At 39.3% G+C, this 144,179-nt stretch overlaps 1 protein-coding gene across 1 annotated transcript; it reads left to right on the forward strand.

Annotated features, from left to right (window-relative positions):
• The first annotated feature begins 30,455 nt into the window (after window positions 1-30,455).
• Window positions 30,456-103,926, forward strand: LOC134493392 (protein eyes shut homolog). Its single transcript, XM_063297934.1, has 4 exons — window positions 30,456-30,665; window positions 30,903-30,953; window positions 100,883-101,693; window positions 103,784-103,926. Exons 1-4 carry the CDS (start codon window positions 30,456-30,458, stop codon window positions 103,924-103,926), a joined length of 1,215 nt encoding a protein of 404 aa, XP_063154004.1.
• Window positions 103,927-144,179: the final 40,253 nt, after the last annotated feature.

Genomic DNA, 144,179 nt, shown 5'->3' on the forward strand with positions numbered 1-144,179 from the left:
TGGACTGGTTTGATCTTCTTGCAGTCCAAGGCACTCTCAGAATTTTCCTCAAAAGCATCGATCTTCCTTCGCTCAGCCTTCCTTATGGTCCAGCTCTCGCAGCCATATGTTACAATGGGGAACACCATTGCTTTAACTATGCGGACCTTTGTTGTCAGTGTGACGTCTCTGCTCTTAACTATTTTATCGAGATTTGTCATTGCTCTTCTCCCAAGGATTAAACGTCTTCTGATTTGCAGTCAGCACCTGCAGTAATCTTCGCACTTAGAAATACAAAGTCTTTCACTGCTTCTACATTTTCTCCCTCTATTTGCCAGTGTCATGTTCACTGTTTCAATGTGCACTGTACATCGTAACGTTTCACATGCCATGGTGCTGACGCGTGTTTCTGTTGGGAGGGAGCTGCTGTGAAGCCTTGTGCCAAGCTCTGTATCTATGTTCATTTCAATGGAATGTGTTTGGATTATGTGCTCTGCTGAAGGACTTTTCCTGTGGACCATCAGAAGCCGTTAGGAGCACCTGGGATTGTGAGCCTGGGAAGATTCTACGGGGGGAGGGATCTCGTTTGTACCGAGGGTTTTTAGTTTGCATTTGGCACGCTTTTTCCATTCTCAGCTTTCTTTGTGATCCTGCATACTATTCTTTAATAAATCAGATAAGTTAGCTATTTGTAAATCTACCTGTTGTTGGTGTTGCAACAAAATTTGAGCAAGGTGCTCTGAGGACGCTGGAGTGCCCTGAGGATTGGAGGCCAACAAAGTTGAGATCTTCAGCCTCTTTTGAAAGAGAATGTGAGACTTGCAAGACTGATGTCAGCCCTACTAGGCAGACCAGACCATAAGATCAACTTCACAGGAAAGCTAAAACTACTTTTATTGAGATTAGCCGTAATAACAGAATTCCGCAAGTCTGATTGTATTGTACCTGCTCCTCATTTTTATAATTCAGTGAATTAGGGAGGTGTCTGAGCCACCGCCAAATGTTATCTGCACATTCTGGACTTAAAATAACAGAAAAACACCATTTTGCCTAGGCAACAGCTTCTGCATACCTCCATCAAGGCCATCTTCCTTACTCTCTACAATAGGCTATAATAATGGAATCTTGTAAGTCTGCTTGTGCTGTACTCCCCCCCCCCCTTATACCCAATGAATCAGGGAAGTGTTTGCCTGAGTCACTTCCAAACATTATCTTGCTTCCCAGGAGAAGAATTAAAGAATGTTTCAGCTCTTTTTGCCTAGGTAACAATTTTTGCCTATTTCTGTCAAGGTGCAAAATTCTGTTATTGTTATCTTAATAAAGTGTAGTTGTAGTCTTCCTGTGGAGTTGATGTTTTTTTGGTTTGGTCTGCCTAGTAGGGCTGACATAGATGGCTGTGTTATGGTAGAAAGAATTGATGTAGCCTGTCCAGGTCCAAAAGCAAGTAATCTTCATAAACAGTAACTATTAAGAGTTACTATTTTAATTAAGAAATGCTTCCCTTGAGTATTGAATGGCATTAGTTATACCTTGCTGTCAATATGGCCAAGGCACAATGTATAATTTGATGCATCTCCATTAGAATGAGATTTTAAAATGCAAAGTGATTTGCTCCTGCCCAATCTGTTTATCTTTACATATGGACTTTTTGGGTGTTTTGCAGAAAGGCTTAAAAATGACCTTCTTAGCAGATACACTTCAACCCAGATATGATACTCCAAAATCCCAAATAACTTAGTCTGATCTGAAATTTTCAAAACTTGCTAAATTAGAAATGCAAATCTTCCTGACCAATATTTCTGGTGAGATTTGGTTTTGGTATACCCTCACTTTTCAAATAATACCCTTTACATTTTCTACCTTTTTCTTTTCCTTTTCCTCATGGCATTGTGCCTGTGTGGGGATACAGAAATGCCTAAAATACGATTTCTGAGCTTTGACATTAAAAGATGTTGGTAACTCAGCATGGGCTGGGCACAGAGGTCTAGGAATGGAGCCCAGATTGGTAGTGATGGACTATAGACCAGAAGCCAGTCTATGCTTCCTGATTTTTTTTTCCAGCAGTGCCAATTACGTCTACTTAATTTTTAAACTCTTTTAAATAGGAGTACAGCAACTTTGATTTGTAGATCTTGGAATCACTGTTTTCTTACATAATCACTGCTGGTAGGAGAAGATTTATTATGTGGTATATATGTCATCATGTACTCATGAGAGAGGCAAAGGCATGATGATTTCATTTCTGCCATGATATATAGGTGTTGCTGCCTCACAGAGATTTACTGTTTATAATCCAGTTATATGTTGCCATTCCAATGAGCTGCATCAGGCCTCAAAAACTGGAAGCTAGCTTGTCTTTGGATTCAGAGAATACTCAGTGCAATTATAGACACAGTTATATACACACACAACCAACCACATCAACCAAATCTTTCTTGATTTGTCAATCCTAAACATTCTGTAAAGGAGGGGGAAAAACAAAACAAAACACTTATGTTCCCCCAGGAGTAAAATTTGTAATGGTGTTGTATTTTACACTGCAAGCCTTCAGTCATTTTGTATAAAATCACTTTTATAAGGTTAACAAATCAAATGGACAGATGATCAATGTCAGACCTATTCAGAAACTGCCTGTGCGAACAGAATACAAGATTAGCTTCAAGTCTATCACTCAAGGCATTGATTTCCATGTGTATATTAATGCATGACTTGGATATGTCTTGTAAAAGTGACCTTGATCTTAAAATGCATTTAAACGTGAGTTTCACATTAAACCCTGAAAGATATTTAAGGTTAATAGCTAGAAATGCATCCTGAAAATTTTCTATATTAGTCCAATTATTGGAGCAATTATAAATCATAATGATATTTGGTTAAAGGTAAATTAGTGAAAAAGAAATATATATATATATATATATATATATATATATATACACACACATACAATGTAAGTAGCACTTTAAAATAATAAAACCAACTTACAAAAATATGTGAAGAAACAGAAAAATATAACAGAGACTATTATAAAAATTGGGTGTTTTATACTAATACATATGTTCTTAAGCAAAAATACAAACATTTTAGTCAAAATCTAAATCCCAAATGATTTTTATACAGTCAGGTGTATTCTATGAGGAAAAAAGCTTTATTAATTTAGCTAGTACATATGTATTAGATTTGATTAAATTTATCCTTCATTTATAGAATTTTTATAGCTCTTGTTGGTTGTGTATACAGTATATATTCAGTCGGAGAATTGCCATCTGTTATTAACTCTAGTTCTACACAAATCTATTTTTCCTCCTTATTATTATTATTGTTATTATTATTTAATTAATTTGTATAGCCACCCATCTCAGCAAGTGGCTCTGGGGGGCAAACATTATTAAAATAAAATTATACAACCACAAATACAAAATTACATAGCAGCTGAGGAAGGTATCACCATCAACAGTCACTAAGATGGCCATGAAATGGGTACCTTCACACACTTGGGTCCCCAGGCCTGGGCACAGAACCAAGTCTTTTGGGCCTTACAGAAGTCTGACAGGGTTGGGCCCATCCTAATTCTTTGAACGGAACAAACAGATTCTTATGCTTAAAAAGTGAGTAATCGAAGAAGTGGAGAAGAGGAGAGGAAACAGATTAGGTGCCAATAATTGTTTCAGTGTTTGCCAAAACTCCTAGAGTAAGTTTTAAATTGAATTTGAGATGATAGTTATTACATTCTTTTTGTCAGGAAGCAATGCTATTGCCCTATTCAATAAGAAGTCTAATGCTAACTCAATTTGCACCTATCTTTTAAAAACTGTCCTAATAATATGAATTGCTTTACTTGAAAAGATTTAAAGTAATGTTTTAAATTTGGTATGCCTAAATCTTCATCATGATGTGTTTCTATTATACAGCTTATCTACTTCTAGAGTTCTTTTTATAATTATATACAAGAAATGTGTATAAGAATTATTTGTCATACAGAATAGTAAGTGATGTGGAATGGAATTGGGAGTGCTTAAAACAAAAGGTTTTTACTCTTTCTTAATAATGGCATTTTTCATTGTTTTTACTTTTGTTTACTGCTCAGAGTCACATTTGTGAGATGGGCAGCCATATCAAGTCATTAAATAAAATAAATACATTTTAGAAAGGGCACTCATTTTAACTACAGCTGTTGTTTGAATCATTGCTTATGAAAAATGTTACCATGGTTTGGTTTCATTTTCACCTTCCACAGATGAGGATCCATTGGCACCCATCCTTTGTAATACTCACTCCTAAATAACTCAAACATGTAGACTAGTTTAGAAATATCATATAGCTGTTTCTGTGATTCTTTATCCACCCTAAATAATATAGGAGACATTTTATTTAACCCTACCACTTCATGAAATGTATTTAGTTCAAACTGCAGTTGAGATAGATTTCTAACAGGATTTCTGAGAAAAATAAGCATATTATCTCTATACAAATTAATAATATGGTACCTACTTTATATTGAATAGTCTTTTCTCCTTTATATATTTCTATAATCATAAAGAATGTACAAGGGTACTCTTGTTTGGCCCTTTGTCTGGCCCCTTATATATTTAGTGGACAATGTATCTAATCCAGTAGTACTAATTGGTGTTTGTGCTTGTGGATATCATTGATTAATTATGGAATGAAAACTTATATTCAAATAGTAGAGTTTTTCTATATTTAACATAATGTACCATGTTCAATACTCTTCTGGCTGAATCTGCTGTCAGCCAACTGATGTGAAGAGATGGAATTATTTAAGAATATGTTTAAAATATTGGTCAGTAGTGAAGGACTATTTTTTAAATTGTGCTTTCCCAGTGGAATAACAGGCCTATATGACAGCAGCTGATCACATTATTCATTTGGTTTCAGAATAATTAAAGTTCAAACTTGATCCCAGGAATGTGTGCATCCATAAATATATTAGTACAAAATGTACATATATATCTTGAAAAAGAAAAAGAAAAAAAGCTAAATATGTTCAGGTGGAACCATCCATGCCTGGGATTTTGTTTTCTATATGTTTATTATGACACCATTCATTTCCTCTTTTAATATTAACTGATTAAAATAATATTGGGGGAGGTAGAGAGGTCCAGCCTGTGGCCACTACTTGTGGGATGCTGCAAGGCTCAGTTCTTACTCCTCTCCTGTTTCACTTCTACATGAATCAGCTGGGTGAGATCATCCAACAGTTTGGGGTGAGGTATCACAAGTATGCTAATGATACCCAGCTTTACATCTCTACCCTATGACATCTGAGTGATGTTGTCAACCTCTGTCCCAGTGCCTGGAGGCTATGGGATCCTGGATGGGGTGCAACAGGCTTGAGCTCACCCCAAGCAAAACTGAGTAGCTTTGGAGTTTTGGACCTTCTGGTGCTGGGGAGCTTCCAACTTTTGTTCTAGACAGGGACAGAGGACAGTGTGCAGTCTGGGAGTCCTCCTTGACCCATGGATCCTGCAGGTCACAACCATGGCCAGGAGAGCCTTTCAACACCTTTGGGTTGTGTGCCAGTTGCATCTGTGCCTGGACCAGGAGGCCCTGCTCACTGTCAGTTATGCCCTCATGACCTTCTCTCTTGATTACTGCAATGCATTTTTCATGGACAGCACTGAGAATCTTTAATTGGTGTAGAATGTGGCAGCATGGGTAGTAAATGGAGCCAACTACTCAGTGCATGTAACACCACTACTTTGTGAGCTGCATTGGTTGCCAGTGTGCTTCCAGGTGCAGTTCAAAGTGCTGTTTGTCACCTTTAAAGTCCTTCGTGGTTTGGGACTGGGTTCCTTAAGGAACCATCTCTCCCTGATTGTTTATATCAGTCTGGCAGGATGGGAATGCTCTAGGTCCTGTCAGCAAAGGAACATCAGCTAGAGGGGCCCAGAAGGCGAGTCTTCTCTGCCATACCATCCACACTCTGGAACATTCCTCCTCCAGAGATTAGGTTGGCCCTCACCCTGCTGGTCTTTTGAAAGGCCCTAAAAACCTGGCTTTGTGCCCAGGCTTGGGGCCTTGAGTGTGTAAAGGGACCCATCTCCTAGTTGTGTTAGTGATTGTTGTATTTCTCTTAGCTCCTATGAATTAATTTTTGTAGTTGTGATTGCAATTGTTTTAACTTTTATTTTCAATATTGTTTGCCACCCAGAGTCACTTCCTGAGAGGGGAGGCTATATAAATTGACTAAATAAATAAATAAATAAATAAAATATTTATATTCCTTTAATTAGTTCTGCGATTTAAATATTTACTAAGTAATTTGAGATTTCATTGTCTTTAGGATTATTGGCAGTAGAGAGGAAAGGATGTTTATAAATGCAGGTTTTTTTTTCTTTTTAGTCTTTTATTTGATTAACAAGACCTGATATTTTATGAAATATATTTGTAGTAGAATTCTTTTTCTATGCTTTTTTGCCTCCTAATGTCAGATGCTAATAATTCTGAAAACTGATTTCCAAATTAATAATATCAATATTTTGTACATATTAGGTTGCCAATGTTTTTACTACCCAGGAATAATAATTCTTTTTGTCTTATATTTTTAGTATATGAGATATAGATGAGATTCTCAGTATTGATTCAATTTATTTCAGCTCATAATTTCACTTGGTGGCTTTTACTATGCTCTTCATGGTTCTTAATATGTACTTTTAACTTAAAGCTTAATAGTGATTCCTAGTTTTTTTATGGTGATATATTTTATAATTAATAAGTAATTAATGATATCATATATTGGAAAACTGTTATCCACATTACATTCTAGATCCGTTTACTGATTTGTATTTTACTATTTGTATTTTATTATTTTATTCTTTCCACATTTATTTTATTTCTTTTTGTTCATACTCCTTCTCTAAAATGATTATTAAAATACTAAAATAAATAATTAGGCTGAAGTGCAGAATTTCCTTTTCCTCCATGTTTAGTTTCCAATTTTTTATAGTCTCTATTTGTGTGTGTGTGTTAATTTTTTCTTCCTTTTAAAGTTAACTTGCTGCACTTGTAACATGGTGTTCAGTATAATACCAAACTGAAGTTCTGCTTGATTTTTATCTTGAAAGTAATTTTTACTTGTTCTGAAATTTTATCTTTAATCCAACTATTACACAGTTTCAAAGGATTCAGTCTCCATTTAAACTGTAATGAGGTGAAGAAAGTGGGTTATAGAGATCTAACGAAAATGGAGTATAATTAGAAATTGTCATTGTCCCAATTGAAAATATATTCATCCATACCCATCACACTATTCACTTTCAAGGTGAGGAACATTATGCAGCAGTCTTGAAAGGAGGAAAAATCATTTAACCAAAGAATTAAAATAAACAAACAAATTATATTAGAAATAAGAAAAGGGAATCTAACAAAATCTAGTTCACTACCCGCTATATCTTTCCTTATCTTTCTTTGCGAACCATCCTTGCTGCTACAATATACCACTTCATGCATTGTCTTTTCTACTTTATTGTACAACAAATGTACTGTACATTTATTATCTGTTCTTCAGTAGGTATTTTATTTGGCTGAGTAATGTACACTCTTTAATAGTTGGAAAACTTGTGCACCAAGCATCAGTAAGTTGAAGAGTTTTAAGCAAGTCTAATTTTTACTAATTATTTTGAGGATTTCTTTCTTTATATTTGCTTATGTCTAAATGTTCAGTTTTGTTTTGTTTTGTAATGACATTTGTTTTCATAAAAACAGATACTTCAATATTTTGTCAGATTTTTGGCTGTAAAATATCCATTGGCTTTGTTCAAGCATCCTATCTTTGGTTTCCTTTTTCTTTTGCATCACTTTGGTAGATCATAGCCAAGATCAAGGTGAAATATCTTCTAATTTTGCTTGCCTAGTCTTCAGTATATACTGTAGCAAACTGGGTAAATGTGACACATCTCATTAAAATATCCCTTTTTTTTATCTAAATCTCTTTTTGGAACTGATAATACATCTCAGATTAATGCCATCAGCCAATTTTATAATTCACTCATTTATTATTATTATTATTATTATTATTATTATTATTATTATTATTACTATTATGGTTTTCATAAAATCAATTGGATATCAGTCTTAGAATTTTAGTTGCCATTATCCTTATTACAATATTTTAAAGAAAAATAGTCCAGATGCTTTTTATTAATATGGTACTAGCTTAATTTCCTTATTTTGTATCTCCTATTTAGGAATGAATATGATGTAGTATCTTTTTACAATTAAGTTTGAATTTCAGTAGGTTCACTTCTATCATCATCCCTTATCCCATATTATAAGACATGTTTTGAACAGCGGGCATCATCACTGCAGAGACCTTCCCAGACTATCATATCATTTAGAAATAGGATGAGTGAAACTCTTGAAGGAAAGTCAATTAAGAGAATAGAAGGGATTTGTGAAAGAGGCAAAGTGCTATGATGTACACTACTACTACACGTGCCTTTGAAAATAACCCTTTTGAGGGAACTTCAAAGGCTCAGCTTGTACTAACTCAGCTCAAGCCGAGTTCTTCAGAACCAGTGTCTGAAGTGATACAGTATGAGCAGCAATATATCACCAAACATTCTTATCTTTGCTTTGTTGTCTCAGTTATTTGTATTCATGGAAAGGAAGAAAGGCAATCACCAGATGTTTCATTAACACCTATGTATTGTTATCCCTGTGAAAGTAAATGGGCAAATCACTTAAACATATCCATATAGTTCATACCACTGTCCTAGATTCAGATTGTCACATTTTATATTTGTGAGATGCATTGGAATTTACAGACTGATTTATGCCATGGATGTTGTAACCTCAGTATATGTTTGAATTAAAAAAAAAAAAAAGATTTTAAGTGCATATATGGGGGGTGTCAATGTTTTGGTCTAATGTAAATAACTTATATCGGTCACAGTTAAGCCTAAAATGGCACTTACTATACTTGCGGAATCTTAAATGACATATTAATTTTATCATGAAGGAGGACACATTTTCCCTGTCTATGAGAGTAGTTGACCACTGTGCTTACTATATTATTTATTCTAAGTCTAATATGTGAAATATAAGCCTGTGATTTTCTTGTGGGGAAGAGAAATAGATTATCTTGCTCCCTCACATAGCTTTAGGCTCGAGGACTCAGAGGTATGACTTTATTCAAAGACAGAATTTTAATTCAAGTTATTTATTGGATGATTCAGATGAAAGGAGTAGTAGGAATCAGAGGAAAGCACTAGTAATTTCTGACTGATTGTCTGACTACCTGATATTAGAAAAATAAAGGAATACTATGGCAGAAACAGTCTCGTCTCGTTTCATGTCAGAAATGCAGGAATAGGAAGGGGGAGAGTATTAATTAAAATTTAAAAAGTTAAGAACATTTAATAAAAATATAAAATTTATATAACTCTAGCCCAATGCCGGGCCACGTTGATGGCAGAGGTGTTTCTGACCAATAAGTCACGTGCATGTTGGTCCCAAAGGACACTGTAAAAGATGGGCAATTGTTTGAATATTGCTGCATTCACAGCAAATATCCTTGCCCTCAGGGAGAAACCCCCCTCTCCCATTTTTCCATATAATCTTTAGTTCTGGCCAAACCAGTGCACAATCTGTTTAAGCATCTCCAAACGGTCCACTCCTCCTCTGAACCTCCAGGCAACTCCTCATGTGGTTCTATCCAGTTATGAAGATGTTTTACTTGGGATTTCCATCTTTCTAATCATTCTGTTTGAGGTGTAGTAGCCATCTCCTCAGTGCAGTCTACGAAGCTCCTTCTTGACTTCAATCTTTTTGTAGGAGGTACTTGGCTAAATAATGTGTGTGCCGGATCGTATAACACCTTTCCATATTCCACTCCTTGTGCCACACTCCTTCTAATGCAGCAAAAGAGTATATAGAATGGGAATTTGTGGATCAAGTCAGTGTCAATACCAAGGGTTTTCATATCCTATTCCATTCCTTTTGGGTAATATATGCATACCTGCACACAGATCTGTGCAAAACACAACACAAACACCCACACAGAGGAAGTTTGATATATACCTATGTACATTTTAAAATCTTACTGCAGCTGGTATTACCCCTCATCCATGGATATTTGTTACAGCTTTCTCAAATATGTCTTCTTTTGGTGCATCCTTCTCACGTTTGCTTTTTTGTACAGTTTTATAGAAAAAATATTTAGCTTGACAGGTGAGATAGGTAGGAATAAGTTGTAAAATCACTCCTGCAATCAAAAGAGAACAGGTGACAAAGGCACTTTAAATAGAATAAAACATTATGAGATTTATATGCTTGAAGGCAACAGCAGCAAATATAACAACTACTTGCCTCTGTTCATTTAAATAAAGGAAGTGAGGATTTGCACCAGATGTGTCAGCTTTATCAAGTTATGCTTTTCATCTCTTATCTCACGTTATGCTAAACTAAATTAAACAGCTTCATCCACCACCACCCCTTCTTGTCCAATTTGCATAATTAGCAGTCTTTATCACTTATACTACAATTTCTTTCAATGTATGATAATTCACTAAGCTGAAGCATAGGTCTTTTCCCTGTGATTGATATGATATTTTCAAATAGTCACTTTCCTTATGGCATTTGAAAAGGACAGTGGATGACAATATCAAGATTATTAGGAGAGGAAGTTTAATTTTGTACCATGTCAAAACCCTTGCTGTAATCTCCATCACAAAAAAGATGCATGTGATATGATCGCCTTTGCTCATTACAGTCATTGTCATAAGAATAAGATCCAGAAGTTAATTGGCTAGAGTAGTTTATGTAGTAGAACTCTCTAATAAACAACCATTATCAGCATTTGCAGTCATTCTGTATACGTATATTTTAATATTTCAATTCACCACTGTCTCTGAGAAACATCTTGTGTGCAGAAATCATTAGATAAAAGCAAGAAAGTTAATATAATATTGTTCAGGTAATGCAAATGCAACTCACTATTGTTGTAATGTAAAAATAAACTTCATGTCATTGAGATGCCAGCACTGCTAATAGTTGGTTTATGTCCTGAGTTAGAAATGGAAACTCTCCTTTCATAGAAGGATTCCAATCTACTAGACACTGCTGCGGACTAAAGTTACTAATCTCTGTTCTCTGCACATTCCTTCTCAATTCCTTCTAGAGGGTCTTCCAACCCATTCAACGGATGGGTGAACAGGGAGTTGCAGAAGAAAGGGAAAACCAGCAACCATCACTTCCTATTCTTGATCCAGTGGGAACATCCTTTAAACTCATTCCACTCATGAGAACTTCTGATCCAAGCCATTTGCTTTCAAGCCCACTATTAGAGAAGTCCATTGGATTCCAAATAATACCAAGTGTAGATAAATGAATAGAATCTGAAAGAGACAAAAATAGGATTCCACTACAGATGCCGCAATATATTTAATGTCAAATTTAGCTACATTTAAGAATGTTTCAATAGGGTATCTTTTCCTAATGAATATTTTAAAAGCAATGTGCATGTAAATATAGATTTGTGTTGCTGTTCTTCATATACAGTGATGCTGAAAAGTTTGTGAACCTTTTCGAATGTTCGATATTTCTGCATAAATATGACCTAAAATGTGACCTCTTCCCTACACAAGTCCTAAAACTAGATATGAGAAGCCAATTAAACAAACGAGTCAAAAACATTATACTTGTTCATTCATTTATGGAGGATAATTATCAAAGCTGCATATTTGTGTGTGGCAAAAATATGTGAACCTTTGCTTTCAGTAATTGGTGTGCCCCCCTTGGGCAGTAATAACTATAACTATCAGGTGGTTCTTGAGAGTTATGACCACTCATTCAGAACCATTCAAACTTGCAATGGTACTGAACAAGGGCAACTTATGGCAGGTCCTTGGAGTTCTGCCCATCAAAGTATCCCTAAAGTCCCATGATTGCAATCCAGGCACTCAGCACCTGGCTTGCAATTACAACACTGCAGCAAGCTGCAGTCACATGATTGTGATTTCTGATGTTCCCTGCTGGCTTCCCACAAGCAAAGTCAGAAAATCAGAAACCATGGTCATATGAGGTCCTTGCTTAATGACCCACACAATCCTCATTTAACAATGGCAACCAAGACTGCCTGGACTGCTGTCACTTAGTGACAGTTCTGGTCCCAATTGCCATTGTAACCCAAGGACTACTAAGCATTTCCAACTGTTTTTTTGAGTCCTGCACATCAGCTTGGAGGAATTTTAGCCCATTACAGAACAGCTTCAATTCAGGGATGTTGGTGGCCTTCCTTGCATGAACTGCCTGCTTCAGGTCCTTCCACAACATTTCAAAACCTTTTCCAGCCTCGTGAGCATCAACAATTGTTTTTCAGAGGTTCTCAGAAATCTCCTTTCTTCCAGCCATCACACACTTCAGTGAATACCCAGAATTCTGTTCTTTAAAAAAGGCAGGACCTCCCACACTCACACCTGATTAGCACCCTATTGATTGAAACACCTGATTCTAATTTCCCCTTCAAGTGAACAGCTAATCCTAGAGGTTCACATATTTTTGCCACATACAAACATGTAGCTTTGGATCATTTTCCTCAAATAAATAAAGAAACAAGTCTAATGTTTTTTTACTTATTTGTTTAATTGGGTTCTCTTTATCTAATTTTAGGACTTGTGTAGAGAACAGTTCATGTTTTAGGTCATAATGATGCAGAAATGTTAAAAATTCAAAATTGTTCACAAACTTATAAGCACCCTTGTATCTATAGTGAATCAAAACACTCTCTCTTCAGCAACACCATACCAGTCAACTATCTACACATTTTTTTTTAATCACAAAGATTTTCCTAGATACTGAAATAAGTATAATCCACTAACTCTTTTATAGTTCATTGGTTTCTTGTTATGATAAAGCAGCATGGCAATACACATCTTTCTTCTAATACCCTGATTTGCCACACAGTACCAGGAGTATCTGCATTTAAAAGAAGTTCATGGGCTGAAGTAACACAAAGGGAATTTGGTTTTTCAAAAATAAATGGAAATTAGGTATAATATTACTCCACCACAAGAGACCTGTACTTCATGTCACAGTCCTTAACTTCAGTGAGTGAGGCAGAGTGAGGAGGGATCCACACAATTAGTCACAACAGCATGACAGCAAACCTTTCAGTATTACTGCAGTGCTTAGGAAGAATCTATGGAAAAATGTCTCTTAAGATGAGGTCTGGCATCAGCATATATCATTTTCTGGCAGCTGATGGAGCCCCAGCAGGTTTGCAGTGTCTACTGCTGACCCCTGTCCTTGCATTCCAGAACAGTTTAATGAATCACCTTCAAAGGAACAGCAGTATCCCAAGAGCTGTTTCCTACTCAGTGTGCCTATGTAATAATACACTTTCTCCCAAGCAAATAATGCATCAATTTAAGTGGACGTCCCGACAGATAGTTAATCATTTCTTGCTCTGTATTCATTTAGCAACGTACAATCTATTCTAATTGTTAACTTAATTTCTAGCAGTGACTACTTAAAAAGAGTCTTCCAAAAACGATGTTTATCATAGAAGGAATGTATCATAAACCAACAATCCAAATTTGCTATCGGAATGTAAGCATGTCCACTTTTAAGTCTCTCTATATTTTAAAAGAGCACTGCAACCAAAGATTAATGAGGAGTTAAAGTAGATAAAGTATGTTTTTCTGTCAATTTTCATAATTCACTCCATATTTTGACAGTTGTTTGTCAATATCTTTCTGCTGTTGGTCAATATCTTTTGGATATAAATGTTCTCAAATGGTGTAGTCATGTACGTTCAACATTAACTCCATGTTCCCAGGCATTTAAATAATGTCAAAGAACAGTAGATGGTGGGTGGGTTAGAATGACCCATATACCGAGAGTGAAGGTCATAGACCTTTGAGGGTTTTTTTAAAAATATATATAGATCTGAGTAATATTTTCAAAGGGAAGAGGAAGGATGTGCAAAAAGTATCTGGTGAAATCCTTGGTATCTCTAGCTAAACAGTAGAAAAAATCACTGCCAGAGATTCCTGCTGTCAATCAAATTGGATAATATTGGATTAGTGAGAAGACCATCTGGCTTAGTATAAAGAAATTTTCTATGATGTTTTCTTTGGGGGAATCTTTTTTTTTTTAAATCTGTTTAAACATGTCCGATTCTTGGAGATTGCCTGGACAAGTCCCTGCAATTTTCTTGGCAAGGTTTTTCAGAAGTGGTTTGCCATTGCCTCCTTCCTAGGGCTGAGAGAAATTGACTGGCCCAAGGTCACCCAGCTGGTTTTGTGCATAAGTTGGGACTAGAACTTACAGTCTCCCTGTTTCTAGCCTGATGCCTTAACCACTACACCAAACTGGCTCTTATCTTAGTAATCCAGAAATGTGAAAATATCAAATCCATGCATCAGTAAATTACACAGTGTAATAGTTGTTATAACCCATGGGAAAAGGTATCAGTTCTTTTGGATGATCAGATTCATGATGTAAACATCTTTGCAGATAGTGACTAGGCCTCTGCAAAACCTGAAGAGGGGCTTCACTTCAGAGAAGGTTCTATTGGAGTATACCCTCAAAGCTGTGGTGCCGAGGAATTTGCAAGCTCACTTCTAAGAATAAAGTAAGGGATCAATTCACTTCACTTTGCTCTACTTAACAATCCCACTTAGCCTTCTACTGAAGAAGCTGACAGAAACTTCATTGGTGAGTGCTGTGGGAGAATACTGAGATGAGTGTCTGGAGTAGGCAATTCTGGCAAATGCTGCAGAGGCCCTTACAGCTTGCAATAAAACTGCTTATCCTAGAGTGTGTATGCTGAAGCTCTTCCAAGGTACAGTTACCAGACATCTGGCAAAAGGAGTACACATCATCCTTTTTGTCCTCATGTCCTGTCCAGCAGGCATAGCAATCAAATATTGTCCAGCTTTTTGAGTATCTCTTTCTGAGCAGCTTTTCTCCACTTCCCTAATAAGTGCTCATTGCAAGTTAGCAAGCTCTGCTCTGGGATCTTAATTAGTTGATCAGTACCTGCTTGTGCTACTACCTGAAACTGACAAGAATTTAATCAGTTACTTGTCCAAGGCTTTTGACTCCTAACTGGCTCTAGCACATTCCTGCAACTGAAAAACCAGCCTTGCTCATGCTCGAAAAAGTAATTTGATATACATACAGGCCTAAATACTTTTTTTTCAGGTTTTCATTTTTGTCACAAATGCCAAGAAAGTTAAACAGTTTGTGTGTCCTCTTCCCCCCCCCCCACCACCATTTGTCCTCCTTTCCAATTGTCTGTATCCTCCTTTGCTTGTTCAGATATCTGGCAACCCTATTCCAGGCTGAGTTGCTTCAATAAACACAATCCTTTTTGCAAAGCTGCCCAGCTGGAGATTACTTAGTGCTTGCTAAAGGCAGTGGCAGGCCTACATTTTTGGGGCCCTGAAGCTTGAACTGTTATGGGGGTCCCTTTGCAACCAGCAGCAAAGTCTGGGTAAGCACTGCTATCTTCTTCAATGGGGTTGTTCCACAATAATCACCATCATTTTTTTTTTTTTAATTAACCATTACATCTCAGATTTTGATTAAAATTGCTGTACTGGATCATCTCACATGTCAAAGTCACTGGTGTGAATAAAACTTTCCTATGACTTAGAGTTTACGAGTTATGGGGGAATGAAAATTAGGGAAATGTTATATACATGCATGATGCATCATAGAATGATGAAAAAAAAACACAGAAAAGACCATAGTCAATACAATACTTTATTTTAAATACCTATGAGAATACATACTACATGAAGCACATTTTATAAAATACTTTTTTCTGTTTTCTTTAGCAGCATACTCATGTACAGTTTTGTCATATGAGAGCTTCCTTGCAATGTTGTTTTCTAGAGACACTATGTATAAAGAACTTAAGTGCTCTTCAGTCATGGTAGACTGAAATTTGTTCTTTATAAAGGATAGCTTTGAAAAATCCCTTTGTGCTTCACAGCTCACGATAGGCATTGCCAAGTACAGCTTAAGTGCAGTAGTAACATTGGTGAACTCTTCAATTAGGTGTTTCTCACACATAAGCCAAAGAACTGATGCACATTGCATTTTAGATGGCGTGTTTTCTTCTGTGTACTGGGATTTCCTAAGGCGCAAATATTTTTTGAACTGATAACACTCGTTTACTAATTTGTGGTCAATATCATCTTTGCAATACGATATTATACATTTAATACTGTCCTCATCAATTTCAGAACTGTTCACCAATTGAACCTTTTTGCAGTCTGCTCATATGGGTCAATCCTCTTCCATAACTGGATTATCAAGCAGTGGTAGAATTGACATAGAACTTCTATCCTAAAGTTGTCAGCAGCTCTCAAAGAAGCAATACCACTTGTTCCATCTGAAAATGTCCTGGTAACAATGTGTTTGGAAGCGTCAGAATAACTTCAGGTGATATTTTCACACAGACCTTTTACTTCTGATTCATAGCGTGCAATCCTATTGGCTGAATTTTCTCTGAGTTTTTTAACAAAGGAAAGTAAAGATGATAGCAGAAGATAACCTTCAAATACATCAAAGCCAGGGGGTTGGAGTTTCTTACTTGTTTTGTTGAAACACTCCGGCACTCCTTCCCCAACAACTGTTAAAAAAGCATATTCCAGCTTTACCGACTTGTGGTATAAATTCTTTGCATCTTGTTTACAGTCTAGCCTACATTATATTTTAATAACCTTTTAATTTCATTTTAACTATTATTTTGTATTGAATTACACTATATTATTAATATTATTTTTTTTAAAAAAACCCTTCTCATACAGTAGACCCAATTTTTTAAGAAATGTGGACTAAAGTCACTTGTGGGGCCCTCCAGGATCAGGGGCCCTGAAGCTTAAGCTTCATTAGTGTCATAGTAGATCCACCCCTGGCTAAAGGTTTTCCAGGCTGGGTGTTTTTGGTGCATGTGCTAGCACAAGCCACACAGCCTGGAGCAAATATAGCAAAGGCTTTACAGACTGAAAGGCTTCCATATATACTGCAAGCAATCCCATAGCTCCAGTTTAGACCATGCAGGCCAAAGGTCTCTAAACTGGGCAGCTTCAGTGAATCCTTTAGGCAATCCCTCAGCATTTGCTGAAGCTGCTCTGCTAGAAAGAACTTGGGGCAGGCCTGATGGGGAGACAGTTTGAGAGGAGCTGTCTGCAGCTCTGGCCTGAAGTGGTTCAAGGTGATACAGATTTCTGGGTTGAAGCAGATCACATCACCAGTTCATTCTGATGAAGAGAATCATGTTGCCTCCACAGTGCAAATGCCTTTGTTGAAGCAAAACTATGTTTTTTTGCACAGGCTTAATAAGGACAAAATTTATTCTCAGTATCTTCTATCAGGATTTCTGGGGAAAAGTAATTTTAAATTGGTTAAAATTTGTGGAAAAAGAGATGGAAAGATTCAGACACTCTGATAAATTCTGAAGGGACTGGAATATAAATTTCCTAAGTATGAACATATATGTCATAAAGAAGTTGCAAAAAGAAATAGAAATGAAGATGCATAGGATTGTAGGCTAATAACTTATCCCAAACATATTTCAGGTATATAAACACATTAATATTTATGTCAAAGGAAGTAGAAGTAGAATTGGAGTAGCAAAGTCATGCATTCAAATACACAACTGGAGTTTATCATGCTTTCTTAATCTTTTGCTGTCTAGATGGATTGCTCTTAAAGACCTAAATGGCTTCTTTCTCACTCAGTGATTATACATACCTTGCATGTGCCTCCCAAAATATGACCTAGAGAATCCTCCCACCTTTGTGGAGCAGACTTAGATACAAGGATGCAGAATGAAGGAAGGATCAAAGGTACAGTTTTCCAATGTTAAGTGGGAAGACCTTTTTCTTTTAATTTTGCCGCTCAGCCAAGCTTCTAAAGACCTTGCTGCCTTGTAATATTACCTTAGAAATAAGCAGCTTTAAAGAGGGGGAAAAAATCCCTATCACCCATCAGCACTTTATTTGGTATGGTTTGAGATAGTGCCAGAATGAATGTGTATTGAAAAAAAGGATATAGTAAATGATGCAGATGAGGTGACCTCAGAAAAAGTATAATGGGCAATTTTGTTAATTCTGTCCAATTGATAACAATTGTGCAAATAACCTTGAATTATTAAACCAAAATAATTCTTAGAACCAAAATAGTTCTTAGTCCATACCGAATAATGGAATTAAATGACATCATAGTTCCAAAAGGAAGAGTGAAAGCATCTGGTACAAAAATCACTAAATGCATGCCAGTTGAGCTTTTAAAATCATTCATCTCCAAGGACAGTAATAATTTCATTTAGTGAATGTAAAGGAAGCCAACATCTAAATCCATGATTTAGTAACACCTGTTATTAGAACAGGTCAAAATGTCACAAAGCAAACAGTAAGCATGATTTTAAGTTCTTCACAATTGTTCCTCAGGCTGACTGGATGGTAGGATAGGAAATACCCTTCAAGTGTGGACTGTCTGGCATTGGAGTCCCCATGATATCCAAGTCCTACCCGGCTCTTGCCAATAAAACACATATGAGGAATGTACAGCATATGCTGCTCTATTTAGCTTGTCCACCTACCTTTTCCTCCCAATTTCCATATGGATAGGTATAGGGGTTGGGATAAATTCATACCTACCCATATGGAAATTGGGGTAAATTGGGGTATTCCAAGGATGGGGTAAGTTCTACTCTGGCTTACTGTCTGATAGAAAGATAGGGAGATTTGGAATCTAAAATAGAGGTGTAGCAACTGAGCCTCTGAAAAGTCTTGGGAGTATCCTGAACAGATCTCTAGAATTGTAACTATACTTTTAGTGTGAGACAAGGGAAAATAGATATGACTGGATAATAATCATGTTAAATATGCTTATACTTAATTAAATGAAATGAAAGTGTAATCTCTGACATAACTCGAAGGCCTCTGGCCTGGAAAATGGTATGCACCACTCAGTTCATCCCACCCGATCTACTGACTAACCCTGCAATGGCTCCTTTTTTTCCCTTTATAATGCTGGACTTTCCATAATATCTGCAAGACAAAAAGCCTATCATAAACTTTGTGAGAAAAAGCCAAGCAACTTTATGGTCTCTTGGATTCCCATCCAGAAACCACCGGACTATAACTTAATGTCTTAGCTATGGAACTTCAGCTCATGTTTAAGAATCCCAGGATACAGATGCACAAAGGCTGATCCTCCATGTTTGAAAATATAATACCCAGAAGGTAACCACATCTTTCTCCAGATTCAAGTAAATTTCAGTTTGTGTGTTTGTTTTTATTAGAGTTTAATGAGAGTTTTTATAATAGCAAAACAGGAGAGAGAGAATGCAAGACTGATGTCAGCCCTTCGAGGTAGACCAGACTTAAAATCAAAATAATGAATACTCAAACTTCTTTTATTATTTATTTATTTATTTAAGAGATTTATATGAACACCCAACTCACTCCCAGTGACTCTGGACAGCTTACAAAAGAAAATTGCAAATACAAAACCCACTACACCCCCACCCCCTAGCAACAATACATTCAATATATTATAGGGTTACAATAACAAAATCTTGCAACTCTGAATGTGCTTCCCCCCTCTCTTGCCTTTATCCTAAAAAGAACTAGGGAGGATCAAGTTTGAGACACTTTCTCAAATTTCATTCCTGCTTTGGACTCAGATTTCTCTTATCTGACCATTGCCTTGGCTTACAGCTCTTCTTCCTGTTCCTCAAGGTTATTCTCACAGCCCATTACACCTTGATTAGTTAATTTGCTTCCTTTTGTCATCAGAGTAGACTTAAATTCACTTTCTTCTTCATTAATTTCCATATTAATCGCAGGTTGTTTCTTTTTTTAAAAATAAAAATTAAATCTGGAAATATAATCAGAAAAAGAGGAAAAATATATAGAAAAAAGCAAGTTATAAGTTTTAACGTGTAGATTTGTATCAATGTCATTTTGAATTTTTCTTTACAGAAAAAGATTCAACATGAGACTGACATAAATTTATGTATTAACATAATTTATATCAATTTTAAGGATGAAATCAGGGTTAAAATACATCAATCTTAGAATCAGATTATTGTACAGAAATCGACATATTTGGACAATATGATTTTATTGAAAAATTATGAACTGAGAAAGAAAATGAAAAATTATAAGTCCTCTCTGGTCTGAAAAAAATAATGAATTTAGCAAATGAAAAAAGAAAAACCTAAACATTATAATCTTACGTTAGGAGAAATCCAAATTTTGGATGTGGTATGAACCTGTTTGTAAGATTATAATCCAGAAATGTTCTCCAGTTTGAGTAAAATCAGATTTTTTTTTTAAAAAAAAATATGAAGTTAGTTCTGACGTCAGTGCATATTCCTAAAACTTAATATGCCACTTGTCTATGGAAGGAATTATTTGTACTTTCCAATAAGAAGCATAGCGCAGGTGTTGCCATGCACAAAGCCAGTTTGGTATATCAGTATAGTTATAGTTCAGTATGTTCAGTATATTATGTAGAAATTTAAAGTTAGTGATGTTTAGTAAAAGAAAAAAAAATCCACCTTTAAAATCTGTTTCGTTCAATTATAAATCATTTTCTAGAACTGTTGTGCCTTATAGAATTGTCACCAGATGTGAAAGAATAATCTAACTTAGTTACTGCATTTTCAACGATTTGGCAGTCAGTACTAGAGGTTATTTCTTAAACCCTGACCAGCAGATTAATGTTATTTACTGCTAGAAGAGTTGCTGGTTCCATTGGTATAGAGAATAAGACGTATTATCCATCTCAACACATACATATTTTCAAGGGAAACCCACACCCAAATTTCACCCCACATGCTTTCAACTGTGAGATGAGCCCTCCAAAGTCTTCCTTTTTCTCAAAAACTTAGCAGAAGGATCTTGAGAAGACATTATTTCCTTTTGATTATGGCAGATATTCTCTTCAGATTGTAAATTTGAAAGAAGCTTTTTAGTGTTTCTTATAAATGGGCTGTAATATCTTTATGATGATTCTCATCAGCAAGTCGTGGACATGCGGTCCCATGAATTCTCTAAATCATTGGTCCATAGTTCCAAATTTGGTAAATAATATGAAAAAAAAATAATATAAATTACATAAATAACAAGTAAGCTAATTAATCGTAAAGATTTCAGTGTCCTTTTTTCTGCATTTTCTTCAAAGCCTTTAAATCTTAAATTCAGTTTGCAATTTCTGAATCTGGATAAATTCTAAAACAATTTCTGATTTCATTTTTAAATTTCATAATTTAACTCAGCAATATCTCTTTAACATCTCCTAATTCAAAGGCTTCAGAGGCTGGTGTTCCAATTTCATTAATTTTAGTAAACAAAGAGTCTATTTGTATCCCCTGTGCTTTTATTGCCTCCTTTATCAATTGTTTCACTGAGTTGACCAACTCTGATTTAAATTCTAATTTAAGCAACAGGACTTGTTTTAGCCACTGTTCATCTAGATTAAGGCTCTCTGCTGATTCCAAAGTCTCAATACTTTCTGAAAATAGGCTGGGAGAAAGTTTTGCTGTAGCCACTGCTATCTTTTCAGAGCTGGTTATAGACCTTCTTACTCCAGAATGCTGAGATAACAAACCTTTGTTCTTATTATAGTAATATTATGGTATATTTTGTTTAGATTTCTGACAGCCTGCAGTCATAATGTTCAATTAGGTGGAGAGAGAAAGAAAGTTTGCCTTATTTCATCTTGATCTCAAATGGAAAATAGGATTTAAGCAGCCATATCCTTTGGCATTGCCATACAACTCCCTCTTCAGTCTTATGCTCACTTACCCAAAAATGAGCTGCATTAGTTTGGTAAATGTTACATCTATATAGCCAGACACAAGAGTGCAAAAATACTATCAACAACAAAATGTTTTTGAGATATAGGTATATGTGTAGATAAAGATATGGGTAAATGTTTGTGTGTGTTTGGGTGCATTCATTCTTTGGAACTAATTCAAAAATATTTGTAAATATTAATGCATAAAAACACAATTTAACTCATGAACTGTCAGCCCCACTAGGTAGACCAGCCCAAGAAATCAGCTCCACAGGAAGGCTAAAACTACTTTTATTAAGACTGGCTATAATAACAGAATCTTGCAAGTCTGTGCTGCAACTCCTCCTCCTCCTTATAGTTCAGTGAATTAGGGATGTGTGTGTCTGAGTCACTTCCATATATTATCTGGATGTTCTGTACTTAAAACATGTTTTACCCCTTATCGCCTTGGCATGCATATCTCTGTCAAGGTCATCTTCCTTACTCTGTACATAAATGATGGTTCCTGAATGCTTAGAAGTGGGTACAAATTTTGGGGTGCTGCACTATATGAATTAATCAGGATACTGTTCCTGTGTACCTCTGTAGTGAGGAATTAGTTTTACATTGATTTATAAAAGCCTAATAGTTCAGTTGCAGGCTGGAGTAATTTTCAGAATGATCACATATTTCTTTTTCAGGACAAAATGAGCATTAGGTGTAATGTATTCTCTGTAGTCTGCTAATTGGAACACATTTAAATATTAGAAATTATTGCTAACAGCTCTAATACCTTCTCCTTTAGAGAAGTGAAGTGCTTCAGGGTTGTTGTTTTTCAGATTCCTACTGAAATTCTATTGGTGCTAGTCAAATGCTTTAATTTTTACATCCTTAGATTAATGCTGTTAACAGCTTTGCTGCACATTTAGGATAGGGACATGTCAGCTAGTAGAAAGAGAAGTGCAGAAGAAATTAATCTCATATCCATCTATCCATCTATCCATCTATCCATCTATCCATCTATCCATCCATCCATCCATCTAATCTTTCAGTACCCAATGGTATTTCATCCCTAGTGTTCCACCATAAAAACTTCCTGTCTCCTTCTAAGCTTGATATCCAAAATGCATCTCTATCTCACAACATTCAGTGTAAACTGCATGGGAAATACCACTTTTCTCCAGTGAAGCACTCATGGTCCTTTGAGATGCCGTGTTTCACCCCATCTTGAACAGTGCCCTTTGTGCAGATGAGGCAAGCAGTCCCTATCTGTGTCTGGGGGCAGGCTACCTTATCAAACACTGCTCCATTCGCTTCACCTGCCATCTTGCCTCAGTGAACAGGGCTTCTGGACAGCCCCATTTGTCACTCAAGCCAAGTGGTGTGACCTTTCTTCCTCCCACTTTTGGAAATAGGGAAAAAAGCACTTCAAGGGGTCACTTTAATCAGAGCTTCATTATGGCAAATAACCCTTCAAAGCCCCAAATTACTCCTAAGAGTTAGCTATTTATTCATTCTCTCAGAAATCATATTTATCACTTACACATGGCTTTGTAATAATTTTCTTCTGAGATGAAGAGAGTGAAAAATGGATATGTTTCTCAATAATTTCCAGAATGGAGAGAGTGCTTCAAACATTTCCACTGAATGTTATTCATGAACAGCTTTTCATTGGGAGGGAGAAACACAGAAAATGAAAAGGTTAAGAAAGTGGACTCCAATCACACAGGCCTTTATATCAACCTTAGCAGCTGCTTTTTATTCCTTTTTTTAAGTCACAAAGGATTAAACAAAAACCAAAAACCAAAGAACTATAAAGTCAGATTCAGTCACAAAGCAAACAAATATAAAGTCTCTATTCTCAGATTTGTGTAAGGGATTGATATAATTACATTGCAAATTATAATTATGTAAATTAATTTATGCATTTTTTTTCAATATAAATACCAATGCCCACTGTATATAAAAATCAAGACCAATTAATAAAACCACTGTTCCCATATTGATAATTGTATTACCTTCAAAGAGTAAGCACTCGATTTTATTCTGATTTCCTAACCAGCTAGATATCAATTTGACTTGTACAGTAAATTTACCTATAACAGGTAGTCCTCACTTAATGACAATTGGGACCAGAATTTTGGTTGCTAAGCAATGTGGTCATTAAGCGAATCCAACCCAATTCCGTGACCATTTTTGTGTTGGCTGTTAAACGAATCACATGGCTGCTAAGCAAACAAAGTGGTCGTTAAGCAAATCATGTAGTTCCCCATTGATTTTGCTTGCCAGAAGCCAGCTGGGAAGGTCAGAAATGGTGACATGACCATAGGATGCTGTGACAGTCATAAATATGAACCAGTTACCAAGTGCTCGAATCACAATCACATGACTGTGGGGATGCTGTGACAGTACTAGATATGAGGACTGGTCACAAGTTGTGTTTTAGCACCTTTGTAAGTCTGAACCATTATTAAATGAATGGTCGTTAAGTGAGGACTACATGTATAGTAAACTGTCATGCACAATATAATACCTACTGGTTCAGTTCTTTGATATTTACTATGCCCACTACTGCAAATATCTGCAGGAAAAAAGCCTTCCATCCTACCATCACTGGGTACTGTTAAACTTTTATTGTTCTCCATACAGTGCAAAACAGTATCTATCTGTCCATCCATCCATCTCACTGCACACTATGTCAGTGTATAATTAGTGCAGGAAAAACAAAACAAAAAGTCCAATTCTGAAATATACTGAGAATGAGGCAGAAAACAATTTTTAGCACAGCAGTGATATTTATAGAGAACTAGTTTAGACTAACCAATTGTTTCTCTTCTTATTATTTAATAAATAAATTTATATCACTTTGCGTACAGAGATATCTTGAATAAAAAGCAATATACAACACATAACAATAAATTTAAAATATCTAAAATTATATTCCAAACAGGAAGGGGGGGAAATGCACCCAATATTCAAAACAAGTAGGCTTTGAGTAAAAAGAGAAGTCTTCAAAAAGCACTTAAAAACATTTAAAAGACATCTAACAATAGACATATAACCCTCACAGAATTCAGGAAAAAAAGCAAGCCAATATGGATGCCACCACAGAGAAAGCATATCCTCAGGCAACCCCAAGATGGCACTCTCTACTTAGAACATCTAGCAAGACTTCCCCCAACAATCCCAGTGATCAACCAGCTCAATAATTTGCATATGGAAATAAATTAAAAGAGGAGGCCTTGAATACTTGGCAACAAATCATGCAGCATATCCAACCAATAGTAGATTCCAGCACTCTAAAATGGATGAAAGTTTTTGTGCAATTTTTCATTAATTTATTGTGTAGGTGCAATATGTAGCTCATTGAAAGAGCATGGGCAATCAACAGGAGTGAGAGAAAAGCATCCCACTGCATCATCTGCGTCCCACTCTAAAATCTCAGAGTTAGGGTTACTAATAAGAACCGTGCTGGCTGGGGATTCTGGAAGCTGAACCATCATTGTGCTAAAATAATGGCAATGGAAACAGGCCTTATGTTGCCTGATCCATAACTGGGTGACACTAAAAATGAAGAAATAGTCAATGCCTGGTCACATGTGCACACATATGACATACCTATACTTTTGCAAACACCTGTACTTTTTGTAACACTTGCTCTTCTACAAAATATCTTCAAAACAAGTAGCTCAATGTTAAATATCCACAAGGTGAGTGACACCAGTTCCATTATAATTAAATCATATTAGAATCACTGAACTGAATCATTTTATAGCTTTACAATTATCTTGCAGACAATGTACTCAGTAATTTTTGCTAAATGCTTAAGTACCCAATTTGACCCGAAGGGTGCTGCTTTCGACTTGCATGATGGCTAAATATATTAATGTCCCAGAAAATGTTTCATACTCCATTTATTGTAAAATATTCAATTTTTAATAGCTGGTAATGTAAAACTAATACTAAGATGTATTCAGCTCTAATTGCATTTAAAGAAAGTTCAGGCATGGATTCTTTCCAAAGTTTTCTTTGTATGTCCAACCTTCATAATTCTGTATGTTATTGAATGTCTTATACACATTAATTTATTTTATAAATGTTAAACTTCCAAATTTAAAATCATAAGAATCAATTTCCTATTCAGTTACTATCTTGTGTTGCAAATTCAGCTGTTCAGTTCTTATTTGTATTGTATTTATCAACTCATATGCTGCCCTCAATCCCAATGTGACTTTAGGCATTTTCCAGAATAAGATTAAATAAGATTATTTTAAAAGATTAAAATAAGATCAAGTAAAAAGTAACATGTGGAATTTTTCAGTCTGTTTGACTATATAAGACTCATTACAAAATTGCATCTGCAAACCAAAATAACGAAAAATTAATATAAACCATATTGAATACATTTCAACCATACATCTTGACTATATAAAATGTGGCAATTAATATAATATGAACAATTCAGCATTCAGGTTAAAATGAAGGTAAGTGAAGTCAAGGTTCCACCCCAATTTGTGTAAGCAGATGTCTGCTCATGGTATGCAACTTCTTTGTTTCCTTTCAATACACCCTCTCTCTAAATTTTCTGAGAAGGATTTCGGAGAAAAGCTGAGGAGTGCATAGATGGCTGGGGAAAGAAAGCAAAAGCCATCCTTCCAGTATCAATTTTTCTGGCAAGTGCACAGCAAGATAAAGGTCAGAAGATCACTTTTTTAGAATTGCTTGATTGTGATTGGTTTTCCCTGTTTTGCATCCCTGAGCATTTTGAAAAACATTCTGTTCCTAGACTTTGATCATATGAGGGATCAAGGCTATCCAGTTCTGAGTAGTGATCTTTATTTGAGATTAATCCATAAGGCCTTGCTGACTTCCTAATATAAGAACTCTAACACAACAATTCTTCTTAAATCAAGTTAAGGAGATTATTATTAGCAGTACTTGATCCCTCGGAAAGAGTTGAATATCATTTTTATCTTCTGCAGGGAAATAGAAAATAAAAGATTTGATATTAAACTGCTTCTTACAAATATTTTGAAATTACATCCAATGTAACAAATTTATTTGGGATCCATCTTCCCGCTTTGTATTTAATAACATTTTTCTTGCTGATATTACATCACTTACTGGTTTTAAGTACTGTTACCTAATTAGTATTTTTTTAAAAATAAAAGATAAAGTTGATATTTGTTTAATAAATTGAAGAATAAACATTGGGCAAAATTTAGAAAACTAAGTTGAAGAATTGTTTTTCTCATTTCTCAGTTTTGAAAATGAAAATAACAGTAACAATTTGCTTGCCTTTCTCAATTTACAAAGCCTGCACATTACAATTGATATAGTAATTTGAACAAAAGATTGTTGGGCTACCATAATGAATAAGGCTCAGTTAACTGCTATTTGGCTGAAATAAATATAATTTATGAATCTAGCTCGCCCTAAGGATTGTTCATTTTGCCAATTCCAAAGCCTACTGCTAAATGGTACATTATACTATAGTACAATTAATTGAACAAGCATGTTTGAACACATATTGCTCCATAGGTGCTATAAATCAAACTAATCCTAGTTTGCTAAAAGCAATTTTACTGCCTTAGATGAGTTTTAATGAGTTTTTCAAATTCTGTTGTTCAGTTGCTCTGAACTGCAAACAACAAGCTATTTTTCTGAAGACCATTTTTTCTTTCTTTTTCTTTTCTTTCTTTTTTCTTTTCTTTCTCTTTAACATTAGAGTTATATATTTTATCCAGTGTATTTGTCTGTATTATACATTTAGGAAAAGACAATCACTGCTGTTAGAACTCCTGATAGGTCTACTTTTGTGTTTTAGAAAGCATGACTGATAAATTCTAATTTTGGTGATTGCCGAGAACTAGCACAAGCACAAACTGAGCAAATTTTGTGAAGATATATACTCTGACTATAACTCAGGTCCTCTAAGGAAGCAGCTGTGAGCTCTTGATGACATGAACAGCACAAATCTTGTGCACTTGCTGTACAATCCTATTCCTATATTTCCAGAGAGAGAGAAAAAAACAAAACCCTCTGAATTCCAAAAGAATACCATATGTTGCTTTGTATTCTCCTCGTAAAGTACTGTGTGCATTTTCTCCTCAGTAGCATTTTTGGTTAAATAAAGAGGATCGTTCACTCTGCTAAATTTTATTTTGCTCTTAATCAAATAGCCCTAGGTTTGCTCACTTTTAAATTGTGGCTATCAACATGTCACAAAAAGCCTGGTATGTCCCTCAAAGTGGCAGAAGTTCATATATGGCAGGAGTTAAATGGTTGTTAAGTTAATATTCAGTTTTGATTGACTATGTACCATCAATTCATTGTCAACTGTAAGCAACCATGTAGATAGATTTCTCCATGATGAACTGCCCTTAATCCGACCTTTCAGGTCTTCCAACAGTTTTCAGGTCTTCCAACATCACCACTGTAACTGAGTCCATCCACCAGATGGACTGTGGCCTTAGTCTGCCTAAATCTGACTGCTAAATAGCTAAAGACATCTTGAAATGCATATTGTGACGTGCAGTCTGAACAGTGTGGTGCTGGATGTTGCTTGCAGACACATTTTCTTTTCATTTCAATGACTATTAAATGTATACTGCCTCTAATGTATGAAAGCAATTTGCAGCTTACTGATTTTCAGACATTTAGATCAACATTTATGACTGTTGCTCATTTAGACACATATTTATCTTTAGGGAAGATTCTTCCAATGATATTTTGTCCATAACAATGGTGAAGTAAATCAGCTGCAGACACTCCAGCCTCCATGTGTAATGATTGACTTGATAAATAATAATCCCAGGGGGATTGTAATTTGGAAGACATTATTTGTGGCAAGAGTTTAACGTGCTTTGCCTTTGTAATTAAAACAGGCTACTCTTATGCTTCAAAATCCTTTCACCGTTCTCAGGGAGGATAGGAAAGCTGTGTGATTTAGGAAATCAATACAGAGTTTAACAGAGAAAGACACATTGATACTGAGACAACTGATTTCTTAGTGGTTTGGTGACCAAAGCTGGTGGTAATAAGGTTAATTTCTAATCTTGTATACATTCTCCACTCCTGAACCAAAGTACTGTGTTAAAGGATTTGTGCTTGCACAGTTGTAATGACTCTTCTAAAACGAAGAATTGCTAATCAGCACCATTGCTTTGCTCTGAACTTGTTAAGTCACTAATAGAATAGAACTACACTTGTAAAAGGTGCTAATAGATTATTAATATTGCTTATTTAACTGTTCAAGAGCTAAGAAAGGCAAGCCTACACTTCAATAGCATATGTTAACTAGGGATACTGTACCTTCCACAAAGTATGCTTTATGAATATCTACTGTACTTCTATGCCTGAAAACTGAGTTGGATAACAACTGAGCATTCCCTACTTATCCTGTAAAGATATATGAAATATAGCTGCTCTTCTTTTCCTTCCCAACATAATGTTCAATTGGGTCATTAATAGTGTGTGTTTTTATTGTACACAGTTCTCCAGAGTTAAGATTAGTTTCCTTGGATAACTTCTAACATCATCTAGGTTCAGTAGACAGGACAAGCTCTGATGATCAGAGTAGGCTGCAAATAGGCATCATGATCCTTGTGGGCATACCAAACTCACTGGATCTCCAGAGAGTGCCCTTGGCAGTCTGCAGAAAAGGTTTTTCAAAAATGCCCTAAGTCTGCAATCTCACCCAAGAAATTGGCATTCTTCTGTGATCACTTGCAAAACTGTGATCACCTCATGCAAGAGCACTGAAATCTCAAGATGCTATTTATTTATGTTTTTATTTATTTATTACAAGTGCTTTTATTACCAGTTGGCCATTTGATTCTAAGTAGCTTATAAGCAGCAGAAAATATACAATGGTGTTTCCTGTAGTAACATATGGCTGCGAGAGCTGGACCATAAGGAAGGCTGAGCGAAGGAAGATAGATGCTTTGGAACTGTGGTGTTGGAGGAAAATTCTGAGAGTGCCTTGGACTGCAAGAAGACCAAACCAGTCCATCCTCCAGGAAATAAAGCTAGACTGCTCACTTGAGGGAATGATATTAAAGGCCAAACTGAAATACTTTGGCCACATAATGAGAAGACAGGACACCCTGGAGAAGATGCTGATGCTAGGGAGAGTGGAAGGCAAAAGGAAGAGGGGCCGACCAAGGGCAAGGTGGATGGATGATATTCTAGAGGTGACGGACTCATCCCTGGGGGAGCTGGGGGTGTTGACGACCGACAGGAAGCTCTGGCGTGGGCTGGTCCGTGAAGTCACGAAGAGTCGGAAGCGACTAAACGAATAAACAACAACATACAAATATACATATAAAAATTATCCACATGACATATAACAAACAATAACATACAATCTTGTTTGTTTATTTGCTTGCTTTTCTTTTTCTTTGTGAATATTGTAAGCCACTCAGAGTCCTTTGGAAGTTGGGTTAATAAATAAATAAATCAACAGTTAGCATAAAACCATGGCAGCTTATATCCTCAAGCAACAGATAATCATCACATGCTCAGATATCTCTACTCACTCTTGCTACAGTCCCCAAATATTTTTAAAACCTTCCTAAATATTCAAAGTAAAATGTGGTCTTATATTTGTTGGGAAGGCATTCAACAAAAAGGGTGTTTGTGAGATTTTGACTATTTCAGAGGTGGGGAAAATACCCAAGTCATTGTGTGAGATAAAAACAGTAGCTGTCATGGTGGGCTCAGATCTGGAGTCAGAATCTTCAGACAAAGAAGTGCAGCCAGCTCCAGAAGTGGCCATAGACAATGTGCAGACAGCTCAGGGGTCATCAGATGAACTGCCACCTGAGCAGGCAGAGGAGGTGGGGCTGGCCAGCAATCAGCAGAAACAGCTGCTGTCAGTCTCTGAAGATGAGGGCACGGAATTACTACCCTCTCCCAATGTAAGAGCTTGGCATCTTGACTCCAGGACAACTAAGTGATTCTGTTGAGGTCCTGACCCAGTCTGGAAGCTGCATGGGCTGGAAAGGAGGACAGACACAGGCTCAATCCTAATAAGACTGAGTGGCTTTCTTTGTTTGACCCCTTTGATTTCAGGTACCCTCCATCTTTAGACTGTAATGGGGTTTGACTTTCATACTAGACTAGTGCACAGTCTGGGGCCCTTTTTGGACTTACAGCTCTTGCTTGAAGAACAGATGGCAGCTGTGGCCAGGAGGTCCTTTGTGCAGGTACATCTTGTGCACTAGTTGTACCCATTCCTGGACCAGGATGATCACCACTTGATTGAATTACTGTAATGCACAGTACCTGGGGCTGCCCTTGGACATTACTGTAAGAAATGACACCATTAGTCCCAGTAATGGCCTGACTCAACCACAATTGGAATAGCAGAATTCAGGTTTATTGAGATTCAGTGTACAGATCAGAAGAAAAGCTGCTATTGAAAGCTTCCCACCTAAACTAGTTAATTAAAACTTTCCAGAACCTTGCTCCCCCTTCCTATCTCTTTCCCACCTAAGTTCTAACAGTCAGCCATGTTGAGGTTTTCCTACTAACGATTAAGACTGCTATTGTACCTAATCATTTAGGCCCGGGTGAAGAGGTTGTATTTGATTGTCTCCTCTCACGTGCTTCATGCAAATTGCCTGGGGGGAGGAAACCTGCCCGGACTTGTTTCTTACTTCCTCTTTTTTTTCTCTGCCGGCAATGTAACCAAGCAAGGCTTGCTCCAAAGGGGAGCTAAGTCCTTTAAATATGTTTTGCTTTTGTTTTGCTTTCTGTAAATAAATTATTTTTATAGAAATGCTTGGTGTGTGACTTTTTTGACCTCTCCTGGGCTAAAGGCTTTCCCAGCATCTGCCAACAGGTTATGTGCCCAGTAAACAGCCCAGTAAAACCCAGAGAGAAAAGAGAGATCAGCTCCACACCTCATGCACAATTTAAAGGCAGGTAGCAAAGACCTGTGAAGATTTTCTTTGGAGCCACCTGGAGATTTTCCAGCAACTGCCAGTCTACAGGACAAAGAAGCTAGCTGAGGTGACTTGCAAAAGAAGGAAGAAGCCATGGCTACCTCCCAGCCCTCAGCGATGCCTCTGGAGCACCTATCAGAGACCAACTATTTGAATTGGGTCCTGAAGATGGAGATGTATCTTCGCAGAGAGAATCTTTGGCTGCCAATTGGTGAGCAAACCCCCCAAAATCCCAGTGCTGAATGGCTGAGACAGGATGAGCGGGCTAGAGCCACCATTATCTTGGGAGTTGAGGACAATCAGCTAGTCCACCTGCGAGGCATGCAGTCTGCAAAGCAACTTTGGGACACTTTGACAGACTTGTATGTAAAGGCAACAGCAGGGAGTAAAGTTACCCTCACGAAAAAGCTGTACAGAGCCTACCTTGCAGAAGGAGATAGCCTTCCTGAACACCTGCATTATATTCAGCAGCTGTTTGTTGAGTTGTAGGAGAGAGGAATGGAATTTACACCTCTTACAAAATCATATATCCTCCTGTCCTCACTAAATGAAATGTGGGACACGCTGATTTGTACCATGGAGGCTAGGCCTGAAGCAGACCTCACCCCATCGTATGTTACACAGCGCTTACTCGCTGAACGGGAGAAGAGAGAGGAAAGATCCCCCCCCCATCTCTTCTGGAAAGCTGCAAGACCAGAAAATGAGGGAAAAGAAGGGAAAGGAACCTGAGGCCACAGCACTAGCCAGCCAGCGATGCTTCACTTGTGGTTCAGCTGGACATTTGCAAAGAGACTGTGCCATGAGACCCAAGACTAGAAAGACAGAGAAGAAAAACACAAGGGCAACACAGAAGAAGGCTCTTCAGACAACCCAAATTGCACAGGTTGCTGAGAAGGGTAATTCTGATGTATGGGTGTTAGATTCTGGGGCCAGTTGTCATTTATGTAATTGTAAAAGCTCTTTTGTGTCACTGTTTAAAACTGAAAGACAAAGTGTATCTTTGGCTGATGGGTCTGTGACCAAAATTATGGGACAAGGTGACTTGTATTTATCCTGCTTGGGAGAAACTGTAAAAGGTGTGTTGTATGTGCCAAATTTACAATCAAACCTTTTATCTGTGGCACAATTGGCTGCAACAGGGTATATCATAACATTTAAGAAAAATGGTTGTGAGATACGTAAAAATGGGAAATTGTGTGCTACTGGTATGTTAAAAGACTCCTTGTACATTGTGCAAAATGCAAGGAAGCCAAGCTGCAAGGCTGCAGTTGGCAACACACCATATAATGACCAATGTGTACACCTGATGCACAGGAGATTTGGTCATGCTAATTTCAAGTATATAGCACAAATGCCACAGCTGTGTGCTGACCTAAAGATAAAACCCTGTGATAAATACTTAGACTGTATAGTTTGCAAAGAATGCAAAACACTAAAAGCTCCTGTGAGTAAGCACAGTGACAGAGTTACAACTAGACCTTTGGAAATTGTACACTCTGACATTATTGGTCCTTTTGCTCCAAGTCTTGGACAAGCAAGGTATGCAATGACCATCATTGATGATTTCTCAAGATACACATTTATCTACATCTTAAAACATAAAGATGAGGCATTTGAGAAATTTAAAAGTTTTGTGACATGGGCAAATGGAAAATTCCCTAGGCCTATATCTGCACTCCAATGTGATAGAGGAGGAGAATACCTTTCTCACAAATTCAGAAGGTTCCTAGTGGAAAAGGGGATTGAACAAATTCTTTCTAACCCTTACACCCCTCAGCAAAATGGTGTTGCTGAAAGAAAGGGCAGAACCTTGCAAAATGCGATGGAATGCATGTTAAAAGATTCACGATTATGTTTTAAGTACTGGGGAGAGGCCATATCTACTGCCACTTATGTACAGAACAGGTTATATAACTCTGTGATTCAGGACACTCCATTCCATTTGTTTTATGGTGTGAAACCAAAGGTAAGCCATCTTAGAGTGTTTGGTAGCACTACATGGGTTCACATTCCAAAACAGCAGAGAAGGAAAGGAGGCCCCACAACAAAGAAAGCCATCTTTGTTGGCTATGAACAAAGCCAGAGGAGCTACAGGTTCATAATGGGAGAGAAATTAATAATTAGCAAAAGCGCTTCTTTTGCTGAATAAAACTGGGGGAGATTAAATTTTAGCTCTCCAGTTGATCTGACCACCACAAGAGAACAGCAAGGACTTGCTGATGGTGATCTTTTGCCTGATGAGGACATTAAATCAGAAAAGCAAACTGAAGATCTGTCTGATGAGACAGATGCTTCTCAGGAAAGTGATAGGAGTCAAAATTTAAGCCCTGTATTACCTCACAGATCTCAGAGGAGTAATAAAGGCGTTCCTCCATCACGTTTTCAGGCTGAAACAGTAAAGGCGTTTCACATATTCACAGAACCTGAGTCTTTAGAACAAGTGAATGCTTTACCACCTGAGATTGCACAAAATTGGCATTCTGCCATGCAACAGGAATTAGCATCCTTGAAAGAAAATAAAACATGGAAACTGGTAAATCTACCTCCCAATGAACTCTGTCTGGGTTGTAGGTGGGTTTTCAAACTGAAAAGGGATGCTGATGGCAAAATCCAAAAATATAAAGCAAGGTTGGTTGCAAAAGGGTTCACTCAAAGGAAAGATTTAGACTTTGACAAGACTTTTGCACCAGTTACTAAAGGTGAATCAATTAGATTACTGTTAAAAGTTGCTGCACTAAAAGGAATGTCAGTTAACCGCTATGACATTCAGACTGCATTTCTCTATGGAGATTTAGACCACAAATTATACATGCAGCAACCCCCTGGCTATGAAAAAGGGGAGAATCTTGTCTGTGAACTGCAGAAGTCAATCTATGGGTTAAAACAAGCTGCTAGATCCTGGAACCAAAAAGTAGATGAAAAACTGCAGAATTTTGGTTTTGAAAAAGGAAAAGCAGATCCCTGTGTATATATGAAGAAGGACAAACAAGGCTGTATGTATCTGTGCATTTATGTTGATGATTTGCTGCTGTTCACATCAACAGAAAAACAAAGGTTTGATTTTGAAGCCTGCATGAAAAGCCATTTCACATTAAAAAGCCTTGGAATTATAACAACCTAGGTTTGAAAAAAAACACAGGAAGAAGAATGGCAGCTTTCTGTTAAACCAAAGGGGAGATAATGGTAAAGTAATGTGAATGGAAAGACATATAAAGTTGTCAGAGAAGATTGGTTTGCATCTTAATCTATAGTGTAAAAAGGGGAGTGTTGAGGTTTTCCTACTAACGATTAAGACTGCTATTGTACCTAATCATTTAGGCCCGAGTGAAGAGGTTGTATTTGATTGTCTCCTCGCACGTGCTTCATGCAAATTGCCTGGGGGGAGGAAACCTGCCCGGACTTGTTCTTACTTCCTCTTTTTTTTCTCTGCCGGCAATGTAGCCAAGCAAGGCTTGCTCCAAAGGGGAGCTAAGTCCTTTAAATATGTTTTGCTTTTGTTTTGCTTTCTGTAAATAAATTATTTTTATAGAAATGCTTGGTGTGTGACTTTTTTGACATCTCCTGGGCTAAAGGCTTTTCCAGCATCTGCCAACAAGCCATAGCAAGTACAGATGTCTCTGGCAGTATGACCTTGACTCCCCACTGCCTAGCCCAAACAGCAAAGATTCACACTCCTTGCAATTCCCTCCTCCCTTCTTGTTCTTGACATGTGTTGACTCATCATGGCGGATGAACATGATCAGACGATTCAGCAATCACTTGATCATGGAGTCTGACAATTACTTTGAAGTTACAGCTGATTCAGAACACAGTGGCACAGGCAATGATGGGTGTGTTGTGGTATGTACACATGTCCCCACTGCTTCATGAGCAGCACCAGTGGCCAGTTATCACCTGTAAAGCCCTGCATGGCATAGGGCCTGATTACTTGAGGGACTGCCTGTCTCCATATCTTTATGCCCTTCCAGGCGGGTCAGCTGGAGGGGCATGCTCCAGGTCCGTTAAGCAGTGTCATCTTATGGGACTTAGGAAGTGTGGTAGTTCCTGCCCTGGAGATTTGTACTGCTCCTATCCTTCTGACCTTTCATAAACTGCTTAGACCTGGCTGTTTTCTCAAGCTATGGGCTAGAATGGGGATCAAATCCCTATGGTTGGTTATTGGCTGCTTGGCTTCTAGGGGTTTAGTTCAGTTTAGCTGTCTTCTTTTATTTCTTGATGTATTTTGTTTTGATTTTTATCTGTAACCCACACAGATTCATTATGGAGTAGGGTGGGCTTGAAATTGAAATAATAAACTAATAAACAAACAAATGTTTGAACCATTGCAAGTACACATGGTCTTTCCCTTCCATTCTGGAAAGAACTTATTAACAGTAAAGTAAGCCTACGGAGAAACTGGTTAATAAAGGGAAGAAACTGCAGCAACAATTCTTACCTCTGTCTATAAGAAACATAGAATGAAAGAAAGAGCTGTTTGATGACTTTCATCTTTATGAATTTTGAGACAAACTGAGCTGATCCAGAACTCCCAAAGTAATATAGACATTGGAGCCAAAATATTTTTTTTTTAAAAATGAATCTGCTATTAATGCAAAAACAAGATGGAACAGATTTAGGAATGTACACATATGTAATTGACAACGATAGATTGCTTCATACCACTTAAAACAGGGTGATCTTCACAGTCCTTCCTGTTTTTCTGGCTTTATTTCCAAGGCCCAAACTAAGGAAAAGGAACTGTCTTCACATCTTCTTTCCAGACAAATGATAGTCACAGTTCAAGAGAGGCTCTTTGGTGAAATGAAATTGGCTTTGAACCATAACTTTTTTAAAGAAGATCCCTCAGTTGCTCTGAACACTAAAAATAATAGCACACCCACAGGCAAATCATTGTTGACTACTGGGAAGTTATACATATCATTGTCTAAATGATTTTGTCAATGGGAAGTGTACATATATACATGCTTGTTAAAATAGCATGCATACACAGTAGCACTGCATTTGGGGAAATTAATTATCTTTAAAAAGCCTGTGTTAAGAAAAATCTGCAGAAAAGCCTATAAAGGGGTGGGGGGGCAAGTGTTTAAAATGAGTATAGGGAGGCAAAATGCACAGAAAAATGTGTAGAGGTTTTAAGGCTTTTAAAAATAATTTTTGCAAACCAATGCAGAAATTGGCCAAATTAAATTTACATTAGCTCATTGGAAGAACCAGTCTTGTCAGACTTATCCTACTTAGTTACAGATAGCAGACTGATTACATATAACTAAGGAATGGAAACTTAAAATTACACAACAAAGAATCATCTTCAGTCACTTCATCACAGACTGATCTAAGATGGACGAATAGTGCATTTATCTCTATGGTAATCAACTAATTGGCAGACTCCACAGTACATGGCTGATGTCTGAAATGACAGAAGACTTCTAGTTATCTTCAAGTGGCTATGAATACAAGTCAGAACCTTTGGTTTATTCAGGGGTGCTGAAAAGAAAAGTTTTAGAATGTGTGATAAATAAGTTCTTCATTAGAAAACTGCATCACACACAGGGAAACTGTTAAGGAAATTTGCAGCACTTGCAGACAAGGTGAAAGGCAATTATGTTTTATTTTAAATTCCAGAATTGGGAGAAGCATAGCATGGGTATCTCTCTTTATACCTTGCTACACCCAGTTCCTTACAGCATACAGATACCAGCTTTTATACATTTCTCATACATGCATGAACTTTAAATCAATAGGACAATGCAAATAAAGGAAAGGAAGTCATAGAAACAATGACAGAAGGAACATCCTGAAGAGATTTTAGCAGTCAAGAGGTTGAGCTATTAATAGTAAGCAGGCACAGGGCTAGATGCAGTGAAGCACAATATTTACTGAAATACAGGCATTTAACAAAAGTCTTGAGGATGTAAGCAGGAAGTATCTTAATGAATGTGTGCTTTGGGGTAGGTAAAGATTGGTGTCAGTTGAATTCCACCTGAGCGACTTAATCTCTTCAGTGGCAGGAGAAAAAGCCATCAAAGTTGATGGCACAGTGGAGAAGAAGAGAGGGAAATTTAACAGTGGGGGAACAAGAAGGAAGAAAATATGAAGGTAGACTTTTCTTTTCTAAAACTCAAAATGGCCATGAATAAAATGAGGGGAAATGAGAAGAGACTTTTCTTCCTAAGACTACTGCAGCATAACATGCAACAGAATCAATGGAGAAAAGATACAGGGATATAAAATGTCCATAATGGTACCTATTTACAGCAGCCTCTGCAAACTGGCAGACTGACAATGGATATGCAGTTCTAACCGCTGGCTGGATCTGAAGAAGGTCCACAGAGCTGTCATTGCTCTAAAAATAAAGGCCTAACTTACTCTGACAGAAAATTAAATATAATCTGCTGCTCTGCTATAGCGAAAGAACACACTTAAAGTGTGTGTGACTTTCTTTTTTCTTTTCTTTCCTCTTCCCTTGCTCTCAGCTATTTAATTGTCTCCAGCATGGCTGGCCTTTGTCATGGAGCTCAGACCTAATTAAGCTTGAGAACTAAGCACAAGGCCTGGGGCAAGGATCATCAGCTGCCTGTGCCGAATGTCCTCAAAACATTCTGGTGGATAAGAAAATGCCTTGGGTTATCCAGATGAAGTTGAAAAAAGGTCCTTTTAAAGCCAATTTTGTTCTAACTTTTTCTAGCCATTATAACTATGAACTTGGTGTTCTACAGTGTATTGCTCTACCTTAACTGGTACTCTTGAATACAGAGACTTTGTTTCTTTGTTTAAAGAGGAATCTTGTGGTGTGGGTGTGGGTGTGGGTGTGCGTCTATAGATATTTCAGCTGGAATTTCCATGAGGCTCCATGCTGCCGCTATTCAAATGGCTTGTTACATTTTAAATTCTGGTATGGCATCTGAGGAAAAATAAATCTTAGGTTGTACTGGTTACTCACAAGGTCTTCTGCATGTTTAATAGAATTAAGACATGTCAGAAGGTTCTGATCCAAACCTGGGCCAATTTTTCAGAGACCAGAATCACTGAACTTCCGTGTCTGGAAAATTCAGGAAAAAACGTAGGTGTCAAAGAACCAAGTCCAGTACAGTTGTGTACATGAGGAAGGCAGGTCTCAGAGTCTTATTCTTTACTCTAAAACTGCAATGTCCAAATCAGCTCTCAATCGGTGTTTTTGTTTTGTTTTTTATATATATTTCTGCCATTTGAGATGGCAGGGTAGGAGGGTCATAGCTGGGTATAAAACACATGCTTTACATACACTCCTTGTATGTAAATATTTCAAAAGGTCAGTCCCGTGTGTGATGGGGTAGAATCACAGAATCATAAAATGTAAAGGTTGGAAAAGATCATTTGATTCAACGTCCAGCCCAGTAAAGGAAATCACTTTTGCTGAAATCCTGGAAAACTGTACCTGTCAGAGGAAACAAGGCTAGGATTAGATAGACAAATGATCTGATTTGGTACAGGTAGTTTCCTAATTTCTTGTCATGGCCCTTTTGCTTTAAAACAAGTCCTTTTTGTTATATATTGCATTCTTACAGACATTTTTTATTATTTTTTATTAATGAATTAATGAATTATAAATAATAAATAAATTGTTAATCAATTATTTTTTATAAAGCTTCATTGGTCATTTATACCATTGCAAGTATTTCTAATTGTATATAATCATATATAAACCATAGTCAGTACATGGAAATGTCATATTGTGTGCACTTTATAATATATTATTTTACATAGGGACCTCAGTATTGTTGTATAAATCTTACTCATGAACACATTTGAATACTATGCTGAATTTACGAATACAGGATTAGAATTAGATTTTTCTTTGACATAAATTATTTTCATTGATTTATTTTTTATTGTTTGCTTCTTGAAAATCAGCAATAAAAGGGAAGGAAAAGAACGATGTGTTGAAAAAAGGCTTCTGTCAATAGATTCATTAGAATAGCAGTTTTTTTCTAATTTTCAAACTGAAATTTAAAATGCATCAGGCAGAAATGTGTTGGACCATATCTTTAGAAATAGATTCCTCACTGTCCTCAGAGATTACCTTGGATCAAGGCCATCCAGTGCTTAGATGATGAAAAAATGTTAGAATACTTTCTTTGTTGATCAATTATGTGTCATCAAGTCATTGTTGATGCTTAGCAACCACATAGGTACATTTTCCCCCTGATGATCTGTCCCTGACCTGGTATTTCAGGTCTTTCAACAGTACTCATTGCCACTGTTACTGAGTCCATTCACTTTACTGCTGGTCTTTTTCTTCTTCTCTTTCCCTGCTTTACAGCCTTCTCCAGAGAGCTAGATCTTCACATAATATGTCCAACATAAAATAATTTGAGCCTGGTCATTTGTGTCTTGGGTGACAATTCTGGATTGATTTATCTGATGATCCATTTGTTTGTTTCCTTGGCTGTCCACAGTATTCTCAGGAGTCTTCTCTAACACTAAAGTTCAAAAGCATCAATACTTTTCCTCTTCTGCTCCTTCAAATCCAGCTTTTGCTTCCATAGAGTGTAACAGGGAATACCATGGCTTGCACTTAATAGAGCAGCCAAAAAGGTCTTGGAAAAGATATCCAAATGCTGTAATGTGTCTATACCTACAAAGATCAGAATCCCAAAGCCTTAATCTGGCCACATCATAAACATCATTATTACCCAAAAGATCATTAACTCTTTCTTAGGAGCATGTTGAATACCATCCAACCTGAGGGACCCATCATCCGCCACTTTATTGTCAATCATTTTATAACTTCTATCCATGTGGCTTTCTTGTTGTGAGGAAGTAAAGCTGGGATTGCTGACTGCACTTGGGAAAGACAGCTGCAGCCAGGCAGAAACACTTCCCATCCCACTTCCCCAAGGCTCAGCAAGCACCGAGTCATGTCTGACCCTTTGGGGGGGGACGCCACTTTCACGACATTTTCTTGGCAGACTATAGTGGGGTGGTTTGCCATTGTCTTCCCCAGTCGCCACCTTCTCCAGCAACCTGGATACTCATTTTACCGACCTTGGAAGGATGGAAGGCTGAGTCAACCTGAGACGGCTACCCGAGAATCCAGCTTCCACTGGGATCGAACTCAGGTTGTGGGGAGAGTTTCAGTTGCAATACTGCCGCCTACCACTCTGCGTCACACGAGGGTCTTTTAGTATTTAAAATTAGTATTTAAAATTTAGTATTTAGCCCCAAGATTAGTAGTATCCAAATTAGCTCTAAACCAATTCAAGTCAGCTGGGAATGTCAGTTCTATCTGATTCACCAATGTGAATTGGCTTGTATGATTTCAAAAGTTGATCCAGGTCAGTGTTTCAATCATATCACCAAATTGAATCTTTCCAAACTGAATCTTTCCAAATGTCACATGAGATATCAGATAAGAATACCTTTTCCTTCTGTGCAAGAAAAACAGATCAAGAAGTCTAGTTTGCTTTTTTTGCTCTAATGATGACAAACATACTTCTTCACTTTCTGTTTAGTTTTTAATGCCTTCTTTTGCCTAGGCTTACCTCATTGGGAGAATAAATATTTTGCATTCAATCTCTGTTATTTTCAGAGACAGGAAATTCTGGTAGTATGACTATTTAGAATAGACTATTCTGAATTAAGTAAACAGACTGATACAATATAGAGCCAATTTGTGTGCCCGTTGCCTTGGTCATCCATGTTAAGTGTAGTTATTTAGGTCAGCTCTTATCTACCTTCCAAGTGCAGGGGAAAATAAAATTTTATCTTTCTCCAGGACCATAAGATGTACCTGTCTTGATTCTGTGACTCTTCAATGCCTTTTTTCAAGAATATGTGCAATTAAAATCCAATTGCCAATTTCCCAATTCCAGGAGCCAACCATGCCCTGATACAGTAGATTTACTGTGTGTGTACCTTCCATGATAGTATCCCTACAGACAAGATGTATCCAATGGGCAGACAACCAAAGTTCATTTCCCATCTTCTTCCCATGATCACCACATTTTGAGACTTGGGGGATGGAAGGCAGATTGTCAGTGAAACTATACCAGTTTCACTATTTCCCCCAATACTTGCCATGTTATTTTTGGCCAATAACTGCCAAGCCTCAGTGAAATCAGAAGCAATTCTCTACCTTCTGGTTTTGTTGTGTCCACAGTTGCTACAGATGAACGCCTTTTGAGGAAGTAAGGGCAAATACAGGGTTTTATTGAAAATGCATGCTGCTATGTCTGTTGGCTCCAAAAGCAAAGTTTTTGTGACATAAATGAAAAACTATTTCACTTGGCTCTAGATATCATTGCCTTCGCTGTACGCAATCCTTTGTCGCCATTGGGATCTCTTTTTTTTTTCCTCCTGGAACCCAGTTTAAGTTTGCAGATCCATTTTACACTGAAAAGAAATCTGAGGCTCACTAAATTTGTTCCAAAGAAGAGAACATGTGGTAGATCCAGATATGTTCTTGTTTAAAGGTAATAACTGTCATCATTCAAAATGAACATTACAAAATTATAATTTCCCAGAAAAAATAGAGGGGAAAAAAGGGGGTTAGGACAAAAAAACTGAGAAATTCTAAGCTGTACAACTATAACATTTGTTATTTTCCTGTCTAAGCCCTTTATTGCTTTGTTAATTTGATAAATATTTCCCTGTGGGAATGAGAAGTCTAACAAGTGAGGAAATCCAATAAGAGAAAAGACAATAAAAGTTTTCAGAAAGGTAACAGCACAAAATGTCAACATCCTCTTACAAGCCAGGGTAGTCAATTCCCTTTTATCTATTTTCTGTTCTTAATCTTCCATCAGTTTTTTTTAAAGAAGTTCTCATCTAAGTGTCTTACAGTGACAACTCAATTTTCCTCAGAATAAAACCTTCTTCACACATATATCCATTTAGCAACTTTCTATTCTATTTAAAAAAATGTTTTTTTATGCATCCAGCCTACACAAGTTTTGTAAGTCTTCCCCCAGGCTATTTTAGATAATTAAAGAAGTGACGCATTTAGAAAATCGTTAAGTCAAGCTTAAGGCATCATACAGAAATACATTGTAGGCAGAATGGACAATATTTTTAAAGCATTTTAAGTATATAATTAATAATAATGAAAAGAATGTTACAAGTTCAATGCAAATTGATTTTAAAAAAAAAAGAAAGATAAAAGGCAGAGACTTTAATATTATTCTCCTGTATGAGTAAATGATGCATTCATATCAGAATAATGTGGTGAAGATCTGTAATTGTTCAGTAAGTAGCATGTTGATCCATATACATAACATGCTTTAAATTGTAATACCTTTCTGTATTATCTTTTATTCTGTAAAAAATAATATTTTTACTCACTGAACTAGGCCACTAAAGGTAGTCCTCATTTAGCGACCACAGCTGGGACCAGCAACTTGGTTGTTAAGTGAAGCAGTTGCCAAATGAAACAGCAACTGTATTTATGATCTTCCTTCAGCTTTCCTTTGCTTTACAGACCTGTAAAGGTTGTAAATGTGAGGATTGTTCATAAAGTTACTTTTTCATCACAGTCATAACTGTGAACGGTCGTTAAATGATGTCATCAAGTGAGTTTTATCTGTATTGTAATGTCCACTCGTTTTCTGGAGTTCTCATCTTACTCTTATTATGGCAAACCAGCATCACTATGGATAAGAATGTTCAGAGGTACTTCACCCTTCACACATGGTAGACTAAAACAAGGATGCTGCTGAACCTAAATATTGCAAGATCCAATGCTTTGGCTTATTAACATTATTGCATTGAGGTATAGTTAGAAGACAGAGTGATGGGAGAAAAAAAATCCTTTCTCACCCCTATGGGTGGTATGTGTCTTCTTCAATCCTAAGTCATCTACCAGAGGCCTTGGAGTTTGAAATTTCTGTGGTGTATCTTAGCTGTTCCTAGCACTGCACTCTTCTGGACAGAGAGCTCTGATGTTGTTCTTAGGATCTGTTGGAACCACTCTCCCAATTTAGGAGTCACAGCCCTGAGTGCTCCTACCACCACTGGGACCACTTTGGCCTTCACTTTCCACATCTTCTCTGGTTCCTCCTTCAGGCTCTGGTACTTCTCCAGTTTCTGATACTCCTCCTTCCTGATGTTGCTGTCACTTGGCACCACTACATCTATCGCCACTGCTGTCTTCTGGGCCTTGTCTACCTCCATGATGTCTGGCTAATTGGCCAGTACCTTCCTGTCCATCTGAATCTGGAAATCCCACAGGATCTTAGCTGTTATTATCCACAACCTTCTGTGGAATCTCCCATCCAGACTTGGAAGGGTCTAGACCATACAGTGTGCAGATCAGTGCCCCAGTGCTGTCTTTTAGTCCAGCCCTTTCTAGCCACTGGTAGGATTTCCCAAAGTCAGCCACTTCAGCTATCTGTTGATGGTACATCGCATGCATGGTCTTGTCTTGCCAAGGCAGTTCCTCTGCTTGATCTTCCTCCCATGTCTGCTACTGCCTCAGACATTCTCTCAGCAGCTCATCTTTGGGTGCCATCTTACTGATGTACTCCTGGATGTTCTGGGTCTCATCCTGGACAGTGGCTTTGACACTCACCAGACCCCACCTGACTCTTTCCAGCTGGTGTACAGTCTCTGAGTGTTGGACAATGTAAACATCCGTACATTGTGAGGAGCTTCCAGGTCTTCACATTAGCAACCTCCATGTCCTCCTTTGGGCAGCTCACTATACTGGGAGGGTATCTGATGACTGGCATGGTGTACATGTTTATGGAAAGGATCTTGTTCTTCTCATTGAGATGGCTCTTCAGGACCTGTCTTATCCTTTGGTAGTACTTGGATGTTGCTGTCTTCCTTGCCTCCCCATCATGGTTCCCCTATGACTATGGGATACTAAGGTACTTGTAGCTGGCCTGTATGTCTGTATGCCTGCTGGTAGTTCCACCCCATCAGTCTCTGCACAGTCTGCACCTCAGATCCTGTCTAGTATGGTAGACCCTTCTTTCTGTGGATCTGGTGCTTAGTGCCTGTTCTTGTGCTGCTATGATCAGTGCCTCAGTGCTGTCTTTTAGTCCAGCCCTTTCCAGCCACTGGTAGGATTTCCCAAGGTCAGCTGCCACAGCTATCTGTTGATGGTACATCCCATGCAGGGTCTTGTCTTGCCATGGTACTTCCTCTGCTTGATTTTCCCCCTATGTCTGCTGCTGCCTCAGGCATTCTCTCAGCAGCTCATCTTTGGGTGCCATCTTACTAATGTACCCCTGGATGCTCTGGGTTTCATCCATGACAGTGACTTTGTGTACACCCCCCCTCCCCATATATACACATCCAGTAACTTATGATCAAATTTGACATGGCAGATCAACTGTCCAGTGTCTCTAGGAATCAGGCTGCATATACATTCAATAAACAAACAAACAAACAAACAAACTGTTCTATGGGGGTAATTTTCTGCATGATCTAAACTACTGCAGTTGGTATGTTATCCCAGCTCCTAGGATATCTCTGAATGTCACAGATTTTTAGATACCTTTCAATCTTTACTCAGCCCTGGTTATGAAAAAAAGATTCTGTCACTGAGATGGTCTTCCTGGGAAATGGAAAGGATTGTTGCCTTCTTATTGGCTCTTTTCATGGGATCTTTCTGTATCACTAGACTAGGAAAAAAACTGAAGTTCCAGTCCTTCTTGGGTGGCTATTTCAGAATAATGTGTGGAAGGAGTTTTGTTCAGTTGCTTTCTGGTTTGAGTTGGCAGAAACTGTTAGCACACTACCTGCTATTCACAAAATGAAGCTGAATCCAGAACATAGTCTTCAGTGACTAGACCTGGGAAACTGCTTTATGGTCCATTGAACAGTTGGTCCATGTAACTCAATAGTATTAATGTGGTCTGATGGTTGCTTTACAGAATTTCAGACAGACATGTTTCCTAGGGCTAATCCTTGGACCCTTTGCACACACATTTAATGTATGCTGAGCCAATCCCAACCTAAGAAGGTATCATTTTCTTACCTTAAAAGCTTAAGTTTGTGCAAGGCATTCTATACTGAGCTACATCTAAATTCTGCTGCTCTATAAAGCCTTTAGAAGTCTGGTGCTAGTTAGCTATTTGATCATTATTGGACACTTGTCGAGATGTTCATCTCAAGCTACCATCTTTAGGAAGAAAGGCAGAAATGTTGTCATTCTAATAATGTTCACTGCTTTGAAGTTGATCGGCTTGATGTTGATTATACCCTCAATAATATATTCATGTATTTATACCTCTGCATTTCCATTCAGCAAACAACCCTGTAGGAAAAGTTGTGATGTTTGCAGAGGTGGAGTCTGATTAGTTATCAGTAATCACCAGCCAAGTAAATTGTATTTGAACTGGCAAGAGTTCACGCTGGAGCCTTACTTGATATTCAGCTGTGAGATGGACTTACTTAATTAACTATCACTGTTACTTCTGGCATGACATTTTCTCTGGCTGAGACAACTGTCCACCTAAATTGTAAGCTCAAGTTTGGTTTGAACTAATATCTGAACCTTGGACAAATGCTGTCAATTTACTTGATAAACTTTTTATGGTGTATAATGCTTGTGCAATTGTTATTTCTCTTTATGGCATTAAAAACGTTTTTTGTAAAAAATAATAAAAATGTATTTTAAAATCAATCAATCAAACTAAAGCATACAGGGCAAAATTTGACCAAAATTAAACATGAATAAATGCAATAATGTAAGTAATACAGTCAAACATGAATTATCATCCCTGCAATTATTCATTGTATATTATCTCTGTTTTGTACCATGATATAGACTTTTTTTATCATTGTTTGAGTCTTTTATATATTTTTTGCTAGCCCATCTTGTTCAGGTGGGAAAAAGTAATATTGTATTATTCAATTGAAATAACATTTACCATTTATGATCTGCTCATAAATGTCAGGATAACATAGCATGAAAGTCTAACCTGTTATATTTCCTGGGCCCACAGCTTCTCTTGGTGATATGTAGCAGCTGTTCAAGATTTCTTTATTCATGCCACTTCTCAACAGTAAAGAAAAATAAAACTAAACTTACTCCAGACTTAAGTAAATGTGAATATTTTGTTCTTTCGATTTCTTGTGGGGGGTGTCACACTGGATCGTTGATAGTGTCTTATTTCAACTTTTTTTCCTGTCCTATTTTATACAAAAAGTAAGTTAAAGTTGTAATATATAAACCAGATCATAGACCTAAATCTAAGACTGCAATTTTAAGTACACTTAACAATAGTTGTGTTGCTTCTAAGTCAAGGACAGGCAATCCTTTTTTTCAAAATTACTTTTTGGCATCAAGATGCCTGCAGACATCCTCTTGGGCTCACTGCCATAGGATCCTGGTATAGGTGTTTTGTGGATTGTAGATTGTGGTTTTATCATCTTGCATGTGTAGGCATCCATTACCTGAGTTGCCCTATCTCTATCTCCGTCGTCGGTAGGTGAGGGGTTGTGGAGCCCCTCCTGTGCTCCGGGCGTTTCCTCGATTGCTTCCCTGGCCGGTGATGGTTCATTGCCAGGAGATCAGGTTCGTAATCTCTTTGACAGCTTGGGCGCGCCTCTTGGTCTGGTCTTGTCAATTGCTTTCTTTGCAACATTGTATCTTTCTCTTCCGTGCCGCCGGCTAGAGTTGATACTTTGTTGCCAGCACCTGTTGCTCTCTTTTGTTACCTAGTTGCCTTTTCCCTTAATCCGCCAGTGACCCATTTCCCTGCATTGTCATGCAAGCCGTTGCAATGTCACAAGCATCGCAACGGTGATCATGACATGCTGCCCCCCTTTGAGAAGGTTAAGCCATGGTTTGGAGAGATAGGCAGTATGGAAGGTGCAGATCAGGTCTGGAGCCTGGATGTCATGGGCAGTGACCCACTCAGGGTGCGGGAAGTGTTTCCATTTGATTAAGTATTGGAGGGAGCCCTGTAGCTTGCGGGAGTCAAGTACCTCCTTTACTTTGAAGTGTTGCTGCCCATCTATCATCACTGGTGGGGGGGGGCATGCATGGGTGCCACCGGGAGGGGTCATTTGCTGGCTTGAGTAAGCTGCAGTGGAACACCAGGTGCAGTCTCTTTAAATTATGGGGCAGGTCCAAGCGCACCGTGACTGGGTTCACGATCTGTGTCACCTGGAATGGCCCAATAAACTTGGGGGCCATTTTTTTGGACGGTTGTGGTGATTTTATGAATCTGATGGATAGGTAGACCATGTCCCCCACCCGAAATGTTGGTTGTTGGTGCCGGTGTTTGTCCGCTTGTATTTTGTAGGCGGTTTGTGCCTCGTTAAGTGCGTCTTTGATGATCGGCCAGGAATCTGCAAGTTCCGTACCCCACTCACAGGCGGCTACTGCTGGGGACAGGGGTTGGGGTAACTCAGGGATGGGGATGAACTCCCGACCCAACACCACCCCAAAGGGGGTTTGTCCCGTGCTTTGATGTATTACGTTATTGTATGCGACCTCTGCAAAGGGGAGTAAGTCCACTCAATCGTCCTGGTGGTAATTGATATAGGAGTGGAGAAATTGTTCCAGTGTGGCATTAAGGATCTCCGTAGATCCGCCTGTCTGGGGATCCCAGGAGGTTGACAGGGCTTGCTGGGTACCTATCAGTTTTTAAAAAGCCCGCCAGAACCTCGAGGTAAATTGTGTGCCCCTATCGGTCACCAAGCAGGAGGGGCAGCCATGTAGGTGGTACACGTGGACTAGGAACAGTTTCGCCAGCTGTTGTGCTGACGGGATCGAGGCGCAGGGGATGAAGTGGGCTTGTTTTGAGAAGTAGTCTTTTACTACCCATATGACCGTTTTCTTTTGGCTAGGTGGTAAGTCCACAATGAAATCCATTGAGATTCCATCCCACAGGCGGTAGGGTTCAGCCACGGGTTGCAGCAGCCCCTGGGGTTTGCCAGCCGGCCGCTTTGCCATTGCACACACTGGGCAGGATGCCACATACTGCTTGATGTCCTTCCTCAGCGAGGGCCACCAAAACTGCCTCCGAGTTAGATGTAGGGTTTTCAAGAACCCAAAGTGACCAGCCTGTTTGCTGTCGTGCGATCTGTTGAGGATCGCCTGTCATTGAGAGTCGGGTATGTATAACCTTCCCTCTGCCCACGCGAGGTCCTGGTCCATGGTGATCTTGTTGGGGTTGGCGAGGAGCCAGGGGTCTGATTTTAACGCTGTTGCAAAATCGGACTGTAACCCACCTGGCATTTGCGGTTGCCTGCGTCTAGTGGCAGGTTGCGCTGGGGTTGCTCATGAGGGGGGGCCAGGCTGTCCCCGAGTGCACCCCTGGGTGACCGCCGCCAGACCCAGCTGGGAATCAGAGAGCACTGTCCCCACAATGTCGGAGATAGGCTCCGCATCCTGTGGCAGTCGGGAGAGTGTGTCTGACAGGAAATTCTTTTTCCCTGGGATGAACTTCAGCTGGAAGTTGAACCGGCTGAAGAACTGAGCCCAGCGGATTTGTTTGGGGCTGAGGCGTTGGGGCATGCGGAGCGCCTTGAGGTTGCGGTGGTCTGTCCAGACCTCAAACAGGCAGGTTGCCCCTTCCAACAGGTGGCACCAAGCTTCCAGTGCTGCTTTAACTGTAAAGGCTTCCTTTTCCCACATGTGCCAGTGCCTCTCTGTCTCTGAAAATTTTCTGGAGAGATAGGTGTATGGCTTCAGGATTCCAGTGGAATCCTTTTGCAGCAGGATGGCCCCTATGGAGAAGTCGGAAGCGTCCACCTGCACTACAAAAGGCCGTTCGGGGTCTGGGTGGGATAGAATTGGCTCCGCTGTAAAGAGCGCTTTTAACCTGTCAAACGCAGTTTGACAGGCGGGAGTCCAATTAAGTGCGGCCCCTGGGTTTTTTACCTTGCACGTCTCCCCAACGCCTTTGGTTTTCAGTAAATCAGTTAAGGGCAGGGCAATTTCCGCAACCCACCTCGCAAAGGACCTATACAAGTTTGCGAACCCAAGGAAGCTTTGAAGCTGGCGCCTGGTGTGTGGGCACTCCCAGCTCAAAACTGCCTGAACCTTCGCTGGGTCCATCTCTATGCCCTTGTCAGAGATTCTGTAGCCTAACTAGTCCAAGCATGACTTGTGGAACTCGCACTTGGACAGCTTGGCATAAAGTTTAGCTTTCCGGAGTTTAGTGAGGACTTGTCATGAGTAAGGATGGCGAGCAGGGGGCTCCCATCCAGACTGTCAAGCGCATGCGTAGCACTGATGAATTGTTCAGCCATTCAAAGAGACACAGATCAGGACCACCTTAACCCTTGGGGGTTATATCTCTGGGTTTTTCCCACGCTTCTTCAGTTTGTTAGGATTCCTGTTAAGTACTAGCAATAAATATTAGAGACCAGTTCATTGTCTCAGTGTGTTTCCTGGTTGTTAGGACAGGACTTGCCTCACTAACCTCTCGTGTTCCCTCTGCATCCTCGTGTAGATGAGGACATCATCCAGGTATACTAGTACGCCCTTGAATAGATGTTCATGCAGTACCTCATTGATGAGTTGCATGAAGACCCCCGGGGCCCCCGCAAGACCGAAAGGCAGTATCTTGTATTGGAAGGAGTCCAAGGGGCAGTTGAACGCCGTTTTCCACTTGTCCCCCTCCCTGATGCGGATTCTGTAATATGCCTCGCGGAGGTCGAGTTTGGAAAACACCCTTCCCTTTGACAAGTGTGCCAGCATGTCCTTTACGAGGGGTAGGGGGTATTTGTTGGATAGGGAAGCGGAATTTAATCTGCGGTAATCGGTGCATAGTCTCAGGGTGCCGTCCTTCTTTTCACGAAATAGGACAGGTGCTCCAACTGGCGAGTTCGCTGGTTCTATGAAGCCCCTGGAGAGGTTTTTGTCCAAGAATTCCCACAGCACCGCTAATTCTCTCTGGGTCATGGGGTAGATCTTGGGCTTGGGTAATGGGACGTCTGGGAGCAGTTCAATTGTGCAGTCCGTCTTGCGGTGGGGGGGGTAATTGGTCCGCCTCCTCTTCTCCGAAGACATCTGCAAAGTCCATGTATTGCTCCGGCAGTCCTTTGGGGGGGGGGGGTCGTGGGTTTGGTCGACGACCTCTGCCCTCCCCACCATCAGAGCAGATGATTTGTCCGGCGTCGGTGCCTGGTAGACCCCATCTTTGAACGTGATGGAGCGTGTCCTCCAATCTATGTGTGGGTTGTGGCATGCTAGCCAGGGGATCCCCAGCACTACTATGGGTTTCCCTACCTGGGTTACCACAAAGTCTATGGATTCCTTGTGGGTGTCCATTGTCAGGGTGACCTTTCTGGTCCCCTGGGTGGCTGCCCCCCCCCCCCCCCGCTGTAGAGCCATTGAGTTGTTCGAATGCCAGCAGTTTAGGGAGGGGGAAGCAGGGCAGTTTTAGTTCGGTGACAATGTCTGGGTGGATCAGATTTCTGGAGCACCCAGAGTCCACCAGAGCCTCGACCACAATGGCTCTAGGGCCATACGAGAGTTCAATTTTCCCTGCCAGGATGGAACAATCGTCACTCACCCTGGGGTTGTTGCACCCCTTCTTTACCACCTGCCCAGCGGCGCTGCTTAGAGCAGGTGGGGGGTGTTTTCTGCCAGCTGTTCTTGGGCATCAATCACGTCCCCTGCGAGGTAGGCGTCCGCTTCCTCGTCCGGGGTTGCTAGCTCTGTCAGACGTCTGGGGGGGTTGGATGGCTTGTGCAGTGTCTTCGGTGTTGGTCTGGGCAGGCGATCCATTGTCCTGTCTTTGAAACAGTCCACCACTCGGTGGCCCGTCTTCCCACACCTGGTACATTGCCCACGGGCAAGCCTCCATTGTTGGTCTGCGTCCCAGGTCGGGCCCGACTGTGGGACTGGTCCTCTTGTGCTGGGAGGGATTTTGTCATTTGCAGTCGTGAGCAGGAACGTGCGCTGAGCGTGCTCTGCTTTTCCAGCTATGCAAATCCACCCGTGAAGGGAGGCTGGGTCATCCCTGTAGAGTGCCCATTGTAGCACCTCCCAGTTGAGGCCACCCTTGAACATGTCAATCAAGGTGGCCTCAGACCATTCCGGGATTTTGCCTGCGAGGACCTTGAACTCGAGGGCGTAGTCAGCCACCACTTTTCTTCCTTGGTGAAGCGCTTTAAGTGTGCTCTTGGCCCTTTCCTTCACCAGGGGGTCCTCGAAGTAATGCTTCAGCTCGGCTAGGAAGTCGTAGAAATTGTCCAAGGCTGGGGCTCCGGACTCGGACATCTGCACGTTCCAGTCCGCAGCCTTGCCTTTGAGCTTGGTGGCTACTGCCGAGATTTTGGCTGCTTGTGTGCCGAAGGAATGGCCATATTGGGCCATGTAGTCCCTCGCATTCGTAAGAAAGAAGGACAGGTTTGTGGGGTCTCCATCAAATTTTACGAGGAAGTCTTTGGCAAACCCAATTTGCGGAACCCCTACCTGTGGGTGGTGAGGGATGGCCCCCACTGGCCTGGGGCCACGAAGCCCTGCGACAGAGTCTCATGCTTGGCCCCTTCCGCTCGGGGTTGTTGACAGGGTGGGTAGGGTGCCCCGATCCCCTCTTGCCCCCTGTGCCACCTCAGTCTTTGAGCGCTCACCTACTATCGATGCCAGGGACTGGAGCATGTGTTCCAGGTCTCGTACCTTGGCTTCCAGGGCTGCGACCTGTCTGGCATGCTCTGGTCTGCCGATGTCAGGGACTGGAGCATGTGTTCCAGATCTTGTACCTTGGCTTCCAGGGCCGTGACCTTGTCTGGCGTGCCCTGGTTGTCCGACGTCGGTGCTGCCAGATGCTGTCCGGTCTGTAGTCTTGCGCCTTCCTGCTCGGGCGTTTGGGGGTAGTGGAGCCTCCAGGTGGAGTAGGGTGTTCCCTTCCAGGGTCCTGCTCCGCTGGCCCATGTGAGGAGTTGTTGCCCCCGCCTTCATCTTCCGTCGGGGCTCTCCCATCTGGGCTGGAGCTCCAGGTCTGGAACTGGGGTGCAGTGTGGGCAGGGAGGGTGCCCATGTCCCATCTCGGGTGTGCCGCCTCCAGCAGCTGTCAGGTCATCTCTGCCTCCTGTGGGCCGTCCTTCACGCCTCTGGTGCGAAGTGCTGACTCCATGGCCGTCCCCGGTTCCGTTATTGCCAGTGGATCTCTCCCATGGAAAATTTTCATCCGGTGGAGCTTGGCGAAGTTGGTTTGGTGACTCTCAGCTTTATGTCAGGCTCTGCCTGCTACCCAGTAAAAACACAGACGCTAGCGTAGGCTTAGGTTCTGGATTTATTTGAGTAACAGTATGCGTGCCCTTTAAGAAAGCTGAGAGTGAGTGGAGCGTGCCGGAACGGGATTTAAATAGCCCGCGCCGGTCAGCGCTCCACCCCTCCTTACTCGGGTGTGCCCCGAGCCCCACCGGTTCCATTGTCAGTAGGTGAGGGGTCGTGGAGCCCCTCCTGTTTCCTCAATTGCTTCCCTGGCCGGTGATGGTTCATTGCCAGGAGATCAGGTTCGTAATCTCATTGACAGCTCGGGCGCGCCTCTTGGTCTGGTCTTGTCAATTGCTTTCTTTGCAACATTGTATCTTTCTCTTCTGTGCCGCCGGCTAGAGTTGATACTTTGTTGCCAGCACCTGTTGTTCTCTTTTGTTACCTAGTTGCCTTTTCCCTTAATCCGCCAGGGACCCATTTCCCTGCATTGTCATGCGAGCTGTTGCGATGTCACAAGCATCGCAACGGTGATCATGACACCAGATCTCTTCCATCACTCTCAGAAGAGGAAAAACCAATCAGTCATACAGTCCCTGAGACACTTTGACAGGGATCTTAGAATTACAACTTGAATGTTGCAGTTCAAACATGTTAATTGCATCATTCCACAAACTGTACACCATTAATAACACCCCTCAATCCTGAATCAGAATAAGTATCTAGTATCCTAAACATATATTCTATTTTGATAAAGATGCAATAATATATTATGCCAGCAATAATTGTGTATTTATGTTTATTCCTGTTTCAATTAATGTTTTACTACCTGTTTTCATTCACAGTCTGGCAGACAATTGTTCTGTTTACACAAATATATTTGAATCTTTCTTTTATGTTCTTATACCTCCTATCTTACTTTATTTCTCCATTCTTTTGCAAAATAGCAATTCAAGAAAATCACTGGAGCAATTCCTTAATCCCTAAGCTTTTTTATCCGTTCATGCATGCAATATGAGGCGATTTGTTTCTTTCTAGGTATACTTTTAGAAATAATTATATTTTGTCAGTGAGAAACACATTATAAGTGATTGATCCAAAAGAGCTATTAGTCTGTATAAGGTAAGAATGGAATATAAATTATTTATGTTCATATACTTACAAATGTATTGTGCTGTATGATCTTCTAAAATAAAAAAAAGGATACTACTACTGCAACTTAAATTCTATCAGTATGTGATTGTGAATGTGTATGCACATATCTATTGTTTTCAAAGTTGTTGCACACTTCATGTAGTATCCAATATAATACATAGTGACATTTTCAATAGAGAGAGATTACCTAATCCCTTTTCTACTATGTCTTTCTGGTCAATTCTTCTGAGCAAAGCAGGGTAGTCTAATTCAGTTAATGGAGTCACTTCTTCAATATTTCTACTTCTTAGTTTATAAGAGGATTTAGCTCAGAGCATTAAAGATTTAAAGATTCCTGGGATTAATTTTGGTAAAGGACGATAGAACAGTTACAAATCAATAGTATATTAATTGATAAAAATGCCACTACTCTAAATCCGTAAGTCTTACTTAGAAATATGATTCATTAGTATGGTATTAAAAAGAGACTTTTAAAAACTTACTGGTATAACACAAATGTCTTGTTCGTTTCATTCTCTCTTCTGAGGAATCAGCTAGATACTTACTGATCTATTTATTCATGCATTAGTTAAGTTCATTGCTCAGCACTTGACATCTGGTTGTCAAATGTGTGAATTGTGTTGGAAAGCATTGCAACACTGGAAATGATAGGACATGATGTGAGGTTTCATACAATTCACACATTCCAACCATTACCTGAAGCTAAAGTACAGATAGAAGATCCAAGAGAAAGGCAAAATGATTGCTTGAAATATTTAATAGATACATCAGAAAATAACCAAAATAACTGGCACGAAAGAAATTAATTCATTTGCAAGACACAGACAAAAGCTACAGGGTGTGTGCTTGCAGTTGTTAAAAACAGATTCATATGAAGAATGTGTTGCTTACATCTGTGGTATCTGTCAAAAGCCTTAAAAATGTTAGAAAAATACAATACAACTGAATTGCATTTTAGATAACCATCCAGTCAAGCTGCCACTTTAATTTTTTCACATCTAATTCTAAAAATCCAATTATATAAAGGCATATTGTATTTCAATGATAGAGACACATTTTGATTAAGATGAGCTCAACAAATATGATTTCATTTGTCAACTAATGAGAATTCAGAGTTCTGAACCTAATTATTTGTGCCTCTTAACTAATTTGATGTGAACAACAGAATACCCTAAAAGCCCTGGGTGAAGAGTTACAATATAATGGATCATATTCTGTCTATTCCTCCAATCTGTGCAGAGCCAATTTTTTCATTTATGCTGAAAAAAATATGAGCAAGAATAAGGTCCAAAATAGCTTGAAATCCAAGTGGGTTTCATGGAAATAAAAATAACTTTCTCTGAAATATGGCACAATGCAGTATTTCACAGAAACCTTGAGAGTGGGGATTTGAAAAAAAAAAAAAAATGGGAGTAGAACTTCAATTTTGATCCAGGCCGCACCACCATCTTATCAAAAATTAATACTCACTCTGGCAGAATCAGTCCTACCTTTTAGGTAAGACTGACTCTGGCATAGGACCTTAGTGGAGATGGGACAAAACTAGGGAGAAGAGAACACAGAGCTCAGTAGTAAGTTATACAGTTGGGCATGGAGGAATACCCAGGTTCAATCTGAGGCATCTCTAGGACTGGAAAAGCTGCTGCTTGTTGATGATGTCAGTACTGCTGTGGATGCAGTAACTTTCTCTTTAGTTTGAAGCAGTCTCTTATGTTCCTTCTGAGAAGTGAAACTTTTCCTATTATGAATAGATTTCCTGAATCATTCCCTGACATGGATGATGAGGTTGGTTCACAAGTACCATTATTCCATTCCCATCATGCATTTCAAGTGCAACTGTTAAATGTTCAGAGAACCTTAGAGGCTTTCCAAAGTGTTTCTTAACAAAAAAACACTCGAGAAAATGTAATTTAATCTATTTTCAGATTGAGCATCTAAGCCAAAAATAGTGATTAAAATTCACTACATTATTTCATCTCATTTTCATAGGTGAGGTAAAAGAAGAACAGTCTTAAAATGCATCAGAAATACTGGAGATTTCCTAGACTAGCCTTCTTCAATGTAGGCACTCTCCAGATCTGTGGACTTCAGCAGCCACAGTTCTCAAATAGCATAGCCATTGATGAAAAAATCTGGCAGTTGAAGTGCTTTACTCTAGAGGGCATCCTACCTGATGAAGGCTGCTCCAGTCAGTCAAATGATGTTTAAAAAAAATGTTCTGTTTGTTGTTGTGTGCATTTAAAAAGCAAAAACAAACAAGCAAACTATTTTGGGTTCCTTCCTTCCAAATGCCTGCCAATTATTGTCATGTTTATCATTCCAATGGTCTGGATCCATCGTAACGTTTCGCATGTCACTTTCCTGATCCGTGTCTGTCATTTGCGGGGAGGAGAATTTCAGCCCTGTTGGGCTGTAATCTCCTTACTGTTACTGAGGAATGTATGTTTGGGTTATTGCATGTGTTCAAGGTTACTTTCCCAGGCCGATGTGTAACGGTTACCAACACCTGGGAGGGGGTGGTTGCTATGCTGGGGCGAGGGGCGAGATCGGGAGTGAAGCAAGGGTTTTTAGTTTGTATTTGGTGCGCTTTTGGTCATTCTCAGCTTTCTTTGTATTTGCACACTATTCTTTCAATAAATCAGTTTTCATTAAGAACCTGCTTGTGAGGCTGAGTATGTCAGAATAGGCAATCATTACATAAAGCTGAGAATCATAAAACCCTTACCACTAACCTCCTTCCAGTGCTACTGTGAGGAAATAAAGTTAGTGATGGCTGAACCTACTTCCTGCTCGGGAAAGAGTGAGGATTCCAGCGTGGGGGAAACGGATTCCATGGGACAAAGAAGGGAAAGGACCCTCACTCCGGAATCGGAGGAACTGTCGGAGACCTTGGACGCCAGCTCAGCTACTGCGAAAGCGGTAAAGTCCAAGGTTGTCAGGAAGGCAGAGGGAACCCTGTCCGGAACGCCCCTGGCACCTGTGAAGCCAAGGTATCTGCTGTCCCCAAGTGTGGCCATAATGGAGAAGAGTGGGTCGGACGTCTCCGAGGCCACTGAGAAGTCACAGAGGTTGGAAGCCAGGGTAAAGTCTTTAGAAGACATGATGGCGAGGATGTCATTTGCGAGGGGCAGCCAGGATAGAGGAAGAAGGGAACATCATTACAGACGGTCGTCCCCATCTGTTTCTCCCTCCCCCCCCCTGAGTGTGAGGAGGAAAGACCGGAGGAGGTACTGGGGGGGATCGCCACCGCGCAGTCCCCGGCGGGCGTCTCCATCACCCCCGCGGCGGGCTGAGGACGGAGGGAGGGGATGAAGCAGAGATCGGAAGAGAAGTCCCAAAGTTGGGGTTGCGAATTCCCCCCCCCCCTTGAGAGGAAAGGTCTCCAGAGCCCAGGAGGAGGGCTGGGCGGAAGGAGAGGAAGAGCAGCCCACAAAGGGCCAGGTATAGGGATTTCATGGTCAAGTTTGATGGGGATCCCACGAAGCTAATGCAAAAAGCTATATGGAGGAGTTTGGGAGGCTGTTTCCCTCGGAAAGGGCAAAGATAAATGCGGTAGCTACTCAACTGGAGGGGAGGGCAGCTGATTGGTTTGTCCAATTAACCGATATGGACGCCATGGAGTTGGATGATTTCAGAGACTTTCTGTGGGCGCTAAAAATGCATTTTGCTGACCCGTTAGCAAAGGAGAAAGCCAAGGTGGCTCTGAGGGAACTGATCCAAGGATCAAAGTCTGTGGCTGATTATGCCTTAGAATTCCAAGCCCTAGCAGCAAAGGTCGACGATTGGTCGCCAACTACCCTAATAGAGATGTTCAAAGATGGACTGAGACCCGAGTTACTGAGATGGGCATTAGGAAGAGCAGATCCGATCACCCTATATGACTGGATTCAACTAGTGGGGAATGTCGAGCAAGCCCAGGCTAAGTTCGCACAAACCAGGAAGGGCCCCAAGCAAATGGCCATGACGAGGCTGGCCAAGCCACCGGGCACCACTGGCAGAGTGGGACATATGGCCTGGCAAGAGGAGAGGGAGAGCTGCTTTGCGAAAGGGCAATGCCTCCAATGTGGGAAGGAGGGGCACCGAGCAGCGGCGTGCCCGCAGAGGAAGACCAAGGAGCATCAGAAAAAGCTGTCAGGGAAATCCCCCTCCTTGCCCAGGAAGATGAAGGCAGCGATAGCTGAAACCGAGGCTGAGAACACCCCTTTCTATGGGGACGAAGGGGAGCCCGAGCTGTCTCAGCCAGCGGAAAACACCAGCCACCTGCTCTAAGGGGCGCCACTGGGCAGGTGGTAGAGGAAGGGCGTGACCACGCTTCAGTAAGTGGAAATTTCCCTACCCTGACAGTGAAGGTGAAATTGGGGTCCTGTACACAAACTATTGAAATATGGGCAATGATTGATTCGGGGTGCTCGCGGTGTTTAATGCACCCTGACGTGGTGGCTGCGTTAGAGCTACCCACGTTCCCATTGAAACGGCCCATGAACTTCACTCAATTGAATGGATCTACAGCAGGGGGGAAACCGGTGACTCACTCCACAGGGATGGTGGCATTGCAAATGGGCAGCCACTGGGAGAAACTGCCTTTCATGGTGGCACCTGTGGGGGGTCCGTTTGCCATTTTGTGGATGCCTTGGTTCGTCCAACAGAACCCACAGATAAATTGGGTGCACAGGACTGTGACTTTTGCGGATGGGTTCTACAAAGCCCGAGGGGGATGACGTGGACAACGGCGCTGTGGGGAGGGCGGCAACAGCAACTCCACATTTCCTCACCGGTCCGCTAGAGGGGCTGCCGGAACAATACCAAGACTTTGCAGATGTGTTTGGCGAAAAGGAGGCGGATCAGCCGCCGCCGCATCGCAAAACTGACTGTGCCATAGAGTTTATCCCTAATGCACAATTGCCTAAGCCAAAAATTTATGCTATGACCCAGAAGGAACTGGCAACGCTACGAGAGTTTGTCGACAAAAATCTGGCTAGGGGTTTTATTGAACCCGCCAATTCCCCGGTAGGTGCTCCTGTTCTCTTCAGACCAAAGAAAGATGGAACTTTGCGACTATGTACAGATTTCCGGGGATTAAATGCAGTATCAATATTAAATAAATATCCTGTACCATTAATCAAAGACATGTTAACACATCTGGCGAAGGGGAAAATATTCTCCAAGTTAGATCTGCGGGAGGCATATTTCCACATTCTCATACGGGAGGGGGATGAATGGAAAACTGCTTTCACTTGCCCTCTGGGCTCTTTCCAGTATAAAGTGTTACCTTTTGGGTTGGCAGGAGCACCTGGGGTCTTTATGCAATTGATCAATGAGGTCTTGCATGACCATTTATTCAAAGGGGTCTTGGTGTATTTGGATGATGTGTTGATTTATACTGAAACAATGGAGGAACATGAAAACCTGGTGAGGCAAGTGCTCAGCAAGCTGAGAAAAGCTAAACTGTATGCTAAACTATCTAAATGTGCATTTCATAAATCTCAAATTGACTATCTGGGTTACAGAATTTCGGACAAGGGTATTGAGATGGATCCAGCTAAGATTCAAGCCATCCTGGAATGGGAGCGGCCACGTACGCGTAGGCAGCTCCAGAGTTTCCTGGGGTTCGCTAACTATTATCAGCAATTTATCCAGGGGTTCGCAGAGGTAGCGTTGCCCCTCACTGAGTTACTCAAAACAAAAGGGTTGGGGGATACCCGAAGGGTAAAGAACCCTGGGGCGTTGCTTAAATGGACGCCTGCATGCCAGGTGGCTTTTGACAAACTGAAACGGCTATTCACTGCTGAACCCATTCTGCAACATCCCGATCCAACCAAACCTTTTGTGGTTCAAGTGGATGCCTCTGACTTTTCTGTTGGAGCACTCCTGCTGCAGGCAGATGAGTCGGGGTGTCTAAAGCCCTGCGCTTACCTATCCCATAAATTTTCTGAGACTGAAAAGCGGTGGCACATTTGGGAAAAAGAGGCTTTTGCAGTGAAAGCTGCTTTAGACACTTGGCGGCACTTACTGGAGGGGGCTACCTACCCTTTTGAGGTTTGGACTGATCACAAGAACCTTGAAGCGCTCAGTGCGCCTCGGAAGCTCAGCCCAAAGCAAATCAGATGGGCTCAATTCTTTGGCCATTTTGATTTCAAGTTAAAGTTTATTCTGGGAAAGAAAAACTTTCTAGCCGATGCCCTTTCCCGCTTGCCTCAGGATTCAAGCTCTGTTCCTGACGTGGTGGGTACATTGTGGACTGAACCCCAATTGGGCCTGGCAGCTGTGACTTGCAGCCAGACTCGTGCACAGCAGCCCGACGTTTCACTTTCACCCCGTGCAGGAAGTTTGCCAATTCCCTCTAACTTGCAACAACAGTTTCTCTCCAAATTGAAATCTGACACTTGGTTGCAAGCCAATATGAACAATGTTACTTTTGACCAGGGCTTTGCTTGGAAGCACGATCATTTCTATGTCCCTGACGATTTGTGCAAAGACATTTTGCTCCGTTCCCATGATGATAAAGTGGCTGGTCACTTTGGGTTTGTGAAAACTCTCCACTTGGTTCGGCGCCAGTTCTGGTGGCCCACGCTGAGGCGTGATGTCAAAAGCTACATTGCCTCCTGTCCAGTGTGCGCCGGGTCCAAAAGGAAGGTTGGTAAGCCCCAAGGGTTATTGCAACCAGTGGCCAGTCCCTCTCACCCCTGGGAGGAAATTTCTATGGATTTTATCGTGGATTTACCTCCGAGCCAGAGGAAAACTGTGATTTGGGTTGTAAAAGGCTATTTCTCGAAACAAGCCCATTTCATTCTGTGCACTTCTATTCCCTCTGCTCAGCAGCTGGCCCGCCTCTTCCTTGTACACGTGTACAGGCTCCACGGGAGCCCCGCCCGTTTGGTGACTGACAGAGGCACACAATTTACTTCCCAGTTTTGGCAGGCTTTTATGAAATTGGTGGGCACTAAACAGGCATTGTCCACTGTGTTGCATCCTGAGACTGATGGATCTACAGAGGCACTTAATTCCACACTGGAGCAGTATTTCCGTGCTTTTGTAAATTATCAGCAGGACAATTGGGTCGATCTCCTTCCCTTTGCTGAGGTCGCCTACAACAATGCAGTGCATCAAAGCACCAGGCAAGTCCCTTTCCGTACCATCTTTGGCCGGGATTTTGTTCCCATTCCTGAGCTGCCTCAACCAACGTCTCCCCCCTCGTCCCCTATGGATTGGGCAACACATCTGGCGGACTCCTGGCCCAAAATCCAACAGGCTCTTGCAGATGCCCAGGCTGCTTACAAACGTCACGCTGACACCAAGCGGGCGCCACAACCAGCTTTCAAAGTCGGAGATAAAGTCTCTCTCTCCACCAAGTTTATCAAATCCCCTCAACCCTCTAAGAAGTTGGCACCCAAGTTCGTGGGCCCTTTTCCTATTGTGGGCCAAATTAATCCTGTTACATTTGAGTTGGATTTACCTTATAATCTTAAACGTTTGCACCCCATTTTTCATTGCAGCCTGCTCAAGCCTTTCCACCAATCGGATCGCTGGCACCCACAGCCTTCACCCCCTGCACCCATTATGATTGATGGTGAGCAGCACTTTGAAGTGAAGGAGATTCTTGATTCTAGACGACTTTGTTCTACCCTGCAATACCTTGTCCATTGGAAACATTTCCCTCATCCCGAGTGGGTTGCTGCCCGTAATGTCCACTCCCCTGTTTTAATTACCGGTTTTCATACTGCCTATCCTGCTAAGCCTGCTCCTTAGTTTAGTTTGTTTAAGGGGGGTGGTATGTCATGTTCATCGTTCCAATGGTCTGGATCCATCGTAACGTTTCGCATGTCAATTTTCCTGATCCGTGTCTGTCATTTGCGGGGAGAATTTCAGCCCTGTCGGGCTGTAATCTCCTTACTGTTACTGAGGAATGTATGTTTGGGTTATTGCATGTGTTCAAGGTTACTTTCCCAGGCCGATGTGTAACGGTTACCAACACCTGGGAGGGGGTGGTTGCTATGCTGGGGCGAGGGGCGAGATCGGGAGTGAAGCAAGGGTTTTTAGTTTGTATTTGGCGCGCTTTTGGTCATTCTCAGCTTTCTTTGTATTTGCACACTATTCTTTCAATAAATCAGTTTTCATTAAGAACCTGCTTGTGAGGCTGAGTATGTCAGAATAGGCAATCATTACAATTATGTTCTGAACTGTGATAATCCACAAAGGAAGCAGGCAGTATGTCTTATAAAGAAACAAAAATTAAATGATAGGAGTTGTAATCCATGAATTAGGTTTCAGACATGAGCAGTGAATAGCAGGAAACACACACTGCTCTCCCATGATCAATGGCAAGGTATTCCCTCACCAAGTGATAACCTGGTTTAGCCTTCTGCTAAACTTACCTGAGGGACCACCTCACCCCCGTTACATCGACCCATCCCACCTGGTCAGGCAGAGAGGGCATGTTATAGACCCTGTGAACATTTCATTTAAAGTACATGGTGAAGCTGAGGACTCTTTCTTGCAAATTAATCAGCACAGTATTAGGTTGTGAAAATTCCTTAGTATATAATATGAATCAGAACTTTTTGGAGCTGAAGCAGACATTTGGTGCTATAGACCAGAAATAACAGAATTAAATCTTTAGTGGTTTTGCTATGCGTTCTTCAGTCACAATTTACAAGAATTACTCAGTGTGAAAGCTCTGATACAAACAGGCCACAGCCCTTGAAGCAGTGTTGAAAGTAAATAAAGATATTGAAAAAGAAGTTGGTCTGTTTTGTAGAAATAATATACATTTCTTTAATTTCTTAATAATGCCAAGCAAGATCAGTCCATGGAGAAATAAGATTTTTTTTTTCTGCAGCCAAAACATAAACTTGAAATCCAAACATCTTAATGTGTGGCTTTTCATTTCCATTTGGTGAAACAACCCAGTCCTACTGTTGTGAGATTTTTAAGATCTACAGCATAAGATCATATCCTGTATTTATCTTGGCAAGCCAGATATTTGGAATGGAATACAAAGAAGATCATGATTTTCTGGATCTGCTTCCAGAAGCAGAAGCTATTCAGTAAATCTTAGGTTTTGTTTTGGATTTGGGTCTGTTTTTGGTGTCTTTGAGTCAATGTTGACTCCTGGTGATTGCCGGGACAAGTCCCTGCAGATTTCTTTGCAAGGTTTTTCAGAAGTAGCTTGCCATTGTCTTCTTCCTAGGGCTGAGAGGATGTGACTAACCCAAAGTCATCCAGCTGGCTTTGTGCCTAAGGCAGGACTAGAACTCAATGATCAAAGCAATAGAACAAAATTACACAACAATAATATAGCATAATAAGAGGACAGATTATAAAGACTAAAAAAAATTAGAACAATATGTAAAGTAGTTACTTGAAGGTAGTCCTTGGGTTATGATGGCAATTGGGACCAGAATTTCCATCGCTAAGCAATTTGGTCATAAAGCACAGTGTCACTTGACCATATAGCTTAGCAATATGGGTTGTTAAGCAGGAAGAGATGGGAATCCCATCAAGGAGCGTGGGGGGCAGTGCTGTGGGGTACTGGGGGTGCCACAGGCAGGTGCTATGGAGTGCGACCAGGCCAGTGGGCACTATGAGCATGTACTATGGAGTACAGAGGAGTCAGCATGGGCCACAGGTGGGCCAGCAGGAGCTGCAGGCAGGTCAGCAGATGCTGTGGGTGGGCCAGTGAGGGCTACAGGTGGGTCAGTGGAGACCACAGGTGGGTGGGTCAGTGGGGGCAGGCAGGGGGTGCTGTGGGCAGGCATGCACTACAGAGCACGGGTGGGCAGGGGGGTGCTATGGATTACAAGATCCCTGGGATCTTATGCTCCTAGCCAGGCTCCTCAGAAGAAAAAGAGGTAGGAGCAACTTATGGGAGTGACTTGCAACCTTCCTTGCCAGCTTCCCCATTGACTTTGCTTGTGGGAAGCTGGCAGGGAAGGTTGCAAATGGTGATCATGTCACTGCAGGATGCTGCAACTGTCGTGCATGCAAGCCAGTTGCCAAGCACCTGAATTGTGATCATGTGACTGTGGGAGTGCTGCTGTGGCCAGGACTTTGAGAACTGTTCGTATGTATCATTCATTCAGCACAGTTGTAACTTTTAATGGTCACTGAACAAGTGGGTGTAACTCGAAGATAACCTGTACTGGGGTTTTTATGGGGCTTATATGCTGCTCCAATCCAGCAAAACATGAGTGGTTTACATTCTCTTTTTACAGTAAGATTAAAATAGTAAAACAATATAACGAAACTAACAGTAACAGAAAGAGTAGCAAAAAAAAAAAAAAAATCACAAAAAAGGCTATGGCCACCAAAGAACATTAAACATCCAAACAGTTTCAATTAGTTTTTTAGCTTTTACTTGTTTTTATCCTCCCCGCCCCCAATTTATCTTCTTTCAATTTTCAGTTTATCCTGCACATTCTGTCTTCATAACAGGGTGACAGGTTAATTGCTAATTACTAATTGATAAGTTCCAAAAAATTGTAATTGTCATTGGTGAACAGCTTTCTGATGTGGTATAGTGGAAAAGTTTGGAGCCTAACAGGGAATTTCTTTTCTTTTTTTAATTAATTAATTAGATTAAAATGTGGTATCATAATCATTCAGTGAGGTTTCTTACAAATAGAATTATTACCTCACCTATTAAGGTGATGTCTCATGAAATTTGTCAAGGATGACAAATCCTTTATCTCCTATTACCACATTTTGGTGATCCACTGCCTTTCTGTCATTCTTTGTATAGATAGCTAGACAGTGTAGAGGAATGCAGAGATAATCTTTGAAGAAGTTTTGCAGGAACAGTTCAGGGAAAATAAGATACAGTTCAGTCCCTGGAAAGGGGAAAGTGTGAGGAAGAAATTCAGAATAACCCCTCCTTGGTTCAGTTTGGTATAAGAGGGAGCAGAAGCTCTGGCATCTTTCAAGATTCTGTATTTATGCCCAACATAGTAAAGTACCATTCCTGAAATCCTTGTCCTGTCTTTTTCCTACCTCAAAGAACTAGCAGATATACAGTAGGTAAGTAGATATAGTTAAACATGTAATTATTAAAAATAAGTGGTATAGACATTATTTTGCCTAACCGTAATGAAATTCTAATTTTTAGTTGTAGTTACAGGAGGGCATTTATCATTTTAGGGGGATGTGATATAGCAAACTTTGAGAACCCCTGCTGTAATAATATTCACTTCTAAGCTTAACACAAGGTCTTTGGTTCCCATGGATCTAACAAAATAGATTTTTATTTATTTATTTATTTATTTATTTATTTATTTGTGTATCTATTTTTACTGCAACAATTAGCTGAGCTGGGATATTTTAATAACAAGAATCAACTCATTCTGGAAGTGGGAAATTAGAAAGGCAAGCCATCCCAAAACATTTTGTTTGACAGAGAGTAGCAGATTATTTTGGCAATGGAGGTGGAAAATCCTCCATGAGAATAAATATCTTTAAAAATAAAGGGATAGACAACCTGGAAACTTCCAGAGAGTTTGCATGATTTAATAAATTAAATTAAATTGATGACAATTTCCAGAGTCTTTTACTATTGGCTACACTGGCTGAGATTCATAGGTGTTAAACCCCTTAATAAAGTATGAGCATTTCCTGAAAGCCAAAATTAATCCTAATTAATAACTAATTCATTTTGCCTAATTAGCTGCTTCATTCTCCCCTTACAATGGATATCATGACTGGGTTCTCAGCATTTGAGTCCTATGGTTTATAGATAATCATGGCGGAATTTTCCCCATGATCTGTTTAACCTTGAGTTATATTATAGTGTCAGTATGAAAGTCACACACAGTAGTTGCAGGATCTTAGCCATATCCATTGATCCACACAACTCAGCACACTGAAGGAGAGAAAAGTGACTATATGAACTGACTGTTGCCACTGCAAGATTATTACTTGATTGATGGCAGAAAGACATGTATGAAATAGAGGTTATTTGCAATATTCACTTTTCTGAATTGCCTGGAGAGCTGGGGCTTGGAAAGTAAGGTTAGGCAGTAGAATTATATACTACAAGCAGATTCATAGGCAGCATGTCTTACATCCTGGTTTCTAAGCAGGAGGCCTTCTTCCTCATGATCTGTAATGTTCCGTGAGAATGTTCTTGAGAGAAAGTAGGAGGAAGAGGAGGAACCACAAAATAGGCAACAGTCAGACATGAGGCAGTTTAGGCTGCAGAAGCAATGGGGGCATGGGAAATGTCTCAGAAGGGACCCTCTCTAGTTCCTTAGGCTTTAAAGGCAAGGGGGAGAGATGCACCTTCAGACTTGGAAGATTCTGTTACCACAACCTTACAATAATGGTAATGTTAATATTCATGGTTGGTTCTTCTTGTCTGGACTACCTCTAAGGGCTAATATGATCTTGCATGAAAAGCTTCCCAGATGTGTCCGATTGGCCCCAGAATACTGAACTCAGTATGCTTTGACCTGACCCAGAAAGGCTGTTATCATTGTAGGCTGTTCTCATATTATGACATGATCTCCCCTATGTGTCGATGAAGATTCTCAGTCATCCAAGTGGAATTGTATGTAGGTTGAGTCATGGCAACTGGATTTATTTCTTTTTGGTTGAAACGTTTTGCTGCTTGTCCAAGCAGCTTCTTCAGTCTGGGCAAAGGTTGGTAAGGAGACCCCATGGGTCCAACCTTTTACCAACCTTTGCCCAGACTGAAGAAGCTGCTTGGACAAGCAGCAAAACGTTTCAACCAAAAAGAAGGAAATCCAGTTGCCATGACTCAACCTACAGACAATTTCCCCTATGGTTTGGACTACAGGGTTTTTCAGTTGGAAAATGCTTTGCAGCAGAACATTGCATTGGGGAGGAGATAGGGAAGGGGGACTGTTTCTTTTCCCAAGTCCAATGTAAATAGAGTGCAAGAAGTGTGAAAACATGCAGAGTTTATAAAATCCATGCAATATTTTCCCCCATTCCTTCAATTACATCATAATTTTGCTACTTCTGTTTCAACAAACTGATGAGGTCTTCCATTTTTCTTCAGTTGGGTACACTGTCTTCCAAATAGGTAACATGTAAATTTATAATAGTGGAAAGCAACATTCCAGATCACTGAATAAATAAATAAGGAAGAGATCCTCAGTAAGATCTAATTCAAAAGCCTACTGCAGCCCTCAGCATCAGTCAGTAAGTGATTCTTAAATGATACAGTAGGATATTATTTTGAGCAAAACTCTTCCATGTTTGTAACAAAATTCCCTAAGCTCTCCATGTTAAAAATGGTTTAGTACTCATCCTTTGAGTAGGTGTTAACAAATGTGGAAAGAAATTGACTTGATTCTCCATTATTACATTATCTTATAACATCCTGGCCTGAAATATGAGTATCTTAATGTATGAACAATAGATCACAACAAGTAGTATGACAAATGGGTCTAATTTTTAATTTCCAATTCCTAAGTGCACAGGGAGATAAGAGTAACTTTTTTTTCTTTAAGCTGACACATTTTACTTTCCATGCTTTCCTTTCAAATTTATAGCAATTACATTTTCCCCCTCTAAATTATATACTTGATAAAGAATCAATTACCTGTTGACTGTCTTTGACTTCTGTATGTGTGGCACAAATAAACATTAATAGTTATAGTATTTTATTCCTGAATGGATGTAAAATACAGCTTCTAAACAATAGTTACTATTCATTGAAGATTACAACATATTTTGGAGCTAGTTTACATTTGGGTGAAGAAGGACAATGTAAATTAGAGCTGTGCAAAGCATTCGAGAGGTGATTCACAAAGTACGTAAGCATGAACAAAGTACAGGTAGTACTCACATAACAACTGCCTTGTTCAGCAACCATTCAAAATTAACTTTGCAGCCAGCCCTCATGCTTACAACTGTTGCAGCATCCCTGCAGTCATGTGATCAAGATTTGGGCACTTTGCAACTAGCAGGCATTACCACCATTACAGCACCCCATGGACACATAATTGCCATTTGCATGCTTCACAGTGGCTTCTGACAACCAGAGTCAGTGGAGAATCTGGAAGAGAAATTGTAAGTCCCAGTCATGTGATGTCTCCCTTAACAACCTGCAGTGATTCACTTAACGGCCATGGCGGAAGTGAGGTTTTAAGTCCACCGCAGATTTGCCAGTCCCAAATCTGGTGGTTAGGCAAGGACTACCTGTATACTATGGATGTAGTTTTCTGTTGCCTTCTCTCAGAATTGATAGTTTGTTTTTTCTTTGTTTTTCATGGGGCTTTTTAGAGGGCTGAAGTCTATATTTCCTGGTGATCTCTCATCAAAGTACTAACCAAGCCTGCCCCTGCTTAGCTTTTTAAGATCACCCAAGGTTAGCTAAGTGTTCTTATATTTGAACTCTAATGTATTGTTGCTCATATTAGAGTTAAATACAATTTATATTGGAATTCATATATTCTGCAAAAATCAAATCCAGTGAACATATTTCTGCCTCTTAATGATGTTCTGTATTCTGTTTCAAGCTCCAGGAAACAATGTAACTCAATGCATTATCCTGTCTACCATTTCCTTCTCTGGTCTTATTCCTAGGATTTTCAACCTGATTTGCCTTCTTTTTATTTCCACTTTAAACTGGAGCCTGCCAGCTAGAGATTGTTTATTAATCTTGGATTAGCCTTGGCTATATTGATTGGCGAAGTGGCAGAAAAATAGTCTGTGAAGATTCAGGTTAATCGCTTTTCCATTCAGACTGTCTAGAATTAGATAATGCTGTGGGATTTTGTGGGCAGTGTAAGAAAAGGCATTGTACACTATTGCCAGTGTCTTGTATTTGGCTATTGGATGCTTTTTTTGAACTGCTTCACAATAGAATTTAAACTAACTTTTCCCAGCCTAAATAACATGCATACATATATACATATAGATTAGAATTAGCAGTCTTGATTAGAACAGCAAAGACTCGTGTTGTCCTTTACTCTCACAGTTACTTGCTCTGGTTCATTTATTTTTCAGTTCAAATTCAGTCTTGGTTTCAGTTGTGAATGCATTTGCAAAATTTAAAAATTGCATATTTCATCTTTCAGAATGAATATAAGCACATGCACATATGAAACATATTTGACTAGTGACTAACTAAGAGTAAGTCCTTTCTGAAGGAGGAGGTGCACCTCTGTTGGCAGACAAATAGAGTGATCATACTCTCAAATTATATTATCTGCCCTTTCATTGCTAACCAGTAATGGAAAAGCAATTAAATGATCGGCTTCTGTATGCACGATAGCTTTATAATAAACACAATCACTTTATGTTCAGACAATGACTAAAATATAAATGAACTAATATATTATTCCTCTGCAGGCATTCAGTCGGCATAACTGAAATATTAAATATATGTTTGGGGTGAGAAGGTACACTGATGTCCTGTACCCATGAAGCTGGCACCCCTAGAGACATTTGCATGTTAAACATGAAAGTTCTACAGAAATATACCTTTCTGCAAATTTCTCGGAGAGGCCTACATTCTGTGTACTTTTAATCATGGGGAACTTTGGAAACACGTTCAACAGTATCTGCAGATTTTCTGCTTCATGACTCAAAGCTCTGGAGAAGCAGTAGACCTTTGGAAACATTAGAGTGGAACTTTTTACAAAGCTTCCTGCACCATTTGCAAAACTCACTACTGTAGCTTTCTGAATAGTTCTTTCTGTGTCAGATCAGGAAGGAGATCCTAAAATACTCACTTATAAGTTCCCCTAAGAATTGTAATAATTCTAAGTAGGAATTTTTAGTCATTACAACTTGTGGGAAGGATAAATTCCCATGGATTATGTCCCCAGAACCAAAATGGGTTCTCCACCTATTGCAGTTTCACTTAGAAAAACATTATTTACATCAATGGGTCATTTTCTCATAAGTAAGTCCTCTGTGTGGAGGACCCAATTTGAATAAGGAACATAATGTAGGGAAGGCAAGGATTAAAAACTTCATCTTCAGCTATGATCCCAACCCATATCGTTAGCAATCCAAGGGAACTCAACCAGATCATTGAAACATCCATTCTATCTTTTGGCACTCACACCATTTGAAGTAAACCATTTTTCCCACCTTTCCTGCTAAGTAACCTTTGGAGAAAAATACTTCTGAGCTCAATATGAATTAAACCATTTCCCCGAGCAGGCCACTGTTCCTTTTACCAGCAGAGCTGTAAGTAGAGATTGCCTTGAGACCTTGTAGGTTCAGTTACAGTGAGAAGTATTACCGCACTCTTGTTCCAACATGATGCTTTTCAATTCTCAGTCTCTCATGTCACATCTAATCAGTATCAACCTATGAGTATTATCACAATGCCTGCAGCTTTGATTTTGTTTTCTTTGGATTATTTCTTTAAGCCAAATATAACAACTTACTGTAGAATGGGGATGATGTTATAACCAGGAACCATAAAGAAATTTCATTCAATGAAATCTACCAGAAATCTCATACTAATTCTGTTAAATCTCAAGAGTGAGCATCTGTTTAACCTGCCTGAAATCATTAAGTCTTAGTAGACAACTTTGCCTCCATCTAGCCCTTATTTCTGTACTATCATTCTGTAGTAAGGATTTACTACAGGTATTTGATATTTAAACATATGCCAGAACATAACAAGCCAGCATAAATGTCAAATGCTTGTTACTGGAAGTTGTTCACAGGGCTTTAACATTTACTGTATTTTAAACTGAAAATCCTCAAGTTAATAAAGTATCAGGTTTGCATGAGTAGATGTTCAACTGTCATCTCAATAATTTCATCAACAATTATAACAAATAGGGATGTAAGTAAAAGTGCAGTTTAATTCCTCTTGACACATCTTATACTACACTATGCTACGAATTATGCTGCCTGGCAGAATAACAATTTCTCTGAATTCAGATATGATGGAGACTTCTGTACAGGACATCTGTAGGTTTACCATTTCAGTTTCCTCCTGCCCTTGTTACAGGCATGCACATCACAAACTTTCTTCTCCAAAATGAGCTTTCTTTCCCCTTGTCCTTATAATCGGATTGAATAAGAGAAGCCAATTCACCGAAGTAAATAATTACTGAGAAAAGGACTCACCTGGGTTGGGATTGCTATCTTATTTGGCCTCAGGTAGGAGTTCAGATGATGGGTTCTACCTGGTGAAGGTACTCTCTCTCATCTGCCATTTCTCTTAAAGCTTCTTTCTAGGAAAAAGGTCACAGTTTTCATAGTATATTCATCTCTGGTTAACTTAACAATGATTTACTCAATCAAATTTTCTAGATGCATAGAATACACTGAATTGTAAACTAACTAAACAACACACTAAGATAAAGTGTCTTTAGCTGGTTTGCAATTCAGTAGATTATACAAACACAGCAGTGATTTATGGAATAAAGTGGAAGGGGGACAATCTAGCTAAACATGGGGTTATTGAGGCAGAAGCCAAGTACTTTCTGTCTTGCTAGATCTCTAGATCATTGTCCCTTTCCTAGTTTTCTAGGGAGAGAAAGAGTTGGGAAAAAATGTTTCTTCATTTTTTTTTTCTCCCTGAGATTAAAATGAGGGTAGGAAAGGAATCTTGAGGGAGGGATGCTCCATGAATCTGAGTGATTTCTTGAGCTAAAATGCCTAGGCAGACTGAATATAACAACACTAGTTACCTAAGATGTTCTGGTGTAGTGTGCGAAGGCAATTAAAAAAGAATCAAAATAAAGTATAGGTATTCTAATTATGCATTGAGCTGTTGCTTTGATGCTACTTTTGAACTTTTCAATTAAAAAAAATAGATATTACATCTCTTAAACTTTAAAAAGCTTGAGACACACAACATGTTCACTTAATTTAACTGTAAGAATGCTGAAATTACGGTTAGTTTTAGCTCACTGGAACCAGTCCTGCAATTTCCAAGAGCTATTGATACTGCTCCTGCTACCTTACAGTCTCTCAACAAGATGAAAGAGTAATCTGATTAGCAGATATGGATTCCCATCATGAAATGTATCCATTTGTTTTTAAAAGCCAAATGTTGAGATAAGGTAGGGGAAAAAAAAAATCAGTGGGTAAGAAGAAAGATTTTAGAGCTGACCTATCAAAAAGCAGTCATGCGTCAGAATAAGTTTAGTAATGGTGTAAACAGGAAAAGAGAGGTCTGCAATCAAATTAGGACAACTGAATTTCACTTGGATATAAGCATGAATGATGAGGACAGGATTGCAACCACATTATGGTAACTGTATAACCATGTCTCTGTTCTCTTTCAGTGAAATGGAGTGAGATAGCCTTAGTTGCTTTCTCATTTTACACATTGTGTGTGTGTGTGTGTTTTTCTCCTTAAAGGAAATTTTCCATTTTCATAAAATGACTCTAAAAATTGCAGCTGCTAAAAAAAAAAGTTTGGATATTAATTAGCACTTCTGTGTGTGTCTGTATACCCAATACCCTTTGCCTGTATATTAAAAAATAAATATTAAAAGTTTTTTTTAAAAAACCCTCAGTTAATGGCCTCTAAAACACACCCAAACCTAGATCTGCTAAATCAAATCAATTCATTGGAAAGCTGCTGTTCCTTCGCTTTTAATTTAATCAGATAGGGTAGTGTGTTTTGTTGGCAGATTGCTGGAAAAGCCTTTGGCCCAGGAGAGATCAGAAAAGTCACACACCAGACATTTCTATAAAATAATTTTATTTAGAAAGCAAAACATATTTAAAGGCTTCTGCATCCTTACAGGCTCTCAGTGAGAGCTGCTTAACTCAACTCTACATGCCTACACAGAAGGGAAACAGAAACTAAAAACAAGTCCAGGCAAGTTTTTCCCCCCAGGTGCAAAAAATTAACATTTGAAAAGGGGACAGTTGAATTCAACCTCTTCACGCAGCCAAAATGATTAGTTTTGGCTAATAGTAACCTTAATCTGTAGTAGAAAACATTAACATGTTTATCTCCCAAAATAATTATAGCCAAAATGATCAAAAGCCTTTGGGTATGCTGTTTCCTATTGTCTCACTGCTAGACAAGATCACCATTGTAACTACATTTATTATGTGGTGAATAGTCCTTATTCTCTCCCCACATTAAGCACTTATTTTTATCAATTTATTTGGAATAGTTCTGTTTCATTCATGGTGCCAAATGTTCTTCCTCCAAAATAGAGGGGTGGTTCCTTTTATTCAGATCTTCTGCATGATTATCCCCTTCTTCCTCGATTGAGAAAAAAAAAAACAATCATACTTTTGCAACCCAGATTACAATATATAAATTATTTATCTGGATTACACAAAGATCCATTCATACCAGGGGCCAGAGTGAAACCTTGGCAGGCTTTCAAAAATCAGTTGTTATATCCTATAACAGCAAAGTAGCATTCCTGACATCCTTGCTCTGTTTCTGACCTGGCCTACCTCAAAGGGCTGACAGTTTCCAAATACAATTAAAAATGCTGGTTCTCACATATCTAGTCCTAAAGGACATGAGGCCAGGATATCTATAGGATTTGCTCGACCAAGTTGACTCTGCATAGCCTGTTCATTTTATTTGCAAGGGAATGCTCCAATTTTGTTGTTTATTCATTCAGTCACTTCCGACTCTTCGTGACTTCATGGACCACCCATGCAAGAGCTTCCTGTTGGTTGTCAACATACCCAGCTCCCCCAGGGACAAGTCCGTCACCTCTAGAATATCATCCATCCATCTTGCCCTTGGTCGGCCCCTCTTCCTTTTGCCTTCCACTCTCCCTAGCAACAACATCTTCTCCAGGGTGTCCTGTCTTCTCATTATGTGGCCAAAGTATTTCACTTTTGCCTTTAATGTCATTCCCTCAAGTGAGCAGTCTGGCTTTATCTCCTGGAGGATGGAGTGGTTTGATTTTCTTGCAGCCCAAGGCACTCTCAGAATTTTCCTCCAACATCACAGTTCCAAAGCATCGATCTTCCTTCTCTTAGCCTTCCTTATGGTCCAGCTCTCGCAGCCATATGTTACTATGGGGAACACCATTGCTTTAACTATGCGGGCCTTTGTTGTCAGTGTGATGTCTCTGCTCTTAACTATTTTATTGAGATTTGTCATTGCTCTTCTTCCAAAGATTAAGCGTCTTCTGATTTCCTGACTGCAGTCAGCATCTGCAGTAATCTTTGCACCTAGAACTACAAAGTCTTTCACTGCTTCTACATTTTCTCCCTCTATTTGCCAGTTATCAATCAAGCTGGTTGCCATAATCTTGGTTTTTTTGAGGTTTAGCTGCAAGCCAGCTTTTGCACTTTCTTCTTTCACCTTCATCATAAGGCTCCTCAGTTCCTCTTCACTTTCAGCCGTCAAACTGGTATCATCTGCATATCTGAGATTGTTAATGTTTCTTTCAGCGATTTTAACTTCAGCCTTGGATTCCTCAAGCCCAGCATGTCGCATTATGTGTTCTGCGTACAAGTTGAATAGGTAGGGTGAGAATATACAGCCCTGCCATACTCCTTTCCCAATCTTAAACCAGTCCATTTTTCCATGGTCTGTTCTTACTGTTGCTACTTGGTCGTTATACAAATTCCTCAGGAGGCAGACAAGATGACTTGGTATCCCCATACCACTAAGAACTTGCCACAATTTGTTATGGTCCACACAGTCAAAGGCTTTAGAATAGTCAAGAAAACAGAAATAGATGTTTTTCTGAAACTCCCTGGCTTTTTCCATTAACCATCGGATATTGGCAATTTGGTCGCTAGTTCCTCTGCCTTTTCTAAACCCAGCTTGTACATCTGGCAATTCTCGCTCCATGAATTGCTGAAGTCTACTTTGCAGGATCTTGAGCATTACCTTACTGGCATGTGAAATGAGTGCCACTGTTCAATAGTTTGAACATTCTTTAGTGTTTCCCTTTTTTGTTATGGGGATATAAGTTGATTTTTTCCAGTCTGATGGCCATTCTTGTGTTTTCCAAATGTGCTGCCATATAGCATGCATTACCTTGACAGCATCATCTTGCAAGATTTTGAACAGTTCAGCTGAGATGTCGTTGTCTCCTTCTGCCTTGTTATTAGCAATGCTTCTTAAGGGACATTCAACCTCACTCTCCAGGATGTCTGGCTCTAGCTCACTGACCACACCGTCAAAGCTATCCCCAATATTGTTATCCTTCCTATACAGGTCTTCTGTATATTCTTGCCACCTTTTCTTGATCTCTTCTTCTTCTGTTAGGTCCTTGCCATCTTTCTTTTTGATCATACCCATTTTGGCCTGGAATTTACCTCCAATGTTTCTAATTTTCTGGAAGAGGTCTCTTGTCCTTCCTATTCTATTGTCTTCTTCCACTTCCGCACATTGCTTGTTTAAAAATAATTCCTTATCTCTTCTGGCTAACCTCCGGAATTTTTCATTTAATTGGGCATATCTCCCCCTGTCACTGTTGCCTTTTGCTTTCCTTCTTTCTTGGGCTACTTCTAGTGTCTCAGCAGACAGCCACTTTGCCTTCTTGGTTTTCTCTTTCTTTGGGATGTATTTTGTTGCCGCCTCCTGAACAATGTTGCGAACTTCTGTCCAGAGTTCTTCCGGGACCCTATCTACTAAGCCCAGTCCCTTAAATCTATTCTTCACCTCTACCGTGTATTCCTTAGGAATATTACTGAGCTCATATCTAGCTGATCTGTGGGTCTTCCCTAATCTCTTTAGTCTGATCCTATATTGTGCAAGAAGAAGTTCATGATCTGAACTACAGTCAGCTCCAGGTCTTGTTTTTTACCGACTGTATAGATGTCTGCCACCTTTGGCTGCAAAGGATGTAGTCAATCTGATTTTGATGTTGTCTATCTGGTGAAGTCCATGTATAAAGCTGTCTCTTAGGTTGTTGGAAGAGAGTGTTTGTTATGCAGAGCGAGTTGTCTTGGCAAAATTCTATCAGCCTATGTCCTATTGGAATGCTCCAATAATCTCAGTCTAAAACAGTGTTTTTCAAACTTGGCAACTTTAAGATATGTGGACTTCAACTCCCAGAATTCATCCGCTAACATGGGAGCAGGGGTCTGGAAACAATGCTTCTTCATTACTTCCCCAACCCTCTGGAACAGGTTTCTTCCACCCCACAAGGTCCAGGCAAGCCCATTCTAGTTATTTTTCAGATTAATATCTCGCCCTAATCTGTAGTACAACTAATACCTATGTTTTCCTGGCCATCTGATTGGCAGAGTGCTGTTTTTATATTGTATTTTTTTTTAAAAAAAAAATTTATAGGAGGGTTTTTTTTTTATGACTTGGTTTTGTGAGTCATCTGTGCAACTGTGGCAGAATACAGATAATTGAAAATAAATAAAATAAAATAACAAACAACAAACATTATTGATGGACCACCTCTTCCTGCTTATATCTACCCATCCCATCCGGTCCAGCAGGAGGAGTATGCTGTGGGTCCCATCTACCAAGGTGTTCCATCTGGCAGGACCCAGACAGCCTTCCTTTTCTGCTGTGGCTCCCGCCCTCTGGAACATCATTTTCCCCAAGGTGAGGTTGGCCCCATCCCTGTTAGCCCTCTGGAAAACCCTTAAAACATGTTTTTTCCAGCAAGCTTGTGAATCCTGTGTGGAGCCTGCAAGGTGATTGTATGACGTTAGGTGATTGTTACTCTCCCTCAGTCTTGGCTTTTTTATGTTTTTGTTTTAATTTATGTTCAGTATTTTAAGATTGGATACATTATTTTAATTGTTGCTGCATTTCTACACCACCCAGAGTCATGTTATATAAGATGGGCAGCCATATAAATTTGCTAGCTAGCTAGCTAAATAAATACACGAATAAATAAAGTCACATTAGAACCAAGATCAATATAAGAGCCCAGGTACTGTTTCTATTAATGGAATCTTTACCTTTTTTTTATTAGATTAGACTATTTAAAGGATTTGGAAAATGATGATGTAATGATACAGATGCACAGATGCTTGTCAGATTGTTGGTTGGTGGGGGTTTAACTTTTGTTTTTGTTTTTGTTTTTGTATCAGGGGCTTTTAATTCTGTAAGCCACCCAAAGTCACCATGTGTGAGTTGGGCAGATATGTATTTTTTTTAATGAATGGATAAATAAATAAAATAAACTGCATATAGTGTAATATTCTGAAGCAAAGCTGAAGTGCTATTTCAGATGCATTTCCTCATAAATTTTGAAAACAGCAAAAAGAAGTTGGTAAGATTACCAAAAAAAAAAAAAAAAGTCCACTCATTTAAAGAATTCCTAACAAAATTTGTACAGCACAAGTTTTCTTTTTTCACACTTTTAGCAACAATATATGTTGCAGATTTTATCCAGACTGATGAACGTAGTCGAAAGTACTAGGTACATTTTAAATTGAAGCTCTCATTCTACTTAAAGAGGTGTTCTAAACAACATTAACTCCAAGTGATATTCCTGATATAAATATGAGTTTTGTAACCTGTAATTTAAGTTTCATTATGTTATTGAGAATAGAAAATAAGACTGAAAACTCTATTAAGAATTCTCCTAATGAAACACACACAACATTCCCCAGCATGTTAAATTAAAGCAAGCTCAGTGCAGAGGATTACCATTTCTGTATATTTTGGGACCTTCAGCAAAGGATTGTTACCTTGTCGTGGTGCTGGAGCTTGAGCACCTCAATGATGCCATGAGCTAAACCGCGAAGGGCCACCCAAGACGGGAAGGTCATGACAGAGAGGTCAGACTAAATGCGATCCCTGGGGAAGGTAATGGCAACCCACCCCAGTATTCTTGCCGTGAAAACTAAATGGATCAGTACAACCAGAGATATGTCGGTATACCATCGGAAGATGAGACCCCCAGGTTGAAAGATGGTCAAAATGCTACTGGGGAGGAACAGAGGATGAGTTCAACTAGCCCCAGACATGATGACGCAGCTAGCTCAAAGCCGAAAGGACGGCTAGCAGCCGACGGTGCTGGTGGTGAACGGCGAATCCGATGTTCTAAGGATCAACACGCCATTGGAACCTGGAATGTAAGATCTATGAGCCAGGGCAAATTGGATGTGGTTATTGGTGAGATGTCAAGATTAAAGATAGACATTTTGGGCATCAGCGAACTGAAATGGACTGGAATGGGCCACTTCACATCAAATGACCACCAGATCTACTACTGTGGACAAGAGGACCACAGAAGAAATGGAGTACCCTTCATAATTAATAGTAAAGTGGCTAAACCAGTGCTTGGATACAATCCAAAAAATGATAGAATGATCTCAATTCGAATTCAGGGCAACCCATCTAACATCACAGTGATCCAAATATACGCCCCAACCACAGATGCTGAAGAAGCTGAAGTAGAGCAGTTCTATGAGGATCTGCAGCACCTACTGGACAACACACCTAAAAGAGATGTTATTTTCATCACGGGAGACTGGAATGCTAAGGTGGGCAGTAAAATGACACCTGGAATTACAGGTAAGCATGGCCTGGGAGAACAAAATGAAGCAGGACATAGGCTGATAGAATTTTGCCAAGACAACTCACTCTGCATAACGAACACTCTCTTCCAACAACCTAAGAGAGGGCTTTATACATGGACTTCACCAGATGGACAACACCGAAATCAGATTGACTACATCCTTTGCAGCCAAAGGTGGCGGACATCTGTACAGTCGGTAAAAACAAGACCTGGAGCTGAATGTAGTTCAGATCACGAACTTCTTCTTGCACAATTTAGGATCGGACTAAAGAGATTAGGGAAGACCCACAGATCAGCTAGATATGAGCTCACTAATATTCCTAAGGAATATGCAGTGGAGGTGAAGAATAGATTTAACGGACTGGACTTAGTAGATAGGGTCCCAGAAGAACTCTGGACAGAAGTTCGCAACATTGTTCAAGAGGCGGCAACAAAATACATCCCAAAGAAAGAGAAAACCAAGAAGGCAAAGTGATTGTCTGCTGAGACGCTAGAAGTAGCCCAAGAAAGAAGGAAAGCAAAAGGCAACAGTGACAGCGGGAGATATGCCCAATTAAATGCAAAATTCCAGAGGTTAGCCAGAAGAGATAAGGAATTATTTTTAAACAAGCAATGTGCGGAAGTGGAAGAAGATAATAGAATAGGAAGGACAAGAGACCTCTTCCAGAAAATTAGAAACATCGGAGGTAAATTCCAGGCAAAAATGGGTATGATCAAAAACAAAGATGGCAAGGACCTAACAGAAGAAGAAGAGATCAAGAAAAGGTGGCAAGAATATACGGAAGATCTGTATAGGAAGGATAACAATATCGGGGATAGCTTTGACGGTGTGGTCAGTGAGCTAGAGCCAGACATCCTGAAGAGTGAGGTTGAATGGGCCTTAAGAAGCATTGCTAATAACAAGGCAGCAGGAGACGACGGCATCCCAGCTGAACTGTTCAAAATCTTGCAAGATGATGCTGTCAAGTAAATGCATGCTATATGCCAGCAAATTTGGAAAACACAAGAATGGCCATCAGACTGGAAAAAATCAACTTATATCCCCATACCAATAAAGGGGAACACTAAAGAATGTTCAAACTATCGAACAGTGGCACTCATCTCACATGCCAGTAAGGTAATGCTCAAGATCCTGCAAGGTAGACTTCAGCACTTCATGGAGCGAGGATTGCCAGATGTACAAGCTGGGTTTAGAAAAGGCAGAGGAACTAGGGACCAAATTGCCAATATCCACTGGATAATGGAAAAAGCCAGGGAGTTTCAGAAAAACATCTATTTCTGTTTTCTTGACTATTCTAAAGCCTTTGACTGTGTGGACCATAACAAATTGTGGCAAGTTCTTAGCGCTATGGGGATACCAAGTCATCTTGTCTGCCTCCTGAAGAATATGTATAACGACCAAGTAGCAACAGTAAGAACAGACCACGGAACAACGAACTGGTTTAAGATTGGGAAAGGAGTACGGCAGGGCTGTATACTCTCACCCTACCTATTCAACTTGTACGCAGAACACATCATGCGACATGCTGGGCTTGAGGAATCCAAGTCTGGAGTTAAAATCGCTGGAAGAAACATTAACAATCTCAGATATGCAGATGATACCACTTTGATGGCTGAAAGTGAAGAGGAACTGAGGAGCCTTATGATGAAGGTGAAAGAAGAAAGTGCAAAAGCTGGCTTGCAGCTAAACCTCAAAAAAACCAAGATTATGGCAACCAGCTTGATCGATAACTGGCAAATAGAGGGAGAAAATGTAGAAGCAGTGAAAGACTTTGTATTTCTAGGTGCAAAGATTACTGCAGATGCTGACTGCAGTCAGGAAATCAGAAGACGCTTAATCCTTGGGAGAAGAGCAATGACAAATCTCGATAAAATAGTTAAGAGCAGAGACATCACACTGACAACAAAGGTCCGCATTGTTAAAGCAATGGTGTTCCCTGTAGTAACATATGGCTGCGAGAGCTGGACCATAAGGAAGGCTAAGAGAAGGAAGATCGATGCTTTTGAACTGTGGTGTTGGAGGAAAATTCTGAGAGTGCCTTGGACTGCCAGAAAATTAAACCAGTCCATCCTCCAGGAAATAAAGCCAGACTGCTCACTTGAGGGAATGATATTAAAGGCAAAACGGAAATACTTTGGCCACACAATGAGAAGACAGGACACCCTGGAGAAGATGCTGATGCTAGGAAGAGTGGAGGGCAAAAGGAAGAGGGGCCGACCAAGGGCATTGTGGATGGATGATATTCTAGAGGTGACGGACTCTTCCCTGGCGGAGCTGGGGGTGTTGACCGACAGGAATCTCTGGCGTGGGCTGGTCCATGAAGTCATGAAGAGTCGGAAGCGACTGAATGAATAAACAACAACAACATATTTTGGGACACATTTACATACATTTTTTTTTCTTTTTGTTCTGTTGTTTATTCATTCAGTCGCTTCCAACTCTTCGTGACTTCATGGACCAGCCCACGCCAGAGCTTCCTGTCGGTCATCACCACCCCCAGCTCCCCCATGTGGTTACAGAACCATTAACTTAGTTTTTTTTATGTAGCTGAGTTCACTCAAACCTTAACTCAAGCAAATATATCCATCCATCCATCCATCGATCCATGTCCTCAATTACCAAAGTAACTCTAAGTACCTTATTAGGATTAAAAACAACCATAGAGCAACAAAATAGAAAACAATAGTAATGCATAGTCATACATTGGGGAGGAGGAATAACCAGCACAAAACAAGTCTAGCAATCAGGAATAAACTACTAAGGAGTAAATCATTGCACTCTACCCCAGTGTTTGATAGAAGAGCCAGGTTTTCATAGCTGTATGAAAGTCCAACAGGGTTGGGGCCATGCTAATATCAAAGGGGATGCTATTCCATAGGGCAGGCACAGCTATAGAGAATGCTGGTCTCACAAGATGACAATGTTATGATATCAGTAATATGAATCACCCTACAGCTTTAATTGCTTTGCAAGCTTCAAAAGCCAATTAATTTCAAGTCCTTCCAAAACTCATGTCTTCCAACAGTACTTCACATAGTGTGTTGTTGCATCCATATCATGATTTAGATTTAATTGTTATCAGAGGAAAATCCTGTAAGTAGGTTTGATTATGAAACACATTTCTATGGCTGCTGTTCCTTCTGCACTTTATCATGGAAACTAATTACTCATAACATGCATTGTTAAATATTCTTTAATTTTAACTGTACTTGACTACTAAAGAGGTTTTGGACATCTAAGGCACCTTGAGTGTTCTTAAATAAAAGAATCAGCATTTCCAGGCATGCTATAATACAGTAGTTAAGAATATCAGAAAACTTTATTTGGTTCGCATTTCAAAGTAGACTGACTTGATTTTCTCTTCCAACACCACTTATGAATATCAGGGCTCAGTCCTCCCCTTGAATGTCCAGTTCTTCAAATTGTGTAATTTGAAGTTTTTGATAGGCAAAATGCAAGAGTAGGGAGAATGGCATACAACAGTGTGTATGTTGGGGGGGAGGGGGGGACTTATGAAAATAGATACATTAGGGCAGTGTTTCTCAACCTTGGCAATTTTACAATGTGTCCTGAGCTTTGTGGCATGCTACAATGGAGCAACCAAAGACTTGAGTGCTGTTCTCCCATGACTATTGAATTAAGCCACCATTCAAATTGGTGTCCCCAACTCCTAACAGTTGATGGTATGGAACACTACCAAGAAGTCTAATAGGACCAAGAGAGACACATTTTCTCCATCCAGGTCCCAATGAAAGCTATCAACCAGAGTGACTACTGCCATTTCCACCACAAGACTGGACCTGAATCCTGAATGGCAAGAATCTAGATTACCTGTTTCTTTTAAGATCCTTGTAGCTGGATTCTTACTACCCCTAAATGAGGAGATTGGCTATTTTTGACAACTTTTGCCCAGTGTCCAGACACAGAGAGAGCTTTTTTCCAAGCAATTGCATTACTGCTTTCTTCAAGGGAGGCAACATTATTTGCTTCCTTAAAGAAGCATTGACAGTCTCCCAGATCCTGCCGCTCATACTCCAACCAGCTGCCCAAAGGAGTCAGCAGTGAGATAGTTCTGACCCACAGGGTAAACCTTGGTTGTTACTATTAAATCCTTTGTCTCAAGCACTGGAATGAACCTTGATCTAATTTTTCCCTCCTAATTTGCTCTACTGATTTCCAACTATAATTCTTGCCTTGCTGTTTGACATCCAGGAATAGGAATAGGTAAGTAAGAAAGCTGAATTTAGGTTTTGGAAGTACCTTGGTAGTCAAACAGAGAAAAATCAAACCTGTTGTCTGAGCCAAAATCCCAGGCCTGATTCGACAGCTTTATAATCTGGCCAGGATAAAACTGTAATATATTGTAGACTAATGGTGCTTAAGTGGATGGATAATTCAACTGTTTCCATCTTCTTCAGCTTTGAGTAGTTTACCATTAGGTACAAGAGACAGATGAAGAGGACCTCCCAATCTAGTCCTGCCTGAGCTTGAGAATAAGCAGTGTCAGGGTTTTTCATTCCTGTTCCCTATCTGAAAGAAGGATTATTTCTATTAATTACACATGATAGCCATCAATGTAGAACAGTGACAGTGCCTCCTTCAGCAAACACTGTGGCTTTGTGTTGCTTTTTTCTTCCATCGGCTTTGTTCAATGTCCCTAGAGAATGCCCTGCTCCACAGAGACTGGAAGGCATGAAACGGCTGCTTCATGAAAGCCTAATTTCCCTGTCTGTAAGTTGCCTTATGACTCACTAATGCTTGTTATATTAATATGTTATTAAAATAACCTCAGCTTTTAGTGATCTGATTAGCAGCTAACAATTATGTTCTCCCTTGCTGTAAAATAGGCAAAATAATTTATGGTGTAAGGAATAAGTATTTCAACAAGGCTATCAGAATAAGGAGATCATTTCTTTTAGAAAAGGGGAGGATCCTTCTGCCAATCCCTAGTAATTTTAGTATGCAGTGACAAGTTTCTGCTGAACCCAAAGAATGCAGTGTACCTGACCCCACTCTTAACATTCAACAAGCACTATCTTCTCCACCCTCCATTTTCTGCTGAAACAAATTTTCCCCAAAGAGAGAGTCCATGAAGTCTTTTAGTCAGCCTCACAATCGGCATCATTTCCCCAGCCTCCTGACTGAAAAACAGCTATAATGGATACATGATTCATGATGAGCATAAAGCCCCACAATATTTTTCTGCAGAATGTTCTCCTTTCAAAAAGAACTTAGGTACAAAAGGACAGCTTTGAAACCTGACAATTAAAATTGTGACATGAATATGGAGGCTACCCAGGATCAGTTTATCTGGGGTTAGGGCTGGGAGATCTGCATCCACATAGATGTTTTCAATGGTGGGGGAAGCTGGGAATTATAGTTCAGTAACACCTGGAAGGCCAGGGGTCTCCTACTCCCATCTACCCAGTTACATTACTAAATAGTTAATATAGTACATTCTATGTTAGAATGTGATTTGATTTGGGGAGAATGTAAATAGTTACATTCTCCCCAAATCAAATCACTTTTTAAAAATTTCACTGCTTTTAAAGAGAATGCTTAACAGCCTAGTGTTCCAATTTCCTTACAGTCTCAGTTTTATGTGCATCAAATATGTTTGGGCTTGCTCTGGGAATAGCATGGTGGCAAGAACAGCATGCAGGAATACAGTGCTGTTTCACCTTTGAAGCAAGTGCCTCAACTGAAATCAAGCCATGAAAGCAAAACAGAGGTACCGATACTACATCATCCTCACACAGCCTCAGATAACAAAGTGACAAAGCTAAAAGTAAAAGATATTACCCACAATTGCTTTCCTAGAGCTGTGCTCTGCTCAGCTTTGATCTCATCATCATTTATCTAGTTGTGAGAATGGATAATCTGGTTAGTTGCATTCTGAAAATATTTTACATGCAAAATGGTTGCTTATTAGTTTATAAATTAAAAAAGGAAAAAGTTCCAGTCTTTAAAAATGAGACAAAGATAAGTGAGAACATGATTGAATTGGAAGGGATTAAAACCTAAGAACCATGTTAATTTCATAAATCTGTACGATTATAGAGAATAATAATGTATTTTCAACCAACATTCAAAAGCCATTAATAAATTAAGAGCAAACAAGAAGATTAAAATAACAATAAAGACTAATATAAAAAGGAATAATCTAACCAATGATCCAGTCTACAGATTTAGAGTTGACATATTATGAAAACGATCAATGTTAAGTCCCATGGATTTCAGGGTGTCTACTCTAAGTATGATTAAGTCTGGGTGCAATCTATAGAATTCCTATGGATTTAAGTACAATGGTTAAACTTATCCTTAATTTTACAGGTGAGAACATTAGCTGATAAGATATTGATTTAACCAAATCTTCCATTTCATGAAACAGAAAAATCTACTTTAAAAGACCCAAATACTGTAATAAGGGCAAAAAAATGAGTTTTGTTCACAATAACTTAGTTTTTCAGGCTTTAAAATAGACTCCCCACAGACTTGCCAACTCAATTTTCTCTTTCACAGACATACTAGCTTTCTTAAGGAGAAAAATACTATACAGTTTGAAAAAAACATTACTTTCTGCAGCATCTTATTGAATCACAGTCTCAACTGTAGAATAATCTTCATCTCAGACCAAACAATGAGATGCACCAATCTTAACAATTGTCTCTTATCCCACGATACTGAATCTTAGAGTTGAGGAAAGGGATATTTGACTTGCAAGAAGCTATTGGACTAAAATTCCCATATATTATTGCCATATTGGAAGCTAAACATCTGGAAAACCTATGCAAGACTCCCACCAGACTTCCACTCATCCTAGAAAAATATGCATTTCTCTAAGATGGGGAAATTTCCAAGTGCAGCAAAGATTGACTGATAGTAAAGGTAAAGGTTTCCCTTGACGTAAAGTCCAGTCGTGTCCGACTCTAGGGGGCGGTGCTCATCTCCGTTTCAAAGCCTTGGAGCCGGCGTTGTCATAGACACTTCCGGGTCATGTGGCCAGCACGACTCACGGAACGCCGTTACCTTCCCGCCGAAGCGGTACCAATTAATCTACTCACATTTGCATGTTTTCGAACTGCTTGGTGTGCAGGAGCTGGGACGAGCAACGGGCGCTCACCCCGCCGCGCGGTTTCGAACCGCCGACCTTCCGATCAACAGCTCAGCAGTTTAACCCGCAGCGCCACCGCGTACCCCTTAAATATTTTCCCATTGTATTACAGAAGGCAATAAGGCCCGGAGATACCTAGGAAAAAATGTAATTACAACTTTTAGTGAATGATACTACTTCATCACTAAAGTACATCTACTTCAGTATAATCTTCCCTGATAGCAAGATAACATCCAAGCAGATACCCAAGACTGACTCTGAGATATTTTACATGCAATTCTACTACTAAATTACAGCCTTTACTAGTTTTGTGGCTGGATTTACAAATCACATTACAATTTCTTCAGAAACCATTGTTTAGTGAATCAGCAGTAGCTGAGTTCCTAGTCATGTTTTGCTGTACATTATGCTTTACAGGCTGCTATTGTGGATTCTCACAAGCTAAACTAAAATCGGACCCAGCCAACTTCCGTTTATTATTTAAAGATGATCACAACAAGGTGAACAATTGTGAACAAGAAAATATTTTTGTAAATCATATATATAGCTAGTTGATATTACAGATATACAGCTCTGTCTTAATAGTTTCTATGATTACAATGCTATTAATGGACCTTAATATCAAAATAACTAAAACACGAGAGCGTTACTGGTTTTGTCTGTATCATAAAAATAATCAGGAAAGAAAGTACATTGATAACATGGACAGGCTCAGAATTCAGTATTAATGAAAACTACATAAGAACAGATGGTTAAATGGTAGCAAATTGTTGTTTACAGGTACCACAAAGCTCAAGGTGAGCAAAAGCAAGATGTTGTTGTATGGCTAATACTTGAACAGCAAGGACAATAGTGAATTTGGACCACTGAAGACACAGATTCTTATGATCCCTCAGGCAGTTAGAACCAGAAGATACAACTATATTGAAAATCTGAAAACATTCAAGATCTGTTCATGTGGGAAATCTTTACTTAAATGACGATTTCTCTCTGTGTGTAGAATCAATGGAAAGCAAAACGTGTAAGAAATGTGAACAGTTGGAAGTGTGGGGAAGCAAGTTTGTATTGTTGCCTTCACAGAAGCAACCTTTACAAGATACGAGGGTTAATTTGGAGGACAGAAACAGACAGACTGGCATGAAGAACTGTGGCTGTGGGAATAGCTACATGCTTAATATATACATATATATATATATATATATATATATATATATATATATATATATATATATATATATAGCATTTTCATTACTTTGTTAAAATCAGTCAAAAGATTTTACCATAAAATCAAAATTATTTGTAATATCCATTGGAAGTCTTTCAGAAAGTCTCCTTCTCACTGAATAGAAGGGTTATTATTTTTTTTTGACTTCCTTGCCCTTACATTCCTTTGTTTTGGAACAAAATAAACCCTCAAAAGTTATATTTGAGTTGAAATGTTCATTATTTTTCAGGTCCTTGACTGAAATGATGGTAACTGGTTTCATTTATTATGACTTGCCATTCTTTGTTTTCTGCATGATTTTTATATAATGCTAAGCTATAAGTCATGATTTATAAATTGCAAGGCTTGTTGAAACCAAATAAACCTGCATTATCATTTATGTGCAATGTGGACCAGACTCTGTTATGAAAGTGCTGTTGGCTTTGACAGCGATCATAGAAGACACATACATTTTATCATATCACACTTCCAAAGTTAATAGGAAATGTGAGTTCCTTTTTTCCCCATTTGCCCCCACTCTTAATGAATGGTTATATGAATTGCATCATCAGAATATTTAAAATACAATCCTGCATGACTTGATGTCTCAGTAGTTATCGACAATTAGCCAACCTTGCATGATTTTGAAAAAAAATAAATGGGATTGGACCTGCTTGGTACATAAATGGGAACTACTAGGAAATCTCAGGGCTGAAGACTAGATTTGGATTAAAAACAAACACACACAGAAAACCCTCAGAAGAAAGTAATGGCAAACCACTTATGTACTGTTGTCAAGAGAAGAACATGGAAATGTAGTCCAAAGAAGCTGAGTTTGACTTGAAGAATACTTTATTTTTAGTTATATATTTATTATTACATTTATACTCTGTCTTTCTGTCTGTAAAAACACTCAGGGTGTCTTAGAGAAAAAAAATTAAAAATACAGGACATGAAACAATCATAATTAAAATCAAAATGATTAAAATCATAATAGTTAACTGCTTGGTGAAAGAGAAGATTGACCTTTTAAAATGCCTTGCTCGTAGGTATTTTCTTTTCCATACATAGGCTGGGCAACATACTAGTATATAAATAAAGCCATTTATTTTATTTATTTTATTTAATATCTCTTTTCCTCCCAGAAGAGACTACAGCAGATTATAAGAGAAGGGGAAAGTCATATATAAAACTATAATAAAAGCAATGCTTAAAAATAATTGCAAGCATTAAAAATAAAGTGAGTTTCTTTAAAAAAAAAAAAAAAGCAGAAAAGCAAAATAGATAACAAGCAAACTTAAAAATAAAGTACTTAAGTGAACAGTTGTGTCTTTATTTTCCAAAAGTCTAGCTAAACATCTGTTGGATGAGAGTTCCCTAATTGGGGCACTATCCACGAGAAGAAGGGATAGTGCAAGAAGATCAAACCAGTCCATACTCCAGGAAATAAAGCCAGACTGCTCACTTGAGGGAATGATATTAAAGGCAAAACTGAAATACTTTGGCCACATAATGAGAAGACAGGACACCCTGGAGAAGATGCTGATGCTAGGGAGAGCGGAGGGCAAAAGGAAGAGGGGCCGACCATGGGCAAGGTGGATGGATGATATTCTAGAGGTGACGCACTCGTCCCTGGGGGAGCTGGGGGTGTTGACGACTGACAGGAAGTTCTGGCATGGGCTGGTCCATGAAGTCACGAAGAGTCAGAAGCGACTAAATGAATAAACAATCCCTGAGAAGACCCCATTCCTAGCCATCACATTTTCAGCCATGCCCAACTTGGGCCTACAATTGATCTCAATTCACAAGCTGGATGGTATTGGGGAAGGCAATTTTTTAAGCATATGGGCCCAGTAGCTCATAGGGCTCAATTTAAGATGTTGACATTAGTTTTTAAAAGAACCAGTGCAGCGTCTGAGAAGCAGTGCAATGCTTTCAGGACTGGTATTCAATTGTCCCATTTAGCTGCCCTGTATAATACTCAAGCATCTGTGCTCTGCCCTAGGTGTGCTTATAGATTATCTTCAAGGGTATCTCCCTCACCCCAACTGGGTACATTGCAGTAATCCAGGTGACAGATTATTAGGGCATAGTTTACTGAGGCTAATCTCTTAATCCAGGTAGAGGCATAGCTGAAAGGCTCCCCTGACCACTAAGACCTCTTTTACTTCTAGTGGCAAATTGGAATCAAGGAGAACCTACTAAATTAGACTGAGGGCTATCGTCCGTCAGGCTTCATATCCAGGCCTGGCAGTAAATCACCTGCCTCCAGACATTTCTAAACTAGCTGTAGGAAGATGATTCCAAGATATAATTTGGCTAGATTAATTTTTTTATGCAGACAAGAACTAAGTCTCAAATGCAACAAATGACTTTCCACCTCAGTGCAAAAAAATCAGAAACTATATAATTATGCTCTGGAGCTTAAATGGGCTTCTTCCTGCCCTTCTGAATTAATAGCTGGTTCATGGGTTGGTTGATGTCTTGGGATGTGGCTGAGATATATTTGTATAACAACTCCCCCCAGCCCTTATATGTTGACCAATATAGGCAACCTTCTTAATTCTTGGGCCTATCCACAGTTGTTGTTGCTCAATTGTTTCGTCCCTTCTGAATGTTTGTGACCTTATGGTCATCAGCTCCCCAAGTTTTTCAGTGAGTAACTGGTAATCTGAGTTCTAGTAAATTCATGTTTCTCCCAAAAATGATAGTATGTAACCCCCTTGTCTTCTTTTCATCTATTTTTTAATTCCATTCAATTTTTCCAAGCATCAGCATTTTCTCAGTTGATTCTTCCTTTCATTTTATGTGTCCAAAGTATTTAACCTTTGGTTTCATTATTAGTCTTTCCAGAAAACCATCTCATTTTACTACATCTAGTATTCTTCTTCTTTTTTATCTGAGGTAAAAGTACCACAGTTCAACAACTTCATTTTTTCTTCAGTCAGCCTTTCCAATCATCCAGTTTTTACAGCTTTACGTTACAAATGGGAAAAACATCTGGAATGATTATGTGCCTTCAAGCCATTTTCAACTCCTAGTGACAACATAGATTGATTTTTTTTTCCATGATGATCTATTCCTAACCTGGTCTTTCAGGTCTTCCAAGAATGAACTCACCACTACTGTACCTGAGTCCAGTAAATCACAGTTGGTGGGCAATATGGCACCTATGTTATTAAATAATGCAAGATGCTGCAGTCACAGTATGGAAATGTTGAAAGCAATCATTTATTTTCCAGGTACAATTTAAGATTTCATACTAAGTTTTAAAGACTTAAATAATTGGGCTGAGTAGAATTTCCACACTAGGCTACTAAACATTTTGGGAAAGGAGTATCTGAGGAACCACATCTACAATTACAAATCTGTCCAGCAGTTAAAACCTTCAGGAGAGGTCTTTTAGAGGTTGTCCCTCCAATCAGGGACTCAGCTATCAATCATGCGGTTCCAGGGATTCTCCTGCATTGCTCCACGGGTATGGAATAAACTTCTGAGCCTTGCGTTTGGTTCTCACCCTCTCATACTTTAGGGAAGCTCTGAAGATACATTACTTTACTGGAACTTTGATGATCAAGGATTGCATTATTTCTGTTTTAATTTACTTGTTTTTCTCTTTTTCTATTCTGTATATGTGTCCTAATCTCTAGACTGTCTTGGTTGTTCATTTTTGAACTGGAAAATTTCATATAGAAATCAACCAATTAAATCAAATGCAAGGTATATAAAGGCATTCCATTTTCAGTAACAACTAAGATGCAGCCGTGTCTTGTTGTGAAACGTGTTGTTATGTATAGTTTATTACTTAAGTACTTTTGTTATCCTAGGATACATATACATAGAAAGTTTTACTCTGGAACATAACCTGCCAGCTTTTGTTTTAAAAATAGTCATGCCATGCTTTGAGATATTTAAAATGTTACCTCATTTCCATAGACCTTAATTTTGTTTGTGTCTATTCATGGTCCAGATATGGGGGGGGGGGGATATCTTGGTTAACAAGTCAACACAAACCACCTGATTTTATTTGTTTCTTCATTTGTTTAGAAAATGTGTATAGCTGCCCATCTTAATACATAACTCCGAGCAGCAAAAGTTCATACAAAAACAAAATGCAAACCCATAACCAATTAAAATAATTGCAAGAAGAACATAACCAAGACACTATATAAGAATTCCATAAAAACAGATTTATATATTGGGCTTCTCTAACATCCTGGTCCTAACCCTTGGGGAAAAGACCAGGTTTTAATAGCCTTCTAGAAGGCCAAGAGAATTGGGCCCCTGCAAATCTCAGGGGGAGTCTGTTCCTTAAGACACTGTGACACAGAAGGCACACCTCTTTATATTACACACATGTGTGTGTGTATGTGTGTGTATACATACATACATACACATACATACACAAACACACAGTCACACACACAGTCACACACATACAGACACACATACACATACTGTATATGTATCCCCCTATGCAGATATTAGGCTCCATGTGGTGACTCTATGCACCATTCTGTTGGCAGAGTGCTAGAAAGCATTTGGCCCAGGAGAGATCAGAAAAGTCACACACCAGGCATTTCTATAAAAATAATTTTATTTACAGAAAACAAACATATTTAAAGGCTGTTTGCTGAGAGGAGAGATTTCTCTCAGCTGCATATTCTCTGCAAGCCTACACAGAAGGGAAACTGAAACTAAAACAAGTTCAGGCAAGTTCCTCCCTTAGGCAATGCAACCATTAACACGTGAAAAGGGGACAATTAAATTCAACCTCTTCAAAATGATTAGTTACCATAGTAACCTTAATCTGTAGTAGAAAACATATTAACACATTCTGTACTCTTTTTCATTTTACAATTTTATTACACTTTTTATTGTTTAGCATTTTAAAACCTGAGCCTTGGGCTCTTTAAGAAAACTGCTGTCACATAATGGTTCAGTTGTTCAACACGCATACAGGGCAAAGTTCAGCATTAAAATTGTCTCCCAATTTATGAGATGGATTGGACACTGTGGAGGAAGATTTACTGAGCATACACACTCATGAACTTTGATTTTAAAGAGAGAAAGAGAGAGATTTAGGAGATGTTCTCAAACATGTATCTTTAGACATGTTTTTTGTCAGGTGAGCTGTGTCAAAGCTAGCCGCATTATAACAGGGCATATTTATCATGATTATTTTACAGCTTGCATTATATACTGTCAGGGACATCTGAGTCCTCTGCAGTCTAGTTCATAGCAATCTGAGATTTTTACAGATTTTTATCAGCAGTGAAAGGCATTTGAAAAATTCAGTCAAATTTGAAAGATCTACTCAAATGCAGGTCAAGGCAGAAAGCTAGAATATGAATATGCAGCAGGGAATAAAATGTTAATAGCTGAGAGATGTTTTAAAAAGCATTTGCTTTGATCATGTATTCTAGCTGCACTATGGTCTTACAAATTTATGTCTCCTTGAACAGCTCAGTTCTTATGTTAATTAATACTTTCCAACACATATTCCAAAAGTTTCCAATTTGCATATTCCAAAAGTTCTTGATCCTTAAGCAGAGCCAAGTTTGCGAGGTCAAAGCAAGAGTGGTTTCCTTTCAAAGGAAGTTACTTTGCCAAATGAAAGATGTTGCTGAATCTAGATAGCAAGTAACAGGTCGGGCTGTGGTCCAACATGGTGAGACCTATAGCACAATAATTTTAACATACTTGAGGCAGAAGGAAAACTTTAATTTCTTTTGCTCAGTGCTCAAAATTCTTCAGGAAATGCAGCCTCTGTCTGAAAAAGAAACAATAAAAGGTTGACATTTATTCTGTTAGAAGTTCTGGAATGGGGGAAATGGGGAATAGTGGATTCGATGACTAACCATTGTCTCTCAAATGAGAGTGAGACTCAAACTGCCATCTACCATCACAGCTTCTTGGGGATAGTATGGGTGTAACTTGATTTTTTAAAAAAAATAATAATTGACTTTTTCCTATTTATCTTCCATAGAAGTAGGAAACTTAATAATAATCTTTATTACAGCAATAAAAATTATGATGGTGATGGTGGTGGTGGTGATGATGATGATGGTTCTCTTAATGCTTGACTGACTTTTGGAAGGTATATCATTGTTCCTTGCAATCATCACACTTCTCTTTGTACCCACAAAATGATCAAGTTCTAAGCCTGAAATCTGCCATATCTATTCCAAGCTCTAAGAACTATTTTTGCTGCAGAGTTTAGTATGTTCACTATATATGTATACATGTTCATTCCCCCCACACACTTATAACACAAAGACAGACTCACATAAAAAGCAGCATAATGTGAAAACTCCTGCCATTTCTATGAAATTTAGCCTGCTTCTTCTACTCACATTGTTCTACTCTTACTGAAAAGTCTGTATTGGTCTGGGGCAAAGCTAAAAGGCTTTAACATTTACAGTAAATGTTTCCATGATAAAGAATGGAAGGGCAGGGCTCTGCTTTCTTTTCAGATTAAAAATCCAGTGTATAGACCAGTTGAGCAGTCCACAAAGCATTTATGGTAGCTCCACTCCCTCCCATAAAGCCCCTTCACTTCTCTGGATTTTTTTCATATTTTTAAAATATGATTTGCTTGAATATGAGTGCAAAAGTCAGGCTGGGTTTTGTTTGTTTGTTTTATTTGCACTGGAAGCCCTAATAATTAAAATGGATAAGAAGTATTTCTGTGATCTTAATTATATATTTAGGTAGTAAATTCCAATTACATTAACTTCTAAGAGATATCTTTTGAAAAATAGGCTGCAAATGAAAGTAAAAGGTTGGATTTTCAAAATAGGTGACTGGGCTAGGCACTGTCTCTCAGTTTACTTGTTATTTTTATTTATATGCCACCCAACTCCCAATGACTCTGGGTGGTTGTTGTGGGGAAGAATTGGAGGAGGAAATGCTATGTACTCCACATTGAGCTCTTGAAGGAAAGGCAGGATGAAAGAAAGAAAGAAAGAAAGAAAAAGAAAGAAAGAAAGAAAGAAAGAAAGAAAGAAAGAAAGAAAATATGATATGTGGCAATTCCTTGCTATTTAATATGACTTAATTTTGCTTGAGGAACACAAAACAATAAGGAAGTATAATAATTGAGAAAGAAATATTTTAAATACTGCTAAGCTCAGTCTGATTATGCACAGAAAATTATTTAAGTTCCGGTGTTTTAACTGAAGAGCAAATATCCATGCAAGCACAAATGTTGTGCTGAAAACTGGAATTCACAAATGGAAAAGGAGCTGTATTTCTGTTGTGAGATGGCGAAATATAAAAGATTATTCATTCAAAAAGAAGTAATTGTGACTCTCTTAAGATCGTGTTTAAACTCCATAGAGGATCCAGGATATTACTTTGTAAGATGCAAGGCAGCCGATGAAACGCATTAAGCAAAACCACTTCATGAATAAAAATAGTTCAAACGTAGTATAGCAGGCAGTTAGTGTCCATATGTAGAAGTACTTTAAAAGAGTATCACAAGTTTTATGGTAGAATTTTAATTCTTAATTTATTTTTAAACATTTTCTCATTCAAGATCTGCCCATACAGAGGTTTTTTAAAAAATCCAAAAAGTGCTAGCCACCTCTGAAATAAATATGTGGTCTAATAAATACGTGACACTGATTTGATAATTCCTGTCACTTAAGATGTAGGGTATTTCTTAATATCAAAGGCACCATAAGAGCATCTTCAACTCACTGTACTCATCTTATACATTGGACCACCTTGAGCAGGTGAGGGATAGAAATAAAATCTTTACTTCTGTATCGAATACTTAACACCTGAAAATCCAATAAGGTAAAGTGGGTTTCTGATGTTTCAAATGGATCTACCATCAGTGCCCACGTAGCATTCTTTGTGCCTGCCATAAACTTGTAATATAAATATAATGGAATAAACCCTTTATCTCCCTTAATTCTTTTAAAGCTCCATGCTGGGCAATTTTTCATGTAAAATTAGGCATGGTGACAGTATGCCATGCATGTCTGTCTGCCAACTGTTCTGATTTGGCTGGAACACGCATGGTTTGCATAGGTGGGTGGAGTCATCCCTAAATAAATAGACTCAGAGCATCACTGCTCATTTTCTCCTACTCTTCTTATTTATCAAATTTATATAGGTGCCCATCTCATGAATGTGGCTCAGGGCAATGTACAATAAAACCTACAGTTAAAACTATCTTAATAACCATTAAACAATTAAAATATAAATATAAACAAGATTGTGGGAGAATGCTCAGAATCTTACACATAGTATAACCAACTCTTGGTAGGGCCCAAGTGCCTAATAAGGAGCATAAAGTTCTAGTGTATGACTAGTGTATGACCTCTCCCCATGTATACCAGCATCAGGGTGAAGGAGTATTTCATTTAACAAGGGTTGTCAGGAAAAGAAGAGGTGAAAATCGCCAGCATATATATCAGAAATTGAGGCCATGAGAACCAAAGGCATGAGAGATCTGAGGTTTGAGTGTGTTTCCAGTCAAAGGCTGTGAAATCTAGAACTATATTTTATTTTCAAGAAGTGTGTATATGGTCTAGTTAGGAGGTCTTGCTTACAAAACTGTATTTTGTTTTCAAAATCTTACTGTTGCATGGTGCCAAGGCAGAAATCCAAGCAAACACACTGTAGAAGTATATTTGGTTTTTCATGCTCTGCAGAGAATAAGAAATTTATGAAGACATCCAGAAAAGGAAATATATACACCTTTTATGAAACATGTCCCTTTGACTTCTCAATATGGTTTTCTGATGTAAAAGGCATGGGACAAATACAGAAAGTCAAAAAAGTATAAAGTGTTGATGAGATTTCAGTGCAATAGTCTCCCCATAAGCTAAGACAAACAAAACATTCAGTGCAGAACTCTTTTTCTCAGATTTTTCCCCCCATAAAATTGCAGCACAATTTGCCCTTTGCTGTGAATGACAGTTTCAGTAAACTGGTATGCAGAATGTTTCCAGACACAGAAATAACTAAGAATTATGTACAACACATGTGCTCCATCTATGTCAGGCATAGCTCAGGGGCAAGATGGCAAAGAAAGCATAAATGCCATCCATAATTGTGTCTTGGGTGGAGACATTTAAATAGTGTATTCCCAACTTGATGGCTGAAAGCGAAGAGCGAAGAGGAACTGAGGAGCCTTATGATGAAGGTGAAAGAAGAAAGTGCAAAAGCTGGCTTGCAGCTAAACCTCAAAAAAACCAAGATTATGGCAACCAGCTTGATTGATAACTGGCAAATAGAGGGAGAAAATGTAGAAGCAGGGAAAGACTTTGTATTTCTAGGTGCGAAGATTACTGCAGATGCTGACTGCAGTCAGGAAATACGAAGACGCTTAATCCTTGGGAGAAGAGCAATGACAAATCTCGATAAAATAGTTAAGAGCAGAGACATCACACTGACAACAAAGGTCCGCATAGTTAAAGCGATGGTGTTCCCCATAGTAGCATATGGCTGCGAGAGCTGGACCATAAGGAAGGCTGAGAGAAGGAAGATCAATGCTTTTGAACTGTGGTGTTGGAGGAAAATTCTGAGAGTGCCTTGGACTGCAAGAAGATCAAACCAGTCCACCCTCCAGGAAATAAAGCCAGACTGCTCACTTGAGGGAACGATATTAAAGGCAAAACTGAAGTACTTTGGCCACATAATGAGAAGACAGGACAGCCTGGAGAAGATGCTGATGCTAGGGAAAGTGGAAGGCAAAAGGAAGAGGGGCCGACCAAGGGCAAGATGGATGGATGATATTGTAGAGGTGATGGACTCGTCCCTGGGGGAGCTGGGGGTGTTGACGACTGACAGGAAGCTCTGGCATGGGCTGGTCCGTGAAGTCATGAAGAGTCGGAAGCGACTGAACGAATAAACAAAACAAACAAAAAAACATTCCCAACTATTAAAAAAAGTTTATGGTTGCCTGTTTAACATGGCATGTTGTACTTTGAGTCACAAGACTAAACGATGCATGTGTTTTAGCTGAAGGTATTGCATGAAGGCCCTGAATCTGATCAAGCAAACGGCTTGTATTTTGCAAAATACATTCACCCTACCATAAGAATTTTCATAGAAGAAAAATGAAATACAATTGTTGTCAGTGTAGACCCTTCTCCTTTAAACCACTAATGGAGGAGAGTAGATATTACAGACCAAGTATCTAGGAAGAAAAGATATAAGCTTCTTCTGTCTGTGGTACCTGTAGTAAGGATCAGGCCTTACCATAGCCTCAGTAAAAAACAAGAGCATAAGATTGATCTAACCTAGAGTGTAGTTTAATCCCTCCCATTTTGTTCTACAGATAGGACTAGACCCTCAGTTTAAGGGTCATCTTATACTACTCCTGATTAGTTCTAGCAAATCTTACAAGGTGATACAGGATCTAGGAGCATCAATAGATATGGAGAAATATATTTGCTTCCACATCCTGAAGCACAGTCTACAGCAGCTTTCTCAACCTTTTGATCCTGGAGGAATCCTTGAAGTATTTTTCAGGCCTCAGGGAACCCCTGCACATTCAGGCTCAATTAAAGGCCAGAAGTTACAAAATTATTATATTCATTTCATGGGTAGGCCTGTATATATGCATCAACAATGTTCTTAAACTAAAAATAAAGAATGAAACTTACCTCTTTGATGTGAAGTTGCCTGAATTTGAAACATTTTTGTAAATAAATTGTGATCTTCCAGGGAACCACTAGTGACCTCTCACAGAACCCAGGGTTTCCACGGAACCGTGGTTGAGATATCCTGGTCTACAGGTTAATCTTCCTATTTTTCCTTATATTAATGAATTTGTAGCTGAGATTCAAGTGGATCCCATGCCTTCCAGGCTAAGATACAATGTCTCCTCCCTTGGTCCTTACATTTAATATTTGAATTTAAATCTGTGTTTAATGTTTGCCTATAATTTTATAAAATTTGCCATGACTTTACACTGATTCAGCTAAGACAGGCTTCAATTCAGTAAACAACCCAAGCAGCTGTTTGATAGGAATCAAGGCGTATGCTTCGGCTGAAAAGTTAAAAACCCCAGACACAATTACATCTACATCAGGCACAACTAAGTACAAATCTAGCAAATCCCAGAATCAGTCTTCAGCATCTTCAAGGAGAGCTGGAAAAAACTCTTAAAACCAAGGAGAGCTGTTCCCGGTCAGTGTTAACAATAGGATGAGAACGACCAGTCACCTGCTTCCCACGTTCCTGCAGAGAGGCAGTTGCCAGATCCCAGTATCAAACCTATATGACCCTTCATCTGCCCTGACAAGGCACAACACTTCAATCTGCATCACGTTCAGCTTAAGCAGACCTTAGACAGAGTTTCTAGAAAGCCTTTGGCTTGTGATTAACCTGGCCTTTTCCCTGGATAAAACTGGTGAAATATTCACTGAAAGAAAGCTACTCCTTATTATTCCATTATTTACAGTTCCTGTCTTGATGGATAAAAAAATGTGGCTGCCTGACATTCAGGGCCTAAATGCAAATGCACACTGAAAAATCTGTCCTTTGTACTCTTGAATATATGTGTTAGGTGGGAAAATATGCACGTGGGTTCTTTTTCTTAGGCATATGCCAGGTGAAGTATCCTATTCTAAAACCACAGCCTCAAGAACAATAGACATGGACTTGGAATCCATAGATGTTCAGTTTAAAAGCATAAGGAACCAAAGCAGCAGAAGGCAAATTTAATGTGCATTACTAAGTTTTGTTTAATAATATAATGTGTTCCTAAATGGAATAATGAAATCAGCAAAACAAGTGATAACATTTGGACCACAGAGGGAAATATATTATCATAGAAATTACTCAGAAGCAGTCACCATAGTGCCGGCACAGCAGCAGAGCCAGCAGTTGGTTATAAGAATCGCACATGGGAGCTTCCTGGGTCCCACACAAGCATCCCAGGGAAGTGTGTGATAAGCAATTAATGTAAATTGGTTCTTTTTACCTGGGCTTTCCATTTACACTGAGGATCTCTGTATATTTTTAAATGCCCATATTATTTTAATTGCATGCATATAGGTTTTCTTCCGAGTGTGTTCAAAATTAAATAGTGACTTAAAAATCCTGCACTGAATTGGCAGGCATGTGTGAGTGAATCTCATGAGCTAAGAAACAGCAATTAATAATTTGCTCTCTCTTCTAATCATAAATATATGATTAGAAAGTCTCCCTAGAAAGTCTCTGCTTCAAGAGACCCAGTCCATGATGCATTTTAGAAGACAGTTGTCCTAGATCATTATAAGAGGCCATCAGTCTCATCTGGCGGTATGTCTGCAATCCCACTGTGATCAAGAGGTTCACTTTGATTCTTTATGACTGTATGCAGTAAAGCAGAAATGGACAAAAATGCCAGGGATATTGAGAAATTCAGTGTTTATGAATTCTGGAATAATATGAACTGATTCCTTTTTCCCCAACCAATGTGTGGATTTTCTATTAACTTTCCTTGTGGCATAGTTCAACTCCATAAATATTCTAGAACAGTTCAACTAAAACCAAAATCCAATACGTATAATGGTGTGTATTTCAAAAGAAGATGTTAGCTTTAAAAATTCATACTTGGAGAGAAAGTCTCCAGAAATGCATATTTTAAGTTGCTTCAGACTAATATTTACTGTACTTACATATTACAATATAAACTGTGTTTGCTTGGTTTAATGCAGAAATGGAACAAAATGAATTTAGCAATCAGTTGAAACAGACTGATCCATCAATCCCTTGAAAATGTTCCTATAGTCTCTAATACTTTTTTTTCCCCTGTTGTGCTTTGATCTAAATTTGCAAATTCCTTAAACCAGCATCTGGAATTCTGATATCTTCCAGATATGTTGGATTACAACTCTCCAAACTATTGATTACATTAGTGCAACATATTTTGCATGAGATTGCTTTATAGCCTTAATTGGTACATGTTTCCACTGCTGCTTTGCTTATAGGAGCCAATATTCAGAAGTTAGCATATGAGTTACAGTCTCCATTCCATCTTGGGTTATTTCAGAACTGGGGATAAAAGCCTTCCAGCTCAAATGACTAGAAATGGACTTTTTTTTAAAAAAAAAAAAGAAGGGGGAAACAACTTATTTCAGAAAGATCCTAATTTTAAAAAAGAAGAAAAAGAAACATTCTCACCAGGTTTCTTTATGCTCAATGAAAGCATTAACCACTATTTCTTTAGCTTAGTGCTGGTAGGGTATAGAACCTATTAGAGTGCATGGTGGGAAAAGAAAGGGGGAAAAGGTTAAACTGTTTGGTGTACCTGCAAGTATATCCATTTTGATACTTTAAACTTGGAAATATATTTTAACTTTGTATATAAAAACTTAATTTAACAGGTTGTGTATATGCAAAATACACACACACACACACACACACAATGGTGTATATATATCTAGGAAGACCCCCCCCCCACTGGAAAAAAGTGATTAGCAATCGCACACCTGGAAGAGAAAGATAGGAGGGCACACAGCAGGGAAATAGCAGGGTTTCTCAACCAGCATTCCATGGAACCCTAAGGTTTCATGAGAGGTCACTAGGGGTTCCCTGAGAGATTCCAATTGACATTAAAGAGGTAAGTTTCATTCTTTATTTTTTAGTTTAAGAACATTGTTAATGCATATATACAGGCCTACACATGAAATGAATATAATAATTTTGAAACTTCTGACCTATATTTAAGCCTGAATGTGCAGGGGTTCCCTGAGGCCTGAAAAATATTTCAAGGGTTCTTCCAGGGACAAAAGTTTGAGAAAGCCTGGTCTAATGGGAGCGTGTGGTAGAGCCTGCAGTTTAGTCAAAATACTTTGCAAGCTACTGTCAAAACATCTCAGTCCAGACAGGATTTTTAAAAAATGGCTTAGAATCAAGCTGGCCTGAGTGCAGGACAGGAACAGCCTAAATGGGGAAAGAAAGACAAAGAGAGAGCAGAAGGCGTTAGAGGAAGGAGAAAAAGGGATTCTCAGAAAGAAAATATGCCTCCCCACTTTTAGTTCTGTCTACCATTTGTTCTACCCACATTAAGGAAATAGTCCCTTTTGCTTATTATTGGCGAAAAGAGCTGTCAATCATTATACTAAGCTATTTGCCTCTGTCTTTTAATTATTATTTTTTTAATCTTTCAGCCCCAGTGTACCATATCCAGGTCTATTATTTATATATTTGCGTAGGCAGACATGGTGCAGTTGATATGAAAAAGCCAGCACCTGTGATAAGATCTCATCAGAACGAAGCCATCCTGTCCTCAGGAACCAGACAATCAGAGTGGGCTGTGTGACTTAGCCTCAGAAACAATGAAACTAAAGTTGTTTGTTGTCACAGTATCACTTCTCCTTCAAAGCTGCATGGTAGACGGCCAGACTCCTTGCAACAGATTCTTGGTGTCTGAATGGAAAACCCAGCCAACTGTACATATAGTGAACTGGTCACTGAGCCAAAACATCTGCTCCAGCTTCTACACCGACTGTTGGAATATTGATTCATATCAGGAAAGCAGTACTGCAGACAATGGAGCTCTCAGATTATCCCAGATTTGTCCTCTGCAACTTCAGCTGGGGGACATGCTCTTTGTTTCTTCTGAGCCATCTTTTCAGTCTCATGGCATGAACTTGGCAAATGTTTCCTTGGAAGAATTTATTAGATGTCCTCAGCCAACAGATTTCCCTCAGCACCAGCTCATTTTTGACGACAGATCAAGTGGGATGCATCAACTTGACCCCAAATGGCTTGGAATTGGAACACATTACTTTGCAGAAGTCCCAGTACAAGGACCACTTTTATGTCATTTCGGGCTTCGACTGAATGTGACAGTGAAGCCGCACATTTGCCAGGGATTTTCAAACTCTCCATTTTGCTCTGGACAGGGCAAATGTTTAAGTCACATCTGGGATGAAGCATATAATTGCCACTGTAGTCAGCCCTATTCAGGACAGTTCTGCCAAGAAATTGATCAATGTTCCGGTAACCCTTGCTACAATCGTGGCATCTGCATTAGCAGAAAGAACCAAAAAGAAGATGATGAAGATTCTTATGAATGCATCTGTCCCCCCTCATTTGCAGGTAAGATCAAATGGATTTCTAAGACATGCTAGGCTTGATCCTAGCTGATGGTTTCCCAAATGTTTTCTGCAAAAGAAGCTCCTGTTTTACCTGCTAATTCACAAGATACTTTAGAACATCTTCTGGCCATGTGTTCTGAGTTTATCTTACTGTTGTGAAGAAGCAAAATATATTGCTGCTGTTCTGTTTTCTGTTACAAATCTCACTATTGCTCTTCTTGCCCCCTTTGCTGTCTTTGGTTCCCAGCTTGGGAATGCCCCCCCCCACTCCAATTTCTAGCATAAATTTGTCACACAATTTGACTTTGTGTGTAGATCTTAAACAAGCAAATGAACAAACAAACAAACAAACAAACAAGAGACTGGATCAGAATCATGGCATTAGAGAACAGGGATTCATCCCCTCGCCCTGATATATTCCTATGGAGAACTGACATCTCCTGCCATCACCACCATCAACAACTTTCCTCCCATCATGAATGAAAACACAAGAAAGTCCACTCTGATTGTGATCACAGTGCAGGAAAGAGTTTAAAGTCCTCCCCCTTATGCCAGTGGCTCCTCTCATCCCACCTGCTTGTTAAATGGAAACCTGTTAGATGAGAAACCTCATTTTCAGTTTGGCCCCGACTAGGATTAAGATTGAAGGCAACCTCATGAAAAGTGCAACACTAGATTGCCTTTAAGAATGAACTGAGAATGTCTAGCAGACATAATATGGATCCCCTCAGCATCCATTTCAAATGCCCAGGGCATTAAAAACTGGCCTTGATCCAGTTTCATTAAAAAGGTCAAAGTAGCTTCAAGAATTTCAAGAACTAGTTGAGTCAAGCACAATGTAAGCTTATGAACAATAGCATTGTAAATAAAGTCCAAGTAAATGACCTGGAAGGAAGCTGGTTTGATTAAAATATTAGGGTGAGAGAGAGCCAGAGCTGTAGTTGTAGCTCACAGGTGTGAGTGAGAGAATAATGGCTCCCATAGTGTTAATTTTTAAAAAAAATGAAAAAAAAATTGCTCAAGTGTGAATAACAGTATAACAATAATTCAAATGACAAGCATAATTATATGGTATTTAGTCCCATATGCTGTAAAAGCACAAGCAATTTGTGATTGGTAATTTCCAGTAAGTGGCATGTTTAAGCAGAATTCATCCTGAAACTCCCTTTCCAGGCAGCTCTTAAATCATGTTGAAAAGCAAATATTACAATATGTCTTTTTTGTTCAAATATTGGAACATTGATTTCCCCCTGAAATTTAACCATATGCAGTGCATCTTATCTGTATGAGTTCAGTGAGACTGCCTTGGAGGGAATTGTGTCTAGGATTATATCTTCATCTGCTAAACATTTAGATATTAATATCTAGGAATTGTCTCCTTGGAGCCATCCACAACACATTTAAATCAACATCCTGCCAATTATGGGTCTTTGGAGCTTGACAAGTTAGATACTATTATCAAGGTCCATTCCCTCTTTTGCTGTCAGGACACCAGGCCAAGAACCACGCTGGGCCAGTATTCCAACTCTAGTTTATTGTTCTCACCTTATAGACAGAATCTTGCCAGACTAAGGCTACTCAACTGACCTAAGGGAAAATAACCCAGAAGGACTCTAGGGTGGAGCCACCTTGAACCTCTTAACCTTCCCAGCACATTTGCCCAGCACTTCGTAGTAGGAAGCCCCTTTCACTTGTGTGGTTAACAATGAAACCCATCTTCATTCCAGTTTAGATTATTGTGCTTTGCATGTCTCCATCCCAGGAACAATGGCATGGTTCTTCTTCCCACAGTACCCTTCATACCATCTGTATCTCATACCCTTATGTTTAGGGATCATACCTGCCCCTTCTGGAAGTGTAGTGTTAGTATCATATACAATCAGTCGCTTCACTGTAACAACATTAAAAGAGTTATTTAATCAGGACCATGGAAATAACAGCAACAATGCTGCTTTGGATTAATATGCAAGACGTTTCTTGTATACTTTATGCATATTAATTATAATTCTTGTATTTTCATCTTCTTTCTTTGGTAAAGCTCCATTCATTTGGAAAGTTTAGATTACCTTTTTTTCTGTCTTGTTTTATCAGGGAAGAACTGTTCAGAAATAATTGGGCAGTGTCAGCAACATAGCTGTGGCAACGGTAGCTGTAGCAATGTTTCTCCAAATACTTTCAGATGCCGGTGTGATAAAGACTCTGCAGGTAAGAAATGCATCTATTGTACGCAATGACATGCCAAGTGGGGAGTGCATATATTATGCTCCTTTTGAAACACAGTTATGTCTTTTCTCTGGGCTGACATTACCCAGTGAGCTAGAAGTCAAGAATTTACATTCATACAAGCTCCATAGTGGCTTCTTTAGACCTTACTCTTCTATTTGGATCCAAGCATAGTCATACAGAATGTAGATTAAATCAGTTCAAATCCATGTGACTTAAGTTATTTATTAAGGAATAAATTAATTTAAGCCTATTGATTCGTCGCTCTAAGGGTGACTAATTTTGCATCCAGTCCATTGTTTTCTATCTACATATAAAATGTTTTACTCCATATGTCATAATATAAAACTAGGGTTTCCAACATGGTGCTTACATACAGGTATCCCTTTAGTGACTTCCTGGTTTTATATCCAAAGAAATGACAGTTGTTCTAAAAATGGGTATGCCCGTTTCCCCCTGCCAAAGCAGCGGGGGGAAACCTGCTCTCAGTATTGTTGCTGTAGAATGTGTGAACTGAGAGTCCATCAGCAGTCCTCAATTATTTCAGATCATGCTTAATTTAATGACACTGATTTCAGCTAAGAGGCTTGAAGGCACTGAAGTGGCCAGGCAGCTTTCTCTTCTAGCTGAAAAAGACAGCAATATCAGCTGGCCACAAAGAAGAATAAGAGAGGTGTTTTTGTTGAATGAAGGAAACCTTGAGGGAGCCTTTGCCCTTCAAGAATGTTGATATGCATTTCAAAATATGCAGGCTGAATAAAAATATGTATTTGGAGAAGATCTTAGATTGAAGTGCATATTTCGAGGGAATGATAGGTCTAGACAGCCAGCTAAAGAGTATTTAAAATAATGTTTAGGCAGATTTTTTAAACTATCAAATTGATGCAGAAATGGAGCTGTGTAGGGTTATGTAAGTGTTTGTACAAGAAAGGGACAGAATGAACCAATATTCTAGATCCAGTAATGTTTCACCTTTATTAACGGAATATTATACATGAGTCTGATGATACTGCTTGATAGGGAAATAATTATAGCTCCTGCAAAATATTATATAACTATGATGAGAACAACCCAATGCTGTGCTTCTTGTCATTTATCTCTTGTTATTAAACAAAATTTCTTAAACTTGTGGTTCAAGAAATAACAATGTTTTACAATAGTAAAGCTTAGGAAAATTACCTTTCTTACTATAAAACTTTTCATGTGAACATAACTTCCTATGGTTCTCTTTCTGGCCTAAATGAAAACCAGATTGTTTTGTGGAGGAAACCATATAGTTTGCCCACACGTAGAACGTTTATGCAATTTTTTTGTATTCTTTTCTGATGAAAGACAACAAAGCCATTCAGCTGAATTACTACTTGGATTCTTTCACTCTAAGGAAAATTGATCCACTGTTTGTTTACCTCAAGCCTCTGTAGCAGACTTTCTCAACCTTTTCCCCCTGGAGGAGCCTTTGAAATAATTTTCACCTCTGCATAAAAATTGCAAAAACTATGAACACCTCACAATACAATTCACTTCTAATCTACATAATCCATGTTTCACAACAGTAACAACAGCAAAACAGCAGGCATGTAGCTGAGTCATGGCACATAAAATATCCCACTTTTATGAGCACTAGCATTGCATGGCACACAAAGCTCCAAAAACAATGTTTACTTCTGCTGATCACGATCTCTGCAGAATCCCTCTCTCTCCCAGAACCACAGTTGAGAAGACTTCTGTAGTGTTCAGTAAGTGATTTACAGACGTCTAATCCAATACTTTACCAAGCTAATTAACCTGTATTTCTAGTAGTTTAAGAGTTTGTGAATTTGCTTTTGGCCCCATTTGCGGCCATTTGTATATACTGTGAGGAAAATCCTATCCTAGGCATAAGAAATATCATGTGAAGTTTAAAAAGAAAAAAGAAAAGAAAAAGAAGTAGCAGCTAACTTGCTGGACCAAAAAGTAATTTGTGAATGGTATCTACAGTATTATTGAACAATCTGACTCTAAGTAGGAGAGAGGACTCATAGCTAATTCATACATGTGGGAGAACCTAGCTTGTTTAACACTATTGCATTTAACATTGTGTCTGTTTCATCTGTGATAGTCCCTTGTGTAATGGTACATGGGAATGACCTTGGGGGAAGAGCCTCAGCAAGGGCAATGGTTGGATGAGAGGCAGCTTAGCCTGCAGCAGGAATGTAGGCATGGCAGACATCTTGGAAGGGACCCTCCCTAGTTTCTTGGGCTTTAAAGGCAACAGGGGAGAAATATACTTTCAGACTTGCAAGACTCTGTTAATGTAATCTTGCAATAAAGTAGAATTAGTTCATCTGGGTGTGCTTCCTGTTTGGACTACCTTGCAAGGCTGACACTTTACATCTGCACATCATTTACATATACATATATACAATATATATGTATATTAGGTTGTCATGAAGGGATTGTGTGTGTTTCACTTGCCATTAATATTTTATTTATTTACTTATTGTTTATGAGATTTGCTTACTGCCTAAAACCAGTAGGACTATTGCTAGTTTATAGTTTATAGAACTTACATATAAAACATAATACAAGTCAATTGAATAATAATTCAAATGGTAACTTAATTAAATCTAGATTTAAATTAATGCTAAAAGTAGTACATTACATTTATTGAATATGGCATCATTAGTTACAATCTCTAAAGGCCTTCTGGAAAAGCCATGTTTTTAATCTCCTCTTGGAAGGCCACAAGGGTGGGGGCCTTCCTTGCCTCAGGGGCAAGCTATTCCAAAGAAGGGGAGCTGCTGGAGGGCATGCCCATTGCTGAACCCTTCCCTCTGTACCTCCTGGTAGATGGGGACTCTGAGCAGATACTCCCTACTTGTTAACATAGGACAGGCAGAAACTGGGGAAAGGCAGTCCTTAAGATAAAGCAGAGGGATAAATTTGTTTTGTCAAAGCAGATTTCACTATAAAGCTACATGCTTTTGATTATGTTATTTTCATGGAAATCTTGCAAAAAAAATGTTTGTTTCAGTATTCTTTTTCAGAAATGAGTGTTAAATTTTAAAAGTGGAATAAAAATCAAGTATGCATACACACAGAGACACACACATACATACAGTATACATCCATGGAGATATACTGTATGGATATAGAGTTAGTATAGTTGCATAGGAGTGTTTTGTCCCATACCTTCCAAAACCAAGGGAGAAAAAGGCCCAGATAAAGCATCCTCAGTATCCAATCTAATTGGATCAGATGGATATCTGAGTAATCTAGCTGTCAAGACCAGCTGTACCACTATGTAGGATGAGTTGGCTGTCTCAGCAGATCAAAGAAGCTGGAATCAGTACATTCTGGAAAACAGAACAGCCTACTCTGCATCCCCTGAACTTTCCTAATCTATGAATGAAGGACACATCCATTGCCACAGTTTCATCTTTTTCTTTGGTGGCAGCAAATTCCCCAAAGAATGCTCACTCAATCCTGGAATACAGGTTTTTTTTTACATTCTAGCTTCTATGACTGATGAGGACATTATGCAACAGGCTATTGTTAAACACCTAAACAAAGACATGGTAAGGATTGGGCAAAAGTCCCAGGATACCAGACAATTAAGATTCAGAGACATTAACGACAGGGAGGTTGTGTGATGGGAACACAGTTGGATGACACTGTAATCACTGTGTCTATACAAGCCTTGTTTAATCACAACTGGCTGCCAAATTTGAGCATGGATGGTAGCTCAAATGACCACTTTCCTCTCTCTTCATGATTTTCCACACATGAATACATACTATCCTAGATGTTTAGGGTATAGTTCATCCCATGCTCATCCATCACTACAGCAATGGAAGAGAAACATCCTTACTATAAAGAAGTTCACCTTCCCAAGGACTGTCTAACTAAAACTGGTAGATCTTTATATCATTTCATGGATTGCAGAAAGATCAAAGGAGAGGAACCAAATGAAATTGATGGGTTTAATAAACTTTTTTAATGAAATCACAGCTGTAAACGAGTCATTGGGATAACTTTGCTATGTGCCTACACTGAATTGTTTTGTAATGTGATTCACAAGTCTCCCTGATATTTTCTAGTACTCTAAATATTATTTATTTACATAGTAAAATTAAATGGATATTGTTTCTTAGATTTGTATTTTATATCTTAAAAATGCTAAACAAAGTATTAAATTATTTGCTTCCAGGTACCTGCTGTTATGCAAATTTATTCAGATATGAATCCATCTGAGCCCAGTAGGACTGACTTTCAAAGGCATACCATTCCTGCCTTTCTCATGGGTAACTCCACACTCATCAAATTTAAGGCCACTATCACTTAGATAGGGCTGGTGGATGTAGGCTGCAAAAATCCAGGTATCACAAGATGATAGCAAATTTAAAAATCAAACTCTTTTTTTGGGGGGGGGGGCAGGTAGTAGTCCTCCGGACTTTCAGAGTTCACATCTGAAAATCCTACTCAAAACAATTCTAGGTGTCAGAGCAACATTCATTCTAGTTCAAGAAAATATATCTGACTGGCCAAGGGGAAATTGTAAAATTTCTATGAATCTGTTTATAAAAACAACAAAACAATGTAATGGAGTATTAGCAGTATCTTTCCAGTAGGCTGCTTTAACCTGGGAATGAATGTGAATCCAATTGTATTCAAGCGTAAACACTATTTGCTTTTATAAAAGAGTGGGGAAGAGTTTAATATACTTAATAAGGTCAGAGACATTCATCATTTCATGCTTTGAATAATCACAAAACCAAGGATGCTTCTTGGGTGGGTGGGGGTTGGTCTCTACTTTATAACTTACTATTATCTCCCGCCCCTTCCTTTCCTGTCCTCACATTAAAAATGCTGAAACGGTTATTTTGTTTGAGGCTGATGATGTGGTTTGCAGTATGAGCTGCATATTTATAACCTGGTTTCCAGAAAAAACAGTACAATAGATCTGATCAGGTGGTCTGGTATAGAATTTATTTTTAGCAACCAGTTCATCTGTTTCCTAGAAGCTGAGATAGTAGAGGAGTGTGATCAGCAAATTTCATTTTGGACATTGGCAAAGAAGGGAAAATACCAGCGCAAATGGCTAAGCCTTCTGATTTTCTATCTTATGTATAATAAATGAAGTGGACCTAAGCATTCATGGACAGTAGAAACCATTAATGCACATTCACATTTAAATATCATCCTACATATACATTTGAATGAGTATTATATGTAGGGACTCAGCCTGCTTACACTGCCAATTCCCTAGCCCATTCTTGAGATTTTTACCCTAACATTCCATTATGTGGAAGGCAGCTAGATCACTGCTGGCAAAGAGGAAGAGGGCTAGAACTATTTGCCCAGAATTGCTTGAGGATCTGACATTACTGTCAGGCTCTGCACCTGATCAGAGCCAGTTCATGGAGAAAGAGGACAAACATTTTGCCCAGCCCTCTTTAAATCTGAAGCCAATCCAAATTTCCAGGGACATTTAGAAGATCTACACATAAAAACACACTCAAGTTCTTAGATTAACCTGAGTGTAACTCTAATTCATCTCAATCAAGTGAAGATAGGCTGTTTAAAGCAATTCACTGCATGATGATCACTCAAGCCAGGATTCTTTGTTCACTTGTTCAGCCAGAATTTAAAATTGAGATTTAAAAGGTTGAGTCCCTTCATTTGATGCTTATAATATCAAGTCATATGTCATAGGTTCTACAAACATCCATGTACAGTTGCTATATATAGTAGCCACCAGAATCCTGATTGCTGGAGTTAACCAGTGAGTTGGCATACTACATCAAAATTGTGTGCACGTGTACCTTTGAGTCAGTTTTTGACTCTTGGTGACTGCCTGGACAAGTCCTTGAAGTTTTCTTTGCATGATTTCAGAAGTGGTTTGCCCCTGCCTGCTTCCCAGGGCTGAGAGAGAGTGACTGGCCCAAGGTCACCCAGCTGGCTTTGTGCCTAAGGCAGGACTAGAACTCACAGTCTCCTGGTTTCTAGCCTAGTGTCTTAATCACTAAATCAAACTGGTTCTCTGCATCAGAATTACCAGTGCTTTTAACAAGGGAGTATTGTATGGGCATAGACAAGTAACAATGCATTTTGGAGCAAAATTCTGACCTAAGGTAAGCAATATATGACCTTCCAGGCACTTTTAGACTGCTACTACCATCATGCTCCAAGCTGGCTAGGGGATCCCCTGGTAAGAGGGAGCCTGCACACTGGCTATATTATATGTAATATCTCCCCGCTTGTGACCTTGCTTTATTTTATTTTGCTTTTATTCGTGTTTATTGTTGACTGATTTTATTAAATGTTTTAATCTCTCATTTTATTGTACGCTGCCCAGAGTCACTTTGTGTGAGATGGGCAGCCATATACTTTTGACTACATACACAGATAAATAAATAAGCTTGATAGAGCTGAAATTCCACATCTGAAATGTCACATTTTGGCCAGTTGTACCTTGCCAGTTGTACTTAAACCAAGAATTTAAAACTTCTTTGATCATCCCTCCAATTCTAGTAAATGGGTTTGAATTGCCTGGAGGACTGAGATCCTGCAGAAGATCCCTCAAGAAAATGTGCAGCAATAATAGCAGAACACATTCTTTTCCTGCTGACCACCCTCCCTCCCTCTCTTTTTAAAATTTCCTCACTCTCGGACTTCCAGAAGAAACTTAAGACCTGGTTCTGCCACCTTGCTTGGGAGGGGGAGAGAGATAGCTCCACCTGGGGATGGCTGGCGCCATAGTACCCCTTAGTGATCCATCTCCACTTGGATTTCATGTTTGCTTTTATGTATATTTTAATGTAATTTTTATCTGGCTATGTTTTAATGCTATTTATTGTAAACTGCCCAGAGCCCCCCATTGGGGGAGATGGGTGGTGATATAAATTTAATAAATAAATAAATAATAATAAAATGTCCCTGAAGTGCTTCTGGAAAGCATTTTGATGACTATGAAATCATGGAGGAACTGCATTTGATTTTTTCAGTTTGTGGAAACTGGGAAAATTGTGCCACTGAAAAAATGTTATTGTTGCTGTCAGATTTCAGTGGTGGAATTTGGAGGCCACACAATGGGTGTTGGAGGTTCTGTGTGAGTAGATTATTAATTTCCCATTTCTACCGAACAAGGAATATATAACATAGACAGGACTTCACAGTTGTTCTCAAAAATTGTGTTGGGGGCAGGGAACATAAGATCTAACTGTAGGTACAGGGGTGGGGGAAGCAGGATCAGTGCTCCAGCTTCAGGGGGCTTAAAAACTAAGGAGTATGTTGTTGTTGTTGTTGGTTTAACATGCACACACACATATGGATTCTTGAAAATGTAAACTTCTGGGACATTCTGAAAATAAAGGATGTGCTCTGCCACTGAACTGATGTTGCTTTCTCTCAATATATGTTCATCAAGTGTCAGCAAAGAAGATTCTTGCTTCTATAATACAAGGAGCTACACTTCCTACGGCAGTGCACATTTTGGCTGTCCAGATACCATTTTAAAAAAGATCATGTGTCCCACACTTGCAGTATCAATCATATAAATGTTTCTCATCTTTCTGCTGTCCAGATTACTCATTAATGAAGAAACTATAGGAATTCTTGGGGTCCATAACTTCTGACCTTCCAGATACAGTTGAACTACAACTCTCAGCATCCTTCACCACTGACAATTCTAGATGAAACTTTTGGGAGCTGTAGTTCACTGAAACATCTGGAAGACCACATAGCTATTGTGTCTACCAATAAAATTATAATGTGCAAGCCTAGATCTTCTATGAATCCTAGCATGCTTAGAAAATGTCTAGAGTTTGACAAGTCTTACTTTACATATGAAGGACCAGTAATTCTGCAGACATCCAGACTCCAGTGTATCTGTCTGTGTGAGATATGTGAGCAATTAATCATCACTTCTGCACTTTCTTTAATGCAATTCACAGAGATAGCAAATCCAAAACAAAATGAGATGTTGTCCATTGTGAGCCAATGGTCCTCACTTCCAAGATACTTACTTACTTTTTTGCTGACTCATGAGAGGAAGTTCTTTGAACAGTTTATAGTAAATGTAAAAAGAGAGGGTGGCCCAAGAGATTTATTTAGGGGGGTTCAGAGCTTTGAGAATGTGCTTCGCTTCAGTGAAGCTTCTAATGTGAACTGCAGCAGCACCCCATTTTAAACTGGGGGCCTGGAACAGTCACATTGTTTCACTTCACCCAGGAAGACCAGCACTGGAAAATCTACATGATCTGGGGGTAGAACATGTTTCTTAATCACATGAAGCAGAGCATCAAGGCAGAGGATGTTGCCTCTCCCATGCAGAATAGGGCATAAAGAGACACACTTTTAAATCCCCAGAGCTTTATTTTCCATAATAGTTATTGTCTTGATTGTTACAGACTTAACAAAGCATGCTGTTGTGAATACATCAGCAGATTACTTTTCCTAGAAGACCTGATCCAGGGGAGATCAAAGTGAGTTAATCTAGGGCTATAAGCCAGCTTGTCTGCTAGAGCTGATGAGGAAGGGATAGGTACCATGTCAGCATCTGATACAAGCAAAGAAGTGTTTCCTAAACTACTTTGTCTCCCCTATACTTACACTTGTGAAATATGGTGATGACTCTACATTGCCTTGTACATGTGCTATGATTGCAAGTTTGGGAAGAAATAGTATCATCATTGGTAATTCATATTGTATAATTATTGCATGGCTATATTTGTGCAACCTCTACATTTATAGCAAATATATTTACAGTGTTTTGTTTTGTTTTGGGTTTTTTTTGGTTACTTTGAGTCAGCACTGACTCCTGGCCACTGCCTGGCCAAGTCCCTGCAGTTTTCTTGGCAAGATTTCAGAAGCGGTTTGCCATTGCCTCCTTCCTAGGGCCGAGAGAGAGTGACTAGCCCAAGGTTACCCAGCTGGCTTTCATGCCTAAGGCAGGAGAAGAATTCATGGTCTCCAGCTTTATAGCCTGGTGCCTCAATCACTGCACCACACTGGCTCTCCTAAATACATGTTATTGGAACAATACTTTTTATGTTTAACAACCCATTCAGACATACCATTTGTCTATACCTTTTTCATTAACTTTGTATGTATTGTCAGTTTTGATGACTTCTGTGCATTCAGATGGCTTTGATGAAAAAGAGGAGACCTCAGTAAAGATAGGATGTTGTTTTTTTTTACATGCAAATTGTATCATGCTTAATAACATCCACTTTATGTATTATGTATGTAGCAATAATTTCCTTGGAGTACATTTGATAGGGAGTTCATTTGTTTGTTTCATTTGATACCACCCAATTCCAAATGATTCTGGGAGGCTCACAATACACTGGACACCATAAAAACAATATAAGAAACAAAACAATTTATAAGGCTAGTCAGAATAGATACATATAATCCTCACTTTCAGAGGCAACAAGCAGCTCAATCCCTGGGAAACAGAAACTGCAGGAGACAGTCATTGCCCACATGGATCTGGTGCACCACTGTGGGAACAGAACACTTGTTTTGATCTAGCAGGGCTGTCTTCTGTTGTACTTGCCTTCTTACTGATTCACTTTTCCTGCAGAAGATTAGAGCATCTCTGCAGACAATGCCACTAAACCATTGGTGCGAGTGTTCCATAGTTAAGAGGGCAAAGCCAAGAAGCCACCTGGATCATATTTCCACCCACTTTTTAACAAATATACTGTAATTCCCCCCACCCACCAATTCTTAGTATAAGACCAGGGCATGCAGTGATTGAAAATAAAGCAGATAAGCAGCAGATTTATTGCTACTTAGCAACACCAGTCACTCTGTGTTTGTGCAAGCAAGGTCTCCTTTACAATAAACGATGGATGGAATATTGGCAGGGACAAGGATATGACAGGCGAATAGTAAAAAAAAAAGAAGAAGTGTACTTATATAATGTACTTATATAAAGCATCCTTTAAAAATGTTTACACCATTGGCCCATTCCCAGTGTGATATATACTCATTGTGCTGTTTGGAGGCACTGTAATAAAAACAAAGCGGGTGGGGGAGAGAAATGCAAGCTGACAAGAAAACGGAAAGCAAAGGTGACTTGCTGAAAGTTGACAAAACAAATGTGAAGAATAATAGGAATTCTGTAATGGATACAAATGCTGCAAGCATGGCGTAGTAAAACTGTCATTGGAAATAAAGACATAATGAATATCAGACAGCATAAAATTATAAGTGTAAAAGTAGAGACTTGTTTTAAAGAGCACTTGGGTGGTTGTTTTGAACTTCTGAAGAACATTAAGTAAAATATGCTTACAATGTTTTGAGAATATGGGATAAAGCATTTACCCCTTCTAATATCATTCTTGTCACTCACAGCATTCAGGAAGCAAGTCTCTGCAGCACAGAAGCTCTGCTGATTTCCCAAAATTCTAAACTACATGAAAATTCTCCATGGATAGGAGAGATTATTCCCTGCCCAGATAATAGGAATCCAGATTGGGGGTAAAGGATCATCACTTCATTAACTATAGAAAAGTCAGCAACAGGCGTAATACAGGCATCATTAACCAGGGTTTACTACAGAGGGATCTTTGGGATCCAATACTTTTAACAAAATGATGAAAGTAGTGTCCTGCCATCAAACTCTGCTTTCATCATTTGCTCCTCTTGACACCCCTCTCCTGCAGAAACCTTTGGTTTACCATTAATTTAAGTTCCCTTTGATTACACCATTCTAGTACTAAAGAATCAATAAGAATTATCCCATTTCTTACCTTTATCCACCTACTGTATCTCAAAATGGGGCAAGATGGTCCTTTGGCTATTCCATACTACAGTGACCTAGAAACTACAGACACCCAAGGATGTGCCCTTTCCCTGTCAAGCCAATGAGATGAGCTACTGTACATCCCCTCCAGGTACCTCAGGAAGCTCCCATAATTGGCCACATTACCAAGCAGCAGTCTTGTGAAGTACAAAAGCCAATCAGACAAATTATGACATCTTCACAACCCAACCACCACAGGCGGTGTTGAATAAATAAATAATTGAAGTACTTTGTCATTCCTAACCCAATCTGGGCACCACCTTCTCTGTGTTGTAAGAGGCAACCAGTTAATCTCAGACAGCTTCCAATGGAGGCCAGGTTGGTTACCTTGTGAGGAGGGAAAAGTTGAATCATGGGATCACTAGAATTGGAGGAGCTCATTTGGGCAATCAAGACCAACCTTCCTCAATGCAAGAATCCAAATAAAGTGAGGGTGTTCTATATGCCCCTCTCTTTCTCTCATCCGCTCTCTGAAAATTGACAGATGTATGCCAGTTCCCCCTTCTAGCTGAGGGAGAATGATAACACAGTAGTTTTTTCTTTATTATTATTTTTTTTTTAAAACTGGTGGATGCATCAGATGGAAAGTGCCTCACTCAAAAAATCTATCAGTAGAAGCCACATGTCCTGAAAGACCCACCCACAGAAAGGAAAGTGAATGGTGCATGATTTCTCAGCATGGATGGGAGGAGTCAAGAAGCAGAGGAACCCAGCAGTTGAAGACCATCGTACAGCACTCCAGACAGAACACTAGGCTGTATTTAGCAATATACTTTACCATATTGGTAAAGCAGAGGAAGTACTGAAATCTGGAAAGGGAGTTCCCAAGCTGGCTTCATTTCCAGCAGATTGATATATAGTAGTAAAACAACTTAAGGCTAAAGGGTGGAGTCTTCCAATCCCCTGGTTATCTTTCAGTCCATTCCAAATGGTTTGAATTGTTGTTAAATGTGGAGCTCCGAACTACAGACTGTACTCAATGTGGGGTATAACAACACAGGAAAGAGGTAATCTATTGCTTCCTGTGATTTGGAAGCACTACTTCTATTGGTACAGCCTAAAAGTGCTTCTTTTTTTTTTTTGCAGCAGCAGCAGCAGCAGCATAAGTTATAAAGGTTCTGCCTCAGCCCTGGTCTAATTTGGCTTATGTTTCCCTTGGAAGGGAAAGGAGGCGACTCTGACTCCAGCTTAGTTCCATAGGAGCAGCTCTTCCTACAGCTGATCCTTCCCATTGGTCAAAATAAGGAAGAGGAGAGCAAGCACACTCCTTCTTGTTTTTCTTCCTCGCCAGCAAAGTTTATATTTTTTATGAAGGCCATAGTCAGAACCTAAATATTTAAAGATGTAAAAAAATCTAATCATTGTAGATGGAGGGGAACTTCTGAAGAGAGTGCATTTGTGGCTTCTGGAGGGAGAAATGGCAAACTGAGGACAGCTCTGTGAAAAATGGAGCTGATGACTGCAGCGAAGAACGAAGAGCCAGTGAGTAGACTGGCTCTTTGAACGTCTCTGGACAAAGAGAGGACTTGAGATTGCCCACAAGTGCTCCAGCCAGTCGCTCCTCACAAGGAGACTGCAAGACAGAGGTCTCTGGTGGGTTTTGAGCGCTAGGAGATGAGGGAAGAGCCATCTTGCTCAAACCATAGTCAGCACCTTTAAAAGGACACTAAGTTCACATACCTCTTTTTCTAATCACATTCAGAAACTGCTTGTTTTTCAGCTATTAGAGACCTTTGGATCAACAAGTCTAAAAACACCTGCCTTCAGTCCTTAATGAAATAAACATTTAACTACAAGCTTAAGAACTTTAAAAAATTAAACAAACAGCAAAAAGCTAATGAAGACTCTGATTTTACAAAGTTATAAATAGATTAAGGGTCCAGATAAATTTAAAATAAGATTTTGGAATTAATTATAAGAATCTTTCCCATGGGAAAGTGGACTTGTTTTGAATTTTTTCTAAGACAGAATAGAGATAAGCAATTTTAAAAAATTGGACACTAGAGGGAACCAGAGAAAGGAGAAGAATGTATAAACCTGATTAACAGCTACAGAGTGATGCAAAATATTATAGCATTGGAAATACTGAAGGGCACTTTTTAAAAATGGAATCAGAAGTTATAATCAATAATGTCAATAGTGATGTTTCCTTCTATGGATAGACTGTGTCCAAAAGATGTCATGAAATAAATGGCAAAAGGAACAAGTTTTCTCTGGCAATTCAGAGACAGAGTTGACACTGAAAGTGGATCTACACATGACAGGCTATAAGTATTGCATGGAAAAAGATGTCTCACTGGACATAGAAAAGAAATTGGTTGATGCTTTAAAAATTAAAAGGGAATTATAAATAATAAACCAAGAGAGTGATCTGGATAATTCTTTTATATTGGATTCACAAAAGAGGTTTGTTAAAGCTTGGATGAATCTTATGAGAAGGGGCAAATAAGAAATGAAAAGAAATCAGGTTCTATGACATTACTTGCATGGACTAAAGATTAAGATTGTTAGAAGTAAAAGTAAGGAACGTGACGTTAGTTTATTTGATCAAGATTAAAATAGATATGTTGTTATTTCTGGCAACCCTTAATGGACTTTTGCTGACACCAGGATTGAAATGATGAGCCTTTATAGATTTGTCTATGGATAAGAGATGGGACATTGGATGAAGAGGTCACTGGTTGTAAATTAAGAGGAGGTGAACAGTTACTAAAATTGTTTATACTTGTTGTGATGAAGTTTGGAAGTCACTTCTTTATATATATTTTTTTCTCTTTCTTTACTATATTCTTACTTTTCTTTCTTTTCTTTACGTTTTTTCCTTTTGCACTTTTTACTCTTTTATACTCTTCTTTCTTTACTTTAGTTCGTATTAGGTTTTACTATTGCAATTATAATATTTAATAAAATTATTTTAAAAAAATGAATAGAGTGTGAACAGTAAGGTACACTTGTTTTCATGTCAGGCTGTATGTGTAGAGTGTGCATATGTGTGTATCTCTGTCTCACATGCATTTGGTCTCTGTCTTCAAGAGCAGAGGAACTAAACCTAAAACAGTGGTAGAATACGAACTACAGCATCCTTTGCAAAGTTCCTCCTATATATAATACCATGCACTATCTCCTTTCTCTCTCTTTCTCTCTCACTAAGTTTCCAGGAAATCACAATGGTCAAATTTGCAGACAATTTAGCAAGGGGGTGGGGGGGATCCTACCAAACCTGGTTTTTTAGTAGGTGGTGGAATGGCATCCTGATAACATGATAACACAAAACAGTTCTTTTTTAAAAAGGAAGGAAGGGAGGGAGGGAGGGAGGGAGGGAGGAAAAAAAAGGATTAATCAAAGCCTCCAAATAATTGTACCATACCTTGGAGCCACCTGCTCCAACAAATGAGCATCCAGAAATGAAATGAATATACAGCTGTTTCTTTCCATTTCAGCTAAATTTGTCACAGATCTTACTAAAGAAGAAATGCATGTTATCCTGTTTTTGTAATATTGCAAACAGATGGGCAATAGCCATAGCAACGGGGAAGAGGGGGAGGGGCTAAGGTGTAGATATGAGAAACGCATAGCCTACTGTTAGAAATGCAAGTGGTAGCGAGGATGCAGTTAAAAACTTGCGTATGAAAAGGCTTGCTCTTTTTTCCCCTAACGCTCAGGGGATGTTTATGAGAAGATTAATAACTGTGACTCAGAGTCACAGGATGGTCATTTGCATGTGCATGCCCCCTCCATTCTGTAAGAGAACATCTGCCCTGTTCTGTTCCCCTGTTCCTGGAATCTTTCCTTGACATACATGTATTGCAAGGTGGAAACCTAGGATGATATACAGCCTAGATAGTTACAAATCCAGACCTGAAATATTTGAGGGGTGGGGAAGGATTTTAAAGATAAGTATTGTGAAGAAACCAGAACTTTTTTTAAAACTGGGGCTTATGGAGAATCTACGAGAAAAGACTCATGGCAGATTGATTTTGTATATGGTAATTGCGGCAAGACTATTGTATGCTCAACTGTGGTAGAATAACGAAATTCCCACAATGGAGGAATGGATTGTGAAAATGTCAGAACTCACTGAGATGGGAAAGCTGGCCTGTTTGGTCAGAGAAAAAAACAAAAACTTTTCTGAGAGGCTGGAAACTATATATGGACTTTTGGCTCAAAGAAGAAAATAAAAGATATGATGATTTGTGTGTTTGAGGATTTAAAAGGTGTGGAGTAAGTGAGGGATTGAGGAGATTTGTATAATATCCAAGAAGGAGGGAGGATTATAAGATTGTAATTATCTATTGAAGAGAAGGCTGGGAGTCATTATATGTCATAACTTTAGGGTTTTTTTTTTCCTTGACTGTAATAGTGAAGTTTATTGTTGTAACCACAGGTCATAACATAAGAATGCAATAAAATACAATAAATATAATAACATTAAAACAATGAAATGATGAAATTATAAAATAAAATAATAAAGGAAGCATTAAATATAAAAAAGGTTACAACAAAATACAGCCAGAGCTACAACTAAGAACTTAAATACTTCTTCCTAAGTTTAAATGAGGTGGCGCTGCGGGTTAAACCACTGAGCTGTCGATCGGGAGGTCGGCGGTTTGAAACCACACGGCGGGGTGAGCTCCCGTTGTTAATCCCAGCTCCTGCTCACCTAGCAGTTCGAAAACATGCAAATGTGAGTAGATCAATAGGTACTGCTTCGGCGGGAAGGTAACGGCGTTCCGTGTCGTCATGCTGGCCACATGACCCGGAAGTGTCCTATGGACAACGCCAGCTCCAAGGCTTAGAAACGGAGATGAGCACCGCCCCCTAGAGTCGGACTCGACTGGACTTTACGTCAAGGGAAACCTTTACCTTTACCTAAGTTTAAATGAGAGCAGAACAAAAGTAGCAACTTAGTTGCTAACAGTTGGAAACAGGTCTGCAAGAAGATAAATCAGTTTTTCAACATCAGAGCCCTTGAGTTCATCTGCCATTAATAGTTTGGCCCTGATCTCATTGTAAATGGGGTGGTGGAGGACATAATGGATAACATCCTCCACTTGACCAACACCACAAGGACAGAGGTGTTGTTCGACAGGGAGCTTACAAAACCTCCCTTCGAGATTTGCAGAGGGTGTGGTCTGCAGGTGAAGGGATTTTAAAGCCCTTTTCCGTGATGCACTGGTTATATTAACCAGGTACTGGGAGAGGCTTCTATGTTTTTTATAATGATGGTACCAGGATGAAAATTTGGATGATTGTACCACAATTGCATCTTTATTAGCATCTCGTTCAAAAAGCCAATCTCTAATATTTTCTCTAATCCAAGTTCTGAGTTCTCCCAGAGATGGTAGGGAATACATTTGTAAAATGAGTGGCGAAAGTTTAGTCCACTGATTTCCAGCTGTGTAATAGAGAAAACAGAGTTTGGCAAGATGGGATTCTTGAAGGCTTTCTAATTTCTTATAGTGGTCCAACAATGCAAGGTGTATTCTAACAGGAATGGAAGGTAGTCCTACCTCCATCCTTAAATAGGCAGCAGGGGTACCCTGGGGGAGGCCCAAGATCTTCCTTATAAAGTTGTTTTGAACTACTTCCAATTGGCCAATGACCTTCTCATCCCACCCCCAAATCTCAGCCCCACACAGCATCTGGGCTATCACCTTGCCTTGAAATGTTTTAAGTACAGGGGCTACCAATTGCCCTCCTTTAGAATAGAAAAATGTCAGAATGGCACCTACTGTACACTGAGCAGTTGCCAAGACATTAGATAAATGTACTTTCCACAAAAGGGACTTATGAAAGATGATGCCCACGTATTTAAAGGAGGGATATCACTCTATTAGTTGGGCATTAATTGTCCCTCTATGTTTAATATGCCAAAAACTACAACTTTAGTTTTATTTTAATTTGTTTTCAGTTTTTCCATTTCACAATAAGCAGCTAGTCTGGCCAATAATCTTCTAAAGCCAATCTCAGTAAGGAAATAAGACCCATATCATCAGCGGACATTAATATTGAGATTGTCTGTCCATTGAGCAAAGGGCAGAAAAAACCTTGTGACTTCATGACCTCTACAATATCATTAATATAGAAATTAAATAAAAAGGGAGCAAGTAGACAGCCCTGTTTAACTCCTCTCTCCAATAAAATGGGGTCTGACAAGGACGCTTGTGGGCCCGTTCTTACCTTAGCTGTAATGTTGGTATACAGTTCTATAATTAGTTTAAGAAAGTGCTGATCAATATCTGTCCTAACTAATTTCTCCCATAGTCAAGACCTGTCAGTGGAATCAAAGGCAGAGGTAATATCAATAAAAGCAGGGTTTTTTCTTGTACCTTTTTCTTTCTTCTTCTTCTCTTTCTTTTCTAGCCTGTTCTTTAGATTTGACTTTTACTCTATGTGAAATTCTCAATATGAATAAATAAATATCCAGACCTGAACTGTTACAGGCAATGGTCTCCTGGCTTGCATGACTTGTTCCAAAAAACTTCCCCGAGCTGCTGGCCATTTAGTTACTGTAAACTGAACATTTCTCTAAGTACGAGCAAGACTGATATGCCATACTTATTTAACTGGTTTTAAGAAGATAATCCCATATGACCTAATGTATTACTAAATATCCTAAATGTAGGAGAATTAGGATGCAGGTCTATCCATGCTTACACAAGAATAAGCCATCCTCTGAATATAATAGGACTTGCTTCTGAGTAAATATGGCAGTACATATGTCAAGAGTTGTAGATAGATTGTTAACAAAAGGCAAACAGATAAACTACACATTTGACAGGAACGCACTTGTGTTGAGACAGTCTGCAAAACATACTTGATTGATTTTGTCTCTTCCTTACAACTTGTGGCAATAAATGCTTGAGCACTTTGATAGACATATGATTTGGAATCCCAGCAGTAAAAAAAGGGGTGGAAAATAGACTTCTGTTAGTAGAGTTTATTATTTCTCAATAAAGCAGTACTTATGGACACTCCATAATACTGTGGGAGAAGCCTTTCAACCAGTGGTTACTCAAAATTCATTTAAGACACTGCACTTGAGCTGCATATTAAAAAAAAGATAATTATTCAATTGCTTCAAAAATGAGTATTTTATTTTCTCACTAGAAATAATAAAACCTGTCACAGCATTCCTTAAAAACATTTTTGCTTGAAAAAGGAAAAGCTATTGATTTCACTCTACTACATACCCCATTTCAGATTCAGAAGGTGAGTTTTTAAAGCATTCAGACATAGAATGGACATCATGGTTATTAAAGTTAGTAATTATTTATAAAATAATCTAATATTTTATAATTTTAGTTTATTGTCCAACCACAGAATTCTTGTTCTTGTGTAGATTAGAACATCTTAGAATCATGGGATTGGAAACTGCTATTTAGGACCCTGAGCCCAATCTCCTCATGACACTGGAATCCAAATTAAGGAATCTTTTACAGATGTCTATCTAGGCTCTCCTTAAATTATTTATTTATTTATTTATTTAATGTCCTACCTTTATTATTATTATAAATAACTCAAGACAGCAAACATACCAAATACTCCTTCCTCCTCCTATTTTCCCCACCACAGCAGACCTGTGAGGTGAGTTGGGCTGAGAGAGTGACTGGCCCAAGGTCACCCAGCCGGCTTTCATGCCTCTCTCTCTCTCTCTCTCTCTCTCTCTCTCTAGTAAAGGTAAAGGTTTCCCTTGACATTAAGTCCAGTCGTGTCCGACTCTAGGGGGTGGTGCTTATCTCTGTTTCAAAGCCGAAGAGCCGGTGTTTGTCCATAGACACTTCCGTGGTCATGTGGCTGGCATGACTAAATGGAACACCGTTACCTGCTGGCCTAAGTGGTACCTATTAATCTACTCACATTTGCATGTTTTCGAACTGCTATGTTGGCAGGAGCTGGGACTAGCAACGGGAGCATACCCTGTCACACGGATTCAAACCGCCAACCTTCTGATCAGCAAGCTCAGCAGCTCAGCGGTTTAACCTGCAGCGCCACCGCGTCCATCATACATATATACATACAAATATCTCCCATGAAAGTGAGTTCACCACTTCTCTAGTTATGACAATTTTTCTAACATCCAATTAGAATCTGCCTTAGTTTGATTTAAATCCATCATTCCATGCCTCTGCTCTGGAATATGTAAGAACTTTCTGCATGACATCCTTTCAGATATTTGAAGGCTCCTATCATATTCCCTCCACACACTTTTTCCCTTCTCAAGGCTAGATATTCCAGCTCCTCTCTGCATAGGATTTCTTGATGTTCTCTGAACCTGCTTCAGCTTCACTGACTCCTTCTAAAGGTGTGGTGCCCAGAACTGAACATAGGTAAATGCAAAATTAAGTGGAATTATTATTTCCTGTGATATGGAAACTATTATTTTGAATTTGATTTCTTTTTTTTAATAAGAATTTTATCAAGTTTCAAACAAGATAAAAGCTACAGAAAAAAAAAACTACAAAGAAAAAAATAGAAAAAATCTAAAAAAAAGTGTGGAAACAAAAGATTTTTTTTTTCAAAGTTACAAAAAGAGGTGACTTCTGACTTTTAACATCAAAGATATACAAAAATTTCCATAATCAATCCCTTACTCTATATTAAACCAAAATCACATTATTTCTATAAATCATTCCATTGGTATATTATGAAAATCACTAAATACAGTTGCTTCCTTCCCTTATATTAAAAGAAAAAAATTATTATATAAACCTCCAAATCAACTTCTCCCACAAGATAACATTTATTTAATTATTTCCTACTACTATTCTATACATTTCTGTCTACTAAAATAAAGATCAAACTAAAAAAAAAAAAAATTGTCTGCCATTGTACTTGATAATACAACAATTTTAATAATCTTAATTGTTGTTTATTTGTTCAGTCACTTCCGACTCTTCGTGACTTCACGGACCAGCCCATGCCAGAGCTTCCTGTCGGTCGTCAACACCCCCAGCTCCCCCAGGGACAAGTCCGTCACCTCTAGAATATCATCTATCCATCTTGCCCTTGGTCGGCCCCTCTTCCTTTTGCCTTCCACTCCCCCCAGCATCAGCATCTTCTCCAGGGTGTCCTGTCTTCTCATTATGTGGCCAAAGTGTTTCAGTTTTGCCTTTAATATAATTCCCTCAAGTGAGCAGTCTGGCTTTATTTCCTGGAGCATGGACTGGTTTGATCTTCTTGCAGTCCAAGGCACTCTCAGAATTTTCCTCCAACACCACAGTTCCAAAGCATCGATCTTCCTTCTCTCAGCCTTCCTTATGGTCCAGCTCTCGCAGCCATATGTTACTACGGGGAATACCATTGTTTTAACTATGCGGACCTTTGTTGTCACTGGGATGTCTCTGCTCTTAACTATTTTATTGAGATTTGTCATTGCTCTTCTCCCAAGGATTAAGCGTCTTCGTATTTCCTGACTGCAGTCAGCATCTGCAGTAATCTTTGCACCTAGAAATACAAAGTCTTTAACTGCTTCTACGTTTTCTCCTTCTATTTGCTGGTCATCAATCAAGCTGGTTGCCATAACCTTTTTTTTTTTTTTTTTAAGGTTTAGCTGCAAGCCAGCTTTTGCACTTTCTTCTTTCACCTTCATCATAAGGCTCCTCTTCGCTTTCAGTCATCAAAGCGGTATCATTTGCATATCTGAGATTGTTAATGTTTCTTCCAGTGATTTTAACTCCAGCCTTGGATTCCTCAAGCCCAGCACATCACATGATGTGTTCTGTGTACAGGTTGAATAGGTAGGGTGAGAGTATATAGCCCTGCCATACTCCTTTCCCAATCTTAAACCAGTCCGTTGTTCTGTGGTCTGTTCTTACTGTTGCTACTTGGTTGTTATACAGATTCCACAAGAGGCAGACAAGATGACTTGGTATCCCCATACCACTAAGAACTTGCCACAATTTGTTATGGTCCACATAGTCAAAGGCTTTAGAATAGTCAATAAAACAGAAATAGATGTTTTTTGAAACTCCCTGGCTTTTTCCATTATCCAGCGGATATTGGCAATTTGGTCCCTAGTTCCTCTGCCTTTTCTAAACCCAGCTTGTACATCTGGCAATTCTCGCTCCATGAATTGCTGAAGTCTACCTTGCAGGATCTTGAGCATTACCTTACTGGCATGTGAAATGAGTGCCACTGTTCAATAGTTTGAACAATCTTTAGTGTTTCCCTTCTTTGGTATGGGGATATAAGTTGATTTTTTCCAATCTGATGGCCATTCTTGGGTTTTCCAATTTTGCTGGCATATGGCATGCATCACCTTGAGAGCATCATCTTGCAAGTTTTTAAACAGTTCAGCTGGGATAACTTCATCTCCTGCTGCCTTGTTATTAGCAATGTTTCTTAAGGCCCACTCAACCTCACTCTTCAGGATGTCTGGCTCTAGCTCACTGACCACACCGTCAAAGCTATCCCCAATATTGTTATCCTTCCTATACAGGTCTTCCATATATTCTTGCCACATTTTATTGATCTCTTCTTCTTCTGTTAGGTCCTTGCCATCTTTGTTTTTGATCATGCCCATTTTGGCCTGGAATTTACCTCCAATGTTTCTAATTTTCTGGAAGAGGTCTCTCATCCTTCCTATTCTATTGTCTTCTTCCACTTCCACGCATTGCTTGTTTAAAAATAATTCCTTATCTCTTCTGGCTAACCTCTGGAATTTTGCATTTAATTGGGCATATCTCCCCCTATCACTGTTGCCTTTTGCTTTCCTTCTTTCTTGGGCTACTTCTAGTGTCTCAGCAGACAGCCAATTTGCCTTCTTGGTTTTCTCTTTCTTTGGGATGTATTTTGTTGCCACCTCCTGAACAATGTTGTGAACTTCTGTCCATAGTTCTTCCAGGACCCTACCTACTAAGTCCAGTCCCTTAAATCTGTTCTTCACCTCCACTGCATATCCCTTAGGAATATTAGTAAGCTCATATCTAGCTGATCTGTGGGTCTTCCCTAATCTCTTTAGTCTGATCCTAAATTGCACAATAAGAAGTTCATGATCTGAACTACAGTCAGCTCCAGGTCTTGTTTTTACTGACTGTATAGATGACCGCCACCTTTGGCTGCAAAGGATGTAGTCAATCTGATTTCAGTGTTGTCCATCTGGTGAAGTCCATGTATAAAGCTGTCTCTTAGGTTGTTGGAAGAGAGTGTTTGTTATGCAGAGTGAGTTGTCTTGGCAAAATTCTATCAGCCTATGTCCTGCTTCGTTTTGTTCTCCCAGGCTATGCTTACCTGTAATTCCAGGTGTCATTTGACTACCCATCTTAGCATTCCAGTCTCCTGTGATGAAAATAACATGTCATTTAGGCATGTTGTCCAGTACGTGCTGCAGATCCTCATAGAACTGCTCTACTTCAGCTTCTTCAGCATCTGTGGTTGGGGCGAATATTGGATCACTGTGATATTAGATGGCTTGCCCTGAATTCAAATTGAGATCATTCTATCGTTTTTTGGATTGTATCCAAGCACTGCTTTAGCCACTTTACTTTTAATTATGAAGGCTACTCCATTTCTTCTGTGGTCCTCTTGACCACAGTAGTAGATCTGGTGGTCATCTGATGTGAAGTGGACCATTCCAGTTCATTTCAGTTCACTGACGCCCAAAATGTCTATCTTTAATCTTGACAGCTCACCAATAACCACATCCAATTTGCCCTGGCTCATAGATCTTACATTCCAGGTTCCAATGGTGTGTTGATCCTTAGAACATCGGATTCGCCGTTTACCACCAGCACCATCGGCTGCTAGCCGTCCTTTCGGCTTTGTGCTAGCTGCGTCATCACATCTGGGGCTAGTTGAACTCATCCTCTGTTCCTCCCCAGTAGCATTTTGACCATCTTCTGACCTGGGTGTCTCATCTTCCGATGGTATACCGACATATCTCTGGTTGTACTGACCCATTTAGTTTTCACAGCAAGAATATTTGGGTGGGTTGCCATTACCTTCCCCAGGGATCTCATTTAGTTTGACCTCTCTGTCATGACCTTCCCGTCTTGGGTGGCCCTTCATGGTTTAGCTCATGGTATCATTGAGGTGCTCAAGCTCCAGCACCACAAGGCAATGATCCTGTGCTGAAGATCTTAATCATATTAAACCCAAAACCATCCAAATAGACATTTATTTTTTTATTATACCTTAATAGTCTTAATCCAAATCAATAAAGATAAATGAAATAAGCCAAATCCTAAAATCATTCCAGATAAATATTCTTAAACCCTTATCCCATTTAAAAATAAACCAGAGCATTTACATATTCCCACAATGTGCACAGAGCTCTTTTCTTAAAATAATCAAACAGCCCAACTGCCCCCCTCAAAAACTCTGACTTCTTTTCAGGAGACCTCCCATACACAATAAACCTTTCTTTTCCATGGCGTTCCACTAGAAGATCAATTTTACTTGTGGTTTACAACTCGCTTTCTCTCTTAAATTTCTCCAGCCCGACTATCTGATCTTCAGCATTTCAACAGAAATCCCGATCTCACTCTTAGAAGAAACATTTCTGTCAATATTAAATTTGTCAGTTTCATCGACAACATCCCCAACCAGATGATACATTTTAGACCTCATATTTTCCACAATGTCCTGAATGCCTTGCATAAAAATTTGGTAGGAATCAGAAAGAATCTGTTTAATATCTTGGTGGAAGTCAGAGAAAGTCTGTTTAAAATCCTCCACATCTCACATAATAGATTATGGTGCCCTCTAGGAGCTTAACCAGTGAAAGTCAAAGATATGAAAGGATTCTGGAATGTGTTTACACAAGCAAAAGTGGCAGACAGTTCCCCAGGGAAAGTAGAAGCAGAAAACTGAAAGTTCAAAACAGCTGATTCAACATGTAGGAAAATTCTAATATCTTCAAATTTAGTACAAAAATAATAACAAGGAGACAATTATTTACTCTCAATCCTCCTTAATATTTGGAGGGAAAACAAAGTCCAACACTTAAAAAGATTTTTTTAAAAAAAAAATAATCCCCAAAATAATGATAAGCACCAAAAAAGGCTGCTTCTCCTTGCTGTAGATAACCTCTCTTAGGGTATGCATACTTAAAAGAAATATCAATTTGGTGATTTAGAAATAGGGTGGCCGGTCTTAGTCTCTCTTTAAGGCTACAGCGTGGCCTGGAAATGGTGACGTCCCAGCCTCTTACCAGTCGAACATGAACGCTGATGGGGTGATTCCAGGAGTTTTCCTTTTTCCAGAAAAACACTTCTGGGCTTCAGGAGAAACATGCCTAAGCCCAAAAAAACTGCTGCATTGTCAGTTCTGCCTGCTGAGCCCATGAAGACAGCTGTTCAGGCTGCCATGTCCCCACTGGAAGTCTTGAATTTCACTTCTATGGTACCCAATGTTATGCCCACTGCAGGTTGAATGAGCATTTCCTCTACCTCTTTAGGCTGTAGGATTGATCCTTGTGGCATCCTATTTGATACCTTACTCCAGGTCGATGAGGAACCATTCATGAACTTTCTTTGCTATGACTTTGAAGCCAGCTATGTAAGCACCTAATTGTTATGCCAGCCAGCCCACCCTTAACCAGCTTACTAATAAAGAAGTCTTGAGGTGCTTTGTCAGATATTTTGCAAATAAACAAAGAAAATATACTAAGCATTGTTCAGAAACATAAATCTTATCTGTATCTGTGCAGACATTAGAATATGAAATAAAATAAAAGGCAACATAAAGTAATGTGAAATGAAAACTATAGGGAAGGAGGAAAATTTTGCATGAACTTTGAGTCAGGCTACAAAAAAAAAAGATGGGGAGCTTGAGAATTCAGTATTTAATCGTAGAATAGGAAAACATTAAAAATGAACATGTTGACAGAACTACACGATAAACTGTGGACACAAGAAGGAAACCAACTGTATATTTAGAGCTGGGATGGGGAACTTTAGCATATATTTGGATCTGGTGGAGGAAGCCAACATACCTATACGAATATACACAGTATAGTTACCAAGATTGCTCTTTACCAGCTGCTAATGCTTCTTCCCAGAAATCTTCAACACAATTACACAGTGATTTGGCAAACTGCTGGGAGTGTAGTTATACTGGGAAAACTGTTATGCGAAAAGAGTAACTCTACATATTTTTTACCCAACACAACTGACATCAGGATGGCTTTAAGGAGGGGACTTCAGCGGGAGGCATGGTGAACTACATACATACATACATACATACATACATATTTTGTTAGGTTCCAAGTAAAATAGAAGAAAAATTATTTCTGCTCTCTAATGAACTTTGTCTCGTGACTTTTCCTCTGTATAGATATTAACTACCCCATGCATTAAAACAGAACAAAACAAAAAAATCAAAGGTGATCAACCTTTGCATGCATATTGTCTATTGTGTGATTTACATCCTTGGAATACCCTGGTCTTCAGTAATCATTCCAGAGTGGGGACTGAAAAGAGGTGTGTCGTTAGCCCTTAACCTTGAGCCATCTGAGGCCAAGTCTCCTTAATGAACTGGACTTGAGTATGGCCAGAATAACCACAGAACTAAGGTGGACTCATAGGTACAGTCCCAAGGAAGTTGCTGAGCCGGAGGTGAATTTAGGCCCTCCAGAATGTTGCCAGCAGCATCCTCAGGGGTGCACTCAAAACAGGCTAGACATGACCATAGCATCACAATTGAAGCCCTACCCCCTGTTGTACAAGTATCGGTGTTGCATGCATGTACAAAGGGTTTTAGTTACAATGCTGTGATCCCATACTGTCTGTTTTGACACACACACACACACACTCACACAGATGCCATTTTATACCTGAGTCTCTGGAACAACCTTTCCAAGTTACTAAGTTTCTAAGTTTAACAGTCTAGATGAACTAGCCAATTTTCACCTAACATCTCTGTCCAATTCCGGTGATTGGAGGAATGTTATTGCAATGCCTTTTTTTTTTGAACTGAACTGAGTCTCCAGAATATCATGGATTCAGGAAATCAATGAATATGTTGATCTGACTCAACCCAAAGCACTGCTGATTGATAGGAACCCTCTCCTTTCCCTTCTTTCCACAAACTTCTGGAAGTTCTGTCTATCACCAGTCATCAACAATCAGGACTGTGCAACAGAAATATACACCAGTCTTCCCGTCTCTGCCCCTAGATTCCTGAAATATCTATAATCTGTAGTTCCCTCAATGCTACTTAAATGTTGTTTCTCCAGTCCACTGCTTTCATTGTGTGGTCCCTCAATAAAATCCAACACCTTTCTCTGAGGCCTGTGAATTGCCATTTCTGAGGCCTTTATTCAGTCTGGAATATAAGATCTCACTAGCACATCTGTCCCTGTCAAAGAGTGCTGGCATAATATGCGACATTATCTTGTATTTTGCTCCAGGCAGCAACTTATTTTGGACCAACCCTCAGATAGTAGGTACCAAAAAAAGAAATAGTATAAGCTAGTGGAGGTTTCCTAAGAGGTTTAGGGCTTAATAAATGGGGAGGGGGGGGGACAAGAAGGAGAACAGAGATAAAGCAATGAAGATAAATGCTGGACAAGATTACAAAGATTCATAGCTGTTATAACAAGATGTTTCAGTGAAAACAATTGAGGAAACCAGTAAAAAGACACACAGAAAGATATGTATGATTAAGCATGGAGAAAGAAAAAAAAATAAAAAGCAAAAGACTTAAAAAAACAATGTTAAATCTAAGTTGCAGAGCAGAACAGACAATGAAGAAACAAATAGAGTAGTCAGCATAAAGTGCTGTGAGGAACTGAGCATGGGTCTTAGAAAGATCAATGGATTATAAGATTGGCTGTACAAATGTTATAAAATAGAATACTTTTGTATAGAATCTAAAACCACTGTCTCAAACAGAACTAATTTAATCAGCAGAATCAAAAAGGAATCCCCTGTCCCATATGTAAATTTCAGAACTACTCTGATGATTGGGAAGTCCATTGGAGCAATTTGGGAGATCACAGGGGCAACAGGGAGGAAAATAAAAGAAAAAAGATTCATAGTACTAATGATAGTTTGTTAGCATGACACTGGCTTTCACATTATTTCTATTTACATGATATTATATTTAATCCTACATGAGACAACTTCAGCAAAGGATCGTTACCTTGTCATGGTGCTGGAGCTTGAGCACCTCAATGATGCCATGAGCTAAACCGTGAAGGGCCACCCAAGACGGGAAGGTCATGACAGAGAGGTCAGACTAAATGCGATCCCTGGGGAAGGTAATGGCAACCCAACCTCAGTATTCTTGCCGTGAAAACTAAATGGATCAGTACAACCAGAGATATGTCGGTATACCATCGGAAGATGAGACCCCCAGGTCGGAAGATGGTCAAAATGCTACTGGGGAGGAACAGAGGATGAGCTCAACTAGCCCCAGACATGATGACGCAGCTAGCTCAAAGCCGGAAGGACGGCTAGCGGCCGACGGTGCTGGTGGTGAACGGCGAATCCGATGTTCTAAGGATCAACACACCATCGGAACCTGGAATGTAAGATCTATGAGCCAGGGCAAATTGGATGTGGTTATTGGTGAGATGTCAAGATTAAAGATAGACATTCTGGGCATCAGTGAACTGAAATGGACTGGAATGGGCCACTTCACATCAAATGACCACCAGATCTACTACTGAGGACAAGAGGACCACAGAAGAAATGGAGTAGCCTTCATAATTAATAGTAAAGTGGCTAAAGCAGTGCTTGGATACAACCCAAAACACGATAGAATGATCTCAATTCGAATTCAGGGCAAGCCATCTAACATCACAGTGATCCAAATATACGCCCCAACCACAAATGCTGAAGAAGCTGAAGTAGAGCAGTTCTATGAGGATCTGCAGCACCTACTGGACAACACGCCTAAAAGAGATGTTATTTTCATCACAGGAGACTGGAATGCTAAGGTGGGCAGTCAAATGACACCTCGAATTACAGGTAAGTATGGCCTGGGAGAACAAAACGAAGCAGGACACAGGCTGATAGAATTTTGCCAAGACAATTCACTCTGCATAACAAACACTCTCTTCCAACAACCTAAGAGACGGCTTTATACATGGACTTCACCAGATGGACAACACCGAAATCAGATTGATTACTTCCTTTGCAGCCAAAGGTGGCGGACATCTGTACAGTCAGTAAAAACAAGGCCTGGAGCTGACTGTAGTTCAGATCACGAACTTCTTCTTGCACAATTTAGGATCAGACTAAAGAGATTAGGGAAGACCCACAGATCAGCTAGATATGAGCTCACTAATATTCCTAAGGAATATGCAGTGGAGGTGAAGAATAGATTTAAGGGACTGGACTTAGTAGATAGGGTCCCGGAAGAACTCTGGACAGAAGTTGGCAGCATTGTTCAGGAGGCGGCAACAAAATACATCCCAAAGAAAGAGAAAACCAAGAAGGCAAAATGGCTGTCTGCTGAGACACTAGAAGTAGCCCAAGAAAGAAGGAAAGCAAAAGGCAACAGTGATAGGGGGAGATATGCCCAATTAAATGCAAAATTCCAGAGGTTAGCCAGAAGAGATAAGGAATTATTTTTAAACAAGCAATGCGCGGAAGTGGAAGAAGACAATAGAATAGGAAGGACAAGAGACCTCTTCCAGAAAATTAGAAACATTGGAGGTAAATTCCAGGCCAAAATGGGTATGATCAAAAACAAAGATGGCAAGGACCTAACAGAAGAAGAAGAGATCAAGAAAAGGTGGCAAGAATATACAGAAAACCTGTATAGGAAGGACAACAATATCGGGGATAGCTTTGACGGTGTGGTCGGTGAGCTAGAGCCAGACATCCTGAAGAGTGAGGTTGAGTGGGCCTTAAGAAGCATTGCTAATAACAAGGCAACAGGAGACGACGGCATCCGAGCTGAACTGTTCAAAATCTTGCAAGATGATGCTGTCAAGGTAATGCATGCTATATGCCAGCAAATTTGGAAAACACAAGAATGGCCATCAGACTGGAAAAAATCAACTTATATCCCCATACCAAAAAAGGGAAACACTAAAGAATGTTCAAACTATCGAACAGTGGCACTCATTTCACATGCCAGTAAGGTAATGCTCAAGATCCTGCAAGGTAGACTTCAGCAGTTCATGGAGCGAGAATTGCCAGATGTACAAGCTGGGTTTAGAAAAGGCAGAGGAACTAGAGACCAAATTGCCAATATCCGCTGGATAATGGAAAAAGCCAGGGAGTTTCAGAAAAAGATCTATTTCTGTTTTATTGACTATTCTAAAGCCTTTGACTGTGTGGACCATAACAAATTGTGGCAAGTTCTTAGTGCTATGGGGATACCAAGTCATCTTGTATGCCTCCTGAAGAATCTGTATAACGACCAAGTAGCAACAGTAAGAACAGACCACGGAACAACAGACTGGTTTAAGATTGGGAAAGGAGTACGGCAGGGCTGTATACTCTCACCCTACCTATTCAACTTGTATGCAGAACACATCATGCGACAAGCTGGCCTTGAGGAATCCAAGGCTGGAGTTAAAATCTCTGGAAGAAACATTAACAATCTCAGATATGCAGATGATACCACCTTGATGGCTGAAAGTGAAGAGGAACTGAGGAGCCTTATGATGAAGGTGAAAGAAGAAAGTGCAAAAGCTGGCTTGCAGCTAAACCTCAAAAAAACCAAGATTATGGCAACCAGCTTGATTGATAACTGGCAAATAGAGGGGGAAAATGTAGAAGCAGTGAAAGACTTTGTATTCCTAGGTGCAAAGATTACTGCAGATGCTGACTGCAGTCAGGAAATCAGAAGACGCTTAATCCTTGGAAGAAGAGCAATGACAAATCTCGATAAAATAGTTAAGAGCAGAGACATCACACTGACAACAAAGGCCCGCATAGTTAAAGCAATGGTGTTCCCTGTAGTAACATATGGCTGCGAGAGCTGGACCATAAGGAAGGCTGAGCGAAGGAAGATTGATGCTTTTGAACTGTGGTGTTGGAGGAAAATTCTGAGAGTGCCTTGGACTGCAAGAAGATCCAACCAGTCCATCCTCCAGGAAATAAAGCCAGACTGCTCACTTGAGGGAATGATATTAAAGGCAAAACTGAAATACTTTGGCCACATAATGAGAAGACAGGACAGCCTGGAGACGATGCTGATGGTAGGGAGAGTGGAAGGCAAAAGGAAAAGGGGCCGACCAAGGGCAAGATGGATGGATGATATTCTAGAGGTGACGGACTCGTCCCTGGGGGAGCTGGGGGTGTTGACGACCGACAGGAAGCTCTGGCGTGGGCTGGTCCATGAAGTCACGAAGAGTCGGAAGCGACTAAACGAATAAACAACAACAACATGAGACAAACCCCCAGAGCTAATGACTTAACTTCTCACATAGTGTTACCAACTAAAGGAAAAAGGGCACAAAACTGAAGTTTAAGAGAAAGCACTTTTTTTTTTTTCAGCACATCCTCTCAGTTTATGATTTGATATCTCAGCAGATATTGCTGTACAATGCTTGGAAATTCTATTAAGGGCAGAGAAGAATGAAGAAGAGAAGTGAAAGACAGAGATAAATATGATAAATATGCATAAGAGGCATACTGCAATCCTATGGAGAAAAATGCAAAGGGCAAGCAGAGTTAGGGAAAGGGCTCTGATGCTGTTTCAGCTGGTGTGCAAGCAAGTAAGAAGGAAAATAATTGCTGTGAGTTACTTACAATCAGGCTATACAATTGGTTCCAGGCTAAGGAACCTGATTGTCATTTGAGTACCATGCCAAGGGCCTACGTTTCATAAAGTAGGGAGTCAATCTGAATAAAATCAATTGTCAATTTCATTTATATAGATATTTAATACAGACGATACATAATTCATATGATCACTATCCAGTTATGTGTGTAATAATTTTGTTTTCTGTCAAATGATAATTACAATTTGGTAACAACATTGGTGTGTTTGATGTGGCCCTGGGATCTCAGGTTACACACCTTTATTTTGAAATAATGAAATGTGAGGCAGGTGAGAAAACAGTTCATTAAATTTGAAACAACATAGAAAGCTGAAAAGTAAGAAACTATCACAGATTTCTCAAGGAGGAGAAAGGCAAGTGCTTCAGAGAAAATAATGTGGTGGTTGGGGACAACTGATACGGAAAATATTGAAAACCATGGGATTATCTGTAACAGAGGAATGTTCACTGGATGCCTAGAGTGTCATTCTGAGAGAGACAATCTATCAATAATAATGATAATGATAATGATAATGATAATGATGATGATGATGATGATGATGATGATGATGATGATGATAATAATAATAATAATAATAATAATAATAAAATAGGAATAAGTAGAGACTAGCAAGGCAACATAGGAGAGCAAAAATATCTGGTAGGTTTCCCTAAAACCAAAGAACATGAGGATGTAGTGATGAGATATGAGTATCTGGAGCCCTTTGGATTTTTCTCTAAAAGTTGTCAGACAGAGTTGCAATAACCAGTTACAGGGTGGGAGGGAAAAGCTCTATTATTTTGAAACCTGACACTTTTTGAACTGTGAAAATAAATCTAGTAAGTTTAATTTCATGCTAATATTTATCAGTGGTGATGGAAACAGTTGTGAAATTTGCCTCTTTGCAAAAGGCACTCAAGCTGTGCTAAAAAGAAAGAAAAGCATATGTTGTTAAACTTAATAATATACAGTGAAGAAGTGTTAATAAGCATTAAACAGCCCCCCCAAAAAAAAATTAAAAGGGGAAGAGGGAAAATGTATAGTCATCAAACTTAGGAGAGGATAGAAGGCTAGGCTGGGGAAAAAACATATATAGGTAGTCCTTTGGGTTTGAAGAGGACACACTGTTGTGTAGTTCATCTGTGGACATAGAGGTGGCTCTGCAGTCCCAGTCTGGAAGCTCAGAGTCTAGCACAATGGGGCCACTGGAAGTCCATTGTTGTAGTAACTGTGGGTGTTATTCTGTGATGCCGCTCATGGTTTTCTATCAGTTTTTGGCAGTGCCTGTCTTCAAAGCTGGTGGAGGCTTCATAGCACAAGGCTTGCCAGCGGGTTCTCTCAGAAGCTGCAGTTTCTAGTTCCCTTGGCTGGATGTCAAGTGGCATAGGGTTTCTTTCACAGCATCTTTGTAGCGCTTGCATGGATGACCTCAAGGTCTCTTCCCAGACTCCAGTACACTACAGAGCAACTGGCGAGGCATACAGTGGTCATCCATTCTGATGACATGTCCCATCCACCGCATCTGGGCTCTGATAATCAGGGACTCAATGCTGGTGGACTTAGCCTAATCCAAAGCCTCCAGATTGGAGACATGGGCTTGTCAATGAATGAACAAATCTTCTCAAAGAGCTGCTATGCTCTTTGGCCTGACTATCAGCTTGAATAAGACTAAAATACTTTACCAGCCCATACCAAATACCAACCCCATAAAACCAAAAAAATCACTGTTGACAACTCCCATCTGACAAATGTAAACAGCTTCAAATACCTGGGAAGCATTATCTCAAGTGATGGGTCTTTGGACAAAGAAATTAACTCCAGGATCAGCAAGGCCAGCCAGGCTCTGGGGCAGCTACACACTAGAGTACTCAATCAAATCAATGTCCATATATACACAAAGGGGAAAAACAATTGTTAAAGAAATCACACAGGTAGATTCAATGTATTTCAAATGTGGAAAGCTTGCAGATTCTGAAAAAGAATAATGTAGGGCATATTGGGAATGAGAAACTGTCTTGGCTTGACTTCAGTTTCTTTAGATCCAATCTTTGTTTCTGAGTGACTCTGACATTTTGTTCTCTCTGACAATGAGAAAAGAAACCAAGGCGAGGACTCCAGCAACATGGTTCTTTTTCCTCTCCCCTATTAAGGATGATTAACTCCAGTAAAGAATTTCCTCAAGTGATTTAGAATAATGAAAAAAACAGGTTTCAACAGCAGAGCAATGCCCTGATTTAAGGCAAACACTGAAATTCAGGTTTGCCATTATTTCATCTCAATGGATTTCTTTCTCAACATGTGGAATTATATTTGTTGCTTACTTTTTAAAATGTATCCAGCCTTTTTTACCTGAGTGTCTTTGGGTCACAGCATGTGTGTGTGTGTGTGCGTGCGCACGCACATGCACATGCAGGCACTATATCAGATTTCTGGAAATGCTGATAGTAGTAGAATAGGCAGTTTAATCATAACAGTTGGCATCATTGACTTTGTTAAATCTCTTCCATTGCTTCTGTGAAATTTTCTGTATATGTGACATGAAAACGAAAAGGAAAAAAAAACATTGCCAGAAAGTGTGAAGTAAGCACACTAAAATTTTCAGAGTGATTTGTTGTTGCTGAAGGAGGAGGCAAAGGGGAAAAAAGTTAGATGAGCTAAACTCCTTTTCAGATTTCTGCGAGGTAATAAGGCCTGTGATGCAAATGACACCAAAAGCAGTTGAAAAGGGAAAGAATGACCATTGTGGATATCTAGTAGGGCTTGTTATATATTCAAACACTATACATGAAATGTTTATTTATTAACCAGTGCTCAGTTTTGATCATTGTCCTTGGAATATAGAATCCTAACAGTGCAAGTATTTTGTTGTAATTGCTGAATATTTGGAGTTGGTTATGAGAAGGTCCAGATAGAAACCAGATACTTTGTAATGAGACTAAACATATTTCATTTAACCAAATAATAAACAAATAACATCTGTATTAATATGGACCTCAGGAGCCAGTTTGATATGATGGCTGAGGCACCAGGCTAGAAACTGGGAGACTGTAAGTTTAGAGAGGAAACCAGCTGGGTGACCTTGGGTCAGTCACTCTCTTCCTAGGAAGAAGGCAGTGGTAAACAGCTTCCAAAAAATTTGCCAAGGAAACTGCAGAGACTAATCCAGGCAGTTACCAGGAGTCAACATTGACTCAAAGGCAAAAAGAAAAGAAATATGAAGCTCAAAGAGTGGAAAAGGTTAGTCAAGTACTGTGGTGTCCTAGGTGCTTTCTGAGCTTGGTTGTTTGCTTGCAGATGTTTCATTCCCCAACTGGGTAACATCACCATTATGAGTGTGTGTGGGGTTTGCTCCCTGTTCATATGGAGTAGCTTCATATTTGACTTCATTAGTCAAGTACTGTATATAACAATGATAACTCAGGGGGAGTGATGATCTGATTTTACAGCCTAGCTTTTTTAATCACAGTTATGCTACAATAAGCTACAACCTACAATAAGCTGCAACCTTCCATTTGGTCTTGGGAGTAAGACCTGACTTTACCAGTCCTTGTTTCTGGTCTGGTCCTTCTCTTCCTAACCTTATTTCATTGCTAGGTGCAGGTTTTTTTTTTTCCTCCTTTTTCTCCTATACCAGTCTAATCTGGGAGCAAAGCAGATTCCTCATCACATTGCTCAGTCTGATCTCATGGCACATTCTGAAATCATTCTGTTCCCATTCAGTTCCTTGCCTAACTTGAGGTCAGCATGAAGGGAAAAAAGTCCTAGGTGGAATATAAATTGTAAAAGGCAGTACAGAAGAAAGTAAGCACATAGATCAGAACTGACCAGATACCTCTGGTGTGTATGTGTATGTATGTTACTTTATTTGTGATTTTTATTCCATTTTCTTAACTGTGATTTTTCTTTGTCTTTGCTTCAGCCTTACTTTCCAGAGAAAAGGGCCATTGTTTAGAATCCTCTTCAAAAGTACTATTTTTTTTCTCTCTCCATCTCCCCATCACATGTGCACACACACATACACAACATCCCTGCAATAAGTAGGTCTTTTATTAGTTTGCCAGATTGTGTCTACCAAATAACATAGGAATACCTGTCTTAGATCATCAGGAAATTCTAAAAGTGTACATGTGTTGAGAAGAAGGCAGTTGTCATGAGTTTATTCCTGCCAAGAAGACTATATGAATGAGTCCATGTAGTCATCAGAAGTTGAGAATCCCAAGAAGATTTCATTTTTATGACAAGACAAAGGTACCAAGAGAGGACAGAGAAGAGATGAATTAGGCATATTGCTATTTTGTGAACAATACCCTCACTGTGATTCCTGTTATCAAATTATTTGCAAACAAACACACAAACAAACAAAAGAGCATTACATAGAGCTATTTGCATGTATACATCCAGTATGTTATTCCTTTTTTTAATCAATTGCTTGAGTCTATGTTGTTTAAATGGATAGCAGATTGCTGTTTTAATTAATTCAGTCTTGTAAAATTGAAGTTAAATGTTCAAATAAGCTCGTTGTGGGAATCCATTCTTTCTCTCATTTAAGGCCAAATTGCATATTTCAGTTTGTTGAAGTGAGCTGACTTATTAGGCAGCAAATCATGTAAAAGGTAAAATGACATTCATCTGACAACTAAGCAAGAGAATAAGATCATATCAAGAAGATGAAATCAGGAAGCATATTGTGGTCAGGGCTCCTTTTGTTAATGTGACTTGCTCCTTCGTTCTGCCTTCTTTTGTCTTCTCTTAATTGGTTCTTCACTCTGATACCTGATATCTTGTCTTGCCATTAATCCTTTTGAAGTTACAGCTAGTACCTGTTTCTACAAGATCTTGACTTAAATTCCATCCCAAAAGCAATGAATCAATGCCAAGGAAATAAAGGGTAGTGCCATTTGAAATAAAAACTCTTTTTTAAACTTCTCACCATGTCATAGAATTCAAATTTAATAAACAAAACAAATAAATGGTTATTCTAGGGCCATGCAATGTTTGTGAAACAAATGTTCCTTAGGCTGGGGTGTGGTTATTAGGCAGTAAATATGCTCAATAATAAAATTCTGGTCTCATTTTTTCATGTTGACTTTTTCTGAAATATCTGATTTTTCCCTCTATAAAGCAGAAACATAAAAAACCCATGCTGATAAAAGAAAAACAAATGAGAATGAGAAGCAAAAATTAGAGAGAATGGTGATATTGTAAGTTTTTGATTGTCAGCTGAAAAAGGCATTGGTTTACCAGGCCACATATCTTGTTTTAGGACAAGATTTTTCAGTCAAAGCACTTCAGAAGGGTATCATATACATAATTAAATATATGTCACTCACTCTTGAGATGCCAATTTAAGTATTTTTCCTACCCTATCCTGAATGCCAGTTGAAAAGCAGAATTTCTGTATTAATAATAGCATCAAGGTTATTATTTTTAAGCTGCCAGTATATTGAAGGCATTTGGCTGTATTGTTCTTTGTCATCTAACTCCAAGGAAACTTTCAATCCCTTTTCCTAGGTTTGATTATTTGGATGAGTATGAAAACAAACAAACAAACAATGAGATGAAATCCAGACAGAATGAAGGTGTTGTTAGTCAATAGGAACCTGGATAGAGAATTGGAATTCAACTTACTGTGCAACTAATGGTATTTCCCCTGGAAAACCAAGCTGGAGATATGGGGTGCCCCTGGAGCCTACAATTACCTGGGGAAATTCAAGTGGTAGCATTGTGTATATGTCCTAACAACCAGGAAACACACTGAGACAAGGAACTGGTCTCTAATATTTATTGCTAGTACTTAACAGGAATCCTAACAAACTGAAGAAGCGTGGGGAAAACCCAGACATATAACCCCCAAGGGTTAAGGCGGTCCCGATCTGTGTCTCTTTGAATGGCTGAACAATTCATCAGTGCTACGCATGCGCTTGACAGTCTGGATGGGAGCCCCCTACTCGCCATCCTTACTCATGACATCATATTTTCAAAATTGTGTTTCATATGTCATTAACATATGTGTAGGTTCCGTCTTCTCTATACTATTAAAAAGTATTTCACTGTAAAGTGTCCCAAATCTTTAATGGATGCAAAGTATGGCAGCTAAGCTGATAACCAGTACATGGTATTCCAGTTATATCACTGTAATACTGAAAGATTTCCACCAATCACATATTTTTTTCCAGGCTTACATTTAGGTTGCAGATCTTAGCCTATAAAGCTTAAATGGCCCAAAGCATAGCTTTGATGGATCATCTGTCTTGTTACAACTCTGTTTCATTTTTAAAATCTGCAGAAGAGGTTCATTTGCTTTCACTCAGAGTGGCCTATTTATCAGATGCATATCATAGAGCTTTCCCCAACCTGTGAAATGCTCTGCCTTCAGAAGCAACATTGGTCCTTTGGTTTTTAGAAAAAAGACGGGCACATGAAAAGGGTAAATCATGAACCTCTCTGCACCACAACCTTATCTATCTTACCTACTCTACCACTCAGATTACAGTTCTTCATTTTATCATATTACTTTTCCCATACATCTTGATTTTCACTGGAACATTGTCTCTGGGAAGGATTATAACATTTTTAAAAAATAAAGTAAACCTGCATGTTTGACAAGCTGCAAATGAAACAAGATAATGTACATTATTCCCATCTCTAAACTACTGGCTTGTAGTCATGGGCTCTATGATCTGTGAGCCTGAAATCCCAGGGGGTTATATGGTAGTCATATTTATGAAACAAATATTATTCAGTGGGGGCTAAAACTGACAGATGATCTCCTGAGCATTGCAACACAGCTGTTTCAGCCTTCCTCACTTTCATCACATAGGCAGCGACATGGAACTGCCACAGCCAGTGTTTCTTTTATTTCTTCTGGTCACTCTTCTCAGCCCTTCCCTGTTCTCCTCAACCTAAAGGGCAGATCATCATTGCCTTTTTTATTCACTGAAATAAACAGCCCTTTAATGCCCAAAGGATTCCAGGGCAATAGGTACCCAAAGTCACATCTGCAGTACAATAAAAGCCAGGAAAAACCAAACACCCCTAGAAATTATATTCCAATGTGTTCACTGTACCCATCTTTTCTTGAACTGAGATATTGTATGCTAAAATATACCTGACTTTATGAATATTTATTTGTATTTGTACTTTGGAAGAAATAATGGACTGGCATTCCATCTTCGGATTTCTAACAGCTTAAAAGGTCAGTGCTCCCAATGATTGACTCCATTATTCTATTCAATCACCATCAGAGATAGAGGTGCTGTTTTCTGAAAAATGGAAGGGATCAACCATGAGAAGGATAAGAAGCATTACAGAGTAAAATCCTGGTGCTCACTAAAAAGGCAGTAGCTGGCAAATGAAGCCAGGGGAATATGATGAGAAGGCATTTTTAAATTAAAATATTAGCTCACAGAATTGGGTAGATAAGGAATTTAAGGTCCTTTCTCAAAGAAGATACTGGGCTTTTATAGAATAGCATGTTGAAATCTATCAGTTCATTATTCCTACAGAGTTCCTTAACAAACTGAGTGAACCAGAATGAGGTTGTTTTTGTAACACCATCAGAGATCGAGGTGCTGTGTTCTGAAAAATGGAAGGGATCAACCATGTGAAGGATATTGCTGGAGTTTTCAGAATTAGCTTAAAAAAGTAGCAAAGTTCTTGTGGGAAAAAAATATACCGAACATGAAATTAAAATACAGGGCAGTTGCTGATTTTACTGAAAACACATTGGAGTCCTTGGTGCTCTCTGAGCCTTGTTGTTTTCTTGCAGACATTTCATTACCAGACTAGGCATCATCTTCAGTGCAAAGAGGGAGTGGGCCTTGCTCTCAGTTTATATACCGTGGCTTGCCCTGCTTGTGTTGGTGGGGGTGTTGTTCTCCCCTTGGGAGTTCCTTGATTGGGCTGTTGTTTTCTGCTTGGTTGATTGACTGAGTTAATAGTTCCTTGATTAGGGTATATTGTGCTGTTTGATTGTTTATCTGGTGTTAATTCTAGTGTTAATCTTTGCATATGTTGGTGTTGATTGCTGGTGAGGAGGTGTTCTGGTCTTTTGGCTTTTCTATTGTCTCTTTTGAATGGTATGTAAATGTTCTTTACCTCTACGTGTCTGGTGATGGCTGTTTTGTCTGAGTGCCAGGCTTCCAGGAATTCTCTAGCATTTTTGGATTTGGCATGGTTTAGGATGCTCACAGTGTCCCAGTTGAAAGTATGGTTAAATCTGTCCATGTGTTGTGAGATTAAGGAGTTTCTGGTACTGCCCACCAGTACTTTAGCTGCTCAGACTGGTAGAGTTTTGGCATGCATCAAGGGGCTCCAAGCTGGCTATCTTCACAACACCATGCAGTCAATCCAGCAGCATTTGCCAAATCCAAGTCATTCAGCCTGGAAGAATTTTGGTGCATGCCAAGGCACCCAGGCTAACTTTCTTTGGGGCACACTGCAGGTCATTCTGCAGCATTTAACAAAACAGTTCCTAGAAGTAGTTCATCTGGCAATACAAATTTAAAAACAACCAACAAACCCCCACCCCTCCCAGCTTTTTTTTTTTCCCACCAGCAGTCACTGAAGAAGGATCCTCTCAATCCTCCCCCTAGAGTGAGCTCTTCAGGAAAAGGCTGAGAGGGTCTCTGAAAGAGTAAGGCAAATAATCATATTGCTCTTAGAAGAGAGGGGGCCATGTTGCTTCATGAAGGAGCTTCAAGGGGTGCTTAGTTTGAATCTTCACTCAAAACGTCAGAGTCCTTGTTAGAAACAGATATGAGGCATATCCAAGTATGAACAAAACCCATTTCCTGAGTGGGAAGAAGAGCCACAGTGTAGATGTAGCAATACTATCAGGCCTTGCTGTAAAAATCTGGATGGCCACTAGATAGTAGCAAAGAGATATGAGAAAAGGAAGACACACTGTAAATATTGTGAGAACATTGAAAAGTGGTAATGATAAAGATGTAGATGGTGTTAACTAGAAAAACATGAAAATATGGATGTGATTCATTGATCAAATTATATGCAACTTGTTAGTGTGTGTGTGTGAAGACTGTGTGTGTGCCTGACAATTGGAAGAATGCTGTTACTGTTCCCCTATACAAAAGGAAAGGTAGCGTCATGAGCAAATGCAAAAAAATTGCAGGGGCTTTAGACCATTAAGTGTGCCTGGGAAGATGCTTGGCAGAATTATGATTGCTGATGGGTGTGTAAGTACTAGGGTGAGGATTTCTATGACCTAAAAACGTTAGAAATATGCAAGCATTTTTTACCTTAAAACCGTTTAAATATGACCAATTAAACCAAAAATATGACTTTTAAAGAAAAAAAATATGACTTTACAATTTTTTTCTGAAATTAGCACCCAATTAAAAAAAAAATCTGTGCTTACACACACAGAAACACACAAATTAAAAGGTCTATTCTTCTTCACTTCCAGTGCAGAAGTGCTAGTACTGAAGGAATCAAATGAACATTTTGAGAGTAAAATGGCCATCCCTGGATTAGTTTTCATTAACAGCACAATTGCATTGGACGACCACGTGCATCTTGAGGTTATCAAACTCCTTCTGTTGTCCACCAGTATGTTCTTGCATCTGGAGAAACTCTGTTTGACATCACAAGAGGTTATGGGAACAAATCTGAAAAAAGCAAACTCATCTGGAGGAAATTCTAGCTCAAAATCTTCAAATTTTGCTTTGAGTCCATTTAGAACGTTACTTATTTTGCAAAGTGTTGAATAACCCAGATTAGATTGCAGCACTCTTTGCAGTTTATCACTAATTTTTTCAGCCATTTCCCCCTTCACTCTCAGTTT

The sequence above is a fragment of the Candoia aspera genome, chromosome 1 (genome assembly GCF_035149785.1).
Source record: "Candoia aspera isolate rCanAsp1 chromosome 1, rCanAsp1.hap2, whole genome shotgun sequence".
Taxonomy (NCBI): domain Eukaryota; kingdom Metazoa; phylum Chordata; class Lepidosauria; order Squamata; family Boidae; genus Candoia; species Candoia aspera.

Coding starts and splice junctions, on each gene's coding strand:
- LOC134493392 (XM_063297934.1), top strand. CDS start 30,456: ATGGTGGGCTCAGATCTGGAGTCAGAATCTTCAGACAAAGAAGTGCAG. Junction 30,954..100,882: donor CCAGGAGGTCCTTTGTGCAG/GTACATCTTGTG, acceptor TCCTGTCCTCAG/GAACCAGACAATCAGAGTGG. Junction 101,694..103,783: donor CTGTCCCCCCTCATTTGCAG/GTAAGATCAAAT, acceptor TTGTTTTATCAG/GGAAGAACTGTTCAGAAATA.